This window comes from Pithys albifrons, chromosome 12 (genome assembly GCF_047495875.1).
Source record: "Pithys albifrons albifrons isolate INPA30051 chromosome 12, PitAlb_v1, whole genome shotgun sequence".
NCBI lineage: Eukaryota > Metazoa > Chordata > Aves > Passeriformes > Thamnophilidae > Pithys > Pithys albifrons.
The window spans coordinates 3,723,242-3,828,627 of record NC_092469.1 but is presented as its reverse complement, the minus strand read 5'-3'; the positions used below and the strand labels follow the sequence as shown (position 1 = coordinate 3,828,627).

Sequence of the window (105,386 nt, the reverse complement as noted above, 5' to 3'; positions counted from 1 at the left end):
ATATAGATACATCATCTAGTTGCTTGTTTGGGCTCATCCTTGGATATTTTAAACATGTGTTTAGGAAATCCCTTCAGTTGAGAACTGAGCTTTTCCTAATTGCCCAGAAGGTATGGATGAAGGGCCTCATGGACTGGACAACTTGCTATGCTTCTTATTTAGGTAACATTAATAAGTAATGTGACATTTACTTCGATGTGCCTGTTCTGCTGACAGCAACATCTCTCTCAGTGTGCAGTTATTTCCAGGATTTATCACCAGTCCTTTCCTTGCAAAGGGGCTTTGGATCCTTTCAGAGTGTTATCCCTAAAAAGGTGTAAGTCCATCTGCTTTCTTCATTCACTTTTTCCAGCAATTTGCAATCTGTGTACAATTGTGAGCAGGAAGGGCAAGTGCTGTCTACAGAACAGGCAAAATTCAGTTGTCTCCAAAAAAGGTTGGTTTTTGAATGTCCCAATACAGGAAATATGGACAGATTCCAATTCACAAATGGAAGCAGTGCCTGTGCTTGTTGAAACTGGTCTTCATTTTGGCTGAGCATCACATCACTCACTCATTTCTCTTGCCAAAGTAGGCTATTAGTCAGTCCAGTTAACTTCAGTGAAACTATTCTCTTACAAAAGTTGGGGTTTTTTCAGGATTAAGGCCTTCAGCTTGTCCTCCTTTTGTTACAGGTAATATTTAGTTCCTAAGCTGAGAGCTGGAGTGAGAAACCCAAGGAAGATATTCATCAGTGGGGTTTGTGAAGTGTTTTAATGCATGTGTTTAAAAAAACTCTGTTAAAACATCAAAATACTACTCATGCCTAAAAGATTCCTTATTATTTATCATTATTTCTACAAAGATAGTTTCTTAAGGTAATATAAACCTACTAAACAAACCACTAACTCTTAAGCTAAATGTGTGTGTTGAGTGTGTATGGGAATTTTTCTTCCATTTGCATTTATATGCGGGAATAGACCAGATGAAGGCCACTTAAATCTAAAGTAGGATGGTAGTTAGAGATTTGTTAACATCATTAAAACTGCATTAAATCTTCTCTGTGATGTGCCAGGTAGCAGGCAGTAACAGCTGTCTTTGCATAAATATTTGCATTTTTACTCTTAATGTGAGCTCAGTAAGCTTTCTTCTCCCTCTCCTCACCCAAATGCTGTGCCATCACTTGAAAAATCAGTGAGGTAAAGCAGTTGTACTCTGTATATAAATATATCATCAACTGATCTAAAATACAGCAAGTGGTGCTCAGAGACTCTTATGCTACTGATACTTGAAATGTCTTATGAAGAGTGGCTGAGGGAGTTGAGGAAGCTGGGGCTGTTGAGCCTGGAGAGGAGGAGGCTCAGGAGAGACCTTGTCCCTCTCCACAACTCCCTGACAGGAGGGGATACTCACCTGGGGTCAGTCTCTTCTCCCAGGGAACCAGCAACAGGACAAGAGGGCACAGTCTTAAGCTGTGCCAGGTTTAGGTTGGACATCAGGAAGAATTTCTTCACAGAAGGGGTTGTTAAACATTGGAATGGGCTGCCCAGGGAGGTGGTGGAGCACCTGGTCTTGAGAATCAGCTGCAGAGATTCTATCAAGGTGCAATAGAAGAATATCATGTTAAGTAATATCTCAACAGCTTAGTATTTTTATAAAAATATGAAGTGGTGAAATAAAAAGCCAGTGTCTGGCATTTTATAAAGTTCTCAAAGTGGCAAAATTCTTCCAGAAGATCTTTAACTCCTGTGCTGGTGTGACTAATAATTCTCTCAGGAGTTTCATAATCACCTTGCTCTGTGAAATTGCATCCAGAACTTACCACAATAATGGTTAAGTATTACTTAACAAAAATATCTAGACTCAAATTGAATCAGACTGAAGCTGTATCTGGCCCAGTGTCCTCTCCATACCCATGGCCAAGAGCACACATCCAGCGCAGAGCACAAGCACAGGGCAAACGTACAGTCAGATTTTGCCAGAATATCCCATCAGCCTCTGGTGATTTCCAGCTTGGGATCTTGAACTCTCACATACAGACCTGATCAGATTTAATTTTTCATTTCTCCCTGTCTGGGAGTAGGAAAAAGTGAAGTGACTCCTGCAGGCAAATGTGCATATTGAAGACATCTCTTATCATGAGGGCAGTTGCCTAAAGAAGGGAAATATCAGAGGCTGTCAAATATTTAGTGGCTGTTTACTATGACAGCAGCTATAGGCTTAGGGGAAGATATCTCCAGTTTGCCTGTGAGCTGCCATTGCTGCCTGCATGTTATTCAAATGGATTTGGGTGAAAACATTTGATAAAAACCTCAAGTGAAGCCACACTGCCTGTTAGCCCCAGTTTGCAGTTCTGCTCTTTGGTCTCTCCCAACATCTCTCTCCCGTGATGTGTCACACCTCGACAGGCATGTCCAGCCTCATGGTGTCATGCCTGTATAATGTGATGGATGTGGCATGAAAGGATTTGCCAGAGTGTAACATGTCAGCTCTGAACTTTGAGGGGTGGGGGAACTGTTTGGGATACTGCAGTCAGCATATTGGAAAACAAAGACATTTCCCAGTTATTCCTTTGCAGCTTGTAGAAAATCAAAATGGATGGTTTAATTTGTAAGTAATTTGCAGAAATGATACCTGTTGCTGTAGGCTTGTTGGAAGGTTTTCATTATCTGTTCTTACAGACTAAGCAATAACATCACAGAGTGTCTTACCGAGAAGAAAGGGACTTGCCTCCCTCACTCAGCAGGAAGTCCCTCTTGCATTCTGCTATTGATATTTGCAGCCTAGACTTTTTCAGAAGTAATACTGGCTTGTGAGCTTGGAGGTAGATATCCCATATCCCAGAGTGTCACTCAAAAGACAGAGAACACAACAGAGGGCAGCAGCAGAGAGAGGAAGAGAGGGACGCTGAGCAATTGAGACTCCTCTTGTTTAGGACCTTGCTGCTCCATTCTGCAGGCAGCCCAGCTCCAAAGCTCACCTGAATAGAAAAAAAATGTTTTGGCATGGGCAAACACGTGCTGCCAAAGTGGTCATGGGAACCTCTGCCCCACTCCTGAGAAGGGCCATGTCACTGTGCATCCAGCAACCACCGAGAGCCAGCAACTCACCTCTGGTTTAAGTCACTGAAAGGTGACACCTGAGGTACAGGTGAAACAGGGAGGCACCCGTTTGGTTTTTTGTTTGCAACAAGAATTTTCTTTACTGCAAAAACCTCTAGTTAGGCTGAGGTTTAAATAGACAAGGATATTTTTAATATTAGTGGTGAGGTAATCAAGCCATGGCCTCACCGACGTCAATGGCCAAACTCCCACTGGCTGTGCCATAGTGAGGCTTTCATTCAATAAAAAGGTAATAAAGATTCTGATTCATAAGGAAGGGAGGAAGAGATGAATCAACCCAAGCTGTGTGGGCAGAGTTTTTCCTGTGTTATTAACTGTGCAGTGCCATCAAACAACAAGGACTGTCCTTATCTGCTGTAGTATTTTTGGTTATTCTTTACTTACAAATGACTAATCACAATTAGTCCTTACGTTATTCCTGCCACAGTGTGTGTTGGGCTCTTTGTTGTCAATGGAAACTGTTGAGTGATGACTTTTTCTGAAAATCTCTTGTTCATATTTTAACACAAGCAATGTTTTGAACTTGTCTGAATTACAGTTTTTTTAATGATGTAAATTTTGACCAGGTATTGTTTCTATATTATTTTTTAAACAGAAGTACTCGTTAGTATATATACTATATATCTAAGAAATCTTTTTTTGCCTTTGATAAAAGGTAATAATTAAAACTATAATAAGTATAAATAATATGACCATTTATACCTATTATTTTGTTTGACATATCTCACTGAACAAACATACTTGAACATCACAGCCCAGAAATTATTTATTACACTGTCCCTAATTATTAGGAATATGGCTTAATATTTGGGAAAAAAAAGTCTAGTAGAAACTGTTCAATTGACTCTGCATGTTTATTTCCTATTAGATTATATATAGTGCTTTTCTGTTAGAATAAATATTACCTGTCATAACAGAAATTGTCAAATAACTTGCTAAGTCAGGTCTCTTTGGCCAGCCCTCAGTGTCTGTTATTTTCAATACCAGACTTTGAATTTTTTTTAATTAACACTTTGCATTTTCAGGCAAACCAGAATCACTCAGTTTTCTCCCTGTCGTGGGTTATACTCTTTTGTTATGTGTTTTTCAAGGTAATTTGAGTTATCTTTTTGTAATAAATATGTATTGATGCCATAACTTAATTGAGCAGGGTACCAATATCTTATTATTTCCCTCCCTTTAAAGCAAGTCAAACCCAATCCCTGTGCAGTATTATCTATACCAGGTGACCCTAAAGTTGGTTCTTTTGTATTTTAATAGAATGTCCTTTAAATTTAAAGAGCTCTGTGACCTTAACCACCCTGACTGCACATGAAGGTAGGATTATGCACACTGTTAAACTATGATTATCACATGACATCCTTTTCTTTTGCATAAGAAAATGTATCCAAGGTATTTCTGGCAAATTCCTTAAATGAAAGTGAAGTTATATAAGTTTCCCTATTGAATGACTCAACTCTAACCAGCTGAAAAGATGTGCAGATCTCTGTGTCCTGCAGTTCTCTGACTACACAGCAAACTAAAGTATTGGGTGAAGAGTTAACCTGGACACGTTGCCAAAATGAGCTGCTTTGGTTGCCACGGCCCAAACTTGCCCCTGGTCTGAGATGGCAAGGACAGGCTGAGCTCCGTGTGCTCCTTAACATGGGTTCCCATGAGACCAGCTGTGATTTCTTCTGGCATTCTCTCTGGCTGTGGTCTGTTGGAACAGAACCTGGAAGATGAGGAGAAAATTAATGAATTAGTAGTAACAAACACAAATTTGGAATTGTTGGAGACCAGGGCTGTTATGAGGTATCACATCTCTTAAAAAATATTGCTAGTAAGACCCATAATTTAGTTTTTTAATGTTACATGATGAGAAGTAAGAGAAGCATTTAGTCACTTGTTCTGATATAATTTTGTTGAATCTCTGACTTAATAATTTCTAAATTATTTCACATAAATGGATTATGCAGCTGCTGCTGCTTCTGTATTTCAGCAGCTCTGAATGCAGGTCCCTCAGGAGAACACAAAAATAGATTTGGAGCTGTCTTGGCACCACTGGCTTTAGGTCTGCCTGACAGTGATCTTGGTGATGTGGCTGCAGAGCTCCTGGTTGGTGCTGTGCCATCCAGATCCCCATGAAAAACTTCAGGAAGCACATTCAGTAATGATCACTGGAGTGAAAATTGCCTGTAAGTAGCATACTTCATGTAGTAAATACAAACATTTTTGAAACAAAGATATTTTGCTAATATTAAAATTGTGAATGCCTGTGCATCAAGATTTACGTATCACTGATGTGTTTTGAATTAACTTTTTGTGCTCTGGCCTCTGCTTGGAGCCTTGCAGGAATCTCACCCAGCCCTTCTGTGCTGGGGACCATCAAGTGAATTGGCAGCAAACACAGCGAGGCTGGTGCTGAGCTCAGTGTGGGCACTGCAGAGAGCAATTGTAATTACAGAATCCCAGACTATTCTGAGTTGGGAGGGACCCACAAGGATCATCGAGTCCAACTCTTAAGTCAATGGCCCACACAGGGGATTGAACATGTGACCTTGGCATTATTACAACCAAGTTTTAACCAAAATTGTCTCCAGTGGGATTACTGTGCTTTCAGCAAATCTATAGGCAGGGGATGAAATAGGAAAAAGTGCTTGGCAGTTGAGTATTCACTGGTGGGCCTTGCTTTGGAGGGCTTTGGGATTCATCCCTCTGTGCCACTGCAACCCATGGGCACTGCTTTGGCTGAAAGTTCAGGGAATGCAGCAAATTAACTCATCAGAATGCAACACTTTGCAACAGGGGAGACAAGAAGAGTTGAATTTGTGATGGCTACACCTGTGGCTGTGAGAATGGATCAATGCCACGTTGGCTAATGAAACAACTATATTAAATATTATCCCTTTGAATAATCACTGTCTTTGTTCAGGTCAGTCCAAAGCCATTTTTATGGACATATCTATCACTATTGGAGCAGAGGAGCATGGTGTAAGTAAGATTAAAAAATAACAATTCTTGTAATTACTGTCAGTTATGAAAGCTGACAAGTTACTATAGTAAAGAAATACTTTAAAATACATATGATTTCCTAAGTTACATGATGATTATATGTGAGCTGCCATATTTTTGGTACTCAACAACACAAATGCATACAAATACTTTCGTTCATTTGTACCAAGATGGTCTGTGAATAATTACAGATTCATACAAGCTAATTACAGTCAACTCCCAAAACACCTGGTTGGGTGAGTCAGTAACTGAAAAATCTATAAATGTCTGAAAAGTCTGTAAGTGATTCTGACACTGTGAATATGAATTTAAGTATAAATAAATACTTGTTCTTCTATTTAAATAGGTTTTAAAACTGGTTTAATCCTTTCAGCACCTCCCCCCTGACACAGGTAAGAGTGCTCTGATGAAGGATATTTGAGCACTGATAGCTGTAGATGTACTTGCCAGTCTGGGGGTCATGGGACTTTCAGCGCTATGTATTTTGCATTACCCTGGACTCCTCTCAAATCTGTACAAGACCAAAGAGCATTTCTGTTAGATACATCCAATTTAGAATTTGTGATCCTGCTTGTTCATCTACCAGCTTGATTGCTTTCTGTTTAAAAGAATTCATAAATCTGTAATGTACAAATACAGAGCAATGTATGTGAAATTGTTTATTATTGTTGCAGGATTCTCCCCTTGGCCCTCGGGAATATCTGATTGATTCAGAGACTTCCCAGAGTGAAATCTGTGCAGAAACTATTTATTTAGGAATGTTAAAGTTACTTTCATGCAATTCTGATTTTAAGTAGGTACCATTTTGTAACATTCCTGTTCATCTGGAGTTGGACCAAGGGTTGGACTTGATGATCTCAGAGATCTTTTCCAACCCAATCGATTCTATGATTCTATGATTGATCCGCCTGCTACTCCACATACTGTTGGATACTATCTTAAGTGGTTCTATAGCAGCTTTCCTCAATTTTATTTCCTTATTTCAGTTAAAATTATATTTGTCCCTAATTTCATTGGTTTCTCTGTGGCCATTCCCATCACACTGAGATGAGAGAATGGCTGGAATGCTGTGGCAGTGCCAGGAGCCCCCGGGCAGGGCTGGTTCGGGGGCAGCAGCGCACACAGAGAGACTGCTGTGCCCGCGGGGGTAAATAAACACACTCCGGCTCGCGCACACCATCGGTGAGGTTGATGCCTGTGAAAGAGGATTTCAGATGACTCAACCTTCAAAAAAGGGGCAGAAATTTTCACACATTTTCCTTGGCTTTGAGATTTTGACAGATATAACACTGCCTCTGGTTGGCATCATATTTACGTATGATGTTGTATCATAACAATATGCACGTTAAAGCTTTGTGAAAACAAGCACAAATGATCCTCTAAATCATGCAATATCCTCATGCTCATTGTCTTTCTATTCTTTTTTTTCCTCTCTAGGCACAGTTACAGTCTCTGTGTGTGTGAATCCACAGGGCTGCTGCGCTTGTTCATTCATTGTTCAGTTGTTGCAATGATTTTCCCTTCATGTTCTTCAGCCCATTTACCACAAGCTCTCCTTTTCTTTTCATAGAATCATAGAATCAATTGGGTTGGAAAAGACCTCTGAGATCATTAAGTCCAACCCTTGGTCCAACTTCAGACCCTTTGCCAGATCATGGCACTCAGTGCCATGGCCAAGCTCAGGTTAAAAACCTCCAGGGATGGGGAATCCACCCCCTCTCTGGGCAGCCCATTCCAATCCCTGAGCACTCTCTTGGGAAAGATTTTTTTTCTGCTCTCCAACTTCAATTTCCCCTGGCAGAGCTTGAGCCCGTGCCCCTTTGTCCTATTGCTGAGTGCCTAACCACTGGTGAGATTGATGCCCATGAAAGAGGATTTCAGATGACTCAACCTTCAAAAAAGCAGCAGAAATTTTCACACATTTTCCTTGGCTTTGCCTTTGAGTTTTTGACAGATATCACACTGCCTTTGGTTGGCATTGTATTTACGTATGACGTTGTATCATAACAATATGCACATTAAAGCTTTGTAAAAACAAGCACAAATGATCCTCTAAATCATGCAATATCCTCATGCTCATCTTTTTATTCTCTTTTTCTCTCTCTAGGCACAGTTACAGTCTCTGTGTGTGTGAATCCACAGGGCTGCTGCTCTTGTTCATTCATTGTTCAGTTGTTGCAATGACTTTCCCTTCATGTTCTTCAGCCCATTTACCACAAGCTCTCCTTTTCTTTCCATGCTTTGGTTTGATCTGTCCTTCTGCACAGACTGTGTCATAACTACAGGGTATATCAGATTATGGGGTTTTCTTTATGCAAAAGAAAATCTGACTCTTCATGGTTTTAAGCTCCATTGAAGGTTGAAGCAGCTTTGATTGTCCTGCAAATCTCTGACAGTAATTTTGTTCCATGGTTTGTGCTTATCCTCCTTTGTTTGTTTGTTTGTTTGTGTGCTTGTTTTCTTCATCTCTTTCAGTAATACTGCCTGAATTAGCATGTTCATTTGTCAGACTGGGTTCTGTGTTAATCAGAGTTCTCTCACACCTTTCAGACAGCTTTTACTTTTTACAGATTTTGTACACTGTAGAATAATAAAAACAGTCTAAGCAGCAAGGAACAGAGATGAAAACATTACACCTTCAGGGAAGGTGTAATTTCTTATCCCTGGCTGCCAGCCCAGCATCCCTGAAGACATGCTACCAGATTTGGGATACTGTTTACACACCAAATACCCATTCCTGCTGTTCCTGCAAACAGCTGGCAGAGCCACTGAGGAGCCAGAAGGACGGTGTTGGTTTATTCAATGTGACACAGCAGAGGGAGCAGAGCTTTTTGTGGCCTGGAAACCCAGAGCTTTTTGTGTCCTGCAAACCCACTTCATGCCTTGGCAGTGCTGGCCTCGATCTGTCCCGTGCCCCTTCCGAGGGGAGTGTTGGCTCACAGCCTGCACAAGGACCTGGCAGTCACACCTGGGCACAGCCTGGCGTTTCTCCTTCCCAGTGCTTTAACTTCTGCTGACTTCTAGTGAAATTAGCTGAACAGGTTATTGTCTTGGTGAGCCAATACATTGTCATCCTTGTGTTCTTGTTAATACAATACCAGGAGTCTGGCTGTGTTATCCCAGGGAAAAACAGGGAGACTTTTGTAGGTGAGCTCATGTGTTCATTTATATCCTTTTTCATTCTTCCTGTGCAACATCTTTCCTGATGCACAGCTGTTGTAGTTTGGGATTATTATGTAAATTCTCTCCCCTGCCACTTAACTGCCCAGGCCAGCGGTTAACAAAAGAAGCAGTTAACTGTGATCGCTGGGGTGGGGGCAGGTTTGTCTCTTTTGGGGTTTTTTTTGGATATTCTCGGGAGTCTGGGCTCGGCGGAACGGGGGAGTGGGGGCTCGAAGGAGGCAGGCTGCCCTGCTGGTTACTGCTGGGGTTTTTCCTGGCTGTCTTGCCGCTGCCCACCTCAGACTACTTTTTTCGTGCCGTGCTGATGCTGCTGCCTGCCTTGGATTTGCTGCTGGTTGCTCGTACCTTTCTGCTTCTTGGACGGGGAACACAGGGGGAAGAGACTGAGTCCATCTGAAAGCCCACTGCTCGTCTGTCTCGCTGGAGAGGGACTGAAACTCACTCTGCAGCCAGCCGGGCTGTGACAAGGACACTTAAGTATAACCTTTTCTCCCGGAGGAAAACCTGCTGGGTTTTGTTGTTGTTTTGTTTCTTTTGGTTTGTTTTTTTTTCCCTCTCTTGTGGTGTTGGGGAAGTGGGTTGCACTAGTCTGTTTACATATATATATATATAGCAGTTATCCTTCTTGTATTAAAATTCCTTTTCTTAAATTTGATAAAGAGTGGTGTGATTATCGTGGAGGAGGCCCCTCCCCTGCTTGTGGGTAAAACATTTTGGTTTTTTCCCCTCAAACCGAGACAACAGCTCCAAATTTTTGCTGTGTTATCTGTCTATGCATGTTAAGAAGAGCTTTGGGAAATAGGCTATAATTTGCTCTTTTATGAACCCAAAAATCACCGTACTATGAATATGTATTGAGAACTTTGAGAAAAAAAATTAGAATTGCAAGTAATAATGATTTTTGCTGATTTCAAGGATGCTTTCATGCTGTAAAACCATTATGACTTTTAAAACTATGTGGGGTATTGAAATGAGTAAGAAGTGGAAGGCTTTGGGCAGAATGGGTTTAACAGAAATTTATGCTCAAAGACATACCACTGAAACTTTAAAAATATAACTATAGTAGACAAATAAGGGAAACAAGGCCATAAATCAGTCTTAGTGACAACCTCAGGAACAGGTGGAATACAAGTTACATTCTCTAAGAGCAAATAAAACCTTTGAGGAAATATCTGGGCCAAATTTTAATGAAGAATAGCCATAGAGGCACTGCAGTTGTTTCCAGCCCTTCTCCACAGTACAAAAGCCAGTCACTGAACTCATTTCAAGGTGTCTGTTCAGTCCCAGTTATGTTTTGCTTTTCCATACGTGTTCAATTTTGGATCAGCTTGACTGTATGCAACACCTCAATTCATTTCTATTTTTTTTAAACAGAATTGGAGGCTGGGAGCACATTGCTGAGCAACCTCAGGTGGTTACTTTCATCTGCTCTGATAACAATATGCATTCTGAGCAAAGAAATGTTTGTTCTTTCCCTAGGAGATAGTTTTAATGTGCATTCACTGTGTTCGTCCTGTGACATAGAGGAGCTTTCATGGTTCCAATTACAATCTGTTTGATCTCCTACTTAAATTCTAAAATAAGTCTGTAGTAATTCATGCAGCTGGTGTATGTTGATTAAAAATGTATTGATAGCTTGTTCCATTTTCTTCTGTAGAAAAGAAGTAAAGTAATAAAGACAACTTCAGGCCTCACTGAGCCTATTATTTCCCATAATTTCTGGATGGGAAGGAGAATCTGAAAACATATTAATTCACCTGAAATACAAGTCAACCTTATTTTGGCATTGCTCTTCTATCCTTCACAAGCAGAAGAGACTTATTTCTGAGTTACTTTAGCCCTTATTTTCCAAAGATTTTGCATGTCAAGTAGAACAGTGAATCCTTTATGACTCCGGCTACCAGCGTGAGTAAGCCCCTAATAGAACCATGGCACAAAAGGATTGATCATAAACTAAATTAAATCATCCAAACTCAGTTCACTAATAGATACGAAGAGGTGGGCAGAAGAGAAAAATCAATTTAGCATCTTAGTAGATCAGGGGACCCACCATTGTCTTGCAGTGCTCTTCTAGTACACAGATAATAAAACCCAGAACCACCACAGTTTAAATCAATGCAAACACAGTTATTCAAAGATAAAGTCACCAGGGAGGTGGGAGGTGGGAGGTGTGGTGTGGTATTGAAATAGCCTTATACTGTGGCATCACAAGCAAAACAACTGTGTGGGACCTCCCTGTCCTTGTGTAGGCTGCAGAACCCACATGTGAGGCAGTGGGAAGGTGCCCAGGAGATCCCAGGAGCCAGAGCTGGGGAAGATGCAGTGGGAAGGTGCCCAGGGCACCCCGGGAGCCAGGGCTGGGGAAGGTGCAGTGGGAAGGTGCCCAGGGCACCCCTGGAGCCAGAGCTGGGGAAGGTGCAGTGGGAAGGTGCCCAGGAGATCCCAGGAGCCAGAGCTGGGGAAGGTGCAGTGGGAAAGTGCCCAGGGCATCCCTGGAGCCAGAGCTGGGGAAGGTGCAGTGGGAAGGTGCCCAGGGCACCCCTGGAGCCAGGGCTGGGGAAGGTGCAGTGGGAAGGTGCCCAGGAGATCCCAGGAGCCAGAGCTGGGGAAGGTGCAGTGGGAAGGTGCCCAGGAGATCCCAGGAGCCAGGGCTGGGGAAGGTGCAGTGGGAAGGTGCCCAGGGCACCCCTGGAGCCAGAGCTGGGGAAGGTGCAGTGGGAAGGTGCCCAGGGCACCCCTGGAGCCAGGGCTGGGGAAGGTGCAGTGGGAAGGTGCCCAGGAGATCCCAGGAGCCAGAGCTGGGGAAGCTGCTGCAGGAATGAGGGATATGCATGGACTGGGATGGGCCAGAGCCCCCTGGAACAGCTGACAAAACTGCTGGCATGAAGCAGCACCCTGAGGTTACACTTTGAAAAGCCAATTGGGCTGAAAATATTTACAGGCAAATAAAAACAAAACAGTGCTGTTCCTGGCCTGGCTTTTTCTTTCAGGTGTCTGGAATGACTTGCTGTCCAATGGGACTTATGGACAAAGTGCAGCTTAATGATTTTGATAAGGAACCTTGATAAACTTCCTCCAATTATTTCTGTAGGGATTTGAAATTAAGGCAATCCTAATCCCCTTTTGTAATTATGCTGCATGTTTCAAACCCCCAATCTCAGTAACACCATTAAATAAAAACAAGACATAATTTACTTAATGGGGAAGGTTGTGTAGACCTTCAGTTTTGTTAAGAGAGCTAAGTTACAAGTATAAAAAAATTAATATGCAATTAATGCTGCCTTGATAGTAGTTACAAAGACAACTGGACCCTTTCAAGAGAGAATGATCTTATTTTATTTTTCAAGCAATTACCCTAATGTAATTGCTACTTGTAATCTGGTCTGCTTGATACAAACTCAGGATTTCACTGAACATTCAGAGTGTCACAGAGGAATATCACAGCTTTGCACTCTCTTTGGAAAAATGCCTACACATCATGATCTTATTATAGTATTTCTCTGTCAAACAGTTTGGATTCACCTTCCTCTAATACCAAATTGCTTATGTTTATTCCCATTGCATTTCATAAAATGAATTGAATTACAACGGGGGTTTTTTTTCAGCTCTGCATAGAATTCATGAATATAAAATTCCTCAAGAAGAGGAAGGAAAATCACTGTAAAATTTAGTAATGATCTATAATGGATCAAGGCAGGAATAGTGTTAAAGTCTGAGCAGCAAAGCACCCTTGAGAATTTTCTTCCCTCTCAGGGGGAGTGTAGTTGTCACTAAATGTAAACCTTATCCAGCCACATATTGTCAGAGGGTGATGCAATAAAATGAAAGGTAAACAGTATAAGGCTGAGACAAATAATGCATGTTCCCACATTTAATGTTTTCTAACCAGCTTTTCTTTAATGCCAAGCTTCCAAAGAGAAGAGTAGTGACTAAAACACATGTGATTGCAGGCTTGCTTATCTGCACAACTCTGTACATGCACTGAGACTCATTTATGGTGAAAAAAAACTTGTGAAACTTGTCAAGTTATAGCCTTAGTTTAAAGAAATCTCAACCAAATTAATCCATAGATAGAGATGCTTGTAAAAGAAGCATAAGTTTTTCTGAGTTACAAAAATTAGACACAGGGGGAACTGATGTAGAAAATGTAATACCATTAAATGTAACCTGACTAAGACAAATATTACACATGGACAGGATAAGGTTCCAAGTTACTTTAAAATTTTTGGTACTAATATTGATGAAATCCAAAACCTTTGTCAACATTGCTGTACCATTTGATGTCATCTTTATACTACATTTTTAAAAAAATAATTGTAATATCCTGTGATTATAATCAGTAAAACTTCATCAGAACTTTATTTTGGAGGTATTACATGGTTTTTTGTGATCCAGTTTGTCAAAAGCATTACAATAATGAACATGCCCATAGTTCCAGCATATATCACATATAACATCTACTAATGAGATTTCCCAGAGCCATCTCCATATCACTTGTTCTGAAACAGGGTATGAAGGCTTAACACTTGACTTGAGCAATTATTTATCTTAGTACAACTCTTCTAAAGTGATTTTAAAATAATCTGAAAATCATCCTGAAGTAGAGCACCTGGGATTTGTTCTCCTGGTTACATTTCAAGGTGGATGTTGTAATATGAGAGTGAATTCCCCCATAGCCAGTAGATCCTGGAGTACACACATATAGAATCATAGAATCATAGAATCGATCGGGTTGGAAAAGATCTCCGAGATCATCAAGTCCAACCCTTGGTCCAACTCCAGTCCCTTTGCCAGATCATGGCACTCAGTGCCACAGCCAATCTTCATTTAAAAACCTCCAGGGATGGGGAATCCACCCCCTCTCTGGGCAGTCCATTCCAATCCCTGAGCACTCTCTCTGCAAAGAAGTTTTTTCTGATATCCAACTTAAATTTCCCCTGGCAGAGCTTGAGCCCATCATGCCCCCTTGTCCTATTGCTGAGTGCCTGGGAGAAGAGACCAACCCCCACCTGGCCAGAACTTCCCTTCAGGCAGTTCCAGACAGTGCTGAGGTCACCTCTGAGCCTCCTCTTCTCCAGGCTAAACACCCCCAGCTCCCTCAGCCTCTCCCCACAGCACTTGTGCTCCAGTCCCTTCTCCAGCCTCGTTACTCTTCTCTGGCCCCGCTCCAGCCCCTCAATCTCTTTCCTGAACTGAGGGGCCCAGAACTGAACACAACACTCAAGGTGTGGCCTCCCCAAGGCAGAGTCCAGGGGAAGGGTCACTGCCCTGGGCCTGCTGGCCATGCTATTTTTGATACAGGACATAACCTCATTTACAGTTTTTTAATAGGCACATGTATTTCTGTGTGACTAAAAATCAGGTCTGAGAATTTTAAGTTAGTCCTACATGAACACCAAAGCATAATTCCAAACTGAGTGGGGTTTATCTTACTAGCAAATTAGTGACATGGACAGAATCTGCTAAAAAGAATATGCATCTGTCAGTTTGCTTTCAGTCCTGTACAGCCTACTATTTCAGTGAGATGCAAGGGTATTATTTAATGGAAATGAAAGATGCACTTTATTCAAAATTATAATAAAAAGGGTTAATGTACAATGTAGAGGTGAGTAGATAATTTTTTTATTACAATAATAGACTCATTGAGGAAAACCTCTTTTATGACACATTTCATTATTTGTTACAGACCCATAATTTGAAGATTATGGTACAAAAACCCAGATGAAATGATTTTACAATCATGGGCCCCTTAAAGGCTTAAGAATTGCTTGGCTAGACTAGGAAGAATTTAGTTGTGAAAAATGCTGTGTGATTTATTATGCTCCTTAAAATTGCACAGACACATGGAAAGGAAGCTGTACCTGCAGAACAGTCTGAGTGTGCTGAGTGTGGGAGCTCCTCACCTATGGATAAACCTTGTTTGTATCGACCCACTTATTATTTCTGCATCTTTAGCATAGTAGAAGTATTTATTTTAACATCCAGGTCTCTCATCCCAAGTAGACAGGATGTGATACTATTGATCCTCAGGCCAATCATCCATTAGGCATCCATTAGGATCCAGAGTGATAGGCAAATGCGAATTACAATTATAATAATTCCATCAAAGGACTGCTAAGATAAGGCCAAGTCTGTAGCTCAGAGCAAGGATCTCCTGAACCGCTGCTGTCCCACTGTAGCCACACTTTATATTGTTGAAAAAAAAGGCCTAAAGCACTCTCTCTGTGAGCTGTGAGATGTCCTGTAGTGAACTGTGGTGTTTCCAGCACTCAGGGAAGCCCTTAGCCCTCTCCCTCACCACTCTGCCAGACATTATCAAGTAAGAATCATCAGAAGGGAACCTGAGTCTGCTTTAATGTGCCTTCTACATCCACCATGATCTGCTTCCCGCAGATGCTCCAGAAAGAATCTGTCAGTACCACTGCCCTAAAATAGTTTCAGTCCCTGGTCTTTTCCTATCCATTTCTGCCGTTTCTTTCTTACCTAGTGTTTCCTTTCCCACATTACAATTTGGTCTTTTTCTCCATTTCCCTGCCTGAATCGGACTCTGAAACTTTCTGCTGCTTTCTGCTAATTTTAAACAAGATATGGTGCCATGAGCACAGCTGTGTGCAATGGTTTTATTGTAGACATGTTTGAAAGTACTTGTTTAACCAAGCTGTGTGTTTAGTATTACACTCATGAGCTTATGGACACATGAGTACCATAGTTTAAGTAGTATTTTTAATTTGCATGGCACCCCAGGCAATTAAGTGTGCTTTGCTCAATATTTTTAAGCATACAAACTGATGTTCAGAATTGCACAGCTGTTTTCCTTGATGGGGCACACATAACTAACAAATACCTGAAATACCTGTCTCAATGTGCACCTGGGTGTGCATCAAACGGACCTTTGGCTTGAGAGGCCTGATGATGTACCTGTCATGGGCTTGAGAAACCCAGCTCCCCTCACAGCCACTACCTTTCCCTCCCACATTCACTGCTGTTATTACACCAGCTTATGAGCATTCTTACATTTGCTTATTTAATCTGGATTTTGGCAGTAGCTGATCTGAACCTGACTCTTAGATGACAATCCAAAGTTTGAAACAGCTCGAAGATTTCAATACAGTATAGAAACTGTAACTTACGTTGTTGCACCTCTTTAGTGAGAATTTTAAATCATGGTGTGAGCTGCTAAAAGGTCAGCAAATCCCTCAGCTTTACCTAAGCATACCAGTTCCTCTTACTGCTGTCCCTTGCTTTTCTTATTCTTCTCCTTTCAATATGACACCCCACTGGGTCCAGTCAGAGTGAAGAGCTGATCCTGTGCCCACTGATAACAGAGTTACTGTCTTCATAACTGAATCACACCTTGCCCTGGAGGCTGTGCCAGTGTTTGTGACTCTGTGTGCAGGTGTCATTAGCACAGGCAGACCTTAATGTCAGATGGAAGCCCTTTACATGGGAATTCTACTTGGGAATTGCATCCCTTTCATGGGAAACTGGTTACAATAATGTGATTTTTTTTCATGATGTCAATTTTACCACTCAGTGTTTAATTTAATTAACCAATTAATTGACAAGAAGCTCAACAGGAGCCAACAGTGTGCCCAGGTGGCCAAGAAGGCCAATGGGATCCTGTCCTGTATCAAAAATAGCATGGCCAGCAGGACCAGGGCAGTGACCATTCCCCTGGACTCTGCCTTGGGGAGGCCACACCTTGAGTGTTGTGTTCAGTTCTGGGCCCCTCAGTTCAGAAAGGATATTGAGGTGCTGGAGGGGGGCCAGAGAAGAGCAACGAGGCTGGAGAAGGGACTGGAGCACAAGCCCTATGGGGAGAGGCTGAGGGAGCTGGGGGTGTTTAGCCTGGAGAAGAGGAGGCTCAGAGGTGACCTCAGCACTGTCTGGAACTGCCTGAAGGGAAGTTATAGCCAGGTGGGGGTTGGTCTCTTCTCCCAGGCACTCAGCAATAGGACAAGGGGGCATGATGGGCTTAAGCTCTGCCAGGGGAAATTGAAGTTGGAGATCAGAAAAAATTCTTTGCAGAGAGAGTGCTCAGGCATTGGAATGGGCTGCCCAGAGAGGGGGTGCTTTCCCCATCCCTGGAGGTTTTGAAACTGAGCTTGGCCGTGGCACTGAGTGCCATGATCTGGTAAAGGGACTGGAGTTGGACCAAGGGTTGGACTTGATGATCTCGGAGGTCTTTTCCAACCCAATCCATTCTATGATTCTAAGAGGTTCTGTTGCAAACACCCACAGACTGCATTTCTCTGTGATACAGCTACAGAACGTGAAGATGCAATTTTTTAGACCACGCAGAGGAAACTTTCTGTGTTTATAGTGAAATGTGTAAGACCTCATCTTTGTCCTGGAGGATTAAACGATGCCCTGTAGCACAGCCCTCATCTGTGCAGTTAAAGAACTGGTGCTGTCACTGAGTTTTCTATCGCTGGTGGTCTCTGTAGCCGAATTAAACTGCTGCTCATGGGCTGCAGGACTCGTGTCAGAGCAGTCAGTGCCTTCGGGGCTCTGTCCTTGAAACAGAGAGGCTGTGCCAGCGACAGCTGAGCTGGTCCTGCTTCTCGGGGGAGGATGGAGCACCTGCGAACGGGAAAACAAGGAAAAGCTGAGGGAACAGTGAGGCAGAGCTGGCTCATTGCAGCTGTTCGCAGGGTACCTGTCACCGTGCGCTGCTCTGCGATTCCGTTCGCGAAGTTCCCAGTTAACTTCTGCCGTCCTGCGGCGTGTAAAGACACAGGACTTGTCCATTTTCAGAGGGGCAGGGCGGGTTCACGTCGTTTATATTGTTCCAAACTGCGCTGCCTTGCTATGGACGCGTTGCTCTGCTCGATGAGCTGATGCCTTGTCCGGCAGGCCTTGAGGGCCGGTCTGGGTCCGGGTCTGAGTGCGGGTTCCAGTCCTTAGGGCAGGGAAGCGAGTGGGGGCTGCGGGCACAGCCGAGGCTGCTGCGGGGGCTGCGGGCACAGCCCATCGCCGGGGACGGCTCATCCCAGACCCGCCAGCGCTGTGGGCGCGGGGCTGTGCAGGCTCAGGCCCCGGCGGGTCCTGGGCGCGGCTCCGCCATGGCCCGCGGGGCCCGGCCCGGCCTGGCTCGGCTCGGCTCGGCTCGGCTCGGCTCGGCTCGTCCGGCCAGGGCGCGCCGGGAGCGGCCGCGCCTCACAGGAAGCCCCGCGGCTCGGCCCCCGCGTTCCCTTCCGCCCGGCGCTGGTGGCGGCCCCTCAGGTGTGGAGCGAGGCACGGCTCGGCTCGGCTCGGCTCAGCAGGGCTCGGCTTGGCTCGGCTCGGCTCAGCTCGGCTCAGCAGGGCACGGCTCGGCTCGGCTCGGCTCCCCGCGCTGCCCGGCCCGGCCCGGCGCGGCTGTCACGTGGGGCGGCGGCGGCGGCGCTGCGGTCTGAGCTCCGCCACCTGCCCCGGCCGGGCCGGCCATGGGGCTGCCGCGGCCGCCGCCGCCCGCGCCTCGCCCGGCCCCGCGCCCAGCGGGGGCAGCGCGGGCCGCCCGCGCCTCTCCCGGCTCGGCCTGAGCGGGGCCGGGCGGGCGCGGAGCCGCCGCGGAGCCCCCCGCGCTGAAGGGCGGCCGGGCGGGCAGGGCCCGCCATGGAGAAGGCAGCGGCAGCCGCGGAGCTCCGGCAGGGCGCGCTGGCGCCGCTCACCGCCATCTGCCTGGGTGAGTGCGGGGCGGCCCGACCGGGGGGCTGCGGGGCTGGGGGGCTGCGGGAGGCGGGCCAGGCCGGCGGCACAGCACCTCGAGCAGGCAGGGCACAGCACCCCGGGCCGGGAGCAGAGATCAGGGCACAGCACCCCGGGCCGGGAGCAGAGATCAGGGCACAGCACCCCGGGCCGGGAGCAGGGCACAGCACCCCGGGCCCCTGCACAGCACCGCGGGTCCCTCGGAGCTGCCCAGCGCCCTGAACCGCTGCTTTAACCCCACATAGCGCTAAAAAACGAAAAAAAAAAAGGAAAAAAAAAGTTGAGGCCGGCGGATGTCGGGACCGTGAGCTCGAGCGGGGCTCGCTGCGGGATGCCCCGCACTGCTCTGGAGCGGCAGCGGGGAGGGAGAAGCATCTTCCCGCTCGTTCCTCTGCCATACCCTGTTCTCCCCTCCCGCCTCCTCCCGAAGCCATCGCTGCCCCTCTGCCCTGCAGCAGGTGCTGGGTTATGGCAGGGTGGTAGGTATTGCACTCTCCCAGCCTGGGCTGGCAGCGGAGATGGGCTTGTTGGCACTTCCGAGTGGAGGAGCGAGCGACAGACCCGGGTCTGTTCCAGGGACTCGCGGGAATGAATTGGGGCTCTGGGAGCTGAGCGCTCCCTCCTGACCTGCCCCGGGATCTGCTGGGGCTGCACGGAGCCCTCCGCACCCTGCACTGCAAACCGCCTCGGCTCTGTGATGCACAATGTGCTAAAACCGCATCTATTGGCTAAGAATGTTGGATTAGAGGTCATTTTGTTAATCCTAAAGGGCAGTTACTATTTGTTACATAAACAATCAGAAATGAGCATCTGTGTCCAGACTGCTTGTTGTCTTTTTTGTATAAGTGTTCCCTTAACATCGATGCTTGCCCACAAAAAGTAGGAAGTTGAAGTTTAGAAGTTGCTCTGGGTACTTCAAATGTATCTGTTTGAATTCTCATAAGTACAATATAAAAAGCTAGTTGAATTCCAGAACAGTTTGCACATCCTTTGTAGCTACATTTTTTTTAAAGAATCTTAAAGGGATTTCAGAGATGTGCACACTGTGGGGATAATGTCTGCTGCATTGTTTATTTAAAGTTAGAGAAAGATACAAGTTTCCATCAAATCTCTGAATTTCTGGTGGTTTTTTTTTGGAGTGGGAAATGGGTTGTTGTGGGGTTTTTTGTGAATTTTTTTTTGTGGCCCAGTCAGACCTTTGTTAAAGCTTTGTTACTTAACAGAAATAGCACAGTTATTATTAAAATGACTAATAAGATAATAAAAGATTATGTAAACTCCAGAGTTGAAATGAGAACACTTCTTGTAGTTAGGTGTGGGTGATGCCAGGTTGAAAATTAGTAGGTTTCTGCTTTCTATGACTTCTAGAATTTCACTGTCTGGCTCTTCTTTTCAGCTGGAATGTTTTATTCCTATTCCTTGCACAACTGACAGTAGTGAAAGTTGAGAAACATGAGAGGTGGGAAGTTTGTAAGGTATTCTGCTTCAGTGAGCCCCTAAGAATATAATGCTGCTACTTTAACTAATTTGTTATTTTACTTCCTGCTTGTGTGTCCTTTCCTTCTGTCCTTGTTTTTGGTTCTTGCTTTTCGCCATTCTTTTGCTTTTTGTTTTCCCATAGCCCGTGTGTGGGTGTTTGCTGTCTCTATCACTGCACTGCCACTTACCATTGCTGTGTGACCTTGTCTTTAAACTTGCTGCTCCAAAGGCTGGAATTTGGTTTGTTTCACCGTTCTTTTTTAAAGCCATTTTGTTTATCTTTTTTAAGAAATTCTGGGGGACATAGAAAGTTGCCAGATAGGAGGGAATCAGAGTAGCAGAGCTGATGTCTGTGCTGGCTGTGGGAAAAGCCTGGTAGGTGTTATTTGGTTCGGAGGTGCCAAGATGTATATTTCCCTTTTGATCCAAATAAACCACTTTCCCAGCTGAAAACCTCACCCTGAGAAATACTTAGCAATACAAATGATTGGCACAGTAAGTAACTTCCTACAGGGAGTTCAAGCCAACTGAACCACTTCTGGTTTTTTTCTGGTTTTTCTGCCCAACAGAGCATTTAGAAAACTTTTTAATATACTCTGGTCTCTCACCTGTTTTTATTCTGACAGGATTTTGTTTTGGCAAGAACACTAGCAGGGAATGGCTGTTCTTTCTTTAGAGTCTCTGACAGTTTTGAGAGCTGAGTCCTTCAGAAAATGCTGGTTACAGTGCTCTTGTGGTTTGATTTGATGGTCTTGAGTGAGACTGAGAGGGAGCAAAACAGATACTGGAAACTGTGAGCTTATTCAGTTGCTGGGGAAGATACCTGATGTGAAACACAGACTTTATTTTAGAGAACTGTTCATGACTGCTGACTTCTTAGTATAAAAGGGTTTGAAAATGAGAGCAAAGAACTTGCAACTGCAGCCTCTAGAAGTTTTGCATTTGCAGAGGTAAAAGAGTGGGTTTGGGGTCTTGTCTTTCTGAGACACCTGCCAGGTCTGGTTGTGCAAAGCTGCCTATGAGCTGCAAAGTCGTATTTCTGATAGTAAATTAGGGATTCCTGTTCCACAGTCCCCAGTAACATAACTCTGAGTTGGCCAATTCCACCCTGTTGTGCCCCATGTCTTTATCCTTTGTGTTTCCATTGAAAGGGGATGAGGGCCCCTCATCATCTTGTGTTCTCTTTTGGCTTCTAGGGGGATTCGGGTATGAAACATGAAGAAAGGTTGTAGAGTACAGACCCAGACTTTTCTATACAATGTATCTTCAAACACTCCTTTCAGTTGTGGTGATGATAGTTTTGCAGAGTATGTTCATGTACTTGCTTTGGAGCAAAACGAAATATTTTAATTCTCCTGAATATAAATTTGTGTTTAAATCACTGATTAATTTCTTCTCAGTCCTTACCACTGTATCACTATGGTTACAGAATTAGCAGTGCTCTAACACCATGTGGGGAAGTGTTCTGCTGTTGCTGCTGGGATCTGAGGTTTGTCACAGACGGATGTGCTGCATTGCCACAGAGCAGGGGTGACAGCTGAGCTGTTTCCTGGTTCAGGATGGAGGGTTGGCTCCTGGGCAGGCTTACTGACCTCCTGGGGCAAGCTAGCACTGTGCAACAGAGGAAATAATTACATAGCACGTTGTCATTATATAACAAATGTTACTGTGCATTAATTACATAATAAAATCAGTGCTGGTAAGGTCCTCTGAACATCATGTTAATGCTTGTTAACACCAGTCTCTGGCTCAGGTGTGTTGCTTCTAAAGCCACAACATACACATGCCCCCAGGTAGGTGCCCTCCTTTGTGTGTTCCTAAAGCTCAGTCCCACGAGCACTGAGCAGGAGGGAGAAGTTGCTGCCCTTGGCCCTGTGACACTGGTCACTGTGTCTGTGTTGCTGGGCCTGGCCTCAGCCCGGGGTCCGCAGCAGCCTGTGAGCTTCCCAAAATCCCTGTCTGCAAAAGCAGAGGCTTCAGGAGGGAGGAAATCCAGACTGGGCACGGCCAGATGTGAGTCAGGGGAGGACGGCTGCAGGGACCTGGACTGCTGCACTGTGGTGGTTCAGATCCACCACAAACTGAAAACCATGACTGGCAAGCTGAGGGGTCGTTTTTACCTTTTTTATTTCCACCCTTTTAGTGATCAGTACTTTCTTCCTCTTGTGCTGGTTTAAGTTATACCAGAAGGTGGTCGGGGCAAGGCTCATTGTTTTGTGATGTGTTTAGACAGTGTAGGAGACAATGGGGGCCCACACTCTGAGACATAAATAGTGTTAATTGTCATCTGCTTCCTCAGGGACTGTTGGGAACACGGATGGCTTCTCTTCCTCTCTTCTACTGTTGATTTTTACTAAATGTTTGCTAACGGATTGACTATTAAAATATTTAGGACTTAACACCTGCAAAATAAAGCCAAAGTGAGTGCTTGGGCTGCGATGTTGTCAATTAGTTTTTTTGGTAACCTAAACCTTTCTAATTCTTTTAAACATCTGTTATTTTATTAATGGGCTATCTTTGTAGATTGCAGATTACTGTTGAAATGAGAGCAGTTAGTGGAACATGATGTAATTGTTCTCTAGAGAAGTACCTTAAAGAATGTTTGGGGAAACTAATATGGAACTACATGTTAGTGCTGAGCTCTGGAGTAAGAATTACACAGGACAAATCTTTTTTTGGCAATAACTACTCTTACCATATCTGTCTAATGGTATACACTGTGAGAGGAGACTTTTGAGAAAGTGAGTCTTTGGAAATTAATTTGCAAGTCAAGTATGTATTTCAAGTACAGCCTCATCCTGTTTTGATTGTTCCAGTAGACCTTTACTTTTGCTTAGTCAGGGCAATCATGTTGCTTTAGCAGTTGATTTTTAAGGTGATATTTACCTGAGAGGAAGAAACTTTGCTTTATTCAGGGGAGATGTATTTAAAGATAATAATGGCATTAGTTATTTCCCAGTATTTATGGAGGTAAAGTCATTAGCTGTGATGATGAATGTTTTAGTAGAATTGTTCTTGTCTTCCTCAATTTAAAAAAAATCCCACAGAAGGCAATTTAGAATAGATTGACAGTTGTTTCTTTTGGTAGCATGTTTGACAGATTCTAAACTAACCTTGTGTGTGGACTATTTTTTTTGCTACAATGAAGGATAATAGTTGATTTCATGATTTGCTTGTGTAGATAAGCAAAGTTCTTGTTGGAAAGCTGCAGTGCATTTATGTTAACACCCCAGCAAACACACAGGAGTGGTTATAACAACTGCCTGCCACCCTGTGCTGCTGGAGCCTGTCTGAACATCATTTTTCTGTCTTTACACAGTGAATCTCTTCCTGACTGGGAAAATCGAAAGTGCTGTTACCTCATTAGGTAAGTCATACTTTTCTTATTTGCATTTACTGTTCTTTTGAGCTGTTACTGTTTCTTCCCCACACAAAGAGATCTTTCAGTGGAACGGTCTGACCTTTCTTTGAGAGAGTCTAACAGTGCCATTTTAGGAAGTTTAGGACTTTTGAGTGTTCCTGGGGTTATTGGCTCCATCAGTGTCACTGTGCTAGAAAAAAATTATAACCTTGAAAATAAGGTCATAGTACATGCTGGTGTGTTGAGGGGAAAACTATGTTCAGGAAATGTGTCTGGGAATAACAAGCCAGGGATCATGGCCCATTCCTGGGCTAAAACAAGAATATTGAAAAGTCTTATGAATATCAAAATTCAACCAGAATTGCAGCACTTTGTGTAATTCCCTTCTCTGTAACAGTTCTGTGACTTGCTGACATTATGGGAACACTGAACTCGGGGTCCTCTCAGAGATAAGGGCCCTCTTGTGCCTGTCAATCCACAGTCCCATGTGTAGGCTCACTATGCCCAAAGAGGCTGCAACTTAAATTAAAATTGAAAAAGCCAAACAAGGGAGATAGGAGGAAGGGATATGGGAAAACACAAGAATAATCCTAAGGCAGTAGATGGATTAATGTGGGAGCTTGAGTGTTCAAGACAAGGTTCAAATCAGAAGGGAGTAATTTTATTATTAGGTAACTTCCTTAAAGTTAAGTTAGAGGAAGTGTGGATCAGCCATGGAGGACATGGATTGTTTGCCACACAGTGTTTTCCATTCTTTCCTTGGAAAAAGTGCAGAATGTCATCTGTGTCATAGTCTATTCTGTCTGAACGGGTCTTTGGCTTTTGATGGAGTTTGGCATCTGTTGGCTCCATGATATATGAGTTTACAAAGTGTAAACTAAGTAATTATACAGTGGCTGGCCTAGACTGGTGGTACTGCCTTGGCCTGGAGTATGTGATGCTTCATCCAGTTGGCTCTGCTGATTTGTTGCTAGAAACAGAGTTGTACCTTTTATTCTTTCAAATATGCTGCACACCTCAGAGTTTGCAGCATGACCTGCAGTTATGTTTTCTTGTCCTCATACAGTTTGGAGTGACCTTGTCTCCTGGTGGTGTAACTGGAGCTGGGGGTGAAAATGATCATAAAAGGGCATTGCAATAGTGTGATCCACATGTACCTTCTCTCACCTGAGCCTTGGAGGGTGCAGGGTAGGAGAGTGCACTTTGCCAGGGATTGGTCTCGCCAGGGGATGTTTCTCAGAAGCCCTCAGAAAAGCTGGGAGGAATGTTTGCTGACCTAAACACGTCCTGACAAAGCAGCTTATTACAGGGTTGGGTTCTATGATAAGCTTTAGTGCAGTTTCTTCTACAAATAACAGGTGACCTCAGCACTGTCTGTAACTACCTGAAGGGAAGTTCTGGCCAGGTGGGGGTTGGTCTCTTCTCCCAGGCACTCAGCAATAGGACAAGGGGGCACGATGGGCTCAAGCTCTGCCAGGGGAAATTGAAGTTGGAGATCAGAAAAAAATTCTTTGCAGAGAGAGTGCTCAGGCATTGGAATGGGCTGCCCAGAGAGGGGGTGGATTCCCCATCCCTGGAGGTTTTTCAGCTGAGCTTGGCCGTGGCACTGAGTGCCATGATCTGGTAAAGGGACTGGAGTTGGACCAAGGGTTGGACTTGATGATCTGAGAGATCTTTTCCAACCCAGTCCATTCTATGATTCTATGAACAGCAGAAATTGTGGGTTCTGGAGGGTGCAGGTGGAGCCATCTCGGCTGTATTTGTACAGTGTGTGTATCCAATGCCTTTAGGGCCGGCAAGTGGCTGCTGCTGCTGCCTGGGGGTAGTCCTGCCCTGAGCCCCATTTCCCAGGCTCACAGTGAGCCCGTTCAGCCTGTTGGCCCAGCAGTGTGAGCTCAGATTGTGTCAGATCAGTGAGCTAAACCCTTGGCCTGTGCCTTCACTGGTTCTGATCAGGGGCAGCAGCTGCCAGCTGGAGGTTGGGCAAAGTGCAGTGGAGCCCCACGTCCTCTTTTCCACACGCATAAGGGACTTGCATTAAACCACACGTGCAAGCCCTCCTTGAGAGAGCATTTTGAGAATTCTGGAAGAGCTTCCTGCTGACTCTGAGACAGCTACTTGAGGAAATGTGTATTGCCAAGCTTTCGGTTTCGAGAGTGGTTCCTTGTGCCAGGTGCAAACCATCTTTTATGCTGGAGCAGATGGCTGGGATGTGTCCCTCGGGGCTGGGACAGACCCTGGGGCATGACAGAAGAGTGTGAAGCTGCAGGATTTGTTTTCTGCTGGGATTATCTGAAAATTTATTCCTGCACAGCATAGTGCTCTGTCCTTTGGTGAAGCTCAGTGTCTGCTTTGTTACAGTTGCTCTTGCAAAAATAGGAGTCATGTTACTCATGTAAAATTTTTGGAAATTTTATTGCATTTATTTGTGGCATATTTAGCTGGCAGAGGGAACCTACTGCTGTTTACAGTAGAAGAAATCAGTTTGTTACAGAAAAAGCCTAAATCATATTTATGCCTGTTTGACAAAACTTGCTGAACTCAGATCTCTTCTAGCATTTGTTTAAAGTTTGGGGTGTTTTTTTTGGTTTTGATTTTTTTAATTGATTTTTTTTTAAAATTTATGAAATACTCATTATTGTCTTTAGAATTTATCTTTTCTTTTAAAGCACCATCTCAGGAAGAATTTTGGTGGGTTGGTTTGCCAGTTGAGGGATTGGTATTATTTTATGTTTCTCCAGTAATGCTAAATGTGGAAAATTGAGCAGTTTGGGGGTTTTAGTTTATTGGGTTTTTACTTTTCTTCTGTGTTTGTGCAGAGGGTCTGTGGAAAGATACAGAAAAATGGTTAAAAAGGTGTTATCACTGCTGTTCTTGTGTGTTGTCACTGATGATAAGATCTTCACAATCCAGGACTGTACCTTTCTATTTAGGAACTTCCCTTTCCTTTAGAAATCTTGGCAACTTGAACAGGGTTTTGTTTCTTTTCTTTAAGGAATCACAACTGTCATGCTGCAGCCCCGCTTAACGACAGTGCTCAGGCACGTGTGTGATCCTGCAGGAGCTGAGGAGGGAAGTGGGGCCCCTTTATTGACACTGAAGCCCCAACAGTATAAAGTTGTGCCCTTTTGTGGTTTTACTGTTTTGTTGCCAGGACTGAAGGCTGTGTTTAGTAGAGGTTTTTCTTTCAAAATTTATGGTGGTGGAAGAAGAGCCTCTGAAAGCAGCACTCGGGTACTTCACCTTGCCTGCCTTGCTGCAGTCAGTGCACAAGGAGTAGAGAGGGAGGTGACTGAGCAGAAAGGAGATCAATTGTTATTTGCAAATCTCATGGTAATGAGCACCGATGGGAAAAGAAAGGCATCAAAAACATACAGCAATTAAGTGAGGTTTGGGTAAACACTGTAGTAGTTTGGGGAGGTGGGTGGGGGAGTGTCCCCACTTTGCTCCAAGAGGTTTAGGGGGCTGTGGTCATATCCTTAAAATAGTGTAATTAAGTTTTGGCAATATGAATTCAGATTAGGGGTTCATTCAAATCGGGACCCTTTGCAAGAGTTGTCCTTTTGATTTTGAATAAGGCAAGTCTGAAATGCTGGTTGTGCATCAGAGGGGGTAAAGCCGTGGTAAAGCTTTGGGCAGCGATTGCCATTGTCTGGTGAACTGCCCAAAATGGCATTTAGTGTCAGTACAGCCCTTCCTTTCATATGTACTTAGATTTTCACAGCTACGATTCTTCTGTCAAAAGGAAAACTCTGTTTCTTTCGGTGCTTGTTCTTTCTGTGTCCCACATTGGTATCAGCTGTGAAGTGTTAATAAGAAACTGTTCCTCACTGAAAACCCGGACTGTGATGTTGCAGCAGTTCCTCTGCTGACACATCAGGAAACTGTTCATCATTGCAAAAGAAAAAATGCTATTTCAGTGTTGCTTTCAAAAAAACCTGGGATACTTCAGATAACCGTTGCTCAGGATCTTTGTAATTGCTTCCTAAACATTAGAAACAAGTATCTGGGAGAATGACAGCTCTGCTCAACTGCACTGATCGTGTGCCAGTGGAGGGGCTGGTGTGGAGCCACCGGCCTGTCAGTGGGGCTGCCTCGGAGTGGAACTCAGATAAGCTTTGTGCAACTGTGGTTCTGTTCTCATGCACATACTGTGAATAAAAGATTAATCCAGAACAGTATTTGCTACAAGGGCACCAGAAGTACTTGCAGAGCTGTTGCTGGAAGCCTCTGGATAGTGCTCTCGGGTGTGTTTGCTATTTTGCTTTGTGCATCCTGTTTCCTTCCCATCTTGAAGTTTTAGTAGCCTGGCAGTTGGGAAATGCAGCCTTTCTAGCTCCTTTGTGTGGTTGCTCGCTCTAGATCCCTTTTTTGCTGCTGTGAGAAACATAGTCTCAATGTCATAGGTTTTTAATTAGAATTTATTATATGATAAAAGCAATTCCAGCATGCTGGGTACAATGGACACAAGTATTGTTACCCCATCACACCCCAAACACACTGTAACTCTAGCATTTATTTAGTCTCTACACACATATTCATTCAACTCATGCATAAACATTTTAAGTACATTGTTAAGCAGTTTAACATATACTACCATAGCTAAGTCACTCTTACAACTCTAGTGATAACCCCATCATAAATTCTGTTCCCTTTAGATGTGGGAAAGTTTTAACTCTTCAACTTTCTTGTTACAATTCATGTGGTCCTTCACAAAGTTATAGGAGATAAAGTGATTTAACACCATCCTGTTTATCTCTCCATGTGGGTGTAAGTTGGAATTTTTATTTAATTTGCTGGCCATATGTTTTTCTCATGTCACTATAGGAGCCTCAATAACCTATTAGTTTTTACTGACACAAATCACATCCATACTTCTCACACTGCTCTGATATGTTGATACACATTTATAGACCTAAACACACTGAGAACTAGAGTTGAAAAGTCCTGTGGGTCTTACATTTGCTTTTATAATTGTGTAATTGCATCTGCATCTCAGTATTTTTCAGCATCTAGCACGGAGCCTCTGGTTTTAGAAGTGTGACAACAAAAATGTTCTTGTTTTTGTAACTGCATTCCTGCAAAATATTTGTTTGGAAAACAGATGTTTTCCTGTGTTTATGTATTCTGTATGCTTTTGTGGCCTTTGAAACTAGTAGGAATTATGTGCATATGTTTCAGTGGAATGCCCTACTTGGAGAATAAAAATACCGTCTTGTTTTATGTTTTGCCTTAGGTAAGTTACCTTGTGCTTTTTATATTCTTGTGGTTCTCACTTCAGAAGTGCTTCCTGTGAGCAAACAGAGCAGGGCCAGGGCCAGGGCCAGGTTTGCTGGAGCTGCAGCCCCAGCGCCAGCCCCAGCCAGGAGCTCAGCAGGGCCCTGCCACTGACCTGACTGAAGCAGGGCAGCTCTGCAGCCACTCCTTTCCTCCATCCCTCCAGTGCAGCTAAACCTGATCCCACTTGGGAATTGAAAGTGATCACAGAATCATAGAATGGATTGGGTTGGAAAAGACCTCTGAGATCATCAAGTCCAACCCTTGGTCCAACTCCAGTCCCTTTACCAGATCATGGCACTCAGTGCCATGGCCAAGCTCAGCTGAAAAACCTCCAGGGATGGGGAATCCACCCCCTCTCTGGGCAGCCCATTCCAATGCCTGAGCACTCTCTCTACAAAGAAGTTTTTTCTGCTCTCCAACTTCAATTTCCCCTGGCAGAGCTTGAGCCCATCGTGCCCCCTTGTCCTATTGCTGAGTGCCTGGGAGAAGAGACCAACCCCCACCTGGCCAGAACTTCCCTTCAGGCAGTTCCAGACAGTGCTGAGGTCACCTCTGAGCCTCCTCTTCTCCAGGCTAAACACCCCCAGCTCCCTCAGCCTCTCCCCACAGCACTTGTGCTCCAGTCCCTTCTCCAGCCTCGTTGCTCTTCTCTGGCCCCGCTCCAGCACCTCAATCTCTTTCCTGAACTGAGGGGCCCAGAACTGAACACAACACTCAAGGTGTGGCCTCCCCAAGGCAGAGTCCAGGGGAAGGGTCACTGCCCTGGGCCTGCTGGCCACGCTAGTTTGGATCCAGGCCAGGATCCCCTTGGCCTTCTTGGCCACCTGGGCACACTGGTGGCTCCTGTTGAGCTTCCTGTGATGTATTTATGTGGCTGCATTTCAAGCAATGCTGTAAATATGTCATTTATAACACAGTTTATTTTGGACATGTGTGTGTATTAGGAAGCTTAAGGTATAGGCAACCTTTTTTTCAATTTGCTTCCTTTTTCAGCTGCAAGAATGTGAGCTTCTGTCAAAAGCTGCAGTCCACAAGTCATGCTCCAGATAGTAATTTGTTTAAAAATAGTTTAAAAAATATTTTTGGAGAATTTCCCCTTTTGTAGTCTGCTAGGAGTCTGCTTTCCCATCAGAACAGCATTCCAACTTTTCCTTGGAACATTTCACTTTCATTTTTGAATTGTTTAATTACAAATTATAAGTATTTGATGTAGCAGGAAGAACTAAAAGTGCTTTGAAAATGTTGAGCTTTATTTATCCCTGTTTGCTCCTTTCCCTGTTTGGAAAATGTTTCCCATCTATGTGAGTTCAGAAGGAATTTAGAGTACTTTAGTAATTTTCAGTAAAAACATTTGACATCAGACTCTCCTTTAGGGTTTGTTTTGTTTTGTTTTTTTGAGGAGGAGGGATCTGGAGTGATATTTTTTTAACCCTTCAGGTTTGTCATGTGGTGAGAAGAATAAACATGTCCAGGAACATGTTACAACAAAATGAGCTTCTAGCTACTTTACAATGAATATGAATCTTCTTCAGTTGCTGAGTGACCTACCCAGGCTTTGGGAAGCTGGTAGGAATGATTTCTGTGTTCCATCCTCCTGGCAGATTGTGCAGTGATATTGATTGTAGCCTTTGGTAGGTTCATAGAGAGTTATTGATTGGTCCTGCATTGAAGTGCAGGTTGTGCTTGCCTACACTTGGGGCAGGTGTCTTAATTAAAAACCAGGGCAGGGAAGAAAGCAGTGGAGGATAAAACTGTTGACTCTCATTTGTCTGCAATCCCCAGAAACTGATGAAAGCTCCTGTGAATTGTTGATTAGGCAAAGCATTAACAATATTGTTTTTTCCCCCCTTATTAACAGCTGCTTGCAGTGGAGAACTGGAACAGCACACAGAGAGACGGGGAGTCATCTACAGTCCTTCTTGGCCACTGAACTATCCTCCAGCCATAAACTGCAGCTGGTACATTCAAGGAGATCATGGAGACATGATAACAATTAGGTATGGTTTGATATTCTGTGGAGGTGAAGAGCTGCTTTGCTGAAATGAAAAAAGAGTGAGTTCTTACCAGACATACCAGTGTGAGGTTGTCTGTCAGAGCTACCGGGTGGTCAAAGAAAGCTGAAGTTTATTGCACTGGAACATGATTACAGATTGGGCACATCTCTCATTTTAGAAATGTCTCACTGTGTCTTGTTTCTGTAGGCTGCTTCTGACATCATTATTATACAAGGCACTTGTAGTCTTTTAATGTATTTATCCTCACAATGCCCATGTGAGATTTCATGTACCTGTGATAGATGAGGGGGTAGGAAACAGTGATCTATTTACTCACATTAAAGTCCCCTTTCTTTTCATGGCTTATAAATAGGAATAGGTGAAGGCTATAAAACCTACAACAGCCTCAGTGGGATGCATAAAATTCTTACAGCAAAAATTGCTTTTTCTCTGTCTTGAAATAGTTCTATGTTTAATAGATAGTCAAAGGTAGTTATTGCTTGTTGTTACTTGTTAACCAAAAGGCACTTGCTTTTCTGCTTAATATTTATTTCTAACAAATTAAATAATAGTTAGCATTTATGGTATAATTTCATCTCAATTCTAGAAAAATACTATTCAATAAAGACTAAAATACACTACAAATGGTTTGTTAAGAATGTTTAGGCTATAATATGAGGATACTGTGAATGTGTTTAATTTCTTTGGGCCAATTTGTAGAATCCTTGAACCAAGAATTTCTTAGTTAAAAAAAGCCAACTAACCAACCAAACAAAAAACCTCAAAAATCTAGGAAAGGGTTTTTTGTTGTTTTTAGTACTGTTGTATTTGACACCATCTGCTCATTCTTTGCTCAGCTGCTTAAAAGGACTGCAAAGCTCTTCAAGTGCAGATGCTCAGCAATTAAAAACAAATCTGCCACAGATGGAATAATAGGAGGGCTCCACCATCCGTGGTTCCAAATAGGAACTACTCATCAAAAGTAATGAAGTAAATACCTGCCAGCATCAAGATCCATAAATAGAAACATGCATTTAAACCCCAGTACTTTGTATTGGACTTGGGGAATTTGTTTCAAAGCAGAGATTGTTGGAAACTCAGAGGAAGCAAACAAATGAGACACAGGACTTAACTCTGGAGAATAGTAATGCAGTTTATGCTATGGAAATGTCTGAGAGCTCCCAGTTAGAATTAGGGCTTTCTTCTGCAAGTATGAGGGTAGCAGAGGCTAAAAAAATAAAGGAGAGTGAGGTGTGGAAACTGGTAATAATGTGTATACAGCTTGAATGTGTGCACAGCAATATGATTTGAAAGATTTCTTCTTAATGGGTTTGTTTTCTGTCACTGAATACACAACCATATCCTGCCCTCCTGTGCACACACACACAATGGGAGCTGTGTGTTTACATCCCAGGGAGCACTGTGGTGGTGGTACCTTCCTGACTATAAATGTACTTGCAATGACTCACTCCAGAGTGTGAAACTCAGTGTTCCAGCATGTGAGGATTTCTTTACAAGGCTGTAGCCCTTGTAATGCCAAGGATGTACAAGAAGCAGCTGACCTGCCTAGGCTAACGTGGTGGAGGCAAGCTGAGAGGGTTCAGATACAAACATTTTCTTCTCTGAGTAGTTGGGTATGCTTCTTGTCCTAACAGTGTGCTGGCACAAGAGTGGCTTTTTACATTTTCCTAGGAAAATCAAACACTGTTCTTATGCTAACATATGGACTTTGAAAGGTCTCAAAAAACCCATCTCCTTTTTGCTAGGTTACTCTTTTATGTTGGGTTACTCTTTTTTTGCTGGGTTACTCTTTTTTTGCTGGGTTACTCTGTTTTTGCTGGGTTACTCTGTTTTTGCTGGGTTACTCCATTTTTGTTGGGTTACTCTGTTTTTGTTGGGTTACTCTGTTTTTGTTGGGTTACTCTGTTTTTGTTGGGTTACTCTGTTTTTGTTGGGTTACTCTGTTTTTGTTGGGTTACTCTGTTTTTGCTGGGTTACTCTGTTTTTGCTGGGTTACTCCGTTTTTGCTGGGTTACTCTGTTTTTGCTGGGTTACTCTGAATGCATTTCCTTTGATCTTGAGTTCTTATTGGCAGTAGAACAGCAATGTTACATAAGAGATGCATATAATGAGATACAGCAGGTGTCATTAAGGGATAAAATTGCAATTGAAGGTATTTTTAATTTCTAAACCCTTTGCAGTAGGTCATTTTTTATAAGCCTGTTACTCAGCAGCTTTCAGTAGATCAGTGCCCAGATCTACATGCACTGTAAGGTGCTGGCTCCTGTGGGCATGTCCTTTAGAAGCTTTGTCTTAATGCCCATCTTTCATGTGTGTGCATTGATTTTCTTCATACCCTCACTTTTCCATGCTTCTTGTTTTGCTTTATAGTTTACTTTTTAGAAATCCTTGGAGATTTCATATAAACAGGAAATCTGTGTTCTTTGTGCTTATACCACTCTATTAGTTATCACATTTTAATACTTTCTTCCAAGTTTGTGTGTGTCTGATGGAATGGTTTTGTTGAGACCTGGGAACAAGTCTGTAGCCACTGTTTTCCAGTTGTGTCTCTTTAAATTCAGGTAGTCAGTCTGTTAGGAATTGTTTTGGAAACTGCTTGATTTTTCCCACTCATTTTCTCTATTTTTACACCTGTTTTCTCAGAGGGCTACATGAAATCCTGTCAGATCAGATAAAGATGTCATATGAAGTGACTGCCTTTGTACCATCCTTTACAGGCTTTATGGGGATATGCTTCCTCACATCTTAGAAAAAGATCAAGATAACTTTTGTTCAGCAGTTGTTGTTATAATTAACCCTGATGTGGGCAGAGTATAAATTTATTATTTCATTATTGATATTTATGGGACTGAGAGTAAAATATTCTCCATGCTCAAAGTTCAAGATAAGAGTATTGAAAAGCCATCTGCTTAGTGAATCACTCAGGCTGTCTCTTATTAACTGAGGTGTGGGGCATCACCTTCATTGGCTTTCACTTCTGTGACTCATGACATTGGTTCTGAAAAAAGAAATTGTCAGGTACCTGAAAGGAGGGTGTAGCCAGGTGGGGGTTGGTCTCTTCTCCCGTGGAACCAGCAGTAGGACAAGAGGGCACAGGCGTAAGCTGTGCCAGGGGAGGTTTAGGTTGGACATCAGGAGGAAGTTCTTTACAGAGAGAGTGATCAGCCATTGGAGTGGGCTGCCCAGGGAGCTGGTGGAGTCACCATCCCTGGGGGGGTTTAAGAGACTGGATGTGGCAGTCGGTGCCCTGGTCCAGTAGGCCAGGTGCTGTTGGGGCAGGGGTTGGACTCGATGATCTCAGAGGTCTTTTCCAACCCAGCTGATTCTGCAATTCAAGTCTCAATTTCTGAGTAAAACTGCGGCCTGTTCATGTAAAGACTTGCTGGTCTGTAACTGGGAATAGTTAAAGGGACTGTTTCACTGCCTATTTACCAAACTCAGTGTTTCAGAACTTGACATTAATTGGAAAAACCTTGTAATAGCCATTTATTTCACTCAGTTGCATGTGCTGAGCTTTTGAAGGAACAGTGGCAGTGTCTCTTGCCTGAGTTACACCGTTAGCTGGTGCTTGGGAGCTGGGAGCAGAACAGCTTTCCTGACTTTCAGATCCTTGTGCTTCAGTGGTTAAGCAGAAGCTTTTAATGAGCCAATTAAGTCATCAGTTGTTCACAGTCTGCACTTGCTGTGAGAAGTTGGCAAATAGAAGTAACTTTTCTTGCTTAATTGGCTAGTCTGTTTTATTTTGGGACTGTGCTCTGCTACATAATGTTTATTCTCCAATTTGTCAAAGGAATTTAGAGGGCCAAATTGGACATTAACTTTTTTATTTATTTACTAATTGCTTTCATTCAGATTTTGCATCTCATGTTTGTCCTTTTCCAGTTATTAAGAGTGGGTTTGTTTTTTTTTTAATCTCTAGTCAATCATGCTGAAATTACTATAGGGGTTGTAGAGCATTCCCTGGATTATTTATAGAAGTGCTTTTTTTCCTAGCTGCTATTGCTGCTTTCAGTGCAGATGGCAAAAAGCTTTGCTCTGCTAAGCATTAGTTTTGCAGGTTGCACATTTTTCTTGTATGTACAGACTGTTAATGTATGTTTATGATTATCTGGTTTAATGAAGTTCTTTCCAACAACATAAAAATACTTGTCAGTTACTATCATTGTAAGCTCCTGTTACTTTGAGTTCATAGGCAAGAACTGATGTATTTGACTGACCCTGTAATTTTCTGTGAGCTCCTGGAGTTCTGCTCACTGTTGGATGTAACCCTTTTTACAGTATTGTACCACTGAAAGAAAAATCAGATTAATTTACTGATTTCGGCAAAATTTGGTAAAAACAAGATTTAGTGCTGAGTTTCACAGTTCACAGTGAGTTATTTTGATACCCAAGTTCTGAATACTTCAGTGTTTAACAGACTGTTCTTGGACTTTTGTATAAAAGTAGGGGATAGATAAAGGAATTAGCTGTGGAAGAGACATTCCAAAAAGCAAGATAACCAGAGTTAGTACTTTTGAGTAGAATCTTTCAGAAGAGACAAAACCTGCAAAATTTGGTCCAATAATTTTGATCCTGTATAACCTTCTCTATTCCTGTTTTGTTTTGGGGATCCACAGGTGGCAGTGGGAACAGCCTAAGGGCCAAAGCATTTTAAAGAACATGTGTGGTGGGTGTTGTTTTGTTAATATTCCAGTTCTAGTGCTAAAATTACTAATGACTGAGTGCTTTTCCTCTTCCTGCCCTGTGAACTAGGGCTGTGTGCTCTGGTTGTGGAGAGGAGGAAAGTCCTGGAGGAAAGCTGAGTTCTCCTTCCCTTCCTCATCAAGTGCTGAGGTGCCGGAGCAGAGGAGCATTGATTGCCCTAAAAGTGAAGCTCTGGCTGGCAGGAGATGTGGGGCAGGGGCTGCAGTGGGGAAGGCTGGAGGATGGGCCTCTGGATCCACATCCCACTCCTTCAGACCTATCACAGGGCTTTGCTGGAAGGGGTTAGTGACCTCTGCTTTTCCTCCCAAACCCTGTGCTTCCTGCCCAAGGTGTTTAAAAGTACTGTGGTACTGGCTGATGCTGCATGAGGGGTGGTGACATTATGCTTTAGTCTCCCAGTTTCAGTGTGACTTCATCCTATTTATTGTTTTAGTCACAGAAAAATCATACAGCTTTTGGATGCAAAGAGTCTGAGACTTCCCTCAACAACAATGACTACAGACTTTCACAGAATAATAGAATCAATTGGGTTGGAAAAGACCTCCAAGATCATCAAGTCCAACCCTTGGTCCAACTCCAGTCCCTTTACCAGATCATGGCACTCAGTGCCACAGCCAAGCTCAGTTTAAAAATCTCCAGGGATGGGGAATCCAGCCCCTCTCTGGGCAGCCCATTCCAATGCCTGAGCACTCTCTCTGCAAAGAATTTCTTTCTCATCTCCAACTTCAATTTCCCCTGGCAGAGCTTGAGCCCATCGTGCCCCCTTGTCCTATTGCTGAGTGCCTGGGAGAAGAGACCAACCCCCACCTGACCAGAACTTCCCTTCAGGCAGTTCCAGACAGTACTGAGGTCACCTCTGAGCCTCCTCTTCTCCAGGCTGAACACCCCCAGCTCCCTCAGCCTCTCCCCACAGCACTTGTGCTCCAGTCCCTTCACCAACTCTTCTCTGGCCCCGCTCCAGCCCCTCAGTAAATTGACTTTATTAGTACTTTTCCAAAGATTGTAAGATCTTTGTATTGTCCTACAAGCAGTAGAAGCACAAGACTTTGTCCCTTCCATTGCATACCATCACTCATTCAACCACTGGACTAATCCTTTCGATAGAAAAAATTTGCATTCCAGTTTGGAAAAGTTCAGCTGAATAAATAAATGTCCCTGAGCTCTATTTTGTGGGTAGCAGAATTAAATTATTCTTCAGAAGACTGTAACTGCAGCAGCACTAGATCTAATTACAGATGATGAAAGAAGTGAAGTAGCAGAGGTTGAGCACAGAATTCAGGACTCTAAAATAAATCAGTTGTATACTTAATGTCAGGAGTAGTATGGCAGAAACTTTTAACACAAAACTTTGTTGTCACAAATGCATTCTAAAGTGAAAACCAATTTTATGTATTTATAAATGCACACTTATGTATTCATGTTTTGTATTTTTTTGCAAAGGAGTGTTTTTTGTGGCAAGGGCCCATTCTAATATATCTTGGTTTTGGTCTTGTGTGTGATCACCATCAATTCAAATAAGGAAAAATTTGCTTCTAGTTGGGACAGTACAACTTAAAAGGATGCTGGAGTGAAGTGACAATGCCTTAATCAAAGGAGAATTGGTTCAAAATACATCTGTTGATTAATTTGCGTGGGGTGGAATGTAATTCCTTCGACTTTGCTTTTGCCCTTAGAAGACGAAATTTTATAACTGCTGTGGTATCTATTTGCATTGGATCTAGAATGTATTTCAGAGAAATTGTGTTTGTTCCATGGTATTCAAAGCTCCTGGGCATTCAGGATTAAGATACTTGGTTTTGTAAAAGAACCCATTCTTGTGGATATTCTGTATTGACCCTTTTTGAATACCAAGGCATTTTGTTTCAGTAGCTCGTGCATCTCTGACAGGCAGAATCTGTCAAACATGCAGGTCTGTTCTGCCTCATCAGCTCTGGGTTTGTGACTAAAGTTTGGATTTCTTAGTGGAGAAGTGTGGGATTCTGCTCAGAATCTGTTTGGGATCCACAACTGACACTCAGGAAAAACTGTTATCCTCTGTGTGCCTGGTCATCTGCTTTGGCAAGTGAGACTAAAGGTTCTTCCTTTTCCACACCTTTTGTAATTAACCAAAGAAGGATGTTTATTAGTAATGTACAATACTACATTTTCAAGGTGCAAGTAAAAGATATTAATTGTACATGCCTGCAGGCTCTTGAGAGGTATTGCTGCCATCTGCAGAAGGGTTTGTAAACAAGGCATGTGCATGTAGCTGACTTTTCTATATTCTGTCTGAATCTTAGTGTTAAACCTTTTTTTTTCCTAGAAAGAAATGCATTCTAATATGAGGCATAGACAGTTTATTATATGGACAGATTCTCTTCTGGGGGTGTTCAGTCTCTTGTGTGGCCACTATGGTTTGATGGACAGAAGTAGCTCTTTCCAGCAGAGGGGGCAAAAAGGAGTGGCTTTGGATTCCAGTTGGAGTGCTGGGAAGGAGTAGGATAGGAGAACAATTTGTTTGTATTTTTATGTTGATCCTGGTACATCTAAACCAACTACAGAAGTAAGAGATCAAAAGACTTAGTAAATTGTCTTGTTTGTATTGCAGAAGCAGAGGTTTCTACTCATTCCCACCCCCACTTCCCAGTTTTGAGTTTCCATTTCTTTAGTGACTCTTCCCTTTTCTTGAAAACTTTTGTTGTTGGGCAGGTAGGTATTTCTAACACTTTTTCAAAAGGTCTCTATGACAGGAAATCCCTACAAACAATCCTCAAAGCAGATGATAGAAACCCCAGGTGATGTCTGGTGCCAAAATGAATTACAGGCAGGAAAACCAATGTGGCAGCTCAGTAATGCTATCTCACATCTTCTGTAGGAGACTTGATATGAGTACCTATAGTCTCCCTGATGCTTTGGATAATTCATGTTCATGCTGCAGTGCCTTTTCATATGCATTTTTGGTCATTAAAAACGTTTTTTGCTGAACACCTGCAGCAGAAATACTCTGTAGTTTATCTTTGCATGGCTGAGTAGTTGTATCTTTTCATTCTGACTGCACAGTCATCTAAAACTTCCTTGCAAAATATGCTGGTTTCAGAAGCCTGATGAAGTTGCTTATAGCAAAGAATTAAGTGCTGTGGGGATGTTTCTTTCCAGCTGGGAAGGCACACAGAGCATGGTGGGAGGAAGAGTTAGAAAAGAGGCAAGGCATATTTCTGGGTGGGTTGTCCTTGCCTGCACCTGTGTTTTTGGACATCTAACTTCCATTTTAACTTAACACTTTCAGTGCTCCCTTACTTCTCATGCTCTTGTTGGTAATTTTGTTTTTCATATTAAGCTGGTATGTTTGGCAGAACCTGTAGGTGAGTGTAGGTTGGGTGTCCTGCTTAAATGAATTGGCTACTTCATGTAGTTGCTGTTCTTCCCCTTTCCCCTTCCAAGGGCAGGATCTGGCAGGCATTGACAGCCTATTGTAAATACACAGTGATATCTTATCTTTTCAGTTATCTTTTCCAAAGAATTTGTCTTTTATGTTTGAAGAGTCCTCTGTGGAAGGCAGTCTCTATTTTGCAGCAGCTTTTCAGCCTTTCTGAAACTGCTGTTTAGATATTTGCATGGAGTACCCACAAACTTCTGTCAAGACAGAAGACATGAAAGAGGACCAAAAATCATTTTTAATTGTTCAGAACAGCGTGCCCTTTCCTAATGAGTATGTTTTTCTGTGCAATCTGCTATTGTCATTGCAGATTCCTGAATGCAAATTCAATCTGTTCGTCAGAGAACAAACACCATGTGTGGTTCCTGAGCCATAGGTTAAGGGAGTATTATCTGCAAAAAAACAGGGCACCTCTTTGTACTAGATAAGTTACTGTGGAATAATCACTGGGCTTCAGTCAGCAGAAGGGATGGAAATTTCACTGTCAAAAGTTACAGTCTCGTTTGCTCTGCATTTGCATTCCCAGAAAAGGAATATTTTAGTCTTTGAATTGAAAAATAGTAGTGTTAGATTTTAGGTTCTGTTACCACCCCTATTCCCTTCTTGCTCTCTTTCTGCCTATTCACAGCCTGAAGAGTGGATTTGTGTCTCTGATATTTATCCCTTTAGGGTTCTTTGTACTGTTTCCTATTGGTCTTTTTCCAAGACAGTAGTTACCCCTGTCATCCCTAGTTTCGTAGCTTTTGAGTTTGGAAACAACTGCTGAAATTAATCTACCTCCTGTATAATGTATTCTGGAATTTTGCTTTTCCTCATATCTGTATTTTAGGAGACAGTTTTGTTTAAAGATTTGGGTAAAAGAGAAATCATTCTTTCAGCTTTTGGAGCTATTTGGCACGATGTTTATGCCTGTGAGATGGGTGCTTTTCCAAATGGGGGGCTGTGCTTTGTTTCTATATACTCAAGGTACTGTAGATGTTTCGTTATCTTGGAATGTGATGCCTTTATGTCAGCACTGCTTGGCACAGAAAGTCAGCTGTTAGTCTGGTTTTTTCTCTGTTTGGCTTTGTTCCATATACATGGTCTCTTTGTAACTTGTATTTTCCTTTGTTCCCAACAGTTTTAAGAACTTTGATTTGGAAGAGTCTCAGAAGTGTGCAGTAGACTGGTTGATGATTGGCCCATCTTCCAAGAGGGAGGAGTACAAAGTGTGTGGATCTTCCATACCTCCATCTTTCATCTCTGCAAGGGACCATGTTTGGATATTTTTTCACTCAGATGCATCAAGCTCAGGACAGGCTCAGGGATTTCGCCTTTCTTATATTAGAGGTATAATATTACACTATTTTGGCTTCATTTATACTCTCTCTGGCAAAACTTGAAGATGGTACTATTTTTTTTTTGACAGGAGCCTTGGGCTAGTCTTGGTGGCTATAAAGTATTGTCATAGAATCATAGAATCACAGAATTGACTGGGTTGGAAAAGACCTTTGAGATCATCAAGTCCAACCCTTGGTCCAACTCCAGTCCCTTTAACAGACCATGGCACTCAGTGCCACGGCCAATCTCAGATGAAAAACCTCCAGGGATGGGGAATCCATCCCCTCTCTGGGCAGGCCATTCCAATGCCTGAGTACTCTCTCTGGGAAGAATTTTTTTCTGATATCCATGGGAACACTAATGTCATTTGCACTTGGCTTTTAAACAGTATTGCTGAGGTGTGCTGGCCTGACTGAGTGACTTGTGACATGCAGGGCAGGAGTCATTAAAAAGTGACATCAGGTAGTTCAAAATGTTTTGGTACTTATTGGGTCACCATGTTTTGGGTCACCAGGTGTAGGGGTAAGCCCCTTAATCCTGGGCAGGGGCGCAGTGTGGATGGATGGTCAGAAGAGCTCAGGTACAGCAGACATCAGAAGGCTTACAACTTAGAGAGTTTATTCAAGATAGATAACAGATCCTCATAGTAGTAGTAGATAGTTCCAAGAAGTTCCTATTCCATCATCTCTCCCACTCAGTAACATCCACACTTCTTATACCCTCTCACATCCAACATGCCACTACATTATTGGTTAACCAATTCACCTCACATACACCACAGCCTCTCATTGGCTACAAGCCACACACATACACAGGTAGCTCTCATCTCTTTCAGGTGCGCTCCAAACAGTTTTCCTTAAGGGATGCACTCACTGTCACCCCCCACAGGTACTGACTTTTTTTTCCTGTCCTCTTTCCCAGGAAAGATAGGTCAGGCTGTGTGCCAGTCGGATGAATTCCGTTGTGCAAACGGGAAGTGTATTCCCAGTACTTGGAAGTGTAATTCCATGGATGAGTGTGGGGATAACTCGGACGAGAGGAACTGCACTGTCCCTCCAACAGACCCTCCCTCCAGCATCTGCCCCTCAGGAATGTTCCAGTGCAGCGCTGCCCACTCCACCAAGTGCTTGGTGAACGAGCTGAGGTGTAACTCCGTTAAGGACTGCAGTGACGGTTCGGATGAAGAGAATTGTCCTGATCTTTCCTGTGGCAAAAGGCTGGGTAATTTTTATGGCTCTTTTGCCTCCCCAGACTTCTTCCGTGCCGATCACAGCAGGTCGGACCTTCGCTGCACGTGGTTTGTGGACACGCAGGACAACCGGCACGTCCTGCTGCAGCTCGATCTGCAGCTGGGCTACAGTGACTACGTCAAGGTGTACGATGGCATCGGGGAGAGAGGGGATAAATTAATGCAGACCTTTTCCCACCACAACAACAGGCACTCGGTGAGTGTGGAGTCGTCAAAGGGCCAGCTCACTGTCTCTTATCACGCCCGCTCCAAGAGCACTGGCCATGGATTCAATGCGACCTATCAGGTGAAAGGCTATTGCCTTCCCTGGGAACACCCCTGTGGAAGCGATGAGGAATGTTTCACAGATAAGCAGCACTGTGATGGCTGGTGGCACTGTCCAAATGGCAAGGATGAGGAGAACTGTCCTGCCTGCCAGAAGAACGAATACCCATGTGAGGGAAACAGTGGGCTTTGTTACTCGATCCTTGACCGCTGTAATAACCAGAAGAACTGTCCCGATGGCTCAGATGAAAAGAACTGCTTTACTTGCCAGCCAGGAAACTTCCACTGTGGGACAAATCTGTGCATCTTTGAGACCTGGCGCTGTGACGGCCAAGAAGACTGCCAGGATGGAAGTGATGAACACAACTGCCTGGTGATTGTCCCCAGGAAGGTCATCACAGCTGCTCTGATTGGGAGTCTGGTGTGTGGTTTGCTGCTGGTGATAGCCCTGGGTTGTGCATTTAAATTGTATTCTCTGAGGACCAGGGAATACAGGTAAGTGTCCTGCTTTGATGATGCTTTCCCAGCTGTGGTGGTTTTTTCCATTTTATTAAAAGGAAAGAGAAGTTGATTGCTAACCAAAGAATTTGCAAAATGCTGTGAAATCAAATCCAAGGGCTTGATGACAACTAAATAGCAGTCACTGCATTAGGCTTAGAGAAGAGTATTAAGATTTTCAGAAGTAGTTAGGGGAATGTCAGCTCTTCTGTGATCGATGAGAAATACACTTTTATTGTGCAGCATGGCAGAATCTGTATTTAACTTAATCTGTCTTGAGCAATTTCCTCTTCTTCCTTCCTTTGCAACAAACCCCTTGCCCCTACCAAAAATTGAGTGTTGAACTGCTACAGTGAAGTCTTCACTGAATCTGAACTGAAAAACCTCTATCCCCTCCAGTTCTCAGTTCTGCTAAAAGTGATGTCCTGCAGTGGTGGGGCCAGTCCTGGGCAGCTGCTGTCCATGTGTAAGCCGTGCCCCTTTCCCCTGGGCCTGTGTGCCTCATTGTGTGTGCAGTGTGTGTTTAATTGCCTGTGTGTTACATGTTTGTGCAGGTCTGGTTCTGCCCTTTGGGAGAGAGTCACGAGGGACTCTGGTTGCCATCTCCCATCGTGGACACCAGCTCTGTGCCCTGCTGCTGACACTGTTCCTGTGTTAACCTGAGTGCTTTACATTCTCTCCTCATCAAATTGCATGATTAAGGAGCAGGGAAACAGGCACTGTGCTGTGTTGGGAACCTCAGTGCCTCTGTTCTGACAGGGCAGCCAGAGCTCGCTGCAGCTGCGAGCTGCCCCTGTTGTGTGGCTGCTTCCAGTTCTTAATGTTGTCTTTTCCAAAAGTAACCTTTGCTGAACAAGTTACTGGCACAACAGTTACTGGCCAGTTGAAATTACTGTCATTGCCACAGAGTCCAACCTGAGACTGCACCAGGGAGTTTGCTGGTTTGATTTGCTGGTGCTTATACCCTGTACTCTTAGTTCTTTTGTTTATTTTAGCGTCCTGATAAGATTTTCATGGAGCTTACTTGAAGGTTTGTGGTTTTGCTTGTAGCATGAACCCCTTGGCAGTGCTTTTATACACTAACATGAGAGAGGCAGTACAAACTGACTGTTATTCTCTTCCATGTTTTCTTTTTGGTTCTGTTTCCAGAGCTTTTGAGACTCAGATGACGCGGCTGGAGGCAGAGTTTGTGCGGCGGGAAGCTCCACCCTCCTATGGACAGCTGATTGCACAGGGACTCATCCCCCCAGTTGAAGATTTCCCTGTGTACAATGCATCCCAAGTAAGCAGACACAAATGCCAGTGAAAATTTCAGCAGCCAAACTACTATAAATTAGATAGACTCAATCTGGAACTGTATTTCAGTGGCTGTGCCAGTTATACGGAAATAACATAAAAATGTGTATGTGTTATGTGGAGCTGAAAGACCACAGTTACTCATCTTGGTGCTGTGGGTAGTTTTGAACATACTAACTGTATTTGCTAGGGAACAGCAGTGAGATAAGCACATGCTGTTTTGCTGTACATCAAGATAGAATGAGCAGAAACAGAAAGGTCAGGAAGTAAATAGGAAAAAGGCTTTTCAGGCTGAAACTGTAAATGTGCTTGAAGTGATAAGAAATAAGGTCTCTAGCAGTATTTTGGGGAAATTCTGGGATTATTTTCCATTTACAGATACATTACATTGGCAAGCCATTAAGTCATTCTTCTATTTAATTGCTGAGTTCTCAAAAAATTCCTGTACTCTGTCAGAAGTATTCAAGTATGATACAGTTCTTACTGTGATAACACACTTGTAGTTTGTTACTCCAGTGGAAAAGTGCCTTCCTGGGCAGACAAGTAGAGCTTAAACTCATAAAGAAACTCTGTAAGTTCTGGGGAAATTGTGGATGTCCCATCCCTGACAGTGTTCAAGGCCAGGTTGGATGGGGCATTGACCAACCTGGTCTGGTGGGAGGTGTCCTGCCCACAGCAGGGAAGTGGGAACTAGATGATATCTAATGTCCCTTCCAGTCCAAACCACTCTGAGAGTCTTTTGGTGCAGGCAGATCTGTCTTTAGTGTTCTCAAATTGTTACAAAATATGCATTTAACAAGGAATTGCAGGGATCAAGTCTGAGAATTCCGGTCAGGTGGAGGTGTTGGTGGGGAGAATGGGATTTAGGGAAGTCTTTTAAGTATGTGTGAAATGATAGTCAGTCCCACCTGTGTTACAGGCTTCCGTGCTGCAGAACATTCGCACAGCCATGCGGAGGCAGATGAGGCGTCACTCGTCCAGACGGAGCTCGTCGCGGCGTCGCCTGGGCCGGCTCTGGAACAGACTCTTCCACCGGCCACGGGTGAGAGGGCAGATCCCCCTCCTGACGCCCGCCCGCACCTCACAGACTACTCTGGGGGATGGCATCATCAACCGTGCCGAGGGGGCTGTGCAGAGCCCTCCACCCTCCCCCGAGGGACCTGGCTTAGAGGCAAATGGCCAGGCCAGGGGCCCCCAAGACGCTGGATGTAGCAGCTCGCAGCCAGAGACTGAAGCCACAGAGCCATCGCCTTCCAACCCCTTACCAAGTACTTGCACAGCAGCACATGCAGAGCCTGAGGCTGGACATGCTGATAAATCTTTGAGTGCTGACTCTGACAGAGAGCTTAAGCAGTCCAGTAAAGTGGATTCAGGAAAGGCTTTCAGAGATCCTTTATCTGAAAGTGTTGCAGAAACGATCCATGGCGGGTCAGCATCCAGGAGGACTGTCCCAGAGGACAGTAGTTTAAGTGGAAGTCATCCGCTCAGCGAAGAGCCATGTAGGTTGCCCTTAAAAAAGTGGGAGTCTGGTTATCCAGACAGCCCTATGAATGTTCATATCCATGTGGATGGACAAAACCAATGTTGCCCTAACTCCTACCGGGAGGAGCCTTTGGGTGTTCATGCAGCTTGTTGCCATTCTGTGGAAGTGCCAATGTTAGAGTCCTCTGCTCCCCTCTCTGAAATCAATACCAGTGATGATGAATCTTTACTTGTTTGCTAATAAAAATTTTTGGTTTGGCCCTGTAAATTTGGTAACTTGGTTGTTTCTGTGACTGCACTTTGATGCCACGTCTGTGCTCTCAGTTTTGTCTCCTCAGACCAGTGTGCTTTAACCCCGCAGGGAGTGCAGTGCGAGACTAAATGGGACAAGTTCATGCCTTCGTTGCTATTCCTGAAACTCCAGTGGGGCAGAAGTAGGCCAGTATGTGATGTCAGGGGCTGGGAGAACAGGAATGTGTCACTGCAGTTTGGAGGCATCTCCATCCTCTGGTATTTCTTCTGTACCTTCATTCACTTTGCATTCAGGGAATTAGTGTTTCTTTGCTTTTCAAATGACCTTACTGAACTAGAAAGAACGCTGTTAGAACCTGGGGCAGACACCAGTCATTCTAACACTGAGTACTATGCTAGAAATAACAGTGTTGTCTTTTTAGACATAACTAAAATGTAGTAATTTTAATTAAAAATACTTAGAAGGAAGAAAAATCCTTTGTAGCTTCCACTTTATGGGAATTGCTCACTTTCTTTGCTCCATTCAGAAGAAATATTTTGATGGCCATATGTACCTTGAAGCATCCACTGAAACTGAAGTCTCTGTATAGAATACCCAGGTGTCTTACCTGCTGAAGCTTTGTAATCAGAGTGTAGCAGTGTTCAGTTGAACCCCAGCTGCAGCAACATTTCTGTTTTGTGTTGTCAGATTCTATTCATGGTGATGTCCTGAGGGTTGTAGAATTGTTTGCTCTTTCTCTACTCTCTTTTTCCCCTTTTCCCTTGTGTTGTCAGGGACTTTGTGCTGATACCACTTTGAGTGTGTCCTGAAGGACACTGAGGCTTTACAGCTCCTGGCAGCTGTAGTGGGAAGCACTGAGTGTGTGGTACTGTCAGGGTCAGACTCCTGTTTTATTTTGAAGTAAAATCTGCCTCACAAGTTTGTTTGTAAATCTGCTGCAAACATGTAGATGTGTAAACCTGAGATTTTACTTACTTTTTATTTTTAGAATGTTATTTTGCTTGTTTTTTTTTCTTTTAAGAACTGAAATAGATCAGTTCTATTTTCAAACTGACACTGTGTGGATTGTACTACACTTAAATGTAAACTGGTGCCTTTTTGGTTTTTTAAAGTGTAATTAAAAGTAAGCAAGTTATTTACCCAGGAGAAGGGTGATATTGCTTAACCAGAGGTCACTGTGGAACAACAGGACACTACTATGTGATTCCTATTGCAGTGGTTGGGATGGTGCCTGGACAACAACAGCTCTGCTTCAAGTCCTCCGTGGGTATGTAGGAGTTAACAAGGAGCCTGACACTGCTGTGAGCACCCAAATCCTCTGGAGCCTGGTTGTTGTAGAAATTCAAGTTGCCAAGTGTTGTTTAACTGAACTTGTAAAACTGGGGTGGCCTTTGGCATTTGTGGGCCTGGCTCTGCTGCCCACAGGTCCCTCCTGGCTGCAAAGGCAAACAGGCTGCTGTGCTGAACTGTTCAGTTCACATCCAAGTGTCAGAGATTTTTTCCTTTGAATGAGCTGCATTTTGCCCTGGATCTTTTACTGCGACTGTGTTTGGGGCTGTGCCTTAAAAAGAACAAGGAATAGGACTTTGGCTGTACTGAAATGTAACATGGAAGGATTAAACAGAAATTAAATAGAACTGATTTTTTCCCCGTTCAGTTGCAAATTGGTTTCATACTGTGCATTTCAGAGGTAGAAGATTCAAATTCCTTAAGGGCATTAATACCAGGAAGGGCTTGTGGCAAAATGTGTGTAATAAGTAAGGGTCATAGTTGCATTAAATAGATACTGCTCACTTTTTCCAAGTGCTTCTGTGATCAGAATTCTTTTTGTTAAAGAAGATGTAGTTTTGAAAGAGATCTTGCTTTCATGGCATTTGTAAACATTGTGGGCACATCCCACCTTTGCAAGGCCATATTCTGTAGTCATTGCACTGCCAAGGTGGCTGTTTGCATCACTAGCTACAGGGTTTAGTGTCTTTATTTTATTTTTTTTGGTCTAAAGGTAAGGTAGTAAATTATAGTTGGGAGAAAGATTGAATTTCAGGGCTTCTATTGTACAGATATGAATGACCTTAGAAATAAGTGTATATTTAATGCTGTTACAGAAAAGTATTTCTATAATAAAACAATGTTAATCATGCCATACCTTAAGCCATCACCACCATAAGGCTCATAAAGTTGAAATATATATTTCAGAATACCTCTATGTTTTGGGAACAACCCTGAACAGCTAACACTGTGTTTTAAGATTTGTAACTTGACATAATTTCTTATGTGTATCATACATATTTTGTGTACTGATCCATTTGGTAGCTCAGTGGAAATTTCTTTGAAAAGCTTTTACATTTAGAAATGTAAAAGAAGTCTTAGGTTAATGAAAATTTGATGCTTGAAGTGCTTGGACTGTACAGCCTTGAATCAATGAAAGATACAGGCCTGGTGCTCTTTGGAAGAACTGACCCCTGTGTTCTGCAGGGCAGTTTGTTCTGCCAGCTCATCCCTTGGAGGGAAGGTCACAAATTTACTGTAAATTTTGCAGAAGAAATTCCTGTGTCTCTGCTGTGAGCACAGACGGGGGTGTTGCAGTGCCCTGGAATGTCAATACCTGGATAAACCACAAGGTTTGCCTTAGTGTGTCAGCCCTTCCTTCAGCTCTTGGAGGTGTTAAACTGTCCTCGAAGGCACCTCAGTTCTGTTTCATGTAAACTGCCTCCTTGTATTCAGAACTTCTTAAAATTATAAAAAGTTAAAAAAAGTGAAAGTACAACCCTATTAGCCAGTAAACTTTTTCAGATTTTTGTTATTTTAATAATGCTTTTCTGCACTCTTTAAAGATTTTTGTAGACAGATGGGAAACAAAGTATTTAAGTTCGTTTGTTTGGTTTGTTTGGTTTTTTTTTTTTAAGACACAAAACTCCCCTGTGGAAGCAGCCAAAAAAAAATCCTCCCTAAAAACCCCCTCTGAATAAAGAAAAATACCTACTGGTTTAAAAAGAATGCAAGGCCATAGGCAGCATAAAGGGGGGAGTGACCCCCTTTGCTTTCTCTTATTGCTATTAAAACATAGGGAATATTTCTGTTAGAAATTCTGGCAACTTTCAGCTTGTCTATGACTCTGTAACATCCCTTAAATGTACTTGTTTTCTATTTCTGTTCTCTGCTTTGTGGCTTTTTTGTTTGTTTATTTTTAATTTATGTGTTATATATATTAGTTACAACTTCTTACCATAACGTGTACAGGTATCTGGTTCAGGTATGGCATCCTGTTTGCCAATGTCTGCTGCTGCTTCTTGGGCTGAGCAAGATGCTGAGCAAGTAAGATGCTGGGCATCATCACACTTTGCTCCTGCTTTGGATCTCTGATTTTTAATAAAATGTCACGTGCCCAGAGCCTGTGGGTTTCTGACTGTCACTCAACACCAGAGCTCGGGGCTTCCTCACCTGTCCTCCCCCAGTCTTTCACTCTCATGTGCCAACCCCTGCCTCCATGTGTTGACATGAATATGAAGGAGGGGGAGGGTGTGTTTTGATTTAGTTTTGTACCTTTGGGGTGTTATCATCTACTTTTTCTGGTAGCTGAAGGTGTTGGAGAGGATGTCACTTTTTTCAATAATACATGTGAAATCTTAGCACTAGCAATTCTCTGTTGTGGGCAGCTGCCTTTAACAGGTATGTATGCATGTACCCCAACTAACAAGAAGCCCTGAAGTGTGCAACTGTTAGAGTGGTCAAAAAAATAATTTCTGAAGTGCAGGCTCTCTTTCCTATTCCTGAAGGCAATCGTTGTTTTGCTGATGCTTCTCCTTCCCCACCTCTTTGGAGGTACCACTGAGTCTGTCCTGCTCTTTTCCAGGGGAAGGTGGAGGCTGAGTTATTTTGTGTTGACAGAGATTTACTCTACAGACTTGGAAATGTTTATCTGTATTGAAGAGAATTGGGTAGACTTCGTGGCTGGAGATGAATCTGGGATGACCACAAAGCATGGAAGGACACAGCTGGATACAGAGGGATAATACCTTCTCCCCTAGCAGAAAGTGCTTTGCTCATCCAGTTGCAGTGACAGTGGCACAAGCACTGATGCTTCAAGCCTTACCACCATACCCTGATGGAATGAGGTTGAAGTGAGAATAATCCATACAGTGGAAATAGAGTAATAAATGATACCTGTGTGTGTGCAGGTTTGTTGACAGCCTGTGCAGTGCAGTAGATTTGTCTTGCAACAAACCAAGGGGTGAACTTGAGAAGCTTGGAGGGAATTGAGTACTTCTTAATCAGACTTTTCTCTGAGAGGAAAAACTGCTTTTGCTTATTTAAGAGTCTTAGTCTTGGCAGAAAATTGATTTTTAATCTCCCAGTAGGTGCTAGGATTTAAAATCCAGTACAAGTAGCTGTCTGAACCCAAACCTGGCAGGCAGCACACCTCGTGTACTGTCTGTCCTTGTCTGTCTGTCAGCCTGGCAAACTGCTCAGTGGGCCCTTCCCCCTTTGCAGAGTCTGGCTCTTGTGTTCTTGGCTACAGGAAGTAAGAGGTGACCAAGGCTGAGCTGAGTGGTGGAGGTTTATGTTTTATTCCCTCTTCATTTTATGTTTCATGCTTTATGATGCCTTCTAGAACTCCCTCCCTTTTATCACTATGTTTGATGACAGGATTTGAGAACAAATTTGGTTTTTGCCTCTCAACATCTTTTGTTCACTTTCTAATCCTTTCTCTTGGATTTTCCTCTTCCATTTATCCAAGTGCAGAGGTTTCTCACTGAAGATAGAGCACTGGTGAGAGCTGTCAAAGACCAAGGAGTGGAGGTTTAAAAACAAAGAGTTTAGTTTGCCTGTACTCACAACTGGAGCTGGCAGTGGAGACAGGGCACAACTCTCTGACCTCTAAAGTTTTACAAAAAGTCAAATTCCAAGCAACGTTTACCCTTCACTTTTCTTTGAGTTTTCTCTTACGACATGTACTTCAATATCTCTCATAGAACTCCTCAGCAGCTGAATAACTGCTGACAACTCCTCATTTGGTCCTTGATACCAAGGAGCTGGAAAGCAAATGTTTTCAAGGTTTCAAGAATTCACAATAAGAGCGTGAAAGAATGTCCAAAGGAGGGACACAGAGATGGGGAAGGGCCTGGAGGGGCAGCGTGTGAGGGCACTGAGGGCACTTGGTGTGTTCAGCTGCAGAAGAGGAGACTGAGGGGAGACCTCAGTGCAGGTACAACTTCCTGGGCAGGGGCAGAGGAGGGGCAGGCACTGGTCTCTGCTCTGTGGGACCAGGGACAGCACCCAGGGAATGGCTGGAGCTGTGCCAGGGCAGGGACAGCACCCAGGGAATGGCTGGAGCTGTGCCAGGGCAGGGACAGCACCCAGGGAATGGCTGGAGCTGTGCCAGGGCAGGGACAGCACACAGGGAATGGCTGGAGCTGTGCCAGGGCAGGGTCAGGTTGGATCTCAGCAAAAGATTCTTCCCCCAGAGGGTGGTGGGCACTGACCAGGCTCCCCAGGGCAGTGGGCATAGTCCCAAGGCTGCCAGAGCTGCAGGAGTGTTTGGTTGATGCTCTGGGGCACAGGGTGTGACTCCTGGGGATGGGCCTGGGCAGGGCTAAGAGTTGGATTTGATGATCCTTGTGAGTCCTTTCCAACTCAGCATATTCTGTGTTTCGGTGAAATAACTGTGACAAAATCCTCTGAATATGAAGCATGGGACAGTATGTTTGCAGCAGGTTGTTTGTTTGTTCACTTGTTGGTTTTCCTGAAAGATGAATTCTTTTGTTCAGCTTCCTTTGCTCTGCCAGCATTAGGCTGCTCGGGGCAGAGCCGTGGCAGGTGGCTCTGTCCCAGCCTCCCCACCCACCACAGCACCATCCCTGGGGCCACTGGGGTCAAAGGCTGCAGCAGAGGTTGTGCTTTCAGAAGTGACTGAGTCTCAGGAAACCTTGTCTGCATGTTTTTGGATACATGCTTTGTAAAGATGCCTCTGAGTCAAATGTATTATTAAACACAAGGTGACTTGTCTGTCCTTCTTCAGTTGGATGAAAGCTCTGAATGAAACAAGTCTCTTCTCTTGACCCTGCTGAGATCAAACCCTTCTGGTTTATGTACTAACCTGAATGGAAAAAAGCTGATTCCTTCATCAAGTTTTTAGAAACACTTGAGAGTGGCCAGGCCAGCAGCAGCACCTCTGCTTCCCATGGGTGCCCACTCAGCTCCTGGAATTTGATCTTTTCTGTCTTGCAAAGCCTGTGATGACATGATTTGTTGCTGCTTTTCTAAATGCTGTGATAGTGCAGATAAGAATAATCCAATCCATCTTTCATTGATTTTTCCTTAGGCCTATTTACAGATGCTACTCTGCAGGTTATTTTTCTGCATTACAGCCTCTAATATGCTATATAAATATAATAGTTGGCATAATACATAGGCTTATATAGTATTTCATTGCTATTGAAGCTTCATTTAAACTCCTTTCTTTTGGAAACAACTTGCTTTTCCATAACAACTATCACAATATTCTCAGCATGTTGGTACTGTCAGCTGTTTCAAGGTTTTTCTTTTGTTCACTGGGCTTTAAAATACTACCAATTACATCTCCTTTGGGGCTTGTTGCTTCATCTTTTGGAAAAATCCTTCCTATATGTGTTGGGCATGCTGCTAAATTTCATTGAGCATATCAATATGTCTTTCTAATTCTGTACATTGATTTCTATGATTAGAAATTCTATGCAATAGGCACTAAACTTTGCAAAGCTTTTAATGTATGTGATGTTGGAAGCAGAGATGAAGCTGTTCCTCAAAGTGAAATGTCGTGGAACACCTTTTGGGGACTGGCAATTGGAAGATGAGCTGTAGTAACCATCCTGTTTTAAACTCAGCCTTCTGATTTAAGGCCAAATGTTGATGTTTTAAAGCAGAGCAGTGCAGTCAGGGAAAGGTTGAGTCAAATAGTGAACAACTATGAGGCAATTTTGCTTTGGATTTCCTTAACCAACAACCAGGCAAAGCCTTGGTAGCAGTTGCATTATTATTATTATTATTATTATTATTATTATTATTATTACTGTTATTTTTGTTGTTACCTTTCTCATTACCACACAGACCTGCCTCAAGAGCTGCACCATTTCCATACTGGCTGATTTCCGTACCTTAATTTGTTTAAACAAACAAAAATAAACCCACACTGAAACTTAGCAGTTCTGAAAGCAATCATTATTGCTGGTACTGCAAAACATTTAATTTTCCCACTAGAAAATAAAGGCATTGAAAAAATTAATCTGTTGGAAATTATACCATGGAAAGTGAATTTTGAGCTATGGAAAATGAGGCTCAGCCATGAGAGCCTCCAACATGAGTTAAGGGTTCAGGTGCTGCTTCACCACAGGGCAGGTCTGCTGTGAATTTCTTTTTAAACAGCAAGCTGAATATATATGATTTTTCATTAGCAAACTATATGTTCATACCACTACTTAAAATGTGGAGTCTCTCTTTACATGTCTGCAGAGATACACACAAAACCACACCTTTTTTTCTAGCTAAATATATATTTCAATCCCTTCTGATTAATAGCTTTATACAAAGAGAAGAATGAGTTGTGTTCCTTTTTAGTGTCTACCATCTGAAAGTTCAGAGAGAGATGGAGAGATATTTAAAATATAGATATTATAGATATTTTAAAATAAAAATATTTCTGAATAATTAATTGTGTTGAAAAGAGACATTCCTTGAACTCGCTCCTTATTTTGAGTCTATTCTTGAATCCTTGTAAAGTCTGTGGTACATGACAAATTAAGAGATAATGAATCCTTATTTTTTGTGCCAGGGCCCGTAATGCATAGAAAGATACTTTTTAAAATGAAATTCACATGGCTGTTACCAAGGCTACTGAACGTGATGGGTTTTGTTTTCAAAAACTGTGAAAGAATAGCAGCTCAGAGCAGTTCTCACATTTTGCATTTTCAAAAGACTCTCTGGTGTGAAAGTGGCCATATTGCCACAGCAGCAAATCTCTATATATTAATTAAGTGCATGAACGAAACTTTCTTGTATGCCACAAACAAGATATGCAAAACACTTTCTAAGGAGCATCTGATGTGTGAATGGTTTAGGCTTGTTGCTTGGCTGAGCACAGCAGAAACAGGGAATTGGTCTCTGCAGCAACGTGGCACCACCTGGCACGTCAGTAGACAGGAGGAACATCAGGCTCCTTTCCTGTGTTTCCCTTGAGTTCCACTGCTGACCCTGCTGCAAACCCCTCCCTGTGTCCTGTTGGCACCTGGATCATGCTGAGCTTCATGCCAGAGTTCCTGGGTGGTGCAGAGAGCTCCGTGCCATGGAGGGGTGCAGGAACCACTCCACCTTCACAACTGAGACACATGAGATGTGTCACTACTTCTGTGTGTGTTTTTCTGTGTCACCACATGATACCTGAACAGTCAAGCCTCCTATTGGTGTTGCAGCTTTTACTCTGAGGTCCTTCATGGCTGGTTGATGCTCAGCACAGTGACCCTGTCCTGGTTGTGAGGGTGTTTGGAGTGGGGACAGCGATGCTGTGCTCCTGCAGGAATGTGAAGGGATGATCCTTTGGATTGTAGCTTTGATGCTTCCTGTGCTATGTGGGTGTTCAGCCCACCCCGGGACAGCAACTGCAACAGGTCTCCTGGCTTTCTCTGGGTGTCTCCGTTTTGATTTAGTGCTGGGAACTGCCCTACTTTTGCAATGCCTAAATTTGTATGTCTCTGGTGGACCCTCATGGCAACTGAAATCAGTATTCCGGACCTGTGTCTGTGCTGCTTTCCAAAGCTGAGCAAATATGCTGCCAGAAAAAAAACAACAACAAACAAAACCAAAAAACCACCAGCGACTTATTTTGTATTTTATTTCTTTTTTTTCCTCTCTTTTTTTTTTTTCTTAGGGAAAAACTAAAAGCTACAGATGCCACAAAGGATGTAGCTCATTTTATAGGCTTCACTACTGGAGCTCTAAAAACATCTTTTTTTTTTTTTTCCAGAAAAACTTTTTTCAAAAATCAGCATGTAAACAAGAAGCCACTCCAGCCTCAGTGGTTGTTATTTCCTTGCTGCTGTGTCGCTCACTGGCCGCCAAGAGTGGGCCGAGGAAGCCTCGTCCTCCTCAGCACCTCCACACTGGGGGTACACCACAAAACACAACTTCTGCCCCCAGCATGTCAGGGACTCTGCAAGGAGCAAAGGGCTCGTGGTTAGTGGGGGTGCCTGAGCTCTGCTGAACAGCAGGGTGGTGTTGGGGTGATGCAGTGTGGGAATGAGTGTTCTCCTTCCCAGGCGAGGCTGCACAGCCCCACTGCACCCCTGACCACCCCAAACCCTTCTCTCCAGCTCCGGGATCAGTGTCTGGGAAGCAAGGGCAGGGTGAGATGGGGCAGATTTAGGGACGCGTTTCCCCAGCCCCTCACAGAGCTGCTGGCACTGCCCAGGGCAGGCTGGCAGGGCTGGGGTGGGGTGGGCTGGCTGCCAGCCCTGCTGGCACCGTGTCAGCCCTGCTGCAGTGACCACTGGCCTTGGGGAGCTGCTGGCAGCAGAGCCCACCACGGGAACCCTCCAGCCAGAGCAGAGGCTGCAGGGAGCTTGTTTGAAAGTCCTCGCCTTGCAGCCAAGTGATTAAGAGTCAGACACAAAACCAAAACATAAAAGACTTCTGTGCAGTTTTAATTTTATATGAGGGATAATGTAAGGCTTTCTTATCTGTTGAGTGTGAGATGGTTCATCATGCTGCACAGGGCTTGTGTGGTGTGGTGTGTGCTGGTGGCACAGCAGAGGAAGGCAGGGCAATGGGAGACAAACCTATCAGCCATATCCCAGTCCCTTTGTGAGAGCTCATTTGGCCTTCATGTGCTGAAAGTGTCTGTCTGCCCTGGCACAGGCTGCTGTGAGCAAGCCCAGTGGGTGGGTAACTGCACAGGGGTACAAGAGGAGGTACAAATGTACCCAGGAGTGAGCAAAGCAGCTGCCCAAAGGCCGGTGCTGCCTGGCCCCTGTGTGCCCATGGCTGAGCTCACTCAGGCTTAGTGCTGGTGTATTGGAGCTTAGGCAGATCCCAAGCACAGTCAGTGGCCCTGAGAGGGCAGCGAGGCACAAAGTGCTGGCTTACCTATTAGCCTATTTACACACTTTGGTTTATTTCTCCAGTAGACTCCAAGGAAGAACACTGGCACTCCAGTTAAAATGATAATGAGTCCAACCCCGCAGACGACAGGCTCAGAGTATAAGCTGAAGATCAGCAGAAATGCCCAAAACGCCAGGTAAGTGATGGGGATGAGGAGGTTCACCTACCAGGAGAGAGCAGAGCAGAGCACAACTGTGCAGAGCAACAGCAGTGGCTGACTGGTTGTGTGGGCTGCAGGCAGTGCTGTGGCTTTGGGACCCCCTAGATGTGTCCCCTCTCCCTCTACCCTTGTTTTCCTCTCCACTCATCCAAACAAGTTCACAAGTGTATCCCACTTTTGCACTTATGGCACTTGGGGACATGGCTTGGCACCTTAAAACGTTACCAGTACTTCAAAAAAATAAACTGATTGAAAACAGTGCAGTGGAGTGTTTGGTGTCCCCACCCCACCCTTTGCATCACTATTGCAACTAAGAAATTCAGCTTTAGCAGTGTCACCTTGATAGGTCTAAAGATTTTGGGTTTCCTCCAGCGTAAGACGATCAGGCCTATAATTGTCACTCCATAGCAGAGGTAGTTAATGAATGACACGTAGTTGATTAGTGTGTATGTGTCTCCAACAAGCATGATGATGAGAGTGGCCAAACACTGCAAAGAGATGAGCACAGTCTTCTTGAGCCATTACTAGAAAAGGTAGCTTAAAAACAAGAAAACCAAGCAAAAATCCCATTAAAGCATTAAAACTCCTTTTGTTTATGGCCCCTGCTGGGCATCTGCTGCCTCCTGTGGCTGAGCGAGCTATCCCTGAGCCGTTCTACCAGGGGTGGGGCTGAATGGGGATTTGGGCTTATTTGGGGTGTGCTGAAGGCAGAGACCAGAGGGTCTGTTCAGAAATACCCTGGGGTGCTGGCAGAGGTGTCTCTGCTTCCCACGGCCAGGCAGGCAGGTCTGGGAGGATTGGCAGAGCTCTCACTCCACCCATTTCTGTTAGGTGTTTTAAAAACTATTGAATCCTTTGGTGAGGATTCAAGATGCAAAGATCTCTTGCAGACTGAACATGTTCCCTTCAGGGGACTGTGTTGTTGCAGGTGCCCTGTGTATTATAAGGAATTAGAGGTTTGCCCTTTCCCCTATGGCTCATGGCTCAAGTTGCTGCTGATCACTATCATTAATCTTTTGAGCATTACTCTGTTCAGCAACTGGCAGATGGATGGTGGGAATTTCCATACTTACACTTGCTCTTTGGAACTCTCTCTGCCTAATGCTGTAGAGCCAGGAGAGCTGGGCTGGGGGTCAGGGTGCTGATCCTCAAGTCCCCCACCCTGCCTTTTGGTACCCCAGGGGCTGAGCTGAGCTGTGCCCTCACCTACCCCACAAACCAGTCCAGTGAACACTGTCTGAGGGAAAATAAATACCCAAATCCCTCCAGAGTGTACTCAGGAGTTTGGTCTGGTTTACTCCAGGCTCTCTTTTTGCTTATGTCCATTTTTCTTAATTAGCTGTTTCAATAAAACAGTCCTCCCAGGAGGGAAGGCTTCTGCACTACCAGCACCAGCAGTTAAGCACCACCAAAACCAAATGCCCCTTTGGTCTCCTTGTTCACCTGTTCAAAGCAGGCTTGGCAGGGGGATTTCAACACCTTGAGCAGTCTCACCACAAAATGGATTTGAAATTGGACACAGTGTCACATTGGTGTCATCTAACATGGTCTTTGATCTCCCCTGACAGGCACATGGTGTCATACATGTGTACAACCCTCGACTGCCACTGAAGGGTTTTGCAGTGGTGGGGACACACACCTGGGAAGTCGTGACAAGGGGGTTTGGAGACACTGGGGACACACACCAAGGAAGTGGTGACAGAGTAGGTTAGGGACACTGGTGATGGGAGTGGTGGTGATGGGGTTTAGAGACATTGGGCACATGGGTAATGGGGGATTTGGTGACACTGAGGGGACACACCTGGGAAGTGGTGACAAGGGAGTTTTGGGACACTGGGGACATACACCCAGGAAGGGGTGATGGGGGTTCTGTGCATAGGGGACACTGATGTGTCGGATCTGCTCATGACATGGGTGTCATCCCCACTGGCTCATGGCTGCAGAGGGTTGTGGTGCCCTCCCAGTCACCTGGACACTGCCACCTGGCCAGTGAGGGATCAGACATTCCTCACCACCTTGCAAAAACAACTCCAGTCTGTTTATTTTACATCTAGCTTGGCCCCTTGACTTTTGGAAGTAAAACAGTAAATGGGTAAAAATGAATGTCTCACTGGTGATGTTAAAACATCCTTTTTCCATGTACAGAGAACCCTTTCTCCATGCAGAGAGCTAGGTGTGTTTCCTTGGAAGATAGAAGTAACCTAATGTATTTCCTAGGTCTGCCTAAAGTCTGGCCCTGTTTGCTGTCATGGCAAATGCTGATTGGATATGCTGTGTACCCCAAACCCCCAACATCCAAGCTGTTTGTGATGGGGCATTAAGACCTGGAAAGCCTGTAAAGCCTCAGCAAGATGCATATTTTGGCATAGAAGGGGAATGTACAGGAGGCTTATTTGGAGAAATTTTGTACCATCTTTCATGCCCATAATATAAAACCCACCACATGTTCTAGTTTCACTATTGGTAAAAGAATAAGGAGATCTTTGTTTCAAGTAATAACTTCTGTAAGTCATTAGTATTGTGGAATTAACACTATCTATAAAGTGAGAGAAATCTTCTTCCCACAGGAGCACACCAGCAACAGGACCAGCCTCAAGCCCTCTCAACTGCTGGCTCCTTGGTGTCTGATCCTTGCAGGTGCCCTGAGGTACCACTCAGCAGCTGCATTATTCAGGGCCACTGTAAGCTTTGTCTCTGCTTAATTTTTTTGCCCATGGAAAATAAATGTCCATGTCCCTCAGAGAACTGCCTGATCACCCCTCACAAGATGGCTTGGTTGTTGAGAGTAAGTAGTTTTAGGAGCACTTTGCCTGGGGTCCACCATTTGATGGCAGGATCTAAAGCAGCCCTGCCTGAGTGGGATTAGCAGTGACCATGGGGATCTCCAAATGCTTGTGGAAAGCAGGTGAAGTTGGTCTGAGGAGCTCATCTCTTCTTAAATGAAGTATCTGTTTCAAAAGCCAGTCCCTATCTTTGCTGTGGGTAGGACAAGAGGTAAAGAACTCCCACTGCAGCTCCAGTCAGGTGTGAGGGAAACCCTCCAGGTGTCAAGGGGTTTGGGAGAAGGAGGGATTATGTCCAAGACCAAAGGCTGCTTCTCTCTGGAGCAGTCGGAGCTGCACCCACCAGCAGCACTTCAGGCCTCCTCACTTCTCCTCTGGGGTAAAAAGGCCCCTCAAGGGTTTTTCCAGGTCTCCTCTGCATGACACAGTGTTTCTAAAAGCAGGTTACAGTGACAAGAGCAGCGATGGAAACACTTACACAGAGGAGAAGGGCAGGAATGGGCGTGCAGTTCTTGACATGGATCATGGCAAGCAAACTTGGCAAATGGCCTTCCCGGGCACCAGAGAAACACAGCCTGGAAATGAGAAGAGTAATGATGACTCCACCGGGTATGCAACAGACCGTCCAGTCCTTAGCCATTAACACCTCTTATCTCAACCACCCCCTCAGTCCTCCCATGGAAAGGAGCTGTGGCTGAACTGGGGACACAACTGGAGACTGTCTGTCACCTGGCAAAGGTATTTAGACTAGACCTTTCAGTATGCAGGGCCTCTAACAGCTGTGTTACCTGTGAAATGACCTGCTCTGAGATGCTGAAGCATCTCTGAGAGGAACGAAAACCTGCCCAGCCCCTGTCTGCTGCCTCTTTACCCAGGGAGGGATGAGTACTCTGAAGGTTATGTGGATATTTACAGTGTCAAAAGGGTTTTGGATAAGGTTTAACATGCCTCAGTATTTTAAGTACACTTGTTACACATGCTCTCAGAGTTGTTGCATCTCATTATACTCATGAAAGTGCTGAGATAAATAACTTTCTCAAGGTACTCGAGTAATTTCCTCAAAAAAACCACAACCAATAGGACTTTTAAATTAAGTTCAGAAAGGTCAATTATCACAAATAGACTTCACTGACTACATTCTAACAGACTATATAGATTGTGACCCCACTACCAGCAGTATGCATGCAAAGCATCCTGCCTGCAAGGAGTTTTTCCAGCATGGGTGTGAAAATGCCTGTAACTGGGAACAGCACCAGGCCCTAAAACTCTTCTTTGAGCTAAACACAGTTTAGTTTGTAGCTACTGAAACTTTACTGATGCGAAATTACTTTGGTTCCATGCTAAAGCTGTGTTTGGCTCTTACTGTGAGTGATTCCACATCTGCAGACACTTCAGTAACTCATACAGATTAGTTTGCAAGAGATTTCATGGCTCAATATCACATTTGCTGGTTTGAAACAGAGCAATTCATAACTGATTGTATCCAACACACCCAACAACGACCTCGTGCTCTACAACATCCAAAATTAGCTAGCATTTCTTTAGCAAATGAAATGAAAACAGCCCCTCCCCAAATCAGATAATGTTCATAAAATTGTACTCCATCTAACCTTGATGAGGTAAAAAGGTATCCATTTATTCCTCCAAATGTAGATAGGGCCACTGAGACTGGCATAACCCAGGAAAAATAGCCCAGTAACTTTTCACCAAATGTCTAAAGCAACAGAAGGCAAAGAAACTGAAATACACTGCAAAGCACAGAACCGAAATCAAAGTGTGTTTTAGACGTGCAGGGAATGGTTTACTTACTACAGCCACAGCGTTGGAGGACAAGAGCTCGTGGGGTGACATGGCAGTGAAATACGCAATGTTGGTGAACGTATACACAAATGTCACCAATGGGATGGATATGAATATGGCACGAGGTAGGTTCCTACCAAAAGAATTAGGAGGGCAATAAGAAATCACAGACATGCACAGTGAGACCACAACAAGTGTAGGGCCCTGGGAGGTCACCCAGCTGAGAGGGGCCCTTGGGGTTCCCTGGAGGGAAGCAGCGCTGCTCCCATGGGCTCTCTGACCCCTGAGTGTTGGAGAAGGCTAAAAGTGTTACAAAATGCCATGTCTGCAGGGAGCCCCTGAGAAGGACATGCCACAAGTTCCCTTTGGTCTCTTGATTGGGTTTGGGGCAGCCTGTTATTGAAAAATGAAATAGTTGTTTCCCAAAAGTCCTGTGTACAGACACCGTGGTGGAATTAAATGCTTTGCTTTACTTTCACCTGCTGTGAAAAGAAAGGGGATCCTGTTGTTCAGCTGCTGCCTTGGCACATTGTGGGCTGGAAACCTGGTCTGGTCCATGCAATACTGTGCCAAATTCCAGTATTACAGATGTGTGTGATCTCCAACCCAGAGATCATCTCTAACCCAGAGACCTTAGAGGTGGACACCTGGACTGTTCCATATCTAACACAATAATACATTTTCCTCTGTGTGTCAGATTTGGAAAAAAAACGTTTTGAAAAACACATTTAACCTTTGTGATTTTGAACAGATTCAGTAAAAGTAGGAAGTGGGTTTGGTTATGTAATTATTGTTTTATATTTTAATTTCCTCCCAGAGGCTTCCAAAATAATTACAAAAAAAAAAAAAGGTCATTTGTTCCATTTTCTTGGTATTTCTCAACTAAGGCTGTATTTACCTTATTTAAGTCATAACTTATTAATATTCAGCTTTGAAATTGTGGTGGGTCATTAAGATGTTGTTGTTTATTAAGAAAACACATTACCACTCTTACTTTATTTCTGCCAAGATCTCTGGACATGCATTTTGCCACTCACTGGTGTACAGAGCTGCTCATAAGACTGCAGCTTTGAGTAATTTCCATGCAGGGAGTGTAATAGCATAAATTTCTCCTTGTTTAATTGCTGTGTGCAGCGGATGCCCAGAAATAACTAACACTCCAAGAGCTGCTCTTGGCATTTGTCATTCGACTCCAGCAGTTCAGACATGTTGAAACATTTGAGTTTTGCTAGACTAGAATTCCCTTTCCCTCCAGCCTTCTCAACCTGCTTGTGATAGATAATTTCCAAGACCCTTTCCATACCCAGGACCAGCAGTGACCCTGTGCCAGCTGCCTTGGCAGGCAGGTGCCCAGGCTGTGCTGGGGCACAGAGTGCTGCTTTCACTGCACAACTCATCTTCTCTTTGAAGCGTCTGTGGGAGACCCCCTTTGGGTGAAAAGGCAAAGCAGCTTCCAGGATAACTCAACAGATTTCTAATAAAGGTGATCCTCCAGTAGATGCTCGTGTGGTATCTCATCAGTGGTTCATTTTCTGCTATAAAAGCACTGTATGATTGAATAGTGCCATAAAGATACTGCTTTGTCTTAGGCTGCTTTGATTCAGTTAATACCTTGTGCAATATGATTTTAATCTCAGTGTTTCTGTAACTTGCCTGCTATCTGTTCTAAAGAAAAATCTTTCTCCTACAGAAAGACCAGTCCCACAGATGTGGAAGCACAGCACTGCATCCTGTGAAATGAATAATTGTACGAGATGGCTCCAGTGCCTCAGCACTGCAAGGCAATGGGGATGGCATGGAAATGGGTACTTGCCTGCGGGGATCAACCAGTTCTTCTGTTACATAGTTCAAGAAGTTCCAGCCACTGAAAGCAAACGAGCCTTGAAGGAAAGCTAAAGCTAAATGCCCCACAGATGGAGTCATCCAAAAATCAAATGCCTTGCTTGGTGTCAGCTCTTTGTAGTTTCCTGCACAGAGAGCGCAAACAAGAGGTTAAGCCACCCCTACCTGCCAGAGATACCAGAAAATAGGTGAACTTTTGCTTTTTATTCTTTATTTTTATTCTTTATTCCTTATTGGAACTGAGATTCATGCTCTTCCTGTGCCCATGGGCTGCCCCTGGTGAGGTCTGTGGGGCTGTGTGGGAATCCTTCACCACCATCAGGGGACCCTTTGCAACCTGCACTGTCTGAGCGTGGCTCCTGGGCAGTGTAAGTTCCTACCTGCCCTTCATGCAGTTCTCTTCTACAAGAGTTTGGTGTTGTTTACTAGAAACACTTGAAAATACAATGCCTGTGGGGCTGGGAGATTTGTCAAGACTGTAGGACTTTTACCACTGAGAAAACAAGTTTTTTGCTCTCTGTAAATTATGTGACTTTCACATACATGATAAAAACGCTGTAAATCTCTTGTGCTTTCTGCTTTCTGTTAAGTGGTGAATCAGTGAGAGATTTTTTGCCCATGTTTAATCTTCTAAGTGACTTTTTGCAGGAAATTGGACTAGTGCCTGAAATGAAGGAGGCATTTTCCTGCCCTGGGCAAGGCATTGCTTATTCATTTTACATCCCAAGCACTTCAAATTCAAGGAATACACAACAGATTAAAAAAATTAAGCAACTATTCTGAAACATCCTCAGCTGCCCTCCTTTATTCTCTTAACTCCCACAAGGTGGGCTGGAAAGGGGTTTTTTAAGCTGATACAGCTGATTTCTCCCTCTGTTTCAGCATTTCATCCTTTCCACACCCACATGACTGTACAGCCTTTCAGGTAGGTTTGTAAGGAGGAAACAGTGCAGCAAGTGGGAAAAATCAAGTCTGTCAGCAGTACCATACCCATGTTACAGCTGTCTCCCAGAGTACCTTTAAAGATCTGTATGAAGCCCACAATAATGATAAGGGTCAGGGCTAAGAGTTTTCCTGCTGTGAATATATCCTGAATGCGCGTTGCCCATCGCACGCTGGAGCTGTTCACCCAGGTCAGGAGAACTGCAGAGCAAAAGACTGAATTCAGCCAAATGAAATCATGTTTATTTAAGAACACACAGCATTTTAAAAGACAGACTGATGTTCCTGCAGGGAGCTCTAGTGTGGCCAGGAGGGAGGGTGAGGAGGAGCATTGCCTTTCCCTGGGAGAGCCCCAGCTGTGGGAGCACCCCTGGCAGCCACCAGCCTGCACTCATGGGGTGCTGCCAGTTGGGCTCTCCCCAGCTCCAGTGGCTGGCTGTGCCTGAGCAGTGCTAGATGTGCAGGGATCATCATCTCCTCACAAGAAGCTTCAGACCTGGAGCTGTGGTTTGCTTTTGCCAGCTCTGTGAGTAACTAATGCAGAGCTGGCAGCATGCTGGGCTTCCTGCACACTCACATTTGGGAATGTGAAAAAGCCTAGGGAGGGGAAGGGCTCAGAGGAGGTGGGTCCCCTGGCCCATGGCTCTGCAGGGAGCACAGCACTGTCCCATGCCACATGCTCACCTGCTGCCACTTTCCCTGGCACCCACCAGGGATTTGGGTGCTGTTGTGCCTCACTCCAGGCCACCATGCTTGCTGCAGGCAAGTGGAAAGGGATGTAACATCCTACACCAGTCACAGTGCCTGTCCTGGGACCTCCCCCCAGCCTTTTGAGCTGTGGCTGTGACCCCAGCCTGGCTGGAGCAACCCCTCCCGTGGTCCTGTGTAAAACCCAGTCAAGGTTTGTGTGTGTGCAAGGAGCAAATACTCACGTAAACACACCATGGAGAGGATCCTGGAGGCATTATAGGGGGGGATACAGTTAGGGAAGACGGGCTGCAGGACATAGTTTGCAAAGGTCAGTGCTATGACGGCCAGGCTGGTTGGGTACATGATCAGCACTGCACTCCACAGCAGCAGAAACCTGGAGAGACAAGGAAGGGCACAAGAAAGCAGTGCTGGGGCTGTGCTGCAGGAGCTCACACACACTCAGCTGTGCAGGACTTCCGCTCCTCAGCCAGCAGGGCAGAGCACCCTCCTCCTGCTCACACCTAACTTGTGTCTCTCCTCACCCCCTTCCCCATCTTCTCAGCACAATCTGGATTGTAGATTAAACATTGTAGAGCAAAGCTCAGTTCAGGACATTGGAACAGGCTGCCCAGGGAAGGGGTGGAGCCACCATTCCTGGAAGTGTTCTAAAGGAAAGTGGATGTGGCACTTGGGGATGTGGTTTAGTGGAGGGTTAACAGTTGGACTCAATGAGCTTGGAGGTCTTTTCCAACCTTAGTGAGTCCCTGATTCTACTCATACTGAAAGGAATGTGTGAAAGAGCGGTGGTTATGCCCACCAGGCACGCTTTGATTGTGTCTAAATGCAAGCAGCTCTGTGGCTCCTGGGCTGACCTGTCACCACAGCAGACAGCGGTCCCTACACTGAAGGCAACTCTGAAGGGTTTTGCCAGGACCTCCAGTCACAGGCTGGAGCTGCACTCTTGGGGCTGCCACCAGCTCCCCCTTGGTCACAGGGAGAGTTTCTTGTCACCATTTGTGCTGGCTCTGTGACCTGGGCCAGGGCAGGGTGGTGCTGCACTGCTCTGTGAGGCATCACTCAGCTGGGGTGCCCTTTCTGCCTCCAGCTGTGCCTTAAGGTGATTGCAAGGTATCTGTGCAAATATTGTCTGAGGTATTTTGGTTTTTCATTCTGAGAAAAGGAAAAGAAAGTTGTAAAGGCAGCAGTGGATCTGGTTAGTGCTTTTAAAATATTTGAATTATTATTATTTCTGTAGTGAGAAGTCATTGCAAGAAAGTGAAGTGTTTCTTGCTATGTACATGCACACACAATGCACACACAGACATTCATTCCCATACATGCACAATTGTAACATACAGGGATGCCCAGCACAAATGAGGATTTGAAATGATAGTTCCAAATAAGACAGTATAATTGCTGTATTATGTAGGTTGCTCTTTAAGAGGCTACACCCACCCAGTGTGTTCCTTGCTGCCAGCCCCATAAACCTGGCACAGCTGAGGGAATCCCTCTCCATGCCATTAACCTGGAGGGATAGAGGAGGGAGTGCTGCTTCCTGGGTGCTCCTCAGCCAAAGTGTGAATGTCTCTCAGTCCCATCCTTTGCCTTGTTGCTTGTGAGAAGTATGGGGCAATTATCAGCTACCAGAGTCAATTTGGTAACCTGGACTAGTACAAGATCTGGGTACCATCCCAACGGGCATGGGTTTTTACAATAAAATGGAGTGGGGGGGTGGGTGTGTGTCTTTCTTTTCATTTTGTTGTGTGACTCCTTTTTGTTGTTTTTTTTTTTTAATTTTTCCAATTTCTAATGTTTTTCATTGAGGTTCAGAACAATTTTCTCCTGTGATTGCTTGTGCTATTTGGTGGTGTGGATGATGTACCCAGTCTGGGGTATCTCTGCAGACCCTGTTTGCTGTGTGAGTTAACTCAGCAGGTCCTCACTGAAGAATAAATAGAACCTGAAGACTGAACCAACAATTTGCTGGTGGGGTTAGGACCCTGTTGGTGCTGAGTGAGGTCATGGTGGTGTGTGCCTGGCAGCTGGCAGGGCCTGGGCAGAGATGCATACAGGGAGATTGGTGGCCAGAGACCACCAGTCCTTCCCTGTCATGTGTATCTCAGCCTATAAAAGTTATATAGGCTGAAAACTGTGTTCAGCTAAAAGCATTTAATGGAAAGAATGACTCTGAAAACAGAATTTCAGGCAAAACTCGACCTTGTTTCTCTGTTGTAGTATGAAGTGTGGTACAGTTGGTATTGGGTAGACTATAGTTCAATGGGAATGGGATCACTCAATAAAATAGAACTGACTGACTGTTTTATGCAGCCTTTGAAATGCAGGACAGATAATTCAAATCAAAGTACAGGCATCATTTTAGCAGAGGGAGGAAAAAGTTGCACTGTCAAATGAGGAGCTCAAAAGAAAGATGGCAGTAGAACAAGAAAGAAGCTTGCTCAAGATATAGCCCAGTTTTTATCTTGCTTCTACAGGTGAGTTTTAACCAAAAGCTGGTTTTGAGAAAAAGATCTCCACGCTGGTCACTCAGATCACATTCACATCCCTGAGCATCTGCTGTGGTGGCCTGGGCTGCCCCACTGCCACTTGCCTTGCTCCTGCAGGGCTGGTGGTGGCTGTCAGGGCTGGATGGGGAGCCAGAGCCCCAGCCAGCTGGGAATGGCTGTACTTGGGTTAAATTGCTTGTGGGGAGAGGGTGTTTGCCTGAGGCAGGGAGATGTCACCATGGCACGCCTGGAATTACTTTGCCTGGCTCCTCAGGTGGTAACTGGGGGAATTATTGCCCTGAGGGCTGAGCTATGGCCCTGAGGGTGGTGGGAGCTGAACCCCACCTGGCAGTCTCACAGTTACCCAGTGGTTGTGATTACAGGAATCAGAGAACTTAAATCTCTTGTTGCTGACTAAGAAGTGATCAGATCATTAGAAACAGGCTTGAGACAGCTGAATGCAGAGAAGGAGGAAGATGCAGCTGCTTTCGTTTGCTTGGGTTTGGATTTTGTTTATTTGAATATTTTTCTGAACACTAGAGTTTGTATGAGAAATCTGGGCTCCTGAATGTGCTGATGGTAAAATAACCTCCCTGTATTCCTAGCAAGCCATGGTTGTGTGTAACCAGCAACAATAGCCACTGTTGGATGGCCTGTGCTGTGTGTTTTGTTGTTGAGTCTGATCCAAAGTTCACTGAAGTTAATGGCTATCCTCCCATCAGTGTGTATATGCACGAGATAATTTCTCTAACTGTAGCCCAGCCCCACTATTTTAGACAGGCTGGAATAAGTGTCAATCTGAGGTGCAATGTGCTGCTTTGGGGAAGGTGTGGCATTTATGTGACGTGCCAGGCACCCCAAACAGATTTTTTTTGCAGATATCTCTGCATACTGATTTCATCACCTGTGGAAAGCAATAAACAGCATGGTTTGATCTGGGTCTTTAACAGTCTAGAGGACTTGGTGAAATCAGTTCTCAAACAAATATTTGGGATGTGCCTCATGGGATCCTCCCATGAGGATGTTGCATTAGATATAAACTGTTATGGAGTCAAAGCAGCCTGTGAAAATATAAGATTACAGTGTGTCCTACTTGTGCATCATTAACTAAAGAAAACAGTTTGAAATAGATGCTGTAGTACAGCTCACTTGATCTCAGGAAAAACAGAACTGGTTTAAGAAAGTTGGAGCCAGTTTTGAATGCTATTATTTCTATTCTATTTGCTGAAAGGCTCATTGCCTTTGGAAACTTCAGATTTTTGCAGTAACAACAAGGAACCATGGAATTACATTTGAAGCATGTTATAGTTGCAGTTGGGAGTGACACTCAGCAACACTTTGGCTAAAATCTCTCTGCTGCTTGATTTTAGTAAGGACATATGTCTAATTACCCAGCTATCCAACCTTATTGCTGAGCATTCAGAAGTTGTATTGTCAGAAAGACACTGGAGGGTTTTTCATGAAGCTGAATTTATTCATTGTCTTCCGCAAGAAGACATATTAAGCCTTTGATTTACTGCTTTGGGTAAGGTTCTTTTCATGACCTGCACAGTCTTGTGCAAGCCCCTGTGCAGGTACAAAGAGCTGTGCTCAGATGGCTCCCGCAGCATGGGCTGTGACACTGCCCTGCAGTTACTGTGCTCACACACCAATGCTACTAAAAAAAGATGATTTCTAAATGAAGATGAAAGCAAAGGTCTACTCTCTGGTAGCAGACCAGAGCCTGGAAATACAGAAGCACTCCCTCACCTCTTCCTTCTCCCCTGGCCAGAGAGCCAAGAAGTGTCCCTGCTCTGGGTCATCTCCAGCCAAGGTTTGCCACCAGCACCACTTTGCAGCATTTTCATGCTGTCTTTAAGCTGGACTTGGAGCTGGGTTGCTGCTCTGCAGCCAGAGCTCCTGCCAGCTCAGGAGATGGCCTTGTCCTGCCTCTGTCTTTCACTCCATTCACCTTTTCCCGTCACACCTAGCAATGATGCTTTGTTTGTCTTATTTCTTTTTTTTTTAATTTATGCAACCAACTATCAATGCTGCCAGACACAGAACTGAGGTGTGTAGTACCCTATTGGCTGTTAAAATCAAACAGTATTTCTTTGTGCCTTGTATCTATGCAGGAAAAGATAGTAAATGGGAGGATTTGGGGAGGCAGGGACAAGGCAACAGAAGTGGAGATGTTGTGATCTGCATGGGTACAGCACATGCTCTTATAACAAACATCTTCATGTGGAGAGACCAGACCATACAGACTGGCTGTTGGGAAAGTCATTTGGCAGATGCACTAAAGCTTTGTGTGCTGAGTTTGATGTACTTTGCAACAGAAGGATTAACTCAAAAGGAGAAGCAGTGTTTTTTTTCCTCCGGGAAGGTACAGTGCAGGCTCCCAAAGGGCCCCTTTAAGCCCAAGGGTGAATGGGTGCTTCCAAAGTGGGGGGACTGAAGGTGCTTGTGAGAGCTCCCCTAAGCTGCAGGCTTCAGGGGGTGGCTCAGCAAAGTGCAACAGGGTGTGACCCCGGCCTGGCTTTACTGGAAAACAGGACTTTTCACACCAAAACCTATCTGAAGGCTTCTTGCCTAATGCAACCCTCTGTCATACTGGCAGCACAGTTTTTCTTGGGAGAAAAGGTAAAGTCTCTACACAAGAAGAATGGGAGTGCTGTTCTCCTTCAGGTGATGGATTGTGCTTTTTTAGTATTGCTTGTGCATTACAAAGCTTGAGACTGAGCAAGCACTGTCCCAGTAGAACTTCCTGCTCTGGGAGGTGAGGCTGTTCCCAGGCACATGCTGGGCAGGGATCGATCAACTGGTGTGTGGTTTGTTACAGCAATTGCACAACCTGGTGCTTGCTGGTACCAGGTAAATTCTCTGAACATGGCACAGTGAGAGGAACAACATAAAGCCAGGTTTAGTTGCAATTGATTTCTAAGTACTCTCATTTTCTCCCCTAGAAAGCACAGTTCTTTTGGTTTTGTGAAATTTTGCTGTTTTCTGGCCTCCCTTCACAGGAATGCCACTTGGGACCACTTGTGAGATTCTGTGCTCTTTCATAGAATCATAGAATCAATTGGGTTGGAAAAGACCTCTGAGATCATCAAGTCCAACCCTTGGTCCAACTCCAGTCCCTTTACCAGATCATGGCACTCAGTGCCATGGCCAATCTCAAGTTAAAAACCTCCAGGGATGGGAAATCCACCCCCTCTCTGAGCAGGCATTTGCCTGGTCCTTCCTTGCAGCCCCTGTTCCTGGGCAGGAGATGGGGCAGCTGCTGCCTGCCTGCTGCAGTGTCCTGGGGCAGCAGGGCTGTGCCATGCAGCTCCTGCCCCCGAGAGAACAAACCTCAGTGAAGGTGAGTTGAGATTTGTTAACCAAGCCAATGTTGCTGTTCTGTGCAAGGTGGGATAGAGTTCAGAGGAGTGATTCCATCAACTGAAGAAACACAGACTTCCAGGAGAACCAGCATAAGGCAACGGCTTAAGTCTGGCAAGCCTCAGAAACCTACTTGGTCACCCAGCGTGTCTGTGACGCTGGCTGTGCCCAGTGCCTGTGTGGCACTGCCCTGAGGCAGGCACAGGGGACAGCCTCCTGTGGCACTGGGTGACAGATTGCCTGTGCTGTGCCTGTTCTGATTTGTCCTTGCTCAGCAGCCAGTTCAACTGTTAGGAGCTTGTTTTCCATCTCAGATGAGAAGGAATGCTCTTTTTTTGGGTCCCCCCCCCCCCTCCACTTTTTCTTTCTCTAGTTTTCACTCTTATGGCCTCTCTACTTGTTAATGAGAGCTGGTCAGAATATTTTGGTGCTTCTCTAGTGAGCTCTGAGTACAGGTTGACAGCTTAATTTATCTTGTTGAATACATGAAAAAGTATACACTCAAATAGAAAAGATGACCCTTCTTGCTTGTCCCTTCCTCCCTTAGCTATGCTACTCCATTAGAGGCATTTTTGAAGAGAAATCATTCCCTGAATTAGCATTCCCCTTCTCTGTATTTACAGCACTTTGTTATTTGGTAGAGCTGCAGTAAGTGAAGCACTTTTGCTTTGTTTATGGTCAGTAGCTCCAGCCTGGCCTCCCTGATGGGTAAAGCACCTCAACACATGGCCCTGATCATTCACAACTAGCACACAGAAATGTCACTTGGACACAGCATCGTTCTTTTCTGTCATGGACTTTATTGAGTCAGTGAGGGGAGTAAAAGCATCCATCACCTTCCCTTGGAAAGCATCACTGGGATGTCCGTGTAGGGGCAATTTGGTATTTCTAATGAGAACAGAAAGATTGATTTTGCAAAAGCATTTTTATTGACAAATGTTTTCTCTTCCAAGCCAGGTGGCTTTTTCCACAACAAATACATGGTATAAACACATTTTCAAATTAGCTTAGAGAGATGGAGTACTTACCCAGCTAAGCCACCAAAAATCTCAGTGACGTATGAATAGTCCCCTCCGGATTTGGGGATGGTGACTCCCAGCTCGGCGTAGCACAGCGAGCCCAGGGCGGCCACGCCACCGCCCAGCACCCAAACCACGAGGGCGAGGCCCACGGAGCCAGCGTGCTCCAGGACTCCCTTGGGCGAAATAAAGATCCCAGAGCCAATGATATTTCCTGCAAAGGACAACAGGTTTGCAGTGAAGGAAAAGAAACCCACTTTTTTGAAAAAAAATTATTTTAAAAAAGGCAGACAAGCCCACAGCCTCCACTGCTTTTCAGATTTGGCATGATTGCACTTTATCTGATTACACCCTGGCAGAAATGTTGCCATTTATCAGCTGTCCTGGTTCAGCAACCAGGACCACTGTGTGGACGTGACCAAAGCTGTGTATTCTCCACCCTCTATGTAATCTCTCACAAATTGTTAACAATGGCCCATTTGCAGCAGCTGCCCAGGGCACACCCAACCCCTCAGAATCTAAGCTAGGTGTGAAAGAAGCCTGTGAGAGAAGAGCTGTGATAACTCCCCTCCAGGAAATCTTTGGCACCTCCACACCCACCTGAGGGCTCAGCTCTGCTCATGGGCCAGCAACGATTCCAAAATCCCCCCTGACTCCCAGAGTCAGATCCCCCAGTGTGGAACTCCCTGCCCTGAGGGAGGGACTGGGGGCTCCCACCTGCACCTGAGGGGAGAGAATCTTGGGGTTTGGGACCCCTGGGACCACTTGTTGGATCGAGAGGAGGAGCAGATCCTCGACAGGAGGAGCCCACCCCTCTCCACCAGACTGTGCCATCATCTGCACCAACAGGTTTTTCACCTCCTTTTCCTTTGGACTCGGAGGAACCACGTGGGGCTCAGCACAGGGGCCAACAAACCCCACTGTGTTTGTGCCCCAGGGGGCTGGGTTATATTTCTGGGTTTTGTGGGTTAAAACCAGTTTCTTTTTGTTCCATTGCATTTATTGTAATATTGTTATTAAATTGTAACTCTGACTTATAATCTCTTTGTGTTGGGTTCATTTCTCCTGCCAGTTTACCTTTAAACCAGCACATCGGCAATCAAGGATGGTAAGTGTGTGCTCAGTTCTGCTGAACCACAATAAGACGCAGGTGAGAATCCCTGAGTTTTGTGCAGGAACTTTCTCAACTTGCACAACTCTCTGCTGTCACCTGCCATACCCAAGTGCTTTATCGAAAGGAGTTAGAACTGACTTTGTAATGAAGATTTTTCATCCCCTTCCAAGAGGAATTTGAACAAGTTAAGGGCTGTTTTCAGGGAAGTTGAGAGGTGAAAAAAAAAAAGAAAAGAAAAAGAGTAGCATTGTCTACAATGATGGGGCCAAAAGGTGCACTTGCCACCAGGACAGATTTAAGATTGTGCTTGAAAAAGTCATCTCAAAGTCTGAAATACTAGAAATCCATTAACATCTTGTACTTTAATACCTGTGCTGCTTAGTGATCAGCCACAGATTTTAATGGGATTATGTGGGGTGACTGAAACATGGGACAACGTGAACAACTGAGACAATGTGAGCTGAGGTAGTGCTGGGTAGAGAAAAGGAGTGCTGGATACCACAGGGGCTCTTTTTTTATGTCGGGCCAGGCCATGTTATGTGACGGATGCACAACTGGCTCATCGGTCGGGCACAAAGAGTGGCAGTGACTGGGGTGACATCAGGCTGGCACTGGTCACTGCTGGGGCTCCACAGGGCTCCATTCCCAGCTCACTCCTCTTCCACATCTTCATTAATGACTTGGAGGCAGGACTGGAAGGGATGCCAATGAAACTAAATTGGGAGAAGCTGTTGAGTCCCTTGAGGACAGAGAGGCCTGGAGACAGACCTGGACAGATCAGAGGGTTGGGAATCACCAGTCATGGGAAGTTCAACAAGGGAAAGTGCTGGATTCTGCCCCTGGGGTGGGGCAACCCCAGATGGAGGGACAGATTGGGAATGAGAGGCTGGAAAGTAGAGCCAGGAAAGGGCCCTGGGGATCCTGGTCAGTGGCCAGTTGGCCATGAGCCAGCAGTGCCCTGGAGCCAGGAGGGACATCCCTGTCCTGGGGGGTATCAGGCCCGGCATGGCCGGGCCAGGGAGGGAATTGTCCCGCTCTGCTCTGCTCTGGGGCAGCCTCACCTGCAATGGGGGGAGGGGGGAGTTTGGGGCACTGCAATGTAACAAAAGACATGAAGCTATTGGACAGCACCCAAAGGAGGCCACAAGGATGGTGAAGGGTCTGGAGTGGCCATATGAGAAGCAGCTCAGGGCACTTGGTTCATTCAGTCTGGAGAAGAGGAGACTGAGGTCAGAACTCCATTGAAGGAGATGTGGGTTTTTTTAAATTTGGGTTTTTTGAGCAATATCTAAAGAGCACTGTTCCCAAAGGATGTGAAGACCCTGTTTTAGGACTCTTTGGTGGGCTTTCCTCTTTTATGAGTTGGTATTAAAATCTTCACATACAAACTTGACTTTAGAAGCCTTTCTTACCAGTGCAGTCACACAATAAAATTTTGTAAAGTAATTGTTCATGATGGATTGTCATCTAAACCAGCTTCTCTGCAACCTCTGAACCTTCATGTCATCACATCTATGCTTCCTTCCTTCCCTTTGCTTTATAAATGCTTTTCGTTTCCCAATAAAAACTCTCTCAAGACATCCACTTATTCCAAATTTTGCTTCAATTTTGTCCTCATGTTTCTTAGAGCAGGTGCTGGAAGTGCAGCTCATCCAGCTGGTCTGCCCCAGTTGTGCCTGTACACAGCTGTGTGTTTGCAGCACGTGCATTGAAGCAGATACTCCATCTCTGCACTGGAATGAAACTAAGGTAGGAAAGAAACAGCTCTGATGGTGTAAGTGCCCCTTCCTGACAAGAGCAGGAGGGTCAGAGGCCTTGGGGACAGCCCTTCCACTGCCAGATCCCTTCTGGAATGCCAATTGGTGTTGGGTTTCTTGGAGGAATGGGCTGCTTGTGCCACAGGGGTCTCAGCACAGGTGATGCCATGCCCTGAGCATGGAGGTGTTAGTACAGCACTGCAATTGCAAACCAGAGAATGTGACTAAGTAGGGCAGTAAAGATCTGGTTTTGGGATGAGGTGGTGGGGTGTGTGCTGTGCCTGTGCTGCTTGCTGGCATGTTTGCTGTGCCAGCTGTAAGAGCTGCCTCTCAGCACCACAACTGAGCCACCTTCCCAGGTGCCCCCAGCCAGCCCAGCCTGTGTTGCAGCAGTTTCAGGTGAGGCCATCCAAGAACAGCAGCCAGGAAACATTGGTACAGATTAAAGAAACTGAGGCAGTGTCCCCCCTTCCACTCCTCAAGCTGCAAAATCAGCTTAAAAAGGCATGAGATTGAAAAAAACCTTCTCCTTTTCTTTTATTTTTTTTTAACTCTCTGGGGCTGGTGGCTGAGTTGGTGTCAGTGGCTCCCAGTCCAGAGCCTGTAAATTATGTCATGAGGAATGGGAGTTTACTCTGGAGAGGAGCTGAACCAAAGACAGTAAGACTGCAAATACACAGATAATATTTGTAAGGAATTCATTTTTTTGAGTGCATTATTTTTCACTGTTCATAATGCACAGACAAGGTTAAGCAAGAAATTAATGGCTTAAAGGAGATCAAGGAATTCAGGAAAACTTTGTTAGTGTTGAGATCTTTAGCTCTGGAGGGAGTGAGTCCCTGGGAGAGATAGAGGCATCTCCCACCTGGACCCTCCTGGTGCAGCTGGGATAGGCAGCCACCAGGCACAGGACTTTTTATGCATTAAAAAAAAAAATCACATGAGGGATGTAGATTTATCAAAACCAGATCATACTAGAGAAACAGTAAGATTAAATGTAGTTATTCCTCAGCTGGACCAGCCCAGGGAGCCCTAAGCACTGCCACAGCATTAATCTCAGCAGCCTGTGCTGAAGGAATGGGGTTTGAAGCAGATGAGCTGCACAGTATTTTCACAGCACTAATAGATTTGTTCTGGGTCTTGTCTACTGGGAAGCTACAAGGCTGGATTGGAGTGCTGAAACCTTTCAGTAAGATAGATGAGGAGTTTAATATATTGCTAAAGCAAATTTAATACTTGATAGAATTTATAGGGCTTTCTGGTCATGGTTTCTGTTGCTGGCTGAAGCATTGCAATATATTGAAATAAACAAGTTTTTCTGAAAGACTGCCCTGTTCAAGAACTGTAACAAATCTTGAGTTTAAGCTGAAAAAGAAGTACCTGCCTTGGGAGTTTAAAAACTGTCTTGACAGTCCTTGGTATTGCTATATCAGTTGTACTCATGCATATGGAAAAAGGCCTTAAGTTATAAAAGACCCTTACGAATGGTCTGCTCCCTGCCAGCACACACAGACCTGTGTGTCTCTGTCCCTCACAAACCAATGCACATGAAAACACTGCACTGTTGGGGAGCAGACTGTGCCATTTTGGAGGGCAGCCTGAAGTTCAGACATAGTGCTTTTTACCAAAATAGATCTGTAGGTTTGCATTGCCTCTTTAGGATGGGACAATATTCCCTTGTGGCAACCCCAGTTCTGAACAAATGGGAATTGCCCAAAGACAGAATAACCCCTAAATGAGCCCCCTGGCTCCTCTCATGCCATTGCCTCCTGCTCAGGGCTTTCTTTCACCTGAGCTCAGGTTTGCTGCTGGTTTAGAGTGATGGCCTCCTGTCATGGCAAGGCTTCCAAAGCAGTCTTCTTCACCTGTGAGTCTGTCTGAGCTGGAAACAGCAGAACTTTTTCTGTTTAAGGAGAATATTTCTGGGTAAAACTACCTGAAGAGGCAGCACAAACCTTCTGGATCATTATTTCATACAAGCATTCATAGGACATTTTTTTAAAATTAAGTAACTAATTATATTTAAAATAATCTAATGCCTTTCATGAATAAATAAATGATAAGGCAAAATTATTATTGTTGGTTGCCTATTACTTTGCTCCTGCAACACATGCAAAAAACTTATCTGCAGGAGTGGAAGTGCTACATCCCTTCTGACAACAAAATGTTCTTATGGAAATCTGCCACAGATGTGATAAATGTGCCTTAAAAAAGTACCTTCACTTCCCTTGGCATAGGACATATTTAAAAATAGATGTGGTGGAGATGCTAAAACACTCCAGAAAATGTCAGAAAGTGCCTGATGAGAAGCAGTTTTCAGGTCTCCTGTTCCTGAGCTGACATTCTTAGGCCAGAAGACTCAGCAATGAGGCAGATGCTTCATGTACACATAGATATTTCACAGCAAGTCTTGGTCAGCAGGAACTGGAGGGAATTTGGTGAGCAGCTCTGGAGTGAGAAAGAAATCTGCTGTGCAGTTCAACTGTCATTACTGTGCTCACTGTGCCAGGGGTGGGTTTTTTCAGCTTTACTAGTGCTGGTACTCCTGATACTCACTGCATTCATTTTTTCTTCTCAGAGGTGAAGACAGGGAAAAAATTAATTACTTCTTGTAAAACAGCCACTTTCTCTGCTCCTTCATGGCCTTCGCTTGAGTTTCCTGCTGCAAAACTACCACTTTGAACCAAAAGCAAACTAGTCCTTGAATTTCATGTGCACATGTCATGGGCATGTCTTACAAATATAATAAAGAACAGGCTGGCTAGAACTCTAAAACCAAATGTGGAGTATGGAAAGAGATGGAGCCACAGGAAACAGGGCAGGTGAAGTGTGCCAAGGTGGGGAGAGTGGGATGATGGACCCAAATTTGTCTCTCTCTGCTGGCCCATCCCTGCTCCCTTGGCATGTGAAAATGTTTCTACTATTACTAATAGAAAAACAATCACTTTCTCAGCCCTCTCATATTCCTAGCCTTAAAAAAATATTTTTTGGCAGGACAGAAGCTGTTTTGAACCCAGCACTGTCCTGGATAGCACCCATGAGCCTTGAAAAGACATCCTGCAAAAATACTGACCATCAGAACAAAATCCTCTTCTTATTCTAATCAACTGAGAGTTTTCAAGAGAAACTTAAGAGCCTTGAACTTGACAAATTAAATTCTTTGGGTGTTTCTTATTATTTATTTTTATATATATATGTTTTAAATTATTTTAATTTTCTTATCCAGAGTGAGAATGACTTGTGTTGGGGGCAAGAAGAAAGGTAAACCTTGCCTGCTTGATGCTAGAAAAAAATATTTTTGTTCTTGACTTAGAGAAACTGGCCCATAAATTTGCCCAGTTGCTGCTCACTGGTGTGAAAAGACCCTGGCAGAGCCAGTGAGACCGTGGGTGATCTGCTCCCACACTGCTGGTTGCACACATTCACCAAGACCCAAGAGTGGCCCTGCTCAGCTGTGTGGCACTGCTGTGGTTACTTGGCTGGAGAGGTGAAAACACTGACATTTCTTCCTTTTTTTAAATTCCCCTTCCCCTCTTTCCTCTTTTTCTAGGATGTGGACAACATTGGCCAAAAAACCGCCAACCAAACCAAAACATGACACTGGATAAGATCTCAGCAGTGATACACTTCAGGCTATTTTAGTTACCTTGTGTGCTTTGTAATTTTAACTTAAGATTAAGACAATTTTCTAAAATGACTCATAAGGGTTAGGAACACAATTTTTAAACAAAAGCTGAAGTTCTCATGGTATTATTATACCACTTATTCCATGCTATTGTGAAAAGGAGGAAAAAGGCAATAAACACCTCAGAACAAGAGATGCCAAAATACTCTGCTTTGTAAAGGAAAGAATGAATATCACAGAGACTACAGTGAGATGCTAAAGGAAAAAATCCTGTGCTATAGGAAGGAATTTATACCTTTAAATTGTTTATAATACTGAAGGAATCTTTGCCTAGCTGCACTTTGTATGAGGTGGAGTTGCATCTGAGGCTGGAGCTCAGCCGGCCCTCCCTGAGCCACAGCCCAGCTGGGACCCCTGGAGCTGCAGCGCTGGGGGTGGGATGGACCCAAACCAGGTGCTGTAACACGGCACTGACCTGGCTGTGCAGTGGGTTCAGTCCCTCCTATGATCCAGGCTCCATCTCTGACTTAATGCAAGTGGGTCCCAAACCTGTTTTTGGCTCAAGACAATGCCCAATTCCCTGTCCTTTCAAATCACCAATACTTTGTCTGATTATGTTTAGGATGCTCTGTGACCTGGCCCTGGGATGGGTTTCCCAGACCAGTCACTCACTCACACAGCAGACAGATTTTCTCTGGGGTCAGCACCTCATGCAGAGCTAAACCATTTGGGAACTATGGCATGACCTGAATATTGGGACATGGGGCTTACTGAAAAACCCAAGCTTTCACTTTGCCTCTGGCTTTTGAACTATGAGAGGGCATTTGGGGTCAGGTTTTGATGTTTCTCAATGTAAGTACGAGAATTGAAGCTCATCTTTTAAACAAAACCTAAATTCTCATCAGAACACTTAAAGAACTGCACTTTGAAGGAAAACAGTAAATATCACTGTCCTTGTGAGAAAATAAAGGCACCTGGTAATACTCAGCAAATTCACTTAGAATGCAAAGTCCTCAGGGCACCTTTTAGTTACCTCCAGCACACAATCCACCAGATTGTAAAAATAAAGGATCTTGCAGCCTGTTGAACATATCCACCAGTTCTCTAAGAATGGCCTTACTGACTGTATGTCTTGTATGTATGGATAAATCCAAGCAATTTCCTGCATGGTTAGCAAAGAATAAATATCACTCATGCCTTTTGTTGTGTGTGCATTTCCTTAAAAATCTGTAGTACATCTGAAATTCTGAATGGGTCTGTAATACTGACTAGAAATTTATCTAAGTAGCTCTTTCCCCTACAAAGTGAAATATAAACAACAAAGAAATTCTTTTTTTTTTTTTGGCTGCAGTCAGGCAAATCACTAAATCACTTTGTGAGCTGTTCAGTGAAGGATTAGAGCAGACAACACTCCTGAAAAACTGTGCATGGTTCATGGCCATGAATCCTGCCAGACTCCTGCTTTCATCGAGTGCTGTTTTTTGGCCTCAGGACATGGCACATTGCAGGTAACAAGGTGGGGAGATGTGATGTCCAAGGCAGGCAGAGGCAATGCCTGTGTTACTGTGCTTAATGAATGAGAGTGGGAATTAGCAAAACTGTAGTCAGTGTCATCAAAGATTATATCCCCAACTTTTATAGTGGGTGTTTCATTGCTACACTTGTAACAGATGGTCTGAGGATGGTTCCACTAGTAAAGTCCAGCATCCTTTCTCAGTGCCAGTGTGGGGAATGTCAGACATTACTTGTCACTTTACTATGAAGCTGTATACAATAAGATTTTTTTTCTTTTAAATTAAATGTTTGAGACCAACCTGGGTTCAGGTATATCTCTCTTTTGATATATTGGTATATTGTATCCTCAACAGCAGATACTGACAGTTTTCACTGATAGCTGTGAATGGAACAATAATCAGTAGTGTGCCCACCCTCTCAGGACTCCCACAACCAGGCTGAGTCATTTCTCAGGCCAACAGGATGACAGTCTGTGTCATTGCTTAAAATAGCCCTCTTATAAACAAATGCTGAAGCTATGCATCCTCCCTGGGAATTATAAATAAATATATCTTATTTGAGTAGGAAATATTGTAAAGAATGGAGAATCCTGTTTGGCAACAACAAAAAAATCTTAGTCAAAAGGAATCGTGCTTTGCAAACTGTTTGAATACAAACTAAATAATGAGGTGGGTTATGTCAATAATGGCAAGGATGTAGGATATTTCTTTATATATTTATTAAGCAGAATACTGCTAAAGTAAGCAGCCTGCAGTGCAGCTAATTGCCCTGGGAGCTAATTGGCTCTCAGGAGTTAAGCACTCCCCACTGAGCACATCAGTGACCGGTTTTGACCGTCGCTGCCTCTTTGTGAACTCAGAGCAAGACACATCTACAAAACCAGTCAAGAAGTCAAACGTGCAGCTCATAAATTTGGTGCTAACCAGAAATGCTGTGGCAGCACAGCTGCTCCCAATGGCTGTGGTTACCCCCAGTAAATAAAGGTGCTGCCCTGGCTGACCTCGAGCTCTGACACCCCCGTGCCAGCAGTGCCACACCACTTAATGACATGGATGGGCACAGGTGCTGCTCAGGCTTTCCCTGGCTCCTCTCCAGCTTTTTAACAGAAGTGTAGCATCCAACACAACAGATTATGATTGATTAATTAATTAAAATACGATTTAATTAAATAATTTTAAAAGTACAGATTATTTAAAACAAACAGCTAATGAAATTCTGAATCAACAAAGCAGTCAGCCCAGGAAATTACTGGGCTGTGGGGACTCTGCAGAATTAAAACTTCAAACACTTCCAAGTGCATTTTCTTAACCTCTAGTCAAGTATGAATTTAGGGTATGTGAGTGTTTAAGTTATTTCCTGCAATTTCTTGGATTTGTCTGCTTTTAAATAGCATTCAGAAAACTCTTAATGAAGAATGGATGAAGCATAAAAGTATCTATAAAACTTGGCATTAAAATAATAGCCATTTAACTTCATATGCAAGTAAAAAATGTTACTCTTGTACCAGTAGAAAATGGATTACGACTGTTCAGCTCATATTGTTGCAAAAAAACCCCCAGCCAACCCTCAAAAATGGCTATAAAAATAACAGTGATAATGTAATGTCTACAGTGATTAGTATTTAACAAAATTAAATTATCTTAAAACCCGACTTCAGTTCAAATATTTATGTTAAAATTCCTAGCAAGTAAGAACATGACCAGCCATTACAAACTGCTATTCCGACATTCCAATGGATTTCACTGGGTTAAGAACTTGTAATCTGATTATCCTACACCCAACTTTAAAGACTTTAAAAATCAGGCTGCTTCAAATAGTGGCAAATGTGTTTTCTTTCTGTGGTAGATGTACAAAGAAGATATTTGCATTTTGAGCACTAAAATACAGGTAGGTGGTTCAGAAGGACCATGAGAACCAAGGTGAAGAACAGAAACAATGAGGAATGGAAAACTGAGTAGTTTTCCTTGGGGCAGGAGAAAGGCCAGCTCGGCCATCAGGGAGGGGCTGGAGTGTCTGTCACCTGCTGACCTCAGGGAGCTGTGGCCAGGATGGAATGTCATCCTTACCCCGAATTTTAGGGAATGTCACAGTGGCCGGCACAGTTTTGGGTTGCTGTTCTCCCCACTCCACCAACCAGCCTGCAGAATGGTGGCGTGATCCTCCCCCAGAGAGTGAATAACCTCTGCCTTCTCATCTTTGTTATTTTATGAAAACATAAGCCTGATTAAATTGCAAAGAGCACTGATGAACAAAACCAGCAAGTGGATACAACTTGTAGGTGCCAGTTGCATTGTGGTGATTTTGGGGGTGTGATAAGCAGCTGTGTTGGAATTAGATGAAAAATTCACAACTTGGAGAAGAGCATTCAAGGCAAATTTTGTAACCTCAGTCTTCCTGGGACCTTTAATGTATCTGGGAGCCTTTGAATAGTTGTTTAAAAGTAGTAACCTGTACATTTGGCTCTGGGTTAAGGTGTATAAACGGCTTAATGATGATGGTTAGTTTGGAATCCCTCTCCACCAGCAGTGCAAGGCAGCCTCAGGGGAGAGCAGTGCTCAAATCCTACAAGATGCATTTATGGGACTGCAGTGCTTTGCTGTCCAGCTGAAGCCTCCTGCTTGCCACAGGAGGTAAGCAGTAGCCCAACCTCTGCCAAGGTACCCAACAGCTTAAAGGCACAAGAACATGGTGGTTTAAAATTGCTACTTTCCTGAAAGGTATCTTCTATTCATAAAATTTGCGATAATTTGTCAACTTATTTTCATCTACAGAAGGAGGTTAACCAAGAGAACCTTCCTCAAGAAAGCTTTTAAGCCTTTGTTTTGGTAACATGGTGGTCACAAATAATCTGCTGCTTCAACAGCTTTCAAAGGATTAACATGTGTTGACTGGAATTGTAGGAAGGGTGTATCTGTACTGTAAAGACCTCACTGTGAAAGATACCATATGGGAGTATTCTCAGTATAGAACTTGGGGTCAAATGCAAATGTTCTGTTAACCAAAACCAGCACTGATCCCACTCTCTGGCTTACAAGCATCCTGCTCTCCTGAGTATACACGTGGGCATACATGGGGTATGATAAATTAGTTTACAAATCTGCATGCCCAAAATTGCAGGGCCTAACTGAGCAGCTGGAAGGAGACACCGTTGCCCCCATCAGTCAGTGCTGGTCCCCACCTGCTGGTGACCAAACATTTAGCTGATGTGTGCAGAGCACAGATCTGCTCTGAGGCAGAGAAATGGCCAGGAGGTGCTGGGGACCAGCCCTCTTAGGAGCACGTGAAACAATAAAGAAGACGACAGACGTCTGCTAGTGCATGGTTTTATTCGGTTTTATTTGAGTAACGCTGCTACAGTGTGTCTATATCAAAGGAGAAGTTAAAGCCTGTATGATAGGATTTTTGTTGTTCTAAATTGAGAGCTCCCTTTTATTCTGCTAATCCTTTCACAGGCTGTAGGCTCTGTCTGCTCTTTTCAGGCACACAGTCCACTGCTTTATTTCCTGCTCCTCTGTTCTGACTCTTGTACTTGGTCTGATTTCTCTACTTCCTTAACTTCTGACTTGTTCTCCTCTTCTCTTGCCAGTGTTGGGATATGTGGGCTGCATTTCATTACCATGGAGAGCAAACCTCAGCCTCCTGTGCCTTTGCCTCTGTGCACTGCAACGATAAGGCAGAAATATGGGACTAAGCCTTCTCCCAGGGACCAGGTGACATCCTCCTTGGGACAGTCTCAGAGTGAGCTCCCACATGCTGCCACACTGAAAGCAGCCTGTGCAGCAGCAGGGATGTGTCCAGGAGAGGATTATTACCAGTTACTTGTACTGAGCTTCATATTGCACCTTCCTTTCCTTATTCCCTGACATCAGGGCCCTTGAGCAGGGTTTCTGGCAGGGCAGTGCTGCCAGGTGAAGATGAGGGAGTGCCACACAGATGTGCAGAGCAGTCCTTGGTGGTTCCCACTGCATCCCTACTGGCAGCAGTGCAAGGGTTTATGGGGAACAGGGGCTCAAAGTACCCCCTTAACTGTGGGATTTCAGCACATAAAGGAGCCACTGTGACCTTTGAAGCAAAGTACTCCCATGGGGGTAGAGAAAGCTTCAATCCTCTAATTTCCAAAGAGGAACTGAATGCCAAACCTACCTTGGTGCTGGGAGAGGGCTGTGTAATGTTCCTAAAATGCCTGGTAAGTGCAGCACTGCACACTGATTGCTCTCTATGAACAGTGCAGCTTTGTGTTGTATTGGCCCTCATTACCTGTCCAACATCTGGTGTCTGTGCTCTCCGGATCTCAATATCCTGACTTGGGATTTTACCTGCAAATAGCAGAAATGGGTCATTAAATCCCCTGATGCAGAAATGGGCAGTTTGTAAAGCTCTGCCCTGCACACACGCTGGAGGACGTGGGGGTCTCCTCTAGGTCACTGTGAGTGATTACTACCAGATAAATTCTAATTTTAAGGAAAGTGACTGATAGTGGAGACAAGTCCTTCTGTAGCATGTTAAGGGGCAGATGTCAGCCCACTCAGCTAATTTAATGTTTGTCCCTTGGCTGAGTAACCCCACAAGTGTCAGCTGCATCTCTGGGAGGGCTCTCATAGTGCCCTCTACACCTGCAATGATTTTCAGTATTTACCAAGAAGCAAAGCAGTTACAAAATACTGCTGCAAAGCTCACCAACTCAGCTTTAAAAACAGCCAGAGAGTTCAGCTGTGCTGGGGAGTGCTGGGTCAGACAAGGACAGTATGACAGATACAGCTATTTGGCAGCTCAGACTCTTCAGCCCTACTCATGCCAATGGTAAAGACCCTGGCACCATCTCTGAAGCATAATTTGTTTCATGGTAAATACTGTGGGGTTTTCGCCTTTTTTTTTCTCCCCCTAACTCTATTAAATCATTGTGATTGAGCACAGTGAACAGATTAACCAGTCTGGAAAATTTGTCAGCAACTGCTGTCCAGCGGAAAAGTCACTTCCTGCCCATTTCTGAAAGCTGTCAGTCCTCATGGAAGTATCATTTGCCTAATTAGAAAGATTAAGCAAAATGGTGGTATGCAATTTCTAGAATTACACAGCACAGGAATACAAGCACACACAAGGATTTTTTTTTTTTTTGGTGAGGCAATTCTAGGCTGTAGCAGAAGAAACCAGCCTGGAAGCTGCCACTGTCTCTCTGACCCCCACACTGCTCCACAGCCACCGTGACACCTCCCTGCCTGCCTCACACAGCATCTCGGCAGCTTTTGCTGTGAAAAATGTTCCTCCTTGTGGATTAAAAACTTTGTTTGCATCACTGGTGCCCTTTCAACCCTCAGCTATGGCTACCAGGAACCCACCTATGCTCTGCAGCAGCCAAGGGACAGTGGAGGACTCACAGGGCAGCATCAAAGGGAAGAGCAGGTTGGAGAAAAGACACAGTTTGAACTTATTTGTTCAACTACAGCTAAGGCAAAATTTAATTCCCACTCTTGCCTCTGATCTTCTCCCAGATTACTGGTTTTTGTGCTTCCTGCTCTGACCCTGTAAAGATGAGCCCTGTAAAAGTGTGCTCAGGCTCAGGCCAGTTGGTGGATTTTGGTCTGTGCTTATGTAGCTTCTACAAACTTGGGATCCACTAGGAAGAGCATCTCTAAACTTAATTCCTAAAGGGGTATAATGGGAACTTAAGTATGTTAAACTTTCAAGGTACAACTTATGCTTCAATATTATCCTGAACAGCAAAGTGCCTTCCTGAACTGAAATTCCAGGCAATAGGTATTTAAAACAAAGCAATACGAAAATGGCAGTAACAAGTCACCCATAAACACCAACTGCTGTGTTATAGCTCAGGTTATGTTGTAAAGAATGATTGGTTCAGAATGTCCTATAAGCTGTAATGTCACTGCCTGGGGTCTCACACAACCTTATTCTGGATGCAGATGGAAACAATACATGAGCTCCTTAGCACAGTTTGCTGTTCCTGCAGGTTTCACAGCTCCTTGATCTGCAAGAATTCAAACTCTCAAATTGATGTTTTTCTGGTTGTAAACTTGTGTTTCCAAATTCTGTGCAGTTAGTTTTCCCTCTCTCAGCAGGGTCTCATTATAACTCTAAGTGGTTTTATCTCCATCTTAGCAAAGAATACAAAGATAGGCTTATGTTTCACTATGGTCAATGAACTGAGGTGGAATTTAAAAGCAAAAAAAAAAAAAAGACATTTATGCTTCCTGGGGTGTGTACAACTATTGCACAATGATACTTGATTTTAAGCTCACACTTAAATTCAAGTGCAGTTTGGTAACCAGCTCAGCTTGAGCTTAAATGAGATTCACAAACACCCATCAGCTCAGTATTGACAGGCACCTTGACACCACTTACAATACTGTGTTGCTGCCCTCACGTATCCAGAAACCAGTGCTGACTTGTGACTTGACTTAATTTTTAAATATGTACTTATTTTTAAAGAATAAGTTTAGACAATATTACTGATGAGAACTAGAAACTGGATTTCAAAAAAAAAAAAGCAAGCAGCTTTTCTTGAAGTTCTTAAATAAGATCTGGGCATTTGAGGGCCTGTTGTAATATGACCTCAAGAGATAGCAATTTTACCATATTCTTTTGTGTGTGTGAAGCCTGTATTTGCAAATATCACAACTATCTTCTGAAATTCAGTATCTTCAGACTTAGTAGATTTCATAAGGCTCACTGATGTGTTTAAGTATCAGGTTTATCTAAGTAGTTGACCAGCTAAAAAGTTCATCAAAAGAATGTCCCTCCTTCCCCATGGATGGATAAAACTTGTTTACAGAATAGCAAACAGAGAAACATGGAATTAAATTAGCTAATCCTGCAAAATACATGTTAACACAGACCTGCACACCTCTGCCATTGCAATGTATTGGACCCTGGTTATAACACGCTTTCTGTTCTAGTTTTGCAACAGATTGGAGAGGTTTGATTTGTCTTGTTTTATTTCTTTCTGAGTTTCCTAAAGGAACAGACCTCTGTTTGAAGCAGGTTTTTATAAATGTCACTTTTCACAAGTTTTGTCACTGGTCTGGGTTTTTTTCCAGTTCTGGGGCTTCTGAGCAGCTGAATCTCAGCCAAGAAGACCTCAGACTATCTCAGAAGTACTCAGATGAAAACACAGGGGTTTCAATAAATGGTGTATTCACACACCTGCCTTCAGGGAGGTCCTGGGGGTTGATGGCTACAAGAGAATTTGCTCCTTTTGGCATTTATGTGCCTTTTTCTCTGTCTGAAATAGAGGATAATCCCAGCCTGCTGCTAAGGGTGACCAGGATGCTGCTTCTGTCTCCTGACTGTGTTTGGTCAATAACAGGTGTGTTCACTTTAGATTTGTGGTAAAAAATGAGTGTATGAGACTGGCTCCCTATAACTTTAATTAATGACAACAGATGACACTTGTTGCCATTGCTCTCTGCTGTGCAACCTGAACACAGTAAGGCTCATTTGCACCCAGTTTCACTGCAGTGTGACTGCCAGGCTCGCTCAGGTACATGGGCAATAAATCATTAATGTGTTTTGCACCTAGTTGCTTTAATTTAATTTAATTTAAGGCCTGGTTCTGTGAGGCGGTGAAGTCCTCTGCTCTTGTTGCCTTCAGTAGGATTTGAGAGACTTGGGACCCATCAAGAAAAAGGTTTTTAATTTTTCGTTGGGAGCCCAAGCATGCAAAGGGGAGCTGTCCCTTCTGTACACACTCATAATATGTACAGGATTTGGGTACCTTTTGTAATAGTCTGCTTAAATCTTAATGCGTTGCTAGGGAACTGGCTGTGCCCACAACCAAAAAACATGTAGACATCGTGTCCTACTGCTTTCTGGCAGAGTTTACCATAAGAAATGGCTTTATTGCAACAAGATCTCCTAGCAGGAGCACAAACAAAGTAGTTGGTCAGCTTTTTTTTTTTTAATTACAAATATATTAATTCTATCATACAAATGCAAATCACTTCTGAGCTGAAGGGTATGCATGTGAGGATACCACCAGAATCAAATACTTATTTCCCTTATTCTTTCAAATATTGATTCAGCTATTTTTTAATTAACTTGAGTCAAAGTGCAGTGTTTGGAAGCTTAACAAGCTTGGATAATCTCTGCTCTTTTGAACTAACTAATGCTATTACTGTTTTCAAGACACTTATAAAAAGAGTTGATTATGTGTGTTTCCGAAATGCATGGCTTTTCAAGTCTTCAGACTGCATTTAAGAGTATCAGAAGAGATGAAACATTTTTGTTTATGGAGTCCTAGAATGACATTTCTGATACGGTTTCATACACCTTTCATGGCCATCAGAACTGTCTGCATTGTTTTAAATTAGCAATAAAAGAAGACTTGAGACCCCAGCTACCAAAGAGTAAGTCTGATATCAAAACAGGACAAAATCTGGCCAGAGAAAAAAGTAAGTCATGGGCAAATGGAAATGAAATACAGTCTGAGGTGACCTCCCTTAAAACAAGCAAGCAAATCCTGTTCTATTAAGTTCTCAGGAGAGCTGCTGAAGAATTTTGAAATAATCCAGAGGAGGAACTCAACCTCCTGTTTTTATCCTTTTTCATCCATTTCTTGCAACTCCCTAAAAAAAAAAATGATCCCTTGGGTGTTCTGTACAAAAGAATTCATTTTCATGCTATGGAAGCACACAGGTTAAAGCTGTAAGTCCTTGCCAGTCATTACCTTCATATTCATGGAGAAGCACATATTGATCCTTTCCAAGGCATGGGTGGGCAGGGAGACAAGGAATGTTCCTCTAGATTTATCAGCCAGCCTCATGGGGCCTGAGCAGGAGTGAGCTCATGGCACAATACTATTAAAACCCATCATATATGACATGTGTTTATAGTGTTTTTCCTTCTCTCAGTGTGGTTGCATAATGTGACAGGAAAAAGGTGGAAGACACTTAGGAATGACAGGAGACTAGACCACTAAGGATGCTTTATCTTGTCAGACCTGTAGCTTGTAACATCATGCACATGTGTACAAGTGCAATGACCTCTTTGCAAAACTGCTCGTGTTACAGAGAAGGCTTTTCAGTATTCAGACCTCAACTTCTGTCCTCCACTGCCTGGATACATCTCTATAATTAGAGAGCAACCTTTTCTAGCCTGACTGCCCATCCCTGGGTGATTATCTAGCCCAGAGTTAATGAAGCATAATTAACACACCTATGAGCTGACCAGTGCCACAGGTGAATTTGAGGGTTTGTGATGGGCAGCCTCGAGATGTGCATTGTCAGAGATCACACAAACATTGTGGATTTTAGCTCTCTGACCCAGCCTATTCAAGGGAATGGGATTCTTCCTTGATTTTTCCTGCCTTTCATGATTGCAAACAAGGCCCTTGTCCTGTTCACACATAATTCTTCATGGTATACTATATTAAGATGCTTGGCCTGATCTAGATTAAGCAGTTTCATGTAACTGATGAAAGAGCTATTGTTTCTCACAGCACAAAAACCTGCCCCTCATCCAGATCCCTGACCTATTTCTTGGAGTTAGAAGTAACTGAAGTTTTCTGATTTCTCTAGTTTTACTGATTTTTAATGCTATGTTTTACAGTGTTGATCCTCTAGCCCATATTTCTTGTGTGATTACACCAGTATTTAAGGATCAGGTAAAACATTCCATTTTCAGATGCTGAAAGATTTTAGTTTTCTGTAAGTTTTGGTACTATTCTAAAGAAGTGTTAATGAATTGGAGCAATTAAGCTGTGAGGGTTAATCCATTACTCAATGAAACAGAAATTCCTCAGGCTTAAACATCACCAGTATATTCCTCTCCACCGTTCTTGCTCTGAGATCCAGTGGAATTTGTCTCTATTGCCTGAAAGGGATGATGAACCAGGTCCACGAGCAAGAATTTAAACAGCTCCCCCTAACAACAGATTGGTTCATTCATTGCCCTGCAATCAGAGAAACAGAATTTGCAAGTTCCTGAAGATGGGAACAATTTGTAGACAACCACTCTTCTAATCTTGCTTTTCAGCCCTGACTTGCAGGGGACAGTGCCAGAATCCATCAGGAGAGTAAACTAATAATGCATAAAGAGATTTTGTGGAGATTGGCATGTGAATAAATGTACTGAGCACTATATATGGCTTTCCTCTGCAGGAGAACAGGGCTTGGATAGTCTCCATGCTTTCTCATTACACAGAGAGGGATATAAGCCTTTAAAAAGGAATTAGGATGCTGAGATGCTCAGTCCATGCTGGGTTGCTGGCTCCCTGCTCTTTGCCATGGAACATCTGCAAAAGAACTCTTGGAGAGACTTTTGGGCTTTTCAGGACCAGCAGAAAAAAACAAACACTGTTAGGATGTTTTATATTTGGGGCACTTCAGTACTGACAAATGCCTTCTCATTTTATCATGCTGCAATCAAGATGACAAAAAAGTGTGGCAGTTTGTAGAAACTCCCCCTGCAGCCCAACAAAAAACGGGGTCTCAAAAGGAAAAGTCTGGCACACAAAAAGCTCCAAACACAAAAAAGTTAAACCTCCAGCAAACCATTTCTGCTTGTTGTGAGCCTGCCAAAGCAGAACAGACTTTCTCAACAGAAAAGGCCACATTATGCTAGAAGGAAATGAGCTGCAGGGCACAGGAAAAGGGAACACGAGTGGAGATTTATGGCGCTGCTGAAAGCAGGCACTGTACTGCCAGATCAGGAGTAAGACACTTCCCAAAGGATGCTACCTTTGTTTTTCCATCTATCAAGGAAGGGGTTTCTGTGTAGAGTATCTAAACTACCAGCATCCATTGCAGAAAGCTCATTGCTTCAGCCTTGTGATCAGTCATTGTATCCCATCAGAATTTTCTGCTTTTTTAGAAGGTAAGAAGGTAAAAAAAAACCCAAACTAGCAAAAGTCACCCAAAGTGAACCCACTCAAACCAAAACCATCAGTCAATGAAATACCTGATGGTTAACGACCTGGAAACAGAATTGCTGCTATAAAGTACAAATTTAGCTTCTTATTTTTTTTTGCAAAAGATTTTTCATCAGGCCCTGAAGATCATATGAGAAGGATTCATTCATGTTGACATTTTACACTTTGTCTTTTTGCTGCTGTTTTGGTTCTTGATCTTTGTATTGTACATGTGGGACTTCAGATGCTGAATTCTCCTGGATACAGACTGCAGTAGAAAGGCACATCTGTGGACAAACAAAACCCTTTATTTGTCCAGAAATACTCAGTAAAAAAAAAAAAAAGGCTTTTTTATTTTATTTTTCTTTATTTCTGTCTGGTTTTGATTTTTTATGGTTTGGTTTGGTTTTTTCTGCCAGGAATTTCCAGTTCTTTTTGCCTTCCTCTGTAAGTTTAGACCCAGATGTAACTGCTAGCCCAGAGAAGCTGCAGAATCTCCTTGCACTTTTACCGGTTTAATTTGAACTTTCCCATGGTTTTTACTTTCAAAGGAAACTGCAGCTTGTTTTCAGCTCCCTAAGCTCAGGTGAAAGGCCATGCCAAACAATTCTGATGGAGAATTGTATGTTGGAACAGTCTTGAAGAACATAAGAAGATGTCATCACCCTATAATATCATGCCAAAAAGGTAACTTGCATTTTGGATGGGCATCTGTAGGTTTCTTTCTTTCAAAATGCAGAGTCTGATCTTTCTCAGCATTATGAGCCTCTTTTTAATTCTGGGTATCACCAAATTATGGACATCTATCAGATTTAATGTACATATGGAACCTGGACATGTAATTTTCAGTAGTTTTGAATATGAGCCTAAGTCTCTGGATTATATGGTAAAAAATTCACAGGTGCCTCAGAAGTATCTTGGTGGTTTCTCTGGTAAGGAAGATGTGCCATTTATCTTGAACAAAAACTGACTGGACTGCCGACTTTACTAAACCATAATACGCATTTATAAGAGGACAAGATACTGAATTACATTTCTCTACAGTCTCAGCTAGATCCTGAACTACTGCTCTGAAAAAAAATCAGTTGTGCATTTATAAATCCTTTGTGTTTTATGTCAGCAAGGGCCATGTAGAACTGAATGCTCAAAAAGATCAGTTACCAACATGTGTAACCAAGATAAGGAAGGCTACTCTTTTTAGAAACACCTTTTTCTGAGAGAGAACCGTTGAAATGTAATCTGTATTACTCTCACAAGTCAGAGAACAAAAGCATGTCCTGAAACTTCAGCTAGCTATAAAAGTGAAATTCTCTCACATGGGTTCAGAGAGGGAGAAAATTCTTGACGCAACACCACCAACCTTTCCTATTATCTCAGGCAGGATCACAGAAATCAGAAGAAATCACCCAAAGATATGGGTGGGTTTTTTGCTGTATCTTTTCATACATCTTTCTTTCTGCTGCAGTCCTTTAACTGAGGTACTACTCCAGCAAACTCCATTGTGTCTGACCAGGAATGATCTCCTAATGATTTGATATGTTACTTGATAAACAGATGAATCTGATGGGTGCCAGTTGATTCAGTGACCAAACCCCAGCCTAAAGCAATAGTGGCACATGACACGTGATCAGAGAGGATTCATCAAGCAGTGGGAGTTGATACCCATCCATTTCCTTTTAAGTTCTAGTATGTTATGAAAATGGAGTGTGAAGGATATTCCCAGTTCCATGTGTTCTCTTTCCCCAGTTGCCAAATCCTGTTCCAGGTTTCTGCCTATAAAGACCGTGGCATTTAGGCCATGTTAGAATGTCAAGAGACACAGTGGAAAGGAAAGAGCAAACTGACACACAGGAAGGCTGGCAAATAGTTTTCTGCTAATGACAAGGAGGAAAAATTGGAAGCACTGTCCCTGGAAGTGCTATTTATGCAAATGAAATCTCCCTGTCCATGCAGATGCAATTGTTGGTATGTGAGTACAACGCTGGCAGATGCAATGACAGCCAAAGGAACCTACTTGGTTGTTCCCGTGGTGCATTATCATGGTGGGGGCAGCAGTTTACACTTACTGGGACAACCCTGACATAAGGAAGCATCTCTAATGTTCAGGAGGCTTTTCAGCTTGTTTGCCTTCTGCTGAGACCATCCATAGGCTGACTGACTGGTGTCAGCTATGAAAGAAAGTAAGAATGGGCTGGTTTTTGGGCAATATGGACAGATACATCCAGAAAGTACATCCAGAAAGTTACTTTCAGGACTAGCATACTGAATATACTGCTCACTGGTCAGCTGAACAAGTATTGATACTATCACTGGACTTGAATCAGAGACCAGTTCATAAAGGATCTTATATCAAACTTCTGTGAGAGTAGAATAAGCACCGCAAGCATGTTTTAAGTAATGCCAAGTCAGCTGATGCAGATAACTTGACTGCCTGTGCTTAGCAAAATAAGATGTATTTAGTTTTAGCAGACATATTTAACTGTGGCTCAAGTTGTAGGTCTTCTAGTAGGTCTTACACAGCCTGACAAAAAATGATTCATGAACATACAACAGACGTCATCATAATGCAAATATGACCCCATGGCTACTTTCTTGCAGTTTTACAGGTCACATAAACAAGTTTTAAGAGATGTTTAACTGTTTTATATAAAGTTACTTGGTCTGTGTTAAACAGTCAAATATCTCATTACAAGTGTTGTACATGCAATTTGTGTATACAGTTAAATGTACATTTCTAATACAAGAATGGTGAGTTTTGTTATTCAGACCAAAAGAACCGGGCTGGTAACAGACATTAATCAGGCTGCTATTTATAATTCTTGTAGTTTTCTAAAGAACTATGGAATGCAGTAGAAACTACACATAGACAAGCTTTTCATGTAAACAGGCAAATCTCAGGAAGGCACTGAATAAGAATTTCTCAGTATAGCTCATATGCCTGTGCTCATAGAAAATCTTAATTACATATATAGCTCTGCAAATGATATGTAAAGCCAGCTATGAGTATGTGCATAAAATAACTGTTGACTTAAATACAGCATTGATTTCTGTGTCTGCTAAATAAAATCTAGAGTGGGTTTCAAACAATTATATAGTAAATTATTATCTCGTGGATAATAAAGCATGTAAGTCACTACTTTTAAAGCTGTATCACTTCATCAGAGTATTGGCAAGTTTGATTTGTAGTGTAATTGAGTACATTAGAAGATTATTAATGTCTGGAGCCCAGGACATCTGTTTTCACTGTACACAACCATGCCTGAGACAGGGCAGTTTGGGGGCTTCTACAGGAAGTCTCAGGTACTTTCCAAAATTCTGTGGCAGGGAAATGGCCAGAAAAGTTACGACTAGTAAACAGTGTTCAGTTTTGCACTGTTACTACGAATAAACAGTGTTCAGTTTTAAGTATCAGTCTCTTTTTAGCGTTAAAACAGAAAGGTTTTTTATTTAGTACCTGCATTTACATAAGAATACTGCCAAGAGGTGTCTTCTGCCTCAGTGTGAAACAACAGCTTTCTTCTCCAATCAGGTTTGTTTGTATGCAAGTTAAAAAGTTTAAATAATGAAGCAATGAAAAACAGACATGTTGTGAGAAGACCAGGCTGCTGGAAGAACTCAGGAGACTGTTCAATGGGGTGGATAAAAGACAGACATATTATATTCCTAATTTGATGTACTTTGTTATGCTAATTTTTAAAAAAATCTTCTATTAGATGAACTGATATTTCTAATTGCAAAACCTTTCAAACCTCTATAAAGAAAGGATAAAAATTTGAAAGGATGAGTTTTGTGAGTCCATTAAGACAGAATAGCAATTTATTGTATTGATGAATATCTTGGTTGCAAAAGCAGTAAGAAAATTGTCCTGTAAGTCAAAACATGGCAAGAAGATTGGAAAGGAACACTTGTTTTGCAGGGAATTAGCACAGGTATGGGAGCTGCAGGGCAGCTGGCAGGATGAGTGTGGCCTCTGCCCTCCTTGCTTCCTGAACCAGGACAAGTCCCATGTTCCCGGGGCAGGCTGAGCCCTTCTCTATCTCCAACAGCCAGAACCTGCTCATCCAGGTTCAACCATCTAACATGTTCAACCTGGCTCAAGAGATGTACCTGCATCTAGAACCTGGTTTTCTTTTCTTGATTGCAACTGTGACAGGGTACTAATGGACTGTGAAATATCAAGAGCCCCTGACATTACTGGAATAATCTCAAATATATCAGATAATGGTGGTCCCACCTCCAGCCCTTCTCTTTCACTTGATTTCATTGGTTTCTGAGTGCTCCCTGGCCCAGTCTGACTCCTCACCTCCAACTGCAAATCATATAATGCTTTATTTTAAATAAGCAGAATTAGTGTATAGGAGGCAACCAGAACATAACATAAATAACAGAATAACATAGCTCATATTTGGAGTATTTTCCAAATGCTCCCTATAGTTTCCTCTTCCTAATTACTAAGGTTATAATTCTCTGTATCCATCCTGTAGCTGATTAGACTTGTAGAACAGTCTGCTAAACCTGAACATTAGGTGTAATGCTGGCAGATCACAGCATGAAACTTTTGTTTGATAATGCAAAAATAAGCTCTCACATTTTCTATATCTGAGGCACTTTCATACACTATTTGAATAAAGATAACCTGCAAGAACATTTAAAGAAAAATAAGAAAGCACAATCTTGTTTTAACTCCAAGCAGAGCAAGAAGACACAATTTCTGTTTTTCTTGGGGTTCTCTGACACATCAGAATTTGATGTCTAAACCCTTGAAATGGGTTTCCCTCCCCGTCTCAGAACAGTAAATTCAATATGATGGCTGACATGAAAGTCCCGGTCTGTCATCAGTTCCAAGTGCTATGACACACCGACTGTACCCATTTCCCCCCCACATTCAATCTTTTGGAAATAAAGTCCTTCCCTTGTGAATCTTATCATACAGAAATTTAGTGAGTTAACTGGTTGCCTAACACCAACTTGGATCAATTTGTTGATTTTTTTGCTGGAGGAGCCTTAGGTAAGATTGCACTTATTTAACTCCAGTAATGGCTTGCAAGGAAATGTGGTGTCATTTACAGCGTCCTCTGGCTGGGGGTTGTCATGTTTTATGTAGTGAGACCTACAAAGCTATACTACACTCTTCCTAAATACCACTTTCTGACTGAAGAATTTGTGATACCTGGTGTAATTTCACACATCTGCACACAGACAAACTCAATAACAGGATTCTAGGGTTGTGTTTCAAATGTCTTTTAAAAAAATACGGGGAAATTTGCAAAAGAACTTTTAGGCTTTATGTGGCACAGCAGATACCTTCTCTAACACTTACACCATTTGAGAGTACTAGACTTTATCACAAATGTCAGTACTTTTCCTGCTCAAACGTCCTTGATTAGATGAGAGGCTGTTTATTTAATTAGGGTTTATTTAATTAAGTGTTAGATATATGTATTCTGCTTGCAAGATGTAGCAAATAAGGTTGATGAAAGGCTGACTGGGAAAGGAACTGGGAGAGCAGGGTAGCAGTCTTGAGATACCATTATCTAATACCTAACAAATGACAGAGATGCCATCAATCTTCCCTATGTCCAGCAGCAACTCAGGCAATACCTAACTCTAGAAGTGCCTCACTTACAGCACAGTGCTGCACTGAACACCCACAAGTACTCCACTCTTACACAAGGTCATCTGTGCTCCACTGCAATCCAGTAAGCAGATTTCCCCCCTTAAATATCCTGTGAGATTCAAAGTAAAGGTATCTCTGTATACCTAGAACACATCTTGCCACAAACTGCAGGTACAGGTTTTAGTATTTTGCTGTGGGAATCAAATAAAATATTTTCCTTTCATATAGCAGCCCTGCCCACAGTGCAAGAGATCCTGTCCAATGGCATTGAAATGTCTCTGGTTTGTTTGTTTGTTTGTTTGTTTGTTTGCAAGACCATATCCACCTAAATTGGACATAAAGGGATACATGACTAAGAGCATAAAATTGCAGTAGGACAGTTTGATCACCTACAGGAAGCCTGCAGTGAAATCCTCTTCCTTGAGCTTGGTGGCATCAATCACAGAGACACAAAGGGGTGGCCCAGCCAATTCTGCGCCTGAACAGTGTATTCCCAAGGATGCAGCAGCTTCTGTTGTGCCCACTGCTGCCATGGACCTTGACCCAGCTGTCACTGCAAGCCTTTCCAACACCTTCTGGTGAAGGTTAAGGCTGGGTCTTCCCACGAGGTTTTGAGGCTCACTGGGTTAGTCCAGGCTGCTTGTACTCACCTGGAAAACTGCTCCTTCCCCAATCTTGGCTGCACTTCCCCAGCCCAAACGCCCCAGTGATGGAGCAGGGAGAGGGAAGATGCTGGGCGCACCGTGCCCCAGTTTCTAGGTTCTGGCTCTGCTATGGGAGCATCAGGCTCGGCCCCGGCTCAGTCCCGGCTCAGTCCCGGCTCCGAACCGCGCACCAGGTGTGCGGGAGGAGGCACCGCCAGCGATGCCACCGCTGCCACCTCCCGCAGCAGCCACTGCGAGGCCCAGCACACCCCGGGAGTGCCACCTTCGCTTTGGAGAACCCCGACCTCAGACACACCAATCCACCTGCTCGAGCGAGCGCCGCATAAGCCTCAACAAACTCACGTGTCATCACGAAAAGACTTCAGAAAACCCTCGCGGTTCTGCGTTCAGACTGGGGCGGAGAGCGCTGCCACTCCTGCTCAGCGCGCACATTCGGACGGACCGCGTGTGACAGCGACAGCGACAGCCACTCGCCGTCCCCGCCGTCGCTGTCCCGCAGCCCTGCTCGTCGTGTCCCGCAGCGTCTGTCCCGCAGCCCCGCTCGCCGTGTCCCACAGCCCCGCTCGACGTGTCCCGCAGCCCCTGTCCCACAGCCCCGCTCGCCGTGTCCCGCAGCCCCTGTCCCGCAGCCCCACTTGCCGCTGTCCCGCAGCCCCGCTCGCCGTGTCCCGCAGTCCCTGTCCCGCAGCCCCGCTCGCCGTGTCCCGCCGTGTCCCGCAGCCCCGACAGCGCTGCCAGCCCCGAGCCCCCTCCCGACACCGCGGGACGCGGCGATACCGGCACGGGCGGTGATAGCGGCACGGGCGGTGACAATAGCGCAGGCGATGGTGGCGGCCCTTACCGATGATGATGGCACAGGCGCTCACCAGCCCGATCTCCTTCTTCAGCGCCACCCGCTCGGGGCCGGGCGCGCCGCGCTGCTCCCCGCCGGCCATCGCTGCCCGCGCTGCTCTGCCCCGCCGCGACAGGCGCATGCGCCGCCCCTCGCCCGGGGGGGCGGCGGGACCGGGAGGGGGTCCTACAGTGCCCCGTTCCTCCCGGGGGTCCCACAGTGCCCAGTCCCGCCTGGGGGTCCCACAGTGCCCTGTCCCTCAGGGGGGTCCCCGCAGTGCCGTGTCCCTCCCGGGGTTCCCGCAGTGCCTGGGTTCCCTCAGGGGGGTCCCGCAGTGCCCGGTCCCTCTCAGGGTCCCACCGTACCCGGGTCCCCCCAGGGGGGTCCCGCCGTACCCGATCCCTCGCGGGAGTCCCGCAGTGCCCGGGTCCCCTCAGGGGTGTCCCCGCAGTGCCCCGTCCCTCCCGGGGGTCTCGCCGTGCCCGCGTCCCTCTCGGCGGACACGGTGCTGTCCCGCGGGGGCAGACGGGCGTGTGCCGGGAGGGGCGGCCCCGGGACACCCGCGGGCGCGTCCCGAGTGGCAGCGTGGACAGCAGGGGCGGCAGGGACAGCAGGGGCGGCAGGGACAGCAGGGACGGCAGGGGCAGTAAAGGCAGCAGGGGCAGCAGGGGCAGTAGGGGCAGTAAAGGCAGCAGGAGCAGTAAAGGCAGCAGGAGCTGTAAAGGCAGCAGGGGCAGTAGGGGCAGTAAAGGCAGCAGGAGCAGTAAAGGCAGCAGGAGCTGTAAAGGCAGCAGGGGCAATAGGGGCAGCAGGGGCAGTAAAGGCAGCGGGGGAAGCAGGGGCAGTAGGGGCAGTAAAGGCAGCAGGGGCGGCAGAAGCAGCAGGGACAGCAGGGGCATCGCGGTGCCGTGCTGAGGCACAGCCGCTATGCCCGGCGCCACCAGCCTGTCCGGCGCCGTGCCGGGCTCCCTCTCACAGCGCCGGCTCCGCGGCGGCCGCCTCCCGTTGCGCTTTTTTTAGTTGAGGTGCTTGAGATGATAATGTGAAAAACAAACATTTTATTGCTTGTCATCAGCGCTGGCGGCGGTTCCAACCAGCACGGCAGTGCCCGGGCTGGGGCAGTGTCCGTGCTTCCCACGCTGGTTCCCCGCTCCCCCTGCCCACGGTGTTTCGCTCCCTCGAAGGCAGCCGAGCCCTCCTTCCCACCCGAGGGGTCCCACACAGCCCCCCGGCCCCGCCGGGCCGGCAGCGGCTGCTGCGCCCGCGATCTCTGCTGGGCAGCCTGGGGCAATAACCAGTGCAGCTTTCCTCGCACGGGGATGGGGCATCAATGCTGGGAGTGCGTCTGTTCACAATCTTTTGCTCTCTGAACAAACTGCCTTCACAAGAATGTCAGTGAGTGAGGTCTCATCTTTTCTCAGATGAAATCAGAAAGGTAAATTGTAGTGTGAGGAGCTGGGCTCTTCCCCCAGGCTATACCAGTCAAGGGCTTTTTTATGGAAATACCTGGTTTGTTACTTATTTATAAGATGAACACCTTCCTGAGAGCAGTTCTGTGTTCAGAGCAGATCGCCATGTGGGTGGCCTATTCTGAAAATGCTAAAGTTAGAAAATTTTCATAAGCAGATTATGTGGTAACAGTGTGCATTGGTAGGGCAAACAACAAGGCAATGGAAATTGGTTGTGGTGCGGTGGGATGAATGGGAGAAGGAATGTCTGCGTCTTCACCCCAGAGAGGAGAGGGGGAAGTTTCTGTGGAGGCATCAATCTGATTTTCATTGACTTTAGAATGAAAAGTATTACCTGAAAATTGGTGAGTCATTTGAGAAAATCCGTGGACTATTCTTGGAAAGCTGATAATTGTGATTTACCTTATAAAGCTGCTTTATACTGCTGCTGTTATAGAAAGGCTGATTGATTTCAGAGGCTGAGGCTTGTTTCCTAAATTTTGATCTAAACTAACAGTCTCACTAACCACTTCTAAAATGTCCTTTTACCTGTACCTTTTATAACAAATAATTTTACAAAAAGAGTCACTTTCTGAACGATGTAAACAGTACTACTGTTTTCCTTTTAAAGACAGGGAAATAAATGCAAAGACTTGAAACAAAGTTTCAGGGGTTCAAAAGTAACCTTTCTTCCAGGTGGTTTAAAGGATTGCTTCAGAGCTATGTTTTCTACTGATAGCAAGTCAGGTAAGTTCTAGTATCTCTAAAAATCTCTACCTGTTATCCTTATATTGACTTTATAATTTGTTTTGTGAAAGTTGTCTGTAACAGTCTATTTCTTTTGTAAAAGCTGAAAAAATAGATTCAGCTTTGCTTAAAGAGTACAATAGTCAAGAAATATGTGAATGAATGGTGTTGCTAACTGTATTTCCAGCTGTATGACTGAATTCCAAGAGCCTAACTAAATTTAGGATCAATTAACGTTTACAAAACCACTATACAACCTGTTGAATGATCACTTAGAAGGATAACACTGGACTTGGTTTCTTTGGCTGCGGTAGAAATGTTGGTTTGCTCTCAAGTATGTGTATAATCTTAGTGGTATTGTGAGGAAGATAAAAATCCCAGTCAGCCCTCTTCTGCTGATTAGTGAGCAGTAGAGCACGCTGGCTGTGGGATGATGAATACTAGAATTCAAGTGACTTTAATAATCTTCTTCAAATCAACTGATCAGTAGCTGCAGGAATTTTTTTCTTTTAAATATTCTGGCCAGTTTAGAGGGCTTTGCCAGGGAAAATACTAGGTATTTATACATGTGTACTCTCTGCCTGCTGATATAAATATTTTGTTCTGTAATTGTTCCTCCTTACTGAAAGCCACAGGGAACAACTGAGTGACTCTACTGGTATATTTTCATGTATTTTTCTGGCAATAAGGAAGGAAGAACTTAACAGAAAAACATCAGAAATCTCTCCTTAGAAGAGGTGGTCAATAAACCATCACAGCTGTGAAAAGCAGAGGAACCTTACAAGGGTTTGTCTTCCTATCCAGCTTCACATCAGGTGCGTTTTGAACCAGACTAAAAGAGCTGGAACTGGAGAACCATGAGGTGAAATCTCAGCCTCATCCCAATAAAACCTCTTGCAGCAGAAACATTAGTGAACTGTTCCATGTCATTGTGGCTTAGCAAGGCCAGGATATTGTGTCTTACACCGTACAGTTTCAGCACCACACTCTGGTTTGGGACTTTCATCCTTGCCCTCCATGCCCTTGCCTTTGTGTGGGGCTGTTCCCAGAAGGAATAGCAGCCTTTATGGTTGGGCAGGGTGTGCTTCCATGGGAAAAAAAAGAGAAACCTCTGACAGGATAGAGCTAAACACTCAACTGCCCACCCAAGGCAGGATCTTGCAAATGTCCATTTGAAGGGACCTATACCCTTGCCCTGGGAGTAGAAAATAAAAGCATATGTTTGCCTTTTTCTCAAGATTCTTACCATTATTTTGGTAGGTGCTTCTTTGTGGTACCTCTGGCAGAATGTATTTCCCAGTGCAGCCCGTAAGACTGTGAGCAGTTTAGCCTGGTTACCTGGTGGGCAAATGGTGTTGGGTGTGGCTGTGTTGGTGAAGGAGGAGGATGGTGGCTGTGCAGCAGCAGCACAGTCCCCTCCTGCCACATGAGACTGTTCATGGTGTACGAATTAAAGTTTATGGCCAAGAAATCTGTGCTAGTAACTTATTTTAGAATTGTGATCCTGGACCCCTGTAGAGCACTTAGTTTTTCTCAATTATCCTTGGAAAGGGAATAAATTCTGTACCTAAATCCATATGAAGACCTGTGATTTACTAATTCTTTTCCCAGTGTGTGCATAATAAATTATTTTCCATTTCAAAGTTTTAAGTGTTTTTCTATAGCTGAACGATTAAGCAGGTGGCTGTTTGCAACACGAGCTTTCAGTATGCTCATATCCATAGCAGAACACAGGAGTGTAAAACAGCTCTGGCCAGAAACCTGTTGGAAAAGACAGCAGTGACAAAGGTTGCCCACACTGACTGCCAAAAATGCTCTTTCTTTCTTTTTTTCTTTTTTTTTTCTTCAGGCTGGGTGCCTGCCTCCTTCGTTGTGTTTTTCACATGAGGGTGAAGAGAGGACTTTTCTGTATTTGTGGTAGTGTTGGCTGCTTATTTGGGTTGTGTATTCTGTCCCATTGTGAATATAGTTTCAAAATGAGCAAGTCAGAGGGCATGTACATTCTAATTAGTAGTTATCTGAGACAGCTCTCAGAGCAAAGACTTCATTTAAATTGTTTTGGATCTGAACATACTGTATCTACTTGAATGACGAAATGTTAGTAAGCAAAAAAGCCAAAGTTCTTTTTAGAAAGGCAATTGCTGCGTAGCAACTGCACAGAGAGGATGCAATGAAGCTTGCATGTGTTCCCTTTTGTTGCCATTTTTGTCCTCATTTTCTCCATGTTCTGAAATGTACAGAAATTATTCAAGTTGTTGGAACGAGTTATTTCATTCATTGCTACTTATGCTCTAAAAACAAAGAAACAAACAATGCAGTTTGAGTGTTGTATTTTGGGAGATGCAAAAAAGGAAATTTAATATGCCATTTTAAAAGGGATTATGTAACTGAGTTTTCAGATGATTGTGGCCTTTGATGTATGGGAAGGGGATAAAGTTAAAGAATTATAAAGATTCTCCATGATAGCAGATGCTCTTTCCAGTCTCATTCTGGTTTTGTATCCATCTAAACAAATTTCTATTGTCTTCAAATATATCCAACCCTACATAACTGAAACTTACCATAGTTATTAAAGCAGAATTCAACTTTGAATTAAATGAGATCATCATAAAGAGCACCTGGGAAATAGTTACTTGGAAGGATAACCTATCCTGTGTATCTTTAAATAAAGCAGTGGGCTGACTGGTTTAGCAAAAGGAAATTTGGGAAGTAATGGAATTGTGTTTCTTAATTGCTGATAGACTTGAGAACAAGGTTTTCCATGTTGGGTAGTGTCTGTGGAAAGCCTGTTATGCCCTTACAAAATGTGGGAGACTCTGATCTTAGTTGTCCCTAGGGATGTGCCAGGTGCCAAGTGCATGTTGGAGTGGTTTGGCCACCCCTACAGCTGAGGGCTGACCTGGGCTGTGGGGTCCCATTGCTTTGGGATTGCTGTTACTCTGTGTTTCATCACACTTTTGTAGCAGGACAGAAACTTGTGAAGCATTAGGATTAAGAGGAAGAACACAAACAGGAGAAGGTCCAGTATTGGGAGCTGACATCAGTGGGATGGAACCATATGAAGCCTTTCCACTTTAATGAGGGTGAGTTCCAGCCTTACATCTAGCCAGGTGCAGGTGGATCAGTTACTTGTTGAATGCATCCCATTCTTCAGCACCTTGCTCTGTTGTGTCCTGTCTCTAAGCTAAAGATGGAAAATGGTGTTCTCTGTATTTCTAGTACAATTGTCTATTGTACCTCTGTGTTTTCAGAAAGCCATAGTAGATGAAGATGCATGAGTATGTGACTCTGTGTGACTCTCCAGTACCTAGGCAGAAAATGGGGAATGGACATTTGAAAAAGAAAAGCTGAATGTTTTCCTCTAATTCAGTAAAAGAGGAAAATATCCAGAGTGGCTTTTTTTTCTAGACAGCTACTCTGGTCTGCAGAAAAAGGTTCCCCTAGGTGTGGAACTGTTCTGAAATATGATAAAGATGCTAACTCATAGAATCATAGGATATACTGAGTTGGAAGGGACTCACAAGGGTCACTGAAGTCCAACTCTTAGCCCTGCACAGGACACCTCCAAGAATCACATCATATGCCTGAGAGCATTGTTCAAAAGCTTCCTGAACTCTGGCAGGCAATGAAGTATATATGCTGAATCCTGTAATGTTTTGTATTTATTGGGCATTGGGAGGAGCCATAGCAAAGGCTGACCATTTGGGTTGATTGATGCCATTTTTTCATGGTCCTCTGCAGGATAAGTCCATCACATAGGAAACTGAGGAGATTCTTCAGGCATCCTCACTGTGTTTCACAGAATCACAGAATATGCTGAGTTGGAAGGGACCTACAAGGATCATGGAGTCCTGCTCTTAGCCCTGCACAGACCCATCCCCAACAGTCACACCTTGTGCCCCAGAGCATCAACCAAACACTCCTGCAGCTCTGGAAGCCTTGGGGCTGTGCCCACTGCCCTGGGGAGCCTGGTCAGTGCCCACCACCCTCTGAGGGAAGAGCCTTTTGCTGAGATCCAACCTAACCCTGCCCTGGCACAGCTCCAGACCATTCCCTGGGTGCTGTCCCTGGTCCCACAGAGCAGAGGTCAGTGCCTGCCTCTCCTCTACCCCTCCCAAAGAGGTTGTACCTGCAGGGAGGTCTTCCCTCAGTCTTCTCTTCTGCAGCTGAACACACCAAGTGCCCTCAGTGCCCTCACACGCTGCCCCTCCAGACCCTTCCTCATCCTTGTGGCCTCCTTTGGACACTCTCCAATGGCTCAATCTCTCCCTTCCATTGTGTACCCCCAAACTGCCCCCCCATTGCAGGTGAGGCTGCCCCAGAGCAGAGCAGAGCGGGACAATCCCCTCCCTGGCCCGGCCATGCTGGGCCTGATACACCCCCCAGGACAGGGATGTCCCTCCTGGCTCCAGGTCACTGCTGGCTCATGCCCAACTGGCCACTGACAAGGGCCCTTTCCTGGCTCTACTTTCCAGCCTCTCATTCCCAGTCTGTCCGTCCATCTGGGGTTGCCAGCACTTCCCCTTGTTGTACTTCCCATGGTGATTCCGAGCCCTCTGATCCATCCAGGTCTCTCTCCAAGGTCTCCCTGCCTTTGAGGGACTCAACAGCTCCTCCCAGTTTTGGGTCATCTGCAAACTTGCTCCATGTCCCTTCCAGTCCTGCACCCAAGTCATTCATGAAGATATTGAAGAGCACAAGGCCTAAGACAGAACCCTGTGGAACCCACTAGTGACCGGTCACCCATCTGATGTCACTACAGTCACTGTCACCCTCTGTGCCTGACCTGTGAGCCAATTGCTCCCTCCCTACATGATGTGTTTATGCAGCTGTGCAGGGCAGAAGGATCCTGGGAGAGACAGGATTGAAAGCTTTACTGAAATCCAAAAAGATCCAAAAGATCCACTGGCTTCTCTTGATCACATGGGTGGGTTGGGTCTTGTACACAGCAGAGACTTGCTAGTGTTGATAACTCCCTCCATAGCCTCCATAAAGGACAGTATTTTGACAATGTACAGATAATTCAGGTCCAGCTGCTTCACTCCCTTTGAACATCAGGCTTTTATCTGTAGATTTTGGTGACTGGAACATTTGCTGTCTTTTAGGTTAGTAATTCATCAGGTATGAACTGTTAGACACAGAGACCTGTGCAAAAACTCTTCTTTCTAAATTTCCATCTACCTGAAGTGGGCTATTGTGTGTTCAAAGTGTATTACCCTTTTGCAGACATTTCATGACAGCTCATACATAGAAGAGTGTAAGTAGATTATGTAAAGAGCTATTTGTAGGTTGTTGATGAATGAGATCTCTGGAGCCAGAGTTATTGAAAGAACCAAGTTTGAGTGAAGCACTTGTAGAATTGGTGTGTTACCAGAGCACAGTGAAATGCAGTGGTGAAAGGACCTGAAGGGGGATCATTTTCAGAATAAGCACTTGTTTCATGCATTTTTTAAAAAAGCTCCTGACAACACTCTAGTATTTCAATATTTCATCACTATAACAGCTGAAAAACTTTTCTTAAATCTCCAATCTAAATTGTGCCTGTTGACTTAGAGGTTTAGCTTGAGGTTAATGATTACCTTTCATAGCCTTTAAAAAAGACAGAGAACTACCAGGCTCTTTTCCTCTGCATTGCCACCCACCCTGTCCTTCCCTGTTCTGCATAGCTATGCTAGATCCTTTCTTTCTTCTTGCACTTGTTCAGCTAAATACCAACATCCTGACTTTACACCATTTACCCAGCCAGCTGACAGCATCCTAAATTTTATTCCTCATTTCTGCATTTGGTGCATCCATGAATTTTTAGTCTGTTTGGTCACTCAAAATGAATTATTCTCAATAGATTCCAGGATACCCACCTTGGAATTTCTTTCTGGTTTGTAAGTGCATTGTGAATAAGCACCTCAAGAGGAATAGGGATTTTTTTATTATTACACAGGTTACATGACCATTGTCACTTGGCTCTTATTTCCTATCATCTTGATTATGGGCAGAGCTAAAAGCTCTAGTTTAAAGGAAATTAGGTAATATCTACCACTTCCCCTTTATCTTCTAAAAGAAGTAGCCTATTGGACACAAAAGCCACAACTCACATCATCCCTTCTTTCCTCTCCGTGTCCGAGAGGAGCACTAGATGGCACTCTGGATCTGTAACTCAGGATTTTACAGTAAGTGTGATCTCAACTGTCTCCACTGATGGTTATTTTAAGCCCTTATTTTTCCAAGTTTGGCATCTAAGTTTAAGATTAAAATTACTGTAGTAGTAAAAGTCTTGTTTAAGTGGGTTTGAGTTCATGTTGTCATTGAAAAAAAAAACCAACCAACCAAATCTTCAGTGTATATTGTAAAGCAGAGTTTTATGTAGTGTGCCATGGAGGGAGTGAGCCATCT

The 105,386-nt window shown here is 44.2% G+C and overlaps 2 protein-coding genes across 2 annotated transcripts; one reads left to right on the top strand and one right to left on the bottom strand.

Annotated features, from left to right (window-relative positions):
* The first annotated feature begins 18,793 nt into the window (after positions 1 to 18,793).
* LRP3 (LDL receptor related protein 3) lies at positions 18,794 to 45,599 on the top strand. Its single transcript, XM_071567556.1, has 7 exons — positions 18,794 to 18,945; positions 23,767 to 23,814; positions 30,947 to 31,085; positions 40,343 to 40,551; positions 41,464 to 42,550; positions 43,703 to 43,835; positions 44,769 to 45,599. The coding sequence occupies exons 1-7, from the start codon at positions 18,876 to 18,878 to the stop codon at positions 45,570 to 45,572; spliced, it is 2,490 nt and encodes an 829-aa protein (XP_071423657.1). The 5' UTR covers positions 18,794 to 18,875; the 3' UTR covers positions 45,573 to 45,599.
* Positions 45,600 to 54,477: 8,878 nt separating this feature from the next.
* Positions 54,478 to 96,943, bottom strand: SLC7A10 (solute carrier family 7 member 10). The gene is made up of 11 exons (XM_071567270.1): positions 96,811 to 96,943; positions 70,825 to 71,029; positions 64,172 to 64,323; positions 63,315 to 63,440; positions 62,269 to 62,422; positions 60,465 to 60,588; positions 60,266 to 60,369; positions 59,134 to 59,230; positions 56,211 to 56,360; positions 55,698 to 55,875; positions 54,478 to 54,765 (listed from the first exon to the last, which is right to left on the bottom strand). Exons 1-11 carry the CDS (start codon positions 96,941 to 96,943, stop codon positions 54,638 to 54,640), a joined length of 1,551 nt encoding a protein of 516 aa, XP_071423371.1. The 3' UTR covers positions 54,478 to 54,637.
* Positions 96,944 to 105,386: the final 8,443 nt, after the last annotated feature.

What these genes read in the sequence shown, in the direction of transcription:
- LRP3 (XM_071567556.1), top strand. Translation starts at nt 18,876, where the DNA reads ATGGAGAAGGCAGCGGCAGCCGCGGAGCTCCGGCAGGGCGCGCTGGCG. An exon ending in GGAGACATGATAACAATTAG is followed by an intron (nt 31,086 to 40,342) that starts GTATGGTTTGAT and finishes TGTTCCCAACAG; the next exon opens with TTTTAAGAACTTTGATTTGG. An exon ending in CTGAGGACCAGGGAATACAG is followed by an intron (nt 42,551 to 43,702) that starts GTAAGTGTCCTG and finishes TTCTGTTTCCAG; the next exon opens with AGCTTTTGAGACTCAGATGA.
- SLC7A10 (XM_071567270.1), bottom strand. Translation starts at nt 96,943, where the DNA reads ATGCGCCTGTCGCGGCGGGGCAGAGCAGCGCGGGCAGCGATGGCCGGC. An exon ending in CCTCTCCATGGTGTGTTTAC is followed by an intron (nt 63,441 to 64,171) that starts GTGAGTATTTGC and finishes TTTGCTCTGCAG; the next exon opens with TTCTCCTGACCTGGGTGAAC. An exon ending in CTTCATACAGATCTTTAAAG is followed by an intron (nt 62,423 to 63,314) that starts GTACTCTGGGAG and finishes CTCTCTGTGCAG; the next exon opens with GAAACTACAAAGAGCTGACA.